This window comes from Myzus persicae, unplaced genomic scaffold, assembly GCF_001856785.1.
Source record: "Myzus persicae strain clone G006 unplaced genomic scaffold, MPER_G0061.0, whole genome shotgun sequence".
Classification (NCBI taxonomy): Eukaryota; Metazoa; Arthropoda; class Insecta; order Hemiptera; family Aphididae; genus Myzus; species Myzus persicae.
The window spans coordinates 1,558,319-1,675,878 of record NW_019102619.1 but is presented as its reverse complement, the minus strand read 5'-3'; the positions used below and the strand labels follow the sequence as shown (position 1 = coordinate 1,675,878).

General features: G+C 29.2%; 9 protein-coding genes across 13 annotated transcripts; 4 read left to right on the top strand and 5 right to left on the bottom strand.

The window, feature by feature from the left end:
• Nucleotides 1–27,346: 27,346 nt before the first annotated feature.
• LOC111032701 lies at nt 27,347–38,204 on the bottom strand. The gene is made up of 5 exons (XM_022313139.1): nt 37,710–38,204; nt 35,041–35,356; nt 33,223–33,294; nt 28,189–28,278; nt 27,347–27,866 (listed from the first exon to the last, which is right to left on the bottom strand). Exons 1-5 carry the CDS (start codon nt 38,117–38,119, stop codon nt 27,723–27,725), a joined length of 1,032 nt encoding a protein of 343 aa, XP_022168831.1. The 5' UTR covers nt 38,120–38,204; the 3' UTR covers nt 27,347–27,722.
• Nucleotides 38,205–53,716: 15,512 nt separating this feature from the next.
• On the top strand, nt 53,717–57,219 carry LOC111032703 (armadillo repeat-containing protein 6 homolog). The gene is made up of 8 exons (XM_022313141.1): nt 53,717–53,939; nt 54,004–54,298; nt 54,547–54,677; nt 54,846–55,050; nt 55,352–55,500; nt 55,621–55,740; nt 55,810–55,959; nt 56,429–57,219. Exons 1-8 carry the CDS (start codon nt 53,835–53,837, stop codon nt 56,639–56,641), a joined length of 1,368 nt encoding a protein of 455 aa, XP_022168833.1. The 5' UTR covers nt 53,717–53,834; the 3' UTR covers nt 56,642–57,219.
• Nucleotides 57,220–58,422: 1,203 nt separating this feature from the next.
• Nucleotides 58,423–63,488, bottom strand: LOC111032682 (nucleobindin-2-like). The gene is made up of 9 exons (XM_022313108.1): nt 63,308–63,488; nt 62,897–63,106; nt 62,127–62,237; nt 61,783–61,980; nt 61,536–61,718; nt 61,359–61,461; nt 60,578–60,915; nt 60,443–60,481; nt 58,423–59,098 (listed from the first exon to the last, which is right to left on the bottom strand). The coding sequence occupies exons 2-9, from the start codon at nt 63,089–63,091 to the stop codon at nt 58,508–58,510; spliced, it is 1,758 nt and encodes a 585-aa protein (XP_022168800.1). The 5' UTR covers nt 63,092–63,106; nt 63,308–63,488; the 3' UTR covers nt 58,423–58,507.
• Nucleotides 63,489–64,743: 1,255 nt separating this feature from the next.
• On the bottom strand, nt 64,744–67,394 carry LOC111032681 (zinc finger MYM-type protein 1-like). Its single transcript, XM_022313107.1, has one exon. The coding sequence runs from the start codon at nt 66,843–66,845 to the stop codon at nt 64,998–65,000; it is 1,848 nt and encodes a 615-aa protein (XP_022168799.1). The 5' UTR covers nt 66,846–67,394; the 3' UTR covers nt 64,744–64,997.
• A 1,083-nt stretch (nt 67,395–68,477) lies between these two features.
• LOC111032683 lies at nt 68,478–69,591 on the top strand. Its single transcript, XM_022313109.1, has 2 exons — nt 68,478–68,864; nt 69,038–69,591. Exons 1-2 carry the CDS (start codon nt 68,679–68,681, stop codon nt 69,419–69,421), a joined length of 570 nt encoding a protein of 189 aa, XP_022168801.1. The 5' UTR covers nt 68,478–68,678; the 3' UTR covers nt 69,422–69,591.
• Nucleotides 69,592–74,201: 4,610 nt separating this feature from the next.
• On the bottom strand, nt 74,202–76,655 carry LOC111032661. The gene is made up of 4 exons (XM_022313062.1): nt 76,488–76,655; nt 74,756–74,936; nt 74,518–74,635; nt 74,202–74,433 (listed from the first exon to the last, which is right to left on the bottom strand). The coding sequence occupies exons 1-4, from the start codon at nt 76,653–76,655 to the stop codon at nt 74,202–74,204; spliced, it is 699 nt and encodes a 232-aa protein (XP_022168754.1).
• Nucleotides 76,656–77,124: 469 nt separating this feature from the next.
• Nucleotides 77,125–79,416, bottom strand: LOC111032665. 3 transcript variants are annotated; one of them, XM_022313070.1, is made up of 5 exons: nt 78,952–79,416; nt 78,157–78,862; nt 77,731–77,928; nt 77,516–77,664; nt 77,125–77,453 (listed from the first exon to the last, which is right to left on the bottom strand). In XM_022313070.1, exons 2-5 carry the CDS (start codon nt 78,246–78,248, stop codon nt 77,227–77,229), a joined length of 666 nt encoding a protein of 221 aa, XP_022168762.1. In that variant the 5' UTR covers nt 78,249–78,862; nt 78,952–79,416; the 3' UTR covers nt 77,125–77,226. The 3 variants fall into 3 exon arrangements, with proteins under 3 accessions (XP_022168762.1, XP_022168763.1, XP_022168761.1); XM_022313071.1 differs by having other exon boundaries at nt 78,157–78,805; XM_022313069.1 differs by having other exon boundaries at nt 78,157–79,416.
• A 143-nt stretch (nt 79,417–79,559) lies between these two features.
• On the top strand, nt 79,560–102,102 carry LOC111032663 (probable ATP-dependent RNA helicase DHX34). Of its 3 annotated transcripts, XM_022313065.1 has the most exons (18): nt 79,560–79,818; nt 86,026–86,499; nt 86,557–86,675; nt 86,747–86,913; nt 87,004–87,207; nt 87,308–87,595; nt 87,662–87,866; nt 87,932–88,146; nt 88,433–88,627; nt 88,695–88,886; nt 88,951–89,199; nt 89,265–89,381; nt 89,495–89,670; nt 94,539–94,649; nt 94,730–94,851; nt 95,222–95,462; nt 95,521–95,660; nt 101,910–102,037. In XM_022313065.1, the coding sequence occupies exons 2-18, from the start codon at nt 86,042–86,044 to the stop codon at nt 102,035–102,037; spliced, it is 3,327 nt and encodes a 1,108-aa protein (XP_022168757.1). In that variant the 5' UTR covers nt 79,560–79,818; nt 86,026–86,041. The 3 variants fall into 3 exon arrangements, with proteins under 3 accessions (XP_022168757.1, XP_022168759.1, XP_022168758.1); XM_022313067.1 differs by lacking the exon at nt 101,910–102,037 and having other exon boundaries at nt 95,507–95,622; XM_022313066.1 differs by lacking the exon at nt 79,560–79,818 and having other exon boundaries at nt 86,042–86,499; nt 101,910–102,102.
• Nucleotides 80,125–85,083, top strand: LOC111032664 (methylmalonic aciduria and homocystinuria type D protein, mitochondrial). Its single transcript, XM_022313068.1, has 6 exons — nt 80,125–80,274; nt 80,671–80,775; nt 82,744–82,807; nt 82,885–82,994; nt 83,080–83,293; nt 84,861–85,083. The coding sequence occupies exons 1-6, from the start codon at nt 80,125–80,127 to the stop codon at nt 84,953–84,955; spliced, it is 738 nt and encodes a 245-aa protein (XP_022168760.1). The 3' UTR covers nt 84,956–85,083.
• Nucleotides 102,103–117,560: the final 15,458 nt, after the last annotated feature.

The window sequence follows — 117,560 nt, the reverse complement described above, 5'->3', positions numbered from 1 at the left end:
GAATATTAATAAATCAATATTTATAATTCCTAAAAACCATTCAAGTATAATAAACCCAAGACCCAATATGATTACATCTATTATTTTTAAAGGACCATTTTTAAGGATTATTTTAATGAAAACATTTTACAGCTGAAATTTTGAATTAAGTAATTGTACCTCAAATATTTTTTTTTTAAAGTTTGTATCGCCAAAAGTCACTGCTTAAGTAGCATACAAACCTCGAAATTTTGAAAATATAGTCTTTATTTAAATGTTCCAAGAATTAGAATTTAAATAAATGTATTAGCAAATAAAAACTTGAAGGTGAGTATACTTAGTGAATAACACTGTATTACACGGTAAAAATATTTTCAATTTGGCAAACTAATATAATTTAATATACAATAAATTACACCGGTCGGTGGAAAAAATGCAGCAAAGTTTATCTACGGTTTATTTACTGTTCTCCTTGTAGCCAACCTAGATTTCTACCTATATTTCTACCTAGTTTCAAATTTTTAAATTTATTGTTCAATTAAAATCACATCAGTTTCTGTATGCTCGTGTTAAAAGAAAATATAGTGGGACGCAGTGAGAGAAGTATTTTGTATTTTTGTTATGAATGTGATCACAGGCGAGCCGTGAGTACATACAAATCGGTTGCATTTATCCATTTACTAAATTCCATAAGCAAGTCAGTCAGTACAATATTTTATTATTTTAATGCATTCTACTTCTTACACATAGGTATAGGTAAACGACCGCAGGAAGATGCATTTTATAATGAATTTATTATATTTTATTCATTATGCATTGTGCATATATGCATAGTGGTTTGCACTGTAATGCTTTCGCGTATGCTCCGGTTTTTCCAGTGAATCCTTGCAATCGTTTAAGTCGTTCACGTATCGCGGAGTACTGCAAACTTTAGCCAGTTTATTGCTGCCGACTGCCAAGCAATAAATTGTTTCACCTCGCGATTTTAAACACGGATCGCTGCGAAAAAGTTATTTCGCCTGCTGCAGTAAGTATATTATTTATTTTTTAACGCGCTTCTCTTCGCTTTAAAAATAATAATAATAATAGTAATAAAAAAATCGCATCAGTCTGCTTAACTCGGTATATAAATCAATTTAAAATTTGAAAAGTGCAAACGCACTTAAAAGTTCAAAGTGCGAATAACGTACACGTTTCACCACTATAATGTTTATAATATATTATATCAGCTGCTGTACATAGCTAGGTACTCCTGGGCTGTAGGGCGCGTGTATATATTGTACGCAATCGAGAGTCTTACTTTAACCCTGAAGACTATTATAATAGTTCTAAGCGTAAACGTTGAACGTATACAATATATTTTTTCCACAGTTTATTTTTTTTGCATCCTTAACTTTATACAGGCAAATTTCGATAGCCCGAATTTTTTTATCGCCCCTTGAAATGCTTTTAAGTTGTGTTTGATATATTTTATAACTTGAAAAATACATTTTATTAATTTTTTTTCCACTCGAGATTCGAGTTATAGGGACATATTACATACAATATAATATGGTTATTGATAATATTTAATATTTAATAGTATTTGAACTGTAATTTTAGCTCAGATTCGTAAGGATATAAATTAATATAATAACATAACATTCTATTTTCAGTTCATAAAAACTGTAAAACGATAATAAATACACCTGTATCACTCTGTATCACCCAGTAAGCTTATAATTTTTCCCTATTATTTTCTAATTTTCGTGTTATTGTTTTCTTCGTTTTCCTCATTTTTCAGCAGTATCGTTGTATACATGACATCATAACATTTTCCAGACGTTGTTCAAATTAAATTATATTCTCATCTTGAGCGTCATCTTTTAGATAGGAAATCTCAAAAAAGATTAAATTAATGATGAAAATTACAAATTAAAACAACGAAAAAAGCCTGGGAATCCAAAACAATCATAGTTATAAGACGTATCATAAGAGGAAATATAGTACTAAAATCAAAGGTCAACTTCAGACCGGTTAGCCTAATTAGACTATAATATAATGTATAATATATAATCAAACGTGTAGGGACATGACATTTTAGTAGTACCTTTGTACCACCATGTAATAGAGCACTAAGAAACCATTTTCCAAAATTTTGCATTGTAAGGAGGTGATCATTCAAGGATTTTTAAATGTACGATGAAAATCTAAAACAATGTTTTTGCTTATAAATAGTTTCCATAGGTTATAATTTATAGATTATAATAATATAAATACTAGAAGTTAGTAGACATTAGTTTTTTTTTTTTATTTAAACACTTGCAACCGGCTACGAAGGATTACATTGTTATTGTAACAGGATATCATTTTAACCTGTGTTTGATATTATATTTAGTCAATATATTTTTATCCACGTGGTAATTGGTAAAATCTTAAATGAATATTTGTTTATATCTGCTAACAATTAGCCGCAAAAAAAAAGTTACTTATTTATTTCCAAACGAATTGAACAAAGCTTAAATCATATACAATTTGGAAACAATTTTTACGGGCAACGAAGGACACGAGGTCAGCTATAGTATAATATACGGTAATGAATCACTATCTATAAATATTAATGAAGGCTAATAATAAATATAAACTTTTAACATCATCCGGTTCTGACCAGAAATCAACTGACGGAAAACGTATAAATACTTTTAAATCTCTTGATCCCCGGAGTGGCTCACTTTGTTTCCGGAAGTAGTAGAAAACACACGTCCTTAATGATTTGTGTCGACGCATTAGCTGTGCTTACACGAAATTAAGACAACACTACGGCTTGCTCGTGAAATTGTATAGGTAAGTCTTGACTTGAAAAATACGTTTAAAGAATATTTAGTTATACTTATAATATAAATGTAATTTAAAAAATACGAAATTATACGAATATTATGCATATTTATTGAAACAATTAATTTTCAATAGCATTGTTATGTAAAAGCCTATAATTTAAAAACAGTTATTTACATATAAGTATGGTTTGTTTTATTATTTATCGTCAGTTGTTGGATGAAAATCTACTTCCCATACAGCAATAATAATACGAAAATCGATTTACGTGACCACAGCCCCACGACTATTATTATTACGTTTTGAGCGCAAACCCCGTAGCAATATTATGTGAGCCATAATAATTATCATTTCAGACGTATATTTGATGTTTCACAATTTATTTTTATTCATTTTCTTTCTTTTTTTACTTTTTAACATTTTTTTATTTTTTCCGTCAATATTACGGATTACAGTAAGTTAATTTTGATTTCTTGGGAGTGAAAAGAAAAATTCGCTTTATGCTGGCTTTCGAATCGCGTTGGCTCGTCGTCGTTGTTTAGCTAAGACGAGACGGTACGGTGGTGGTAAATCATCATATCGAGTTATATATGACGGTGAATGATGATAGAATGATGAAAAAAAAATTACATCTCTTCTGCAGTGTTCTGTCGTCTGCAGAGTTCTTTTACGGCGACTTTCCGCAAAATGGTATTACACTGCTGCTAATAGCAATATTCTTGTAGACGATGTTATAATTTATATGTATATACCTAATATAATAATAATATAGACCACTCGCCAAGACGTTCCAGGTACTCGACCAAGGTATTAAAATATATAAGTGTAAAGAAAAAGAAAATCGATGGCAAATTTTTACGACCGAACGAACCGTTGTAACTTTTCTCGTTTGGCTGTTTTCCAAGTTGTTGTTTCTTATTTTTTTTTTTCGGATTCCATTTTTACGTAACAAAATCCCACAAATGTGTTTGACTTCTTAATTTCAGTCGTAAAATTGTTTACGTTGAAGGTCGGAATTCGCTAAATAACTTTACGTTTTTATATTAATGTATATATATAGGTACAGCGGTGAATTTGAAACCTTTCATAACGTTTTCGACCTTAATAAGAAATTAGTAAAACACGGAAAATAGTTTTTTTTTTTTTGGCAAACCATACAATATTTTTTTTGCATTTTGGTAAAATATGTGTTTTTTTCTCAACGTGTGTATACAAACCGAACAAAATAAAATGCCAATATTGTTTTTCTTTTTCTTTTAATAATAAAAAAACACTCTTATTTGTTCAATCTTTCTACATTGATTTTGTCTAAATAAACTTAAATAGAAAGTAACGTTTAAACTGTTTGACCCTTGCTCAGTTGTATATTGACGTTGTGTGTATAGATAATTATATAGAATATAAATCTTATAAACTGTAAAAATTATTAGTTTTTAACCCTATTACGACGAATTTTCAATAAAAATCCGATCTGATATTTAAAAGAAATATTTTTATAAAAAAATTAACAACTAGTTAGGTTTGTAAAATTAGGTTATATAGCTCTTATCAAAATACGCTAGTACAAAATCTAACGTTAACACCACATCGTCCAAAGAAATATTCGTTAACGGTTAAGAATCATGAATAATTATAGAATTACAAAAAATAGCCAATCTCACAGTAAGCATATTATGGAACAACGCACCAGAGATACCTACCTACATAAGGTACAACAATTAATTATTGTAGGTATTTTTTTTTTTTTTTTTTAATAATAATAAGCCTCAACAACTTTGGTTATTGGCTTTTGTTATACAAAATAGAATAATGTAAGTATGTGTTTAAATAAAGAATATTACTTTTTATACATATAAAGAGGAAGCGGAGGGTGAGTTATTCAATTCAAGTTTGGATCATATAGGATCTTATTTAGATTAGGTTATATAATTTAGTATGTTTTAAGAAAATTAATATTTTTTGGGTGTTGTCTGGATCGGGTCCTAGTGCTTCTTGAAGGTTGTCAGCTAGCTTGAGTTTGGTTCTAGTGTCATTGAATTCTCGACAGAAACATATGATATGTTTGACTGAAGGAATTTCACCACAAGTGAGACAAGGTTCGGGATCCTTTTTGGTCATTAGGTGTTTGTGAGTTAACCATATTGTAGGTATTATATTGTCTTGAAAGTGATCACAATTATCTAAATTTTTAAACTACCGTTGATTAGTGATTAATTAACAATGAATTTGAAAATATATTCGTTATAGGCATATTAATGGGTAGGTAATACAAATGTCAAATAAGTTAAGTCGTTGATTTATTCCTATTCATTATTGGTAAGTAAAATATTTTAAGACACAAACATTTTTATTGATTATATATTTCATTAAACACTCCAATCTTAATAATATACATTTACCTACGTTATAAAATTAAAGAGTTTTTCTTATTTAAAAAGAAAATATTTTTATTTCATGTATAAACCAACATTATACATATATACTTACCTATATATATCATGTAGTCCAGCGAATCTCAAAAATACTATTATTCTAAATTGTATTCAATCTTAACGTTATTTTTAATTAAAAACTACAGTCGATTTTCTCGTGAATAATACGTTATAAAAACTTGCCAAAAAAATTAACCAAATTGAACATAACTAATAATAATAATAAAGCTAATTGATAATAACAAAAGTTTTAGAGTTTGCACACAACATTTTTGAAAAGTTATGTAATAATTTTTTTTGTTTACCACAGTTCTAAGATACGAGTTAAGAAATTAAACAAATAGTTAAGCAATTTTTTTAATGCGATAAAATTGTTGAAATTATTCGTTTTGTTTTTCTTCTTAGAGTTTATTGACTCATATTTATAAAAAAATAACAACAACAAAAAATATAAAATATAAAACTAATACCCACGTTTATTGAAAAGTACACTCACTTAGCATACACTGGAAAGTTAAAACACAAAACATTTTTACCAATTTTTAAGTTTTTTTCAAATTCTTAATATCATAGGCGTGTAATCTACTAATCTGTTTATAATTAACACCTATACATATTAAGAGTTTCTCAACTATTTTCATTATAGTTTAGTGTTGTATATTAAATTATCTTTTAATTTGTAATTGATTTATAATATTAAAAACGTTTTGCGTTATAAGATATTTGCATGCAATATTATAAACTACAAAACTGTTCAATTACGTTTAGTTTTAAATTGTTCTTGCAGAGTGAAGTATATTAATTATTTGAACTGATTACTGAAATTTCGAATTTATAGTATTTTATTTGAGTGTTATACTTATATTATGTTTTAAACTCGTATTATGATACAGTTATCGTATTTGACGTCCTACTTTTGTTATATTGAGTATAACACAATAATTCATTTATATCTTGCGTACAACTGTTAAGAATAATTGTTTTCGAATGCTATTTTTCTTGAGTGCTCTTTTAAACCCCTAACTGCTCAATTATTGAAAATTTAAATATAAAAACGTACCATAGCAGATGAAAGTAAAAACAATATTTTTGTTTTGACACTTGAAGTATATGAAAGAAAAATACAGTAAGCTAACTCGGAAGTACGTTCATTAAAGACGTATATTACAAAGGGAAATCAATAGAGGAGATAAAAGTTTTTATCAAACTTAAGTCATTAAATTATTTCCATATTTTATTTGACGTCGATAAACTTCTAAATATTTATATATATATATATTTACTTGTATGTACATTTATATATTATATTATTATGTGTTAAGATAATATGAGATAATGCTCGTAACATTCAATAATAATTGTACTCGAGAACATAACTCACGAGGGAATACGAAAAATCAAGACTTTAAAGGTGGGTACATATTGTACATGTAGTCTGTACTTATAGTGCCGTATTTAGGGGACATAACAGGGGAGCAATTAATCAGTGGCCGAAATTTAGAATTACACCAATGCCAAAGGTAAACGATTTTTCAAATAATTATTGATTCTATTGCAATTTTAAATTATTTATAAGATATTAAATTATTTTATAGTATAACTTATTGAGAAATTGAATAGTTAAAGTGATTCTCGTTTGTAACTTAATTAAACTAACAATTCCATTTGCACACTGTGTTTTTAGACATTGACTTTTACACAGCTATTGATATCATAATATATATACGTTCAACAGTATAGGTACCTGACTAAAATAATAATTCTTATAGATATTACGAATGATGTGTATTTATTTTATTTATATTTAACCTTATACCTTCAGGTGATGTAAACAACTGATTAGGTAATTTCATTATTTAGTAAAATTCAATGGACTAATCATGTGCTAGTAAATAACCATTTACCTGCGTTTGTGTTTATTACGTATTAATGTATTATGTTAGTAAGTTCACTATTGGTTCATTAAATTATGTTTAGTGAATGCTTAGCTATTTTGCATGGGTCGCATACCTATCATAATAATATTGGTAAGTGATACCAACTACCTTAATTACTTTTATTGATAATTCTGGGGAAGATTGTTTTATGAATAATAAAATTGTATCATAGATTGATCTTTTTATTATAAGTAATAAAATCTACAGAGGTTAAACTAGAATCGGTCCTAGTGGAAACATAAACGTAACTCGGGTTCATACTAGGTTTTAAAAAGCAGCCCCTACCCTTATGAGATAGCCGCAAACAAAGATATATAACATCTATGCCAAAATCCTAAATAATACCCCTCTGTCCGTACCTATAGACATAATATACGAGTATTGTGTATTATAATTACCTACCTATATATTCCACGTGGACTTCAGTGGTCACTATAAGCGTGTAATAATCGCGACCACATATACATATACCGCACGTTGTAGATGTGTTTCAAGACTTCAAGGCGACGAATGCTATAAATTCAGCCCACATATGAAATATTCAAAAACACCTGCATCTGGGTTCCGGTTTTATTGGGCGTTATTATGACAAAAGTGTAAATACATAAATTGTAATATCAAATAATACAGGGCGATTTGTTCAACGCATAAATGAAATTACATCATTATCATTCTTCGTCAATTATTGTTGTATTTATTTTTTCATCATTCAGACAAAAATGCAGCCACACAACAAGTTTGACCATACAAATATGACGTATCTCTTGGAGTCTAAATTTTGTATGATCGACTCGTTTCAATTGCGATTGTTGATGAAATAATATTATACGACTCTATCCGGGCCTTTAAACATATTTTTTTTATTATTATTATTGATCTCGAGCATCGGCAACTATTGCCATTACCATTATTGTAGAGAGGTTAGGTACTGCTAATTGGAGAACACGTGCATGTGGAGTGAAGATTCGACACTAAAAACCTGGGTGGTCACCCATCCGGGAACTAGCAACGCCGACCGGAGCTTTTCCTCAGAATACGTTAGTGACTTAGACCAACCACCTAGCCACACCAGCCAGTTTATTTATATTATAATATACGAGAATTGTGATGTAAGTACCTACCTATATATTCCTCGAGAACTTCAGTGCTCACTTTCAGCGTGTAATAATAATTGCAACTCGATGTATACTATGCGTGGTAAGTAGTGTTTCAAGACTTCCAGACGACGAACGCTATAAATTCAGCCCACATATGAAATATTCAAAAGCACCTTGCATCTGGGTTCCGGTTTTATTGGGCGTTATGACAAAAGTTTAGTATAAATTATAATAATACATAATACAGGACGATTCGAACAACGCAAAACTAAAATTATATCATTATTGTTCTTTTTCGATACTCATAAATTGTTGTTTTCATTTTTTTATCGTTCAGACTGAATTTCAATGGCATACACAATTTGTTCATAGAAATATGTATCTCTTGACGTTGAAATTTGTATGATCGACACTTCATTTCCATTTCAGTTGTTACAAACATTTTTTTTTCTTTGCTCAAGGCTTTGCATTATACTACTGAAGATTTCAAAAATTGAATTTCACACTTAAATGTGTATTTTATAAGTGGTGAATAAAAATCGTTTAAAATCAAAAGTCGTCCCACACAAATATATTATATTGTTACCTTTGACATTGTAGGCCACGATACATGGAAAAAATCCAAACACAAGCTCGTAATAAAGAGACATTGATTTTGCAAGCGTACCGTTGTGAATTCGCACGCTTGTAATCAACCATTAAACCGATCAAATCATTAACTACAAGTTTTACTCACACTGACTGCGTAGCCACATTATAAAATCAGAATAAGTATTGTAATTAATCACCGGGACCATTAACATGTGTTTAGGGGTGTTTACCCCCACCCTCACAACTCGGAAAGTATGTAAATGTATTTACAAACATTTAAAGCTACCTACTAACATACTTTAAAGTATTTTTTTCGCCATGGTGAACCCCAACCGCTCGATATTAATTTCTGTCTACCACACTAATAATAATTATTATAGTCAATCATACTCGCATAATAGTAATATTGAACTGTAAAACGACGTAATATCGTATTCACATATAAAACGTTGATACTCTTATAACACATATTATTATTATACAATGTGCTTCTGGAAGACATGAAGTGTATGAGAATATAATTTCTGTGTAAAATTGTCAAATCCTCGGGAAATCCGGATACACTCTGTATAGCAGTGCGCGATAATATTCGAATTCATAAAATTTAATTTCGTCGTCGAAACGATAGGTAGGTTACATTATTGTGATAATTGTTATTATTACGGTTAACAGATCGAAGAGAAAATCGTACCGAGATAAAATAATAATATAACGATAACGATATCTGTATCATACGCTTTCGTACTCAGTTAGATATTACAACAATAATATATTATTATGTTATTGCTGCAGTATTATACGGTGTCAGTTATAGGGTGTGCAAAAGTCGTTTTCATCCTTACCCCCTCTCCACGCCCTCCTAACCATCCACCACCAAGAATCACCTGGCCACCCCAGCTTAGCCCCGTATCATAATATTATTATTATAATGAATTATTTCGCAATTGTTTGGTCTATGAAATCGCATCATAGCCCATGGGCTAGGTTAGGACACGGTTTCCGTGCTATCGTCGGCGGACGGTGAACCGAAAACAATATAATAAAAATAAAAATAAGCTACCCCATTCTCAAATGACAGTAAGTTCTCGACCCACGACGACGACAAGGGTAGTCTAATCGTTTTCGTCGGGATCTGTGGTTAACTAACTTGAGCGACCGCGCAACACGATGCATTATTAACCGGGTGAAACGATCGATCGTCGCCGCAGCGCTTTATCGAAAAACCATTAACGCCGCTAACCTTTCTCTGCCGAGTCCGACACTCTTCGTCGTTGAGATTCCATCTAAAATAATATTAGGTACCGTTGTGATGCACCATGGGAATGTTCCAAAAAGAAAGAAATATTTAATTGGGAATTTATCGGAAATATTTCCGCAACATATTTGTCTTCAATAAATTATAATTGTGTTTCTGGTATACACTATTAGAGATTCACTGGATTAATTTATATGGCTGATATGAAGAAAAGAACATAACATTGAAAATGTGTTACCAATTTACCATTTCAATGTTTCTTCTGAAAAACTAAGCAAAATGTTCTAACAGATGTATTTTCTACAGTATCAAGCAACTTTTGTGTAGAAGATATAGTAATAAAGAAAATATATACTATAAAGACATAATTTTTCAATTTTCATCGGGAAAATTAGATACCATCATAAAATAAGGATAATCATATTATTTTGTTTGTGTTTCAATTAGTTATAATATAATTTTGACCTACCTACTAGAATTTTCAAATTTATAGAAAAAACTCCCGTTATTTGAGAAATAATTATAAATTCCGTCACTTTTAAATACCGAGAAATTACCCATCACTAGGCGTACACACACGGATGAAAGCAGTTAGGTGTTCAACCTCCACCCCCCCCCCTCATTGGTATTTTGTTCATGATGTTTATATATATAATTGTTTAATGTAGTGAATCCTATTGAAAATATCCGTGTAAGCTACTGTTGAGCACATACATAGTATTATATTTTATGATGTCCTCGAAAATAAGAGCGTTGTATCTTGTTTACAACCCACGCTTCCGATTTCTAAATCAATATGATGTATGTAAAGCCATTACGGACTTTTTAAAAACTTTTTACAGTCCTTCCTCCTACCCACGCTGAAGCTCAATGCCGATTAATCAATGATCGGAGCTCTGCTCTCCGAGTCCGACGCTGACGACGACGTCGAGAGTATTATTTTCGTATTTATTTTGTAGAATAACGGTTCCGGTTAAAAGCCCCATCTTCAAGGCCCATATTACATGTCACACGTATACAACTGGCCTACCGGCCTCTAGATATCTGTAAAAAGTATTTTTTTTATGTAAATATTTGGATCGTATGACGTATATTTTTACGAATTAACCTGGAATTTGTAGAATACATTGCGAAAAAAAATTATAGTTCAGTATAATTATAAGCCATGAGAGTCGATACCAACATTATTATTTTTAATATTACTATTATTATTATTTACTTACATTATTACTCCTGCAGTTTGTCAAATAAAGTAAACTAAGTTAATTTTTGAATAAAGTATTTTTACCAAATGTCCAGCCCCTTCCTCAAAACGTTGGTTTGATAATTCCGTGATAACCTATTTTTTGTCAAAATCTGCCTTATAAAAAATAAAAACATATATTTTTAAACTTTATTTGAACAAAAACTAGATTGTATTATTTCGATTTTTAATTAAATAAATTATAATAACTCTTATTCTTTATATGATCTCTAATAATATTATTATAAATATTTCTGGTACACATTTATGGGGAAAAAATTAATTATATAATGCTTTAGTATATAAAAAATTAATTTGTTTTCCTTTTATCTCAACTATACACACATCTCACATCGCGGCGAAAAAATAGCAAGTATTACCAAAGGTTATTTAATATTAGATCACACTATAAAACACTCTATGGGAACACGCTTTTGAACTTATACTATATGGCTCTATTACAAGCTTTGGCCGATGTAAATTTGAATCGGTTGAAAAAAACAAAGTTATTAGATATTTAGATACTAATAACTACCTATTTGGAAAAAAATGCCAACTTTTGAACTTTAAATGGTACTGTTTTTCAAACAATTTGATTAATATTAAATTTGTTTAATGTTTGTGAAATATTCTCTGTCGAAAACTGAAATAAAAACTAATAATTACCTTTTGAAAATAGCATGTTTATATTGCGTTTGAATAAATAAAAAACAGAACATATAAGTAGATATTTTGAAATTAAAAAAAAAACACGTAAAACGAATGTAATTTTAAAGTTGTGAGCAACAAAAATAAAATAATAATTATAATAATAATAATAACAGAAACGTTTACCATTGATTTAGTATTAATAATAATTACATTGTATTCTAAAATAAACATTGCTTTGTAGTTTTAAAACAGCATAGAAAAGAAACGAAATGTCTGGTTGAATTTAAATATACATCTTTCGAGATCCCTGTGAAGACTCATGGTCCAAATTAATTTTTCAATCACAGTTTAATCTTATTAAGGAAAGACCCCGCTTCCACTGAACAGTGGCTCCAGAACATGGCAAAGATTAGAGAAGGCAGTTTTCCTCCTAAAATTTACCGTTATACCATTTCGTACTAAAAAAAAAAATTGATATAGCTTAATGAATAACAAAAACGAATATTTAAATTAAATTGTACATAATAATAAATATGAATAATAACTTCATTGTAAATAAAAAAAAAATTTTAATTTTAAAATTTAGATATATTTTAAATTTCAAATCAATTAAGTTACTTCACTATTTTATAACATAACTCATATAGGGTGTCAAAAAAATAGTCAAAATCATTCAATATGCAGTGATATTATAAGTATGTTGCTTAATATTTTTCAAAGTTAAAATATAATTGTTGATTTTATTTTATTTTTCTACCTACCCAATTGTTATGATTCATTGGGTTTGTTGTATACCTACATATTTTTTCTCCAAATAATTGAATTGGTTATTTTTTGATGTTTTTTTGTGTTACAAAATATTGTAATTAGGTAAATATAATAAAATGTATATTCTTAAAGAATGTCATAACACTCACAACAATAGTAAGCTAGAACAGACTTTCAAATTTGTACCAAATATTAATATGGTAAGGTTTTTAAATATGTAAGTTAGAACCAAAAAAGTGTTTACCATTTGTTACATACTACCTAGTACCTATTTATTACTAATTACTTTTAAATTGTTTTCAACACTTATTTTCAATTACAGCTTGATAAGTATAACATCAAGCGTGTGTGTTAATGTGATGTGCTTTGTACATAAAGAAATTTAATCACATCGTGCTTTTAAGTTAAATTTGTTTCCGATGATGTGCTGAAGCCAGGGTTCGGAATGAACCGTTATGCAGATCCAGTTAACAACAAAAATAAGTTTATCGTTCTTATTCAAAAATTATGATTATATAAACATAATATATTAATTGAATAATATAGTATTTAAGATTATACCTGAGTAATGTATTAATATGTATCTAAAAAAAATGTATATGTTGTGGTTCAGTAAATTATACATTTCGAGCACAGCTTACAGAAAATTAAAAAACAATTTATTTTTTATTTACGTATTGCGATTGGTATAACATTTTTACCTATAACTCAACAGTTGTGAAAAAAAAAAAATAATAACACAACTAAAAATGGTTAAAAATATCCCATTTTTTTTGTCTCTTGTGGAGGGGGAATGGCGGGCCTCAAGAAGAAGCCCAAGTACACCATCTTAATGTTTGACCAATTTCCCACGTGTGAACAAATAGTTCTTGTGTCTCGACACATAAGATAAAATTTTCTGAAGCTATTAGTATTCAAATATTTAAAAATAATTCACTCATGGAGTTCATAAAATAGAAAATTGTTATTTTCTCCGTCCGTATAATACAGCCTGAGAAAAATAACATTTTACTTCATGGTTAAAAAAGGATCATAATCGGCGATGTTAATAATCGGCAGAGAGTGAGTAGGACGTTTTATAATATAATTGTGTACCGAATAAACATCAAACAATTACAATATGCTTCAAAAACAAGAACAATTACTATGGTAGTATTAAAATGTGATTATAAAAACAAATACCGCATGTGTGTGAAGTTGGCCCTCCTCCTTGACCAATTTTTTTGAAAATTATGTTATCATTTTGCAAATTGGTTTGCAGATTTTGCAAATAAATTACCCACACGGTATGAAAAATATAAGATGGGGGGGGGCAACTTTACGCTACACCCCCTTTTGAGATACGAATTGAAATATGCTGTTAACATTTTGCAAATAGCCTCTAACTCATTTATAATTTCTAGTCCAAAAATCATACCAATCATTGGTGTTTATACGGAGGTATAGTTTATGGTATAATTTGAAATTATATTATGTAATACACATATGTATTGACATATACTATTTACAGAAGTATTTTACATAATATATCCAGCTACTACTGTAACAACCGCTTAATATAAATTTAACAGATTAAAGTATATTTTAAAATGTAAAATAAAATGTAATATGAAATATTTTACTTTATCGATGACCTGGCAGCAACAATGCACGGAGAAAGTGGTGAAACGAGACTGATCTGGTTCGGCTGACGAATGTCTAGCAGGCCGAACGATTATTATTAGTTTTGTTTACTATACAAAATAGTTATACATATTTATAGCTTTACTCCGTGATATTACAAAATGGATAAAAGATGACACGCGCATCTATGATATTTGTATAGTATATAATACTATACGTAATATTATAATAATAAAAATATGAAAACTTGTAATGATGTTCCACACCATTACAGTGTATTACCTAATATAATTTTAAATTATACTATAAACTATACCTACGTATAAACAACAATGATTGGTATGATTTTTGGATTAGAAATTATGAATAGGTTAGTGTCTATTTGTAAAATGTTTGCAGCATATTTCAATTCGTAGCTCAAAAGGGGTTGTTGCATAAAGTTGCCCTCCGTCTTATATTTTTCATACCGTGTGGGTAATTTTTTTGCAAATTCTAAAACCAATTTGCAAATATTTGAAAATTATTTGCAAAATGATAACATAACTTTCAAAAAAATTGTTCATGGTGTTGGAGCCAGCTTCACGCACATAATTATCGCAGCTGAAGTGTATGAATAAAAGTTGTTTTATTTAAAACGAGACGAAAATAAAAAAAAATCAAGTTGAGAGTAAGTTGGTATCAACTGAGAAACAAGTAGAAAGACTTATTAATTTTTGATCTAAAATATTGTTTTCAATGATCCACCTTTTTAGATATCGGAGAACCTTCTTGGGTTTCCTAGTTTTTAATCATTTTAGCCGATTAGTGGGAAGCGCGACCCGGAAGAGAAGCGAGCAATTTAGCAGTCGAGAGTTCAAACCGGAGGGGTCGCTATATAATATAATATATAGTCATAAACGACGACGACGCTGATAATAACAGTGACAAGTAATAATTATTATTATCATTATCATCATTATTATTGCTGTAACGACTATACCACGACCGTCGTCACCACATCAGCGACAGTATCACATGATATATTATTATTATTATTATTATTATTATTATTATTATTGTTATTATTATATTCTACACCGGTGTGTACCTGCACTGCACACCAGTACGCCGTACGCTATAATAAGTACCTATAAGTAACAATAACGATAATAATATTATAATAACGGCGGCGGCGGCGATATACCAAACACACGCCGCGACGAGTGCAGGTATAATATTTGCATTCGCAGACAGACGCGTACAATGGGCTTTTGTTGCCGAGTGTATTATTCGGCCGTAAGTAAATCTCTCGCGTACAACTGCCGTGGCGGAGCGCATAATAATATAATATTTTAAACCCGTACAATGCGTGTGTGTACCTATATACTAAAACTGTGTCGTCCGTGGGTACGGTGATAAAATAATATGATATGACAATAACAATACGTCTTATGATGGGCGCGTCCGTGCCGTACGTAATACAGGGCGCGATCCGCCGAACCCGCTCACCACTTTTTATTTCGACTTGAGCGACGGGCGAAGTTATTTGAAACGTGATTTTCGGAATTTTCGAATAATATTATTCTGTAAATTATTCAAAGGATTTTTTTTTTTTGAAAATGACGTATTAGAATCAAAATTTGTACTAGAAGTTTTTGAGTTATTTTACTTTGTGCATACCATATTGCAATGGGTAATGGGCATAAAATATATGAGGGCTACGATGATTTTGAAAATGTCCCGATTAATATTTGAATTGATATTAATGTGAAAATGGTCCAAGTGACCAAATAGAATGAATGCAATATCCAATGTTATATCTAATTTATTTTTTTGTAAAATCATAACAAAAAATACTAATGCCTTAGTGTAAACATTTTAATAACTGAGAAACTACTAACTCGAATTTTGAATTAGGTGTATCAAAATATTCAAAAAAAATTATTCACTAAAGAGTTTACGTTATACACTGGGAATAAGACAGAAGTTTATACCACCACACGAAATTAATCAGAAAGTACAAAACAAATTTAGGACAATTTAATTAATATTGTCATTAAAAATATTAATTAAAAATTCCAAAAATCAAAATTTGAATAAATATTAAATTCATTATTTTAGGTAAAATGGGGGTGAGCAATGAGCATGTTCGGTAAATCACCCTGTACAAAAATATTATCGTACAATACACACTGTAAGTATACCTCCGGCCCAATGATTGTATGTATGAGGGGAGTGGGGGGGGGGGTGGACGGAACGACTTCCTCGGGATGTTATTGCACATTTGCACCCGAGAAAGGAAAATACGCAATACTCGAGTGCGTGTATTATGTTTAAACAATATTACTATTATACCTACAGGATGATCTTTATTTTTTTTGTCGTCACCGTTTGTTTCTTTTCTGGGCCTTTTTTTTGTTGAGTTTTTCGTTTCACAATGCTCATTCGGAAAACCGAAATGTTTTTCATCCCAATTGCTCGTCGTCGTCGTCGTCGTCACAAACATATTACTTCGTATTTTTTTTTCTTGTTGAAGAAAAACATTTTAAGACACATTATTTTTTAACATCACAAGACACAAATGTATTTGGAAATCTTGTACATTCAATATTATTTCTGTGGAAATTATTAAATAACGTTTTAAAGGAACTTTAAAATCCTTTTCATAGTCTTACAAAATATATTCAATACGCTTTTCCTAGTATATAATCATTAATCGTTATATTAATGATTATAATATTGCTGAGGATCTTTTAATTTTTTTTTTTTTTTGAAAGAATAAATCTTATATTGAATTCATGTAGTTTATGTATACTTAAGGAAATATTTAGTACGGTTACTCACTAAATTTTTTTCCTTTTATGATACATAACTTATTCAAATTCTGATTTTAGTTTTTTTTTTTTTTACTTTATTCTTGGGGATCATATTTTCAAATATATATATTCTTATACTTTACTTTAAGGACTAAGGAGTATGCTAAGGTGATCGATATTAGTTTATTTTTTCTGATAAAAACTACCTTTTTTAAGAAGATGACTATTTTGAAAATGATAAATCCATTCAAATGAGTGGTTTTTTGATTATTTAACTTTATGCACAAAATGTAATAGATCCGATTTCTATGGTACATTTATTATGTTTGGAAGATATAGAAGCCATGGTTATTTGAAAATTAGAGCAATTATTGATATCCATATAATTTTTATGTTTATAATTTTTCAAAATTGTAAGAATATAATAAATACTAGACTAAATAGATATATTATCTACCTATTATATTCTATATTTAATATAAAAGCATTTTTAAGGACCATAAATGTATTATCCTATAAGTACATAAATATTGGAAATCTAGCAATTACGAATTGTTTCAATGTCGATTTAGACCCATGACCGTTTTCAAAAAAAAATATCTGCTTAACAATTCGTAAAAAATATTGATCCTCGTTTGAAAAAAAATAAGTTGATATCATCACAGCACAATAGTCTTAAATGGTATAAAAAATCCTAGTATTAAAAAATATGGTACTTAATAGAATATTAAGAATATTCCGAATAATTGCAAAAATAATTTATTAAATTTGAAGAAACTGGGGTAAATAATAACTAATAAGCATACTTTGTGATTGTGAATCACTTAGTATATTTTTAAAATCTCAGACCTGTTTATATGTATATAAGGTACAACGTAATATAATTAAAATCATGTTAAATTTATAGACCGGAAGAGTAGAAATCTCTAAAATGAAATATAAGAACTACTGCTCTATGAACTGAAACTGCTTCCATATCAGTTGTAAATTTAAAGTTATAATATAACTATATAAAAAGTTATTAGAAGTGTACTATAGCAACTCTGAATTTGAAAAAAATAATGATTAATAATACTCCTCGTGATTTAGCAAATGGTTCATTTTATAAAAATGTCAACCTATGATATTATGTATGTGTATTTAATTTTAAAATGAAATTTTATAAATATAAATATTACAAATATATAAATTCAAACATTAAAAATGATTTAACGTTCCCAGCAGTTTTGCTCGGTATTCAAAATCGATTTAAATTTTTTACCATCATTAATTTCAAACATTTGCCGTTCCCTTTCCATGTACCAAAATTACGTGGAAAATTTAATCCATTGATATATTTTTACATTTATTTATTGTCATTGCTGTCACATAACATTCCCGTTGTTCATAAACATCTTTAATATCATTTTTTTTTATCCGTTAAACGTTATTCATTATAGATCACATTTTAATAATCACGCCCGTAGTGGCATATTGATATTGTTTTATAATTAATAATTCGCACACTAAACATATATTATTATAATCGTTCGTTCGAATTAAAAAAAAAAAAATCATATCCCGTTTGAAAATTCTTCGTATATTGTGAATACTTTGGAATTTAAAATAAATATTCATTTTGAACACACAACACTGTATTCATATTATGGAAAGAGGACAAATTGTTATTATAATTTTTTTTATTGTTATATCTACTCATAGTCGCTCATGTAGTATACATCAACAATCGATTTTTATAGGACATGTTCTATAGTATTTAAACCGTCACCCAGATATACCCATCATGGAATATTATATCATCATTCCAAAAGTTATATCTACGATTTGTAAAAAAAAAAAAACAAAAAAAAATGTCAATATAAATGCAGTTTGGCATACATATTAATATATTATTTTGATTGAGATTTGACACTATAAACTTAATGATAATTATTTTTTAGTATGAATTTTATAAGCATTGTACATTTTACAAAAATATGTATAACTAAACAATGGGTATAGATAAAGTGGTAATATATATTTATTTATTTTTTTTTTTTTTTTTTTATTGAACTTAAGCTTCGGCAACTGAGGCCATTAGCTGTAGTAGGATTTGTATTGTAGTTTGTATTGTATATTTTTTGGAACGGTAGGGGGGAACACGTGTGTGTTTGTTTTTTGGCAGAATTTCGAATGGGGCACCCGTAGGTTTCTGCCATGCCCCGGTGGTGGGGGATGGCAGCACTTGTTCTCCGGTCACCGCGACTTGTCCGGAGAAAAATGCCGCCCGGTAGCCGAGGATCGAACCGCGACCGGCGACGGTTTTATTAACCAGTTGGTTTCTCAGTATAGGTATATATTTTTTTTAACCATAATTTTTATTAACATTATTATCTTTTATTCAATTTGATAAAAATAATACATTATACACTTGCACAGTTGCACATTAAAATAATGAAAATAAATTATCAATAGTAGATTACATTTCAGTGTTACAAATTTTATTTTCAATACTCGCCTAAAAGTTACAAAATGTATTAGTTATGTTATGAATGCGTTATGACTTATGTAACAACCAACTCTTATTTTAATTTACTCTATAAAACACACGATCACAATACATATAACTATTAACAGTATTACTAAGGAATTCTATATTAATATAATTTGTGTTGATATTTGATGAACCTAATCGGCAAGTCATTCAACGATAGAGCTGTTTTAATCGATTCAGTAGAGTACTTACTACCAGCATTCATCTGATATTGCACACATTAAACGTAAAATGCTCAAACTAATATTGTTATTGTTATATATTATCCATAGATATAGATAGGCTAAGAATGCCTTATTTTATTAAATACAAAAATACAAAAATGACCAAAGTATTGCAAATATTTAAATTTGTTGTGAGACACTTCTGTCTATACAAATTACTTTTATATATTGTATTTTTTATTTTTTAGTCAGACATTTTGGGAACAACGAGAATTTTTACACAAAACCAGTTCTTAACAAAACCAATTTTTACAATTTAAATGCATACAACACAAAGTTAAACGATCGTTTTTCTTGAATATTATTAAACTTTATGTACTAAAAATTTTAGTTCATGGTAATACAACAATTATAGTTTTAAATACATCTAAATCAAATATGGTGTTTGTTTACTTACACATAAAAAAATCAGATGTTTAGAATTCATGCATTTTTTAATGAAGGGGGGAATTATCCTATGGTATGTATATGTATGTATCATGTATTGATGTATGCATAATATTTTTGTATGCAATAGTATGCATGTATGTGCAGATGAATGGGTAACCAGTGTATAACATACAGCGAGGAATTCCAAGGGGTTTTATGTACCTACTAATTTAAAAAGGAGGCTTTTATTTCAAATTCAGACATTTTGCACAGCATATACAAAAAAAATATGAAACTGTGTTCAGAATATTGAAGAGCAATTTCAGTTTTTAGGCTCAGAAAAACATATATTACGGTCGACTTCAGATATTTGTTCTCGTTTTTTTTTCTTCTAAAAACGTATATCGATTATATTTTTATTTGTTCGTTTAAGCGTATATTTTGGTATGCGATGAATGTTTAAACAATAATAAAAGAAGAAATTATTTTAGTACACTTTCCGGATGAAAAAAAATTTACTTAACCAATTTAAATACAATGAACAGACTAATCCGGCACTAGCAGATTATGTAATCTTTCGGGCTTAAATCTTTTATCCAGCAATTACTCCTTTTTCAAAGCCTTGCAACCGAAATTATGACGTTTATAAAGATAGTTCGTTAATTAAAATATAATATATTTTGTGTCGAGCTCAAAAACAACAATTGGATCGCGACCATACTTCCACAGACCTAATAATAATGTTATAATTTTTTTCTTACTTATTAATAAGCCCATAATCTCTCGGATACTAAATCCTTTGGTAGGGCCTTGTCAGATTGGTCGAATTACATAAATTGAGGAGACAGTACAGTGCATTAATATGATATAGACGAGTGTAAAATCAAATTACAATTGTTATTATTATTATAAAGAGTAGCAGCAAGGTAAGTCGTGCGCAAATGAGCTGGCTAGTGGAAGACGTAATTCAATAACGATTTAATCTATTTAATATAATATATGCGTTTGTGAAACAGTGGTGGTCGTGCGTACATGTGTCGTCTGCTTCAGCTGCAACCGATGTCCGATCGCATAAAATAAAAAAAAGTTTACACCACTAATTCTCGTCAGTATTCAAAGACGGTTGTCCCAAAAATATAGAAATCAACAGCTACAGGGGAGCCGCAGAGGAACGTTTCAATAATATTCTATAGTTATACACTGTATCTGGGAGGAGGGGTCTAACTCTTTTATTTTTATATTAATTCATTTTGAGAATTTTATTTTTAGTTTTTTTAATATAGCAAAAATTATTTGTACCTATATTTCGGGTTTAATTTTGTATGTTGTTTGATACTAAGATAGGTAGCTTTAAAATTTAAAAAAAATTGCGTTAAAAAGTTATACAGTTTTGAGTATACGCCTGAAAATTTAAGGTATTTTCAGTTTTGTTTAAAAAAAAGTGAAATTACCCTATAACTAAAAATATAAAAATGTTAGACCCCTCCCCCCAGCTAAATGGGTTTTTTCATAATTTACGATATACTATCATATTATGACGCCGACAGGTCATACCCTTCCATGACACATTATACAGGGTGCCCGAGATAAAGCTCCGAATTTCAAGTTGACAGCGTTTGTTCTCTCGACGGCTGGTTGTCATGCTCATTACATATTATAATATACTGTTAGTAATGTATAAACTTTGAAACCTTTATTTTTGATTATTTTTTAATTTTTTGGTTTCATCATTACATTTTTGAGAAAAATTGCCACATTATCATATAAATATATGTCCTTTCATGTTCAGTTTATTTAATATTAATATAGAAAAATTAAAAAAAACTAAATTCTAATACAATTTCAATTTGAATGTTAGTATGTTCGGTATTGTTGGTATCGGTTGTTGTGATATTGTTGTGCGCACGCAAATTTTTGGATATACGTGTGTGTCTTAGTTGTGCTGCTAACATTATTGATGTCAAATGTGGAGCTCATAGCGAAATTTCTCTGTTATGGAGACAATAATCGAATCATGATTTTATATGGAGGAGATAACAGAGAGCAGCCCCTTGGTCATACTGGTTGTTATTATTTTCATTAGACGTTATTATTCCGATATTTCGAGTGTAAGAGTTATTTTTCATCAAATTGTATTTGATTTTGATTATTTCGATTTGGAAATCTGCAGGGATAGGCTGTCAGATCTTGAGGAAATCTTCCACCGTGCAATTTCTTTTTGTGGGGATTTCTGAAGTCAAAGTGTGCGTAGATAATCAAACTCTGAACGATTCCAATGGAATCAAAGGAAGAGGTCGATTGAGCCGTTAATGATGTTATGTAGTCGGGTGTTTGTGAGCAAGCCGTCGAAAGCGGCTTCAACGTCTCCTTAGGTGTTATTTTCCACATTTAAACCGTGGAGATGTTACTAAGTTATAATATTAGAAAAAAAAAATAATTTTTAAAAAAATGCATGTATCTTATTGTGTTTTCAAATTTGACACTATATATTATATAAACCAGACACCCTGTGTTAGCGTTTATATTTTATTGTGAGTAAATAAATATTGATAATACTAATAGTATTATCATAACAAAGTTGACTGTGTCCAACAGATACGATTTTTATTTAATCGATTATTTTTATTTATATATTTAAATCGATTCACTTTCAAAAATCGCCAATTACTATTACGTATCTATTACAATTGTATAGGCCCCCGTTCAAATGTACAATATTGTAATATAATTATTATGTTAACAACATACTGAGCGGTAGACCCAGAGAGCTCATAAAAACGTCGTTAATCGGTTATATTACGTTCGACCACGACGACTGGTATAATAATTGTTGTAAATAATAGTAAACGACATAATCATTGGAGAACCACGGAGTACCTAATCGACTGGGTACTTAATACCACTCATTAACAATGTGTTAAAGCGTTAATGTTATAATACACAGCACACACGTCACACGTTATTATGCATAATTATTATAACTCGTACTATACATTTAAGAGTCGCATTTCCTGTAAGTAATTTTTACGGCTATCAAAACTGGAGTAAAAATGAATTCCAAAGTATCTTGTAGGTACTTATGATTCTAATAGTCAACCCTGAATATAATGTTAACATAATAATTAAGCAATACTTTTCCATGCATATCGCATTATTTTCATAGCTACGCGATGCTCATTGTATAACGTCAATCCGTCACATACGACGTTTCCTGTATTTTTAAACCAGAATAAGAAGTCATTATTTTGAATTTTTTCCCAATTCTCAATTTTAAGGTAATTTTATCTTTTTTAGAAAAATGTATGGGCATTTAGCATTAAAATCCGGTTTTTTAATTTTTTTATTTTAAGATCTTAACTTAAAACAGTATTTAGCAAGGTTTTAAACTAATCGAATATAATGAATCGTATTTTTTCGAACAGATCCTACGGCGTATATGATGTATAATCGAGATCATGAATGGCCAAAGAAAATAAACAAGAATAATTATTCGTTCAGATTAAAAGCATTTTTGTACGTAGGAGACTTGAAAATTGTACCTGCAAAGGTAATTTAATGTTATTTGTCATTTTAAATATTTAACATTATTAAATTTAATGAAAAATATTTTTTGGTTCAATACGTGTTTAAAATTTAAAAAAAAAACAATCAAGTGCATTTAATAAATGCACCGTTTTGAGTTTTTAAAAAATAAATCATATTTTTTATGGCATCTACTTAATGCCAACTTCGTCGTGTTATACGCCTCTAAATAACTCTCATGGTTTGTTTTTTTTCAATTTCAAAGCTACAAATCTTTATACTTTTAAGTTAAAATATCGTATACAACATATATATACCAACTGCAATATCTGTGGTGAACATCAATTATTGGTTACCAGTGTAGCAGGGTGCATGGTGCAAACGTTTTAAGAATATAAATAATTATACAAGTTGATTCACCATAAGCATATGTTCAACTCTATTTTTTTCTTTAATAATACATTAATTTAAATTCTGGTTTTTTTTTTTTGAGTTTTTAAATATATTCAAAGACAACTTTTTTCAAATTTTTGTCTTGTTAGTTGTTTGTACTACATAAGAAGTGGTAATACTAACTTTTTTTTTTCAAAATTGAAAATGTTCGTACACCTTATTTTAAGTTCAAACGAGTAGTTTCTTGGTTATTAAAATGTTTTTACCTAGGATACCTAATTATGTTCTTTAAAATGGTTTTTAAAAAATATATAAAATAGACTTAATAGTACAACTAGTATTTATTATACTTGTACATTTTTACAAATTATTATTGTCGATAGATCAATACTAATAACTACAGTTTTAGAATTACCATAACCCGCATATCTTGTATTTCTATTACCATGGACTTTTTATCCTTTAAACTCAAAAACTACTAATACGAATTTTAATTCCGATACATAAAACTCTTCAGAAAAATTATCCACTGAACAATACACATTTTAACAGGGAAGGGGATTCTTTTTTTAAAAGAAAAAGTATATATAGACACAGGACATTCCTATTAAGTATTACAAACATTTTCAAGACTTTGAAAATATGATCTTTAAGTCCGTAAATTTCAAAATTTCAAAAATCCAAACTGCATTATTAAAGAAAAAAAATTGTTTGGTGAATCACTCTGTATAATCGACACGGTGACACGGTGGATTTTTATATCGACGGTTTTTACGGATTTAATTGTTGAAAATATGAACGCCAACGATTTCGTGAAAACGAGACGTGTTCAGATATAATAATAATAACAATATATGGATCGGGTAAAGTGTCGAAACTGCAAATTCGTGTGCCTACACACACACACACACACACACACACACACACACACACACACACACATACATACAAACGAACCCCGAAATATTGTACGCTCGTAAAAGTGTAAAACGTCACCCGCCGAGTCCTCTACAATATTTTCGCGTATATAATATAATATAATAAATGTTCGTTCGGTCAGCAATAGCGATCGCGTTCGCACCGGTACGTGTTTTACGACTTCTAACAATAACGAAATGATCGAAACTCGTCCCGAAACGTGTTTTACGCACAAATTATATATTATTATTATTTGCGACGGGCCGAAAAACTGCGCTTCGGGATGTACGTGATAGGTAGAGGTAGTCGACGAAAATATATACCTACACAGTTTCATTTCCCCTCAGAATTGTTTATACGACATATTTTTATTTTAAAAACAAAATTAATCGCGTATCTACATTATATTATACCTACGCACACAGTCTCCAGTGTATTATGTTAATATGATTATACGTGTATCGTGAGTGTACCTATATCCGTTTCAGATATATCTAGCTATATTATGTAACCATAGTTACAGAGCGTGATTTGCCAATAGCAAGCTCAATCCCATATTTATTTTTCTTTAAAATGAATTTTTTCGAATTCAAATTCTTGGAATTTTCAAATACTTAGATTTGTTACACCATTTAAGAAATATCTGGTAGTTATGTAAACTTTTTTTTAACAGGAGCAAACCGTTTTTATTGCAACCGATTTGACAGATAATGTTTTTGAAAATGTCGATGTATCCAAGTCTAAATTCGAAAGATTAGTTTCTGAGTTATTAACATGGCGTATATACTAAGGATAATATAATCGTTTTAAATATAGTTACACAGAAATAAAGACAGATATAATATTGAATCTATTATTTATTATCCTCAGAGCTCAGACGCTTTTACAAATTATAAAATGTTGACGGACTAATATTAATTACTCAAGTTTTCAAATCGTCATAGTTCCTATACCATCCAAACGCATTATCATCGACTTATTATCTTTATAGTACTCAAGTCTCAAAGTTAAATAACTCAAAAACTACTCATTCGAATTTCGATTTAGATTAATCAACATTTTCAAAAGTCATCTGATTAATCGTCCTCTAAAAGGGTGATTCTTTTTTAAAAATAAAACGTTTGTATCGCCACAAGACACGCGTCTCTAAATTATATAAAAAAAATTTAAAAATTTAAAATTACACATTTTAATAAGACGTATAGGTACTTTAAAATATTCTGAAAATCACAATTTCAATACGCATTCATTGTAGAAAGAAAAATTGGGTCAAGCACGCTTGGTGAATCACCCAGTGTACATAATAAATAATAATACTATGTATAATACGTACAAGGTAAAATCTTTATCACGAAATTTTCAATTTATTATTATCGAATTTTCGGTTTCCCATCCACCTTTTCATTTCGAATACATACCGAGCACGAAATTCTAATAATAATTCAATCGAACGCAATTTATATAATATATGCTATATGCATGGGGCCGGGAATTCGACAGTCAAACAGTCGAATTCACCCTATATCGGATATACTCAGTGTGATTTTTATACTAACGCGCGGAATGCGACACGTCGTCCGGATTTACGACGTTTTTCCCGTCCCAATAAGCCTGCAGTCGCGATAGTCGTCCGGTAATTAATTTCCCTTAAAAGTCTAGAAGAGAACATTTTAGCGGATGCGGGATTTGCGTTGTATCAATATACACGGTGAATAGTGTAATCGTGACCGATTTGTCAACCGGTATGGTGCACTACGACCGCGATTTCTACAGATTAACTGAATACAATAATTAATGTAGATTTTGTCTAGATGACAGACATTACTACACCATGTATTGGAACACTGTGAGTTTTTAATTTACAAATAATATTGTACCTATAATTAAACAAATAACAAAAGAAATCTAATTGCAAAAATAATCATACTATGTATGAAACAAAATAATATTCTTCTTCTATTTTTTTACATGACAACCAATACTATTTGATTTGTTTGTAGAAAACAAAAACAACAATCAATGAAATTATATAATGCTATAGCCTATAATGCTTCGGAACCAGAATATACATTGGGTATATTTGAAAATTATTATATATTATTTAATAATCATATTATAGAAACAGAATATTAATACATTTGATACGTTTTTCATTCAACTACATTTTAGTTTTAAATTGTACTTAACAATCAATTTTCAGAGATAAAAAGCAATTTTAGATAGTACCTAATTTTTTCATACGTTACATATGTAAATATTATACAATATACTAAGTATATACCTAGTGCTTGAATGTGGGGATAAGTAGAGGGATGCCAGGACGGAGTCAACCTACTTTTTTAAATTTTATTTTTACATACCCCTTTTAATACATTTTATCTCAATCAATAAGACATTAAAATATTCAGATAAACACATTTTTTTTTTACACTTTTGCAACTCATTCTAATTTTTTCCAATGCAAGCGCTGTAAATATCTTTAATTTAAACTGAAAACGAACTAACAATATTTCTAAGATGTTAATTAGTATGATATGGATATGGTTGTGATTTTAAATTAATACAACAATTATTCATCTCAGTCATCCCTCTCAAGACAAGGCCATGAATGACACACCACTGCTACAACCGCATCACTAGAATTTGATCCTAAAATCTGTTTGTAGCCCTCCATTTGAAATTGTACCAACACCAAAAAGTATATCAACACAACGCCAGCAGTCTGCAAAAACAATAAACGATGATGAATAGTTATTGTGATTTTAAAGGTTGATAGAAATAAAAATACCCATTTCGTTTCATTTTCCAAAAAAAAAAAAAAAACCATCATTCCATATGACCGTATTATAAAATATATAAACGACGTAATTTATAATAATATAAGAATATTATGGGTGATTATTGTATAGGTCACAGCAGTATTACCTATATTACTCAATGTGACATCACAGATTTAATCAAATCGCTTTGAGTACAATTCCCAGGGAAACCAATAGCATTAATTGTCAACTAATTACAATTTATTTAAAATACAAACGTCTTACCGCAAACAAAAGTGATAGATTTATGTCGAAAAATCCGGAAGCCGTAACTTGTACTGCACGACTGTTAACGCGAAGCGTAAATAACCTTAACTGTAATAAACAAACAATAACGGTTCAAATATCAACGCCAATTTAATGTATATTATGTTGTGCGAAGGGAGCATCGAATGAATAAGTGACCTTCAGCCAAATTCCATGCGTTATACTTTCAAATTTTAATAATTAAAAAATATATACACACAATAATATTACTATGCATACAATGTTCTAAAAATATATCCCGTTCATTTGTACTAAGCATAATATTATGAAATTAACATAATTATAATAATGGTAAATTAATTAAAAATATGACCATTTTCACTCATATAAAAACTAACGGTATATCAATTTATTAATCAGATTTTTTTTAAACAGTAGCAAAAAATAAATAATTAATTAAACGGGTCGCGAGTTCAATAAAATTGAAGACTATCACTAGTAAAATACTGTAGCAGACTGTTATACTATATAGCAGAGGTGGACTAGTCGATCTTTAGATGAATATTGGTAGATCATCGTATTAAAGATTAATTAACCCAATAGCGGTTGATCATGTGCGTAATCATATATAGTTTCACACATTATATACAAAAATAATTATTTATGAGCGATGAAAAACATACAATTTTCCGATGGAGAAATAATAAAAAAATAATATATTATTAGATGAGAACACCGTTTATTGTTATGATGCATGAAAGCATGAAATAATATAAATTATATACTTATCTACATTATCGAGTAGCCTACCACCAGATACCTATTTAAAATATTTAAAGTAGCTAACTTGTTGTAAAATATTGGCAAATCCTGCCATATAGTGTAGGTAATAGTTTTAATATTGACCTTGGCCAATTAATGCAGTTAAATTGTATTATTACAATATTGGTATAAATGTATAATCATTAATCGTGCGTAAAGAAAATATCATCCAAAACCAACTATGAAATACAGTTGAATATCTTATGAAACCCATCAAGCTAATATAATTTATTTTTAAAACATAATATTTCCAATAGTATAATACTATCTGAAGACGTAAACAATTTCAAATCAACAAATATTTATTAGATATCGACATGGTATTTTGTTTGCCGTCATAAAGTGCCTGTACATGACATGTTAACTGATGCGTTATCGGTAAAATTGTAAACACGTTTTGTTAATATTTTATTTTCGGTTGTAGGTAATGTCTTTAAAATGAAAAAAACAATCGTTTTAAAGTAACAGTGGTATTGTAAATAACTTGATATAATATTAAATTGTTTTAATTACAACAATGTTCTATCCAAGATAGACAACTTCGAATAGTGGATAATATACAATAATAGTAGTAATAACTAAGGAACCTAGACCACCAGTGTACGACTCATGCAACACCCTTTTTTACAATCGAACACATAATCATCAACTGCCCAAAATTCGCATCTGCACGTCACCTCCTCAAAAATGCTACATCACTCGAAGAAGCCCTCAATCAATCCATCATCGCCAATATATTTAATTTCTTTAAACTAATCGGTTTAGATGATAAATTATAATACTCTCGTATATACCATTTATTTTTTTCTCTTTCCTAATATTGTATAAATACTTTTAGTTTGTAAATAACATTAAGCTAATAACCATTGTAATTGAAGCTTTTAATCAAATATTTAAAAAAATAATTATAATTATAATAATAGTAGTATACTTTAAAATTATAATTATTGTTGATTATTACGATTAGTATTCAAACAACGTGAAAAACTCACGATCATAAACACCAAGATCATAACCATCATTGACGGGTGACAACCGATAATACTATAAGACGTATATTTGGTAAATTGTGGCATAACGAAGACAATAAATTATAGTACAAATTTCGAGGCAAACCATAAATATAAACATAAAACCCGATTAAAATTAAACAATACGTCATAATTAACATAATATTTAGGAAATATAATTTTAAGATGAAAACTTAAACGTGTATTTTTTAATGATGGCCATTATTAACAGGACGACTAACATTAGTCGCAAGACCCTCGTATATACATAATATACCAGCCAGTAGCATCAACTTTCGTCCTGTTTTCGATTGTTAATTTTATAATTGTTGCCACCGATCATGTCATAAAAGTCTCTGGAATGACTCGCGTGCTCTATGAAGTTTTTGTGCGCGTCCATGACCTTCAAAAGTTTTACTTCTATGGAATCGAAATAGCTTCCTTAAAGAGCTTTCAATATATTTTATTAATATTAAGGCAAGCAAGTAAAATATAATTGTTATTTATATCAGTAAATAGCAGTTGAGCTTATTTAAATCAGATTCTACAAGTGTACTAATACCGTAATCCGCTACTGTCAAGCTACATAAAATTAAAATATAAATTTATAAATTTATATATTTAAGAGAATACCCCCATTAATAACTTCGACAAATTAAGGAAATGTTAGAAGCTTTTTCCAAATCCTTTCAATTCCTTTAATCAACTCCAAAGATGCGATTCGTTCTAACCACCGTTTCATCCAAACCGACCACTATAGTTGTTATTAAAAAGCCTAAGCTTAGTAAACTGCACAGATACCATTCAGTTCACCTAGAATATACTATTAAATGTAATAAAATAAAGCAGTTGAATTATATGACGACATTGCTGTTGAGATTAAATTTTGAGTGGAGCCAAGAAAGTATTGGTCTTACAATGACATAATCGAAAAAATGATCCCTCTTCAACTTTAAGAGAGGTTTCCGGTACAAAATTGCAATAGAAATGTACATTGAGAGTTCAAAAATAAAAATCACACAGTACTTTACAAAATAATCAATAATATTTACAAAAACCAGTTAGACCAAAATCGTTTTTGTTTTATTGTTGTAATTCAAAAACAAATATCCATAGATGAACTAGACGTTTTCACCATATTTGTATACTTACATTTTATAGACATGATACAATTATGGATTTTTATAAGCTATATATATATATGTATATATATGTATGTATACATTGGACATTTTTAGTTTTTATTCAACTTAGTAGGTATAATACAATTTTTTTGTAAGATAGAGATCATGATAATGTCATACTTACGTTCTTCCCGAGTTCTCAAATAAAATTATCAAAAATACATTGTCATAATTTTTTTTATATTATTAAATTAATTGAATTTCAAATTTTGAAAAAATTCATCAAATTATTTTATCATTGAAAATTTATCAATTTTTAATTTGTATAGGTACGTTGTTTAAAAATGTAATTCAAAGTCATTTTGCATATAAAATATTTGAAACAAGAATTTTAAAAAAAATTTTCTTAAAACAAAATTTATTTTTATGAATGTTTTAATTTAAAATGTTTACGAAATAATTCGTTCATTACATTGATACACACATATACATAACTTGATTTCCGTTAACATCACGAATCATTTTGCAGGTACATAGACTGACAACCGTATCCCCATTGAAACATTTTGCATTGTGTAAAACGATTCATCATTGAATTCAAATTTAACACATTCATTACAGTGATCTACTAAATGACGAGTTACGTCTACCAAATCGCTTAACAGAGTTAATTTTTTACTATAAGCTCAATTAGGTTAATTTTAATGTAGTTATATAAGAATTGTAGACATTAATTTTAAATTAGATTCTTGGATTAATAGAATTATAAGTACATCACCATGTCAAGTCTTATGAATAGCTAAATGTGTATTTCGAGAGTGTGAAAGACATGAGTTAATAAATATTTTGAGAATATTAAAGAAAACAAAATCAGTAAATATATTATAATATGAAAATAAAGGCTATTTATTTAATCATGGAAAAGGAAAGCCAAAGTTTTTCAAGGATAACATTTTAATTGATAATAAAAATGGAGGTATAATTATGAAACTAAAAACGACCGGTTTAAATAATAAATAAAGTTAAAGTTGGAAATAAAGATTTATAATGAAGGGTTTCATAAACTATAAAAGATAAAATCAAATTTACTTAGGCTAAATATTTTACTTTTGAATAAAAATTAAATAAAGATAATAAATGAAGGATAAAAATAACTAAAGAAACCATTTTAGTATTTAACAGAAAAAAAAAAATAATAGTAATTTAAAGAATTAATGTATTTTCATAAAACGCGTACTGTGAAAAAAATTAAACTGCCACATCATATAATAAAAAATTGTGAACGATTAACAATAACAAAATATGACATAATATTTTTAAAAAACTCGCTATGTACCTATTAGATATTTTTATTCTACATACAATGAAAACCTATATGAATCATAAATATGTTTTGTTGATAAGTAACCATGAAAACAAAACCTTACGACAAATCAGTCGGAAAAACAAAAAACGTGTATCCAGCCCAAAAATATATTTAAATTAAAAAAAAATATGAAGAATATAGATTAAAAATTGAGTATCGTAAAATTATATTATGAAACCAAGAGTTAATTATCTATCTGGAGAGAAGAAGATTTGTAAGCTCACAGGGATTTCGTAAAAAAATATACGTTCGAATAAAAGTAATACGTACTTTACGTTACTTAAAAAACCTTACAATAATATTGTGTTGTAAGCCGTGAATGAAGCGAAAATAAACGAACTACATTCAAATAATTAGAACCTTTTTTTAAAGGACAGTCATCATTGTTGACACTATGTATTATAATAAAATTATACAGCCCAAACCGCATAATGTTGTGCAAACACGATGAACATCGTAGTCCGTAAGTCTTCGACTGCATTATTATTGTAACTTATTGGTCATTATATTATTGCATCATAATAACATAACCTATGTACATTTTACATGCTAAAAAATAACAATCACATGTCGTCGGGTATGAATTCATAAAATATTTACCACAACTACCGAGTGCTGATACAACCATTAGTTATATTATTTCGGTTATTTTATTATCGTACACAATAATAATAATAATAATAATAATAATAATAATAATAATAATAATAATTTGGTTGTATATACTAACAATGGTTTGTGAATTCAAATCATTCGACACGTTCGAGGACAAGTGTTTCAGGTGAAAAATTATCTTTTTGCCCTGAAATCAATTTCAACAGTACACACGTCATAATGTATTATTATCTATTATTTATTATTTATTAATGTTTGTGTAGTAGGTATTCAAAATACTTATACACTCATATCTTATACAGAAAAACGTTCTCTAAAGAACAATCTTGCTCGGTCGCTGAAATGTTATCAGCTATTCGGAGGTGTCAAAACTATTCAGGGGATTAAGATTATATTGTAAATCAAAATAAATTTCAGCAATTTGGAGGTGTTTTCTACCCAGCGTTAGTATCTGTAAAAGGACGTTTCACTGTATCGTACAATTCATATACAATTCGTGAAATTCATGTATTATACAGGCTTTCCGTGTTCAATGTCCTGTAAGTTCTGATCGGAGACCGATTTTGGTATACATTTATTCTAGTATTATTTTTCTAAACCCTAATTTAATCGTAATACATATTGCAATATATTTGCATGACTAAAATATTATTTAAAACTGAAAACAAATTCCCATAATCTATACGAATAAAGGTATCTTTTTTTCCGTGTATCGTTACGTTGCAGTATTCTTTCGAAGAGGGATAGGTACATTGAAATAACAAACCATCGACCTGTACAGTATCTTGTTTTATGCAGAATTAAATATTAAGCAGGATAACAAAAACAACTTTCGGTAATCCTGTATAGAATAATATCCAACCCGAGGAAAAAAGGGCAAAACAATTCCCAAATCCATCCAGTTGACCCCGGGGAAAGCGTATTCGGAGTTCTACAGCTATTCAAACCAGCACGATGCTTTCTATTTATAATATATTATTATAATAGCCGGTACCTTATATATTCTTTTATTTTAGTAGAGAATCAGGCAAGTTACACAATATTATAATGTTTAATTTTGTGATGTACCTACAACAGTATTCTTTGACAGTGTAAAAGCATCACAACACAACAAAATATGATGAGCGTTGTTTAACCATGGATTTTAAATCCATAATTTGGTCTCAAACCTGATCTACGTATTTAAAATTAATCGAGCCATTACAATAAACATTTTTAAAGGGAATTGTAGCCGTCATAAATAAACTATTATATTATCCAGAATTTACCTAGAAGTTATCAATTGGTTAGAATTCACTAATACTAAGAAGACAACGTTCTGATATTTTATTTATTTGTGGTCTATTAAAATATATGGTCACATAGATTGTCAACATTTACTGGCTTTAATAGGAATCAGAGTTCCCCTTATTTTTTCAGAACTATTGATCGATTAACATCTTTATTCTCCACTGTCATAAGAATTATGGTGCAGAATCTTTTTTGCAACGTGCTTTACTCTTAGCTAATAAAACATCCACATCAATGGACTTTTTTAATTCTAACCATGAAAACTTTAAGTTTAATGTTAAACTGATGTTAAGAAATAATAAAGTACAAAATGTTTTTCTTTTTTATGTTTCGATTGTTCTTAAATTTTTAAATATTCTACATTTAGTTTTAGTATTAAGTACTTTTTACTTCGAATAGCTATCATCTAAGTATTTATGACATCATGTATCTTATATGTCTTTATTGTCAATGTATTTAAATCATAATTTATTTTAATATAATAAACGTTGCAAATGCAACTGAGGTGGAAGTAATATTATTTTGGGTTCACTCCTCAGTGTTGATACCACAGAAATTCAAATAGGGCTTACATTGATCATTAATAAATGAACAAACAATACGATCATACTCGTTTGAAAAATTGAAATTTCTCTAAAATTACCTCTTTGACGGAAGAGTCACACCTATAGCACAGGTAAACAAATTTTCCAATGATAATGCTCGACTCGATGATGCCACTGATATACGGATACGCGCTGTCCTTGAACACGCGACGGACAACCGTATCCCATATCATTACGTACATGAACAGCAACAACTGCACGTAAATGTCCATTATTGTGAATATCAATTCGGGTCCAAATGTGTCTGACATGGTCTCCATGTAGTCCTCCACAAACCAGTGGTCGTTCATTAGCGCGTTTAACCTCACCGCTCGTTCGGTTTTTGAACTTACTTCACACAGTTCTTCTAACTCCCTGCAAAATATAAATACTTCGACCAAAATGCATAAAATATCTGATAGTGTAGACTGCAACTTTAAGTATAGTGTTTAAAATACACGCGCTTAATATTGATTTAGCATCGGGTTTTCTCTCAATCTGGGCCACCGTAATTAGAACGTACGCCATGTGTGTACTTCAATTATTACGGGTCACTAAGTATAATTATTAGGCTTCTGTCAGTGATGTCGACGACTGGTCCAGAATAAATTCTTCAAATCGCTCGGCGCAAAACTAATAATTGGTTTATAGTAGAGTATCTATTGTTTTTCAATTTTTTTTATTATACCGTCATCCACGTTTTCATTTATAGCCCATGCGTGACTCCACCTAACCTAACGTGCACATCACCGCGGGCTAGACTATATAATATTATTAAGTCGGTGACAGTTGCACGACTCCATTCATCGAATAAAACGAAGCTCGAGAAAGTAAACGGCTAGCTGACATCATTCAACGACAAACTAACTCCACGGTACATCCCAAATATGAACCGTCACTAATCATCGTAGTAATCAGCCTATGGTTGGACATTAACGAGTTGAGTTGATTTAATATTTTGTTAACTTTGCGCCCTAATTTGTTGTCTTTTTGTCATTAACTTATTTATTTACATTTAATGTATTTGCCAGACCTTTGCCGTTAGAAAATAATATATGTAATATTTCTTTTTTCAATTTTCTCGATTAGCTTAATTTTAAATTTTTATATATTATGGATTTTCGTTTATATTAATATAAGAATAAATTTATTTTTAGATGGTTTATTATTTTCCATAAATCATATAGTATATCGGAGATTAATACACAATGTAACTCTAGTCTAGGCCAACATTTTTAAGGAGCACTTGGCTCTCTTGTAATTATCTTACACATTTATCTTCATTTTAAAAACAGACTAAAATAATTTGTACTTCTGCAATAATATTAAATGCATAAAATTGTAATACGTATAATATAATAATATAGCCGGCTCGGATATGTTTAAATGTATTTTATTTTATAATATTGAAATCGTAATTATTTGTCATACATTTATTATTATAGAAATCAACTTAATCAACCAAAGTAAAAAATATTTTTTTTATGAAGACCAAAAATATAATTTAAAAATTTAAAAAACTTCTACCTACTTTAAAATATTTGTTTTTATTGCATTATTTTCAACAGATTTTCGTACTAATATCGATTCTTTATCGTTTTATATAGGTATACGATCGGGTTGTAGCTTAAATATCACTTGAATGGTGTACCCTAATAGTACCGACGTACCTTTTAATACCGAAGTAAAACTCTATACTATATGAAGGTTAACGTTGTTGACGGTTTTTTCGATATACTGGTTCTAATAGAGTATCCGATTTCAATACAATCAACCCTATCAGGACTTTTCAGTATTTCAGTCTGGAGTAACGGAATCGGTTCCATTTGGCCGAATTGGTTCTTGTCTGAAAAGGGTATTTTATGAAGTTGAGCCGAATTGGTTAACGTTTGTGTTCGAGTAAAATAGTTGAAATTTAATTTTTAAGCATTGTTTTGCATTACTAAATAATATGTGTATAATTTGTACCAACTATAAATTAGATAGTATAAAATATAAATGTACCTATACTCAAAGGTATAAACAATAAAATGGCAATAAATTGTTCTATTGGCGTTCTATTCAATTTCGAAGAAATAAAACAAGGAAACTTACCAGCAAACAGAAAAGAAATAACCAATATTTGGAAAACTGTATGACTGGATACGTTAATGAGCAACATACACGATTTGAAAAAAGTATTTGCTTCAAATTTGCAAAATCAATGATTTCGATTTTTTTAATTTTGTATACCTAAGTGATGACTGGGTGACTGCTAAATCAACGATTTTAAATATTATACATTGTTTTTATTTTTTAACACATAACCCCACATTTTTATCCAAGCCTACTTTAAAGTCGATAATCCTAAGCCTGTAAAATTGAGAAGAAAAATGTGCGTAATTAAACGGGAACCAATTCGGCTCAACTTAATAAAATACCTTTTCTTAACAAGAACCAATTAGGTTTGCTTTAATAAAAAACCTTTTTCAAACGGGAACCAATTCGGCATGTGAGGTTGGGGCTCGGAAATCAATTCGGTACCAGCCTCCTAATATTATGATTTTCTAGTATGTGCTTCTACATGTTTTTCTGGTATGTACTGGTATTACGGTATACCGTTCCATACCATTACCGATATTGTAATACCAGAATACCGATTGGTAGCCGATTTAAATACCGCAAACCCTAATCCAAGGTCGGCCAATCTACCTGCCGGTACCCCGAGGGGCAAACGACCCGACCTGACCTGTTGATGTCCTCGTACGACTGTTGGGCGACCACGCACAGGATGCTGACCAGGTTAATGAACACGATTGGCACCATGTAAGCGGTGAAGTACGGGTAATAGAGGTCGGGGTACTGTAGCGGTATGCTCATGACGGTAGTGACCAGCTTGAAGACGATGACGGCAGAGAACAGGACGACCACGTACGCGTTGGGCGACAGCCGGCGATGTGGGTACCTGGACCGGAGCAGCAGCCGGGCGGTCATGTTCAGCACATCGACGGACCGGGGCAACCGGACCAGCACCAGAGACACGACGATCGGGCTGATGACCGTGTGAGACAGCAACATTCCGAACACGCTGCAGTAGTTGTCCCGGGAGCAGTTGAGCGACTTCCGTTGCATGAGCGTGTGGCCCAGGTAGAAGCACATCCGGACGAATGCCCAAGTCTGCAGCGCCAGCTGGGCGGCCCACAGTGCCAGGCCGCTGTTGCTCACGTGAAAATTTCCGTCTCGAACTGCGATAATAGGTACATTATTATTATTATTATTGTTATAAATTATGTGCATCGTGTAACGCCGGTGATGGTATGTCAGTGTAGTGAAAGCTACTTTTTTGTTGATAATTAATCGTAATTACATTACGAATTATAACTTTAAAAATTGTAAATAAGGTATTCTCAATATCTACTATTTTATACAGGTACTCGAGTTACATTAATTCTGAGTTAAAAAGTACCTAACTTACAATAAACTAGAATTAAAGTTACTTTTCATGTTTATTTATTCAAACATTTCAATGGTGTTTGATATAAGCTGTAAAGCAGGACTAAAAATATGGAACTATATAAAATTTGTATTTAAAAACAATAATTGCTTAATAGATTTCATTCTTTATTTTTTAAATTTAATTTTAAGCTAGGTACTGTCAAAAATGCATACTTATATGATAATTTACGTATATATTATTATTAATTGTTTTTTAGATCTATTAAAAGAAATAAAATAACGATTATTTTAGTAATTTTACTACAAAAAAAGTAACTTAATGACCTACTTACAAATTACTTTAAATGTAGTTTTATTGCAGTAACCTTTAACTTAGTTACGTTATTCCCTAACACATCATATTATGCAATACAATATAATCAATTACACACAAATTTCATACACTAAAAAAATAACTGGGACATATATGGTCCCTTTGGCAACTCTCTGAGGGTGCCCTTGAAAAATTACATTTTTTATTGTGACAAAATAATATTAAATAATAATAAAAATAAGACGAATGTAATGTATAAAATAATATTACACATAACACATTCCCAACATATGTTGATAATATTGTATTGTATATTGTAGACACATAGTTATTAAATAAATATTATCCATTCTAAAATGTGTATACGAAATTTGGATTAAACGGCAGCTTAATTGATTAAATGTATTTGATTAGGTTCTAAGAATTTTGTCCATTATAGGTTTTTGGTGGTCTGGGTTATCAAATGAATAAACAGTGACTACTAACAGACTATAATAATTTGTTATTAGATTAAAAATATCGTATCGCTGTGAGCGTACCACACCGAACAGAACAGAAACTTGTAGCTAAATTGCCTATTGATGTCGCCGTGTTATCAAAATTTCACTAGTTGACATTCATGGTTGTCCAAAATAATAATCATATATGTTTATATTATTATGTAATACATATGAGTTAAGTGATTTTTAATTAGGATTTCATAACGAATAGATAATTAGGCTCGTATATTAATAACACTTTCAAAGTTCTGCAATACCAATCGGGTTTGTGACGTAGACAATAAAGCACAAGCATAATATCAACCTAACAGAAATCAGTAAGAAAGCTACGTCCAATTATCCGTTACACTGTATAGCTGTATATTAAATAAGAACGAATGATTCAGTAGTTTTTATAATCTCACCATTCTCGTGTCTCCTCCCTATGAAGTGTATCGTGTTTCTGTACGGAATTTTTCCACAGTTGGCGTAACTGACAGGTAAAATGCCGAACAATTTACACGCGTAGTAAACGGGCGCTATCATGGCCAGAGGACTCCATTTGAAGGGCCGCAAATTCATTATTTCTCGGAGCGGCAGTCATGCATAGGTAGGTATCTCGGTGGGACACTGCGGCGTTGTCTATTTATGATATTCCCAAGCGATAGAACTATGTCATAATATAAACAAAAAATAAAGAATTTAAAAGTACGGGAAATACATAATATTAAAATCATAATATTTTTGAGTTTTCTTTTATAAAAAATACATTGCATAAAATTTACTTTAGTATTTTTTGTTATTATACACGTCATGTCCACGCCCGTCCGAAAACAACATTATAATGTTATATATATGTATTATACGATATTTGATTGTTTATCGATGTCATTGTTTTCCAACATCACATTCGGTTCCTATGTATTCTTATTATTATTATTATTATTATTATATTACTACCGGGTTGAGTACGCGAATAACATAAAGGACTCGAAACGTCATAATAAACCAATATTATGATTGACTCTAACCAAACGTTTAGCTTACAATAATCACATATATTGATAATATTATACCAATTTTGGTGTACGATAATAAACATTCCGGCCCAACCGCAGTAGTATAATAATAGTATAGAACTCGCTTATGTTGCAATAATAATATTAGTAATAATGTCAGACAGGGGTCTTTGTAAAAACATTTAAATTTTTTTTGCATAAAGTAAAAAAAACATTTATTGACGTACAGTTATAACTGACGTGACGCCCGAATTGACCCGAATAAAACATCAGTTGTTGTCGCTGCGATGGTGCTGGGAATTATTAATCAAACAAAAAAATACTACCTACACATTACACAAATCGTTGTACCCGTATGGTATAATTTTGTATAATATATCATATTGGTGTCTGGGATGTGATAATATGATGTTTAACAGGATTTATTCTCAGTAGGACATCGACGGAAATTAAATAATGAACTCTGATGCAGAACAAATTTTACAGAGAGATCCGTGTAAATAGATTTATTAAAAAAAACTCACAGTGTATGACATTTATGGCTAAAAGTATCTATTTCTAACACCAAGCATTGTTATGAAAAGAAAAGATATATGTCTATGTATGTATCTGTAGAGGTGAACTTAAGGTTTTTTAATTTTTAATTATTTGTATGACTTATATATGTTTAATTTCACATTATCAATAATAATATATATATATCTAAAAATGAAAATGGATTAAAATTATTTAGTTAACACAAAATGTTATTTTAGATGAGCGGCTTAGTGCAGATTATAACTACCACATAACAAATTATTAATAAAAAAAATGCATAATGTGCATAAACATTTATTAAAAGTATTCTGTTTTCTGATTATGAAACAAAAATATAGATAAGCACAATTATAGTAAAATTGTTTTAACTAATAAAATCATGGTAAAAAAAAATTGTATTCTTTTGTAAAAATGAATCACAATTAAATAAAACATACTTAAAAGTTGAAAATACGCAAAAACATAACAAAATCTACTTGTAAAATCTGCAGTGTGTAACCTGCTATACACGGTGCATACTATACAGTATACATGTGTTCAAAAAGTTTAGAAACTCTTTAATTACTGTTTGTATATTATATTTTTAATACCTACATAGCGCGCAATAACAGATAACACTGCTACATTTTTACTAGAAAAAATATATCCACTTCATTAATATTAATTTTAATTAATATTCATATTTTAATCGTTTATCAGTCCCAACTTTTTGAACAACTCATATGCATATTAGTGCACGGATCTCCCTTATAAGTTATAGGTCGTATATAATATTAAGAACTAAAGAACGAAAGTATGTGACGATCATTTTTATTTCTTATACAGTATTAGTTGAAGCGGTCCGATTTTGGTATTATAATATGTATCTATCGCCACATAACATTAAACAAACTGGACAACGCAATTTTTACTGTACCCAGCTACGCGTGTTCACGATTTTATTTATTTTTTTAACGACGATCAGTGTCGACGTGTATGTTTTTTATAATATTATATATACCAGCAGCTCTGCCCGTCGATACGAATTATTATTTCTAGGTATACAATATGTTTATGAATGTCGAACGCGTGTCTCGCGTATAATATAATATTTATGTATAAATTATTTTTTCACAGTATTTGCCAGCTGCGCATTATTCTGCTGTAGTGTATCAGTTTAAAATAATATAATAATATAAATTATAATGAATTAATGTGTATAGACTGTATGTTACATATAATATAAAAAAATATACGTAAACATGAGGACATCACATTGGCCCATGGTTTGCCATTGTTCGACGCCCCCACCGTGGCATTATAAAAAATTAATATCTGATATTATGTTTCATCATTTTTTTCCAGCAGTGCATATTATAGTGATATACCTCCACGTACCGCCGCCCTCGACTCAAATTAACCCACACGAGTGCTCGAATTATTATATTACAGCAGCTCGTGGGGACGTCCAAATTAATTCGCATTCGTTTATATTATTATTATATTTCACGACTCGGCGTGCAGCGTTTAAACACCCGAATTTGGCTGAACAACGCCGACAATCCGCTTATACCGACGCCATATTATTCGGGCGCTGCGTGCAAAGCCTTAACAATAATATGCACTCGCACATGTTGTGTTATGTTATACCGTAGACAAACACTGTGATTTTAATGAGAGGAATTTGTTACACATTTGAAAATGGCGGTAAACAGCAGTTGTAAGCAACTACAGCCGGTGTGGTGTGAATAGGTTCGTGGTTATTATGAATAGCTTAAAATTAATCTAAATATTTTGAAAATAATAATTTAGTCGTGTATAAAAAATATTAAATAATATAGGTACCTACATTAAAGATACTGATTTTAAAAGTTATAACTAAAGTAAAATAACGAAAATCAATAGAGGAAAAATCGTGTTGTTATTCGTTTTTGTCAAAGTTTAAACTTAAAATTCTAAACTCTTAAGCTTAAAAATGCAATACAAATTACAATGGATTATTCGTGGGTTTTTCTTACATTGCAGTTATCGGATGCAAAAAAACTGAAAGTACATAGTAGTTAACCTAACCTATAATTATCATTTTCGCACGCCATATACTAATTTTACGATTTATTGCGTTTTGGCATTTATTATACACTAATATATATAATAAATACAAGTTAAATGACTTAACAAAAATACTCATTTGCACGAATCAATACAATTTACAGCATATGTTTCTATGTATATATGTTTCTGTGCTGATCACAATTTTTTTCCAATCGATTTTTGAGTACCTAGCCGATTTTCGTAACGTTTATTTTATTTCCATAGAAACTCAATTCAACAGTGAAAACAAAATTAATAAAATCAATTGTACATCAATTAAATTTTTAACAAAAAGTAGAACACTACTGGATATTTTTCATTGCACTATATAGTATATACCCAAAAACATATCTTTGATTTCTCAGTTTTCCTTACAAAGGAAAAAAAATAGTAACATGCTACTATAACTCGTGTTCGTGACTTCAATTAGCTTCAATTTATTATAATCTATGATATCCATAGTAAGCATGTAATAAAATAAAATTATACAGTAATTGGTACATATTATAAAAATATATGTATGGACGTTTAAAAAGGGGAATAGTAGGTATAAGGTGTAACTATGTATGCGCTCAGATAAAGGTTAAGCATGCTTACTGGCCTATACAGCGTTAAATTTGAATTCAGTGATAAATCATTGCATACTTAAAGCGATTCTGAGCGAAGATGGTCCGACTGTCATGGTATAGAACTAAGTATATTTTATTATATATTTAATATTTATATTGCATTAAAGTATTTTATTTTGTTATTATAGTAATACAAGCGGAGATATCGAAAATAATTTAAATGACAAACAAATGCTATTAAGGAGCTGGAACCCTTTCAACATCCAGAACTATCTCTAAAAACTTAAAATTTATATGTCATCCTATCCTCCTACATGGCTCCAAAACAAGAGCTCTAAGATAGACGGAATTAGTAAGACTGGACATTTTTTAAAATATTAAAGAGGATACACGGCCCATATCTTGATCCACAAACTGGTGTGTGGAAAATACAAAAAAATGAAGATCCTCATGACCAAATTCGTGAACTTCAAAACGTATTCCATGAGACCTGTGTATAACAAAGAAAATAGTGAAAAGAATGGTAACGTGGACTGGACATGTGTCTGGCAAAAAAATAGAACAATGATATAAGTAGTGAGAGATCTGATAGGAAGAATACCTCTAGACAGGTCTCGCCTAAAACAGGAGGATGACTACCATGGATGGACAGGCCCATCGGGAAATCGCATTAGATATTTTGATTTTCCCATTAGGCCCCCATCAATACTCAGAGGCCCCAATCCCAAAAATTAAAATAATAATATAAAAGTAAGTTTTTATAATACTGTCTCTCGCCCTGGCGACTGTACAGTATTAATGCGTATTTGTAATATTTGAATACTTCATTAGGGCCTAGAGGCCTCAGTATAAAGTGGTCGATACCCTTATAAATGCATATATTTTTTTTTGAGTGTACTATTGTGCTAAAATTAAATAATGTATAAAATTTAAATATAAATAAATATAATCGATGTTCGAATAACAAAAATAAACAACCATAATAATAATTCATTTTTCGATTAGTTATAGTTAAGAATGACGGTATCTACTACTTACGTTTATATACAATATACATATCTTTGTATAGTAATAAATTCGATTTGTTCTATTTTTAAATAATATGTATTAATGTGAATTTCTAAAATATAATTTTCTCTTACATCAACACTAATAAACAGTATATAAGCTAAGTAAGCAAGTACTATAATATCATTTACCTATTCTTACTCTATGCCCTATGGTATTATTTAAAATCTTATCAGGTGTTAATATTTTCATTTTACTTCTATTATTAAAAAAAATTACCTATCCGCCCATGATGACTACTGTGTAAAGAAAATATGAAATCTATAGCCCTAATAGAGTCAACTGAAGGAGGGAGCAGAAGACAGAGAGACGGGAGGATAATTTGTTTTACGGGATGATCTTAAAGGTAAAAAAACCCAAAAAAAAAGGTAATACATCTTTATGTTAATACAATTAATTTTTGCCAAAAACATCAAATTTATTATAATATTATTAATATTTAAAAATCTAAATATATTTATTTTCGTTTATCAAATAATACTAAAAATGTTACTGGGCCTTTAATTATTCATACAATAAATTATTTTCAGTCAGATTGTCTGCATGTTCAACCATTAAAAATGTAAATATAATTTCATTTTTGGACCTTAAGATTGATGAAAAGCTAAATGGTATAGTCACATTACTCACATTCAACGCATAACAAACTAGGTTCGTAAGTTGTTGTACATATTTAAAAGTTTAAGATAGCTTTGTGAGTCAATAGTGTATAATAGTTTATAATATTTATCTTGCTTCAACATTGATGAGTTATAGTATATTAGTATAACAATCTGGGGTGAAACATAATACAATATTAACATACAACACTAAAAGTTCCAATGCGCACATCAATATGAAATAATTTTTAAAACCCTAGTTTTTATTCCACAAAAAATTAATTTAATGATTTTTATTTTTAATGTTATTCTTAATATATAAGATCTTTACTATACACAATAAACATGTCATTTTATATACCTTAGAGGTTGATGTTTCATCATATAAACCACAACATAATTTCTATTTTTTTTTTTTTTTGGTTTTCGGTCATTGAGACCATACCGCCAAACAAATTTCTCTCCATCTATCTCTATTTTCTGCCACTACTCTCCATGGTATCTCTGGTTCAATGTTTTCCACGTCCCTTTTTACACAGTCTTCCCAGCGTAAGCGTGGTCTTCCTAAGGATCTCTTACCGACCAGGTTCTCTTCGATTGTTGTTCTGACTATGGATCCTACTCTACGCCATGCATGTCCTGCCCAGGTTAGTCTTCTTTTCTTGATTTCATTCGCGATGTTTGGTCTCTGGAACAGCTCTTCGAGTTCTTTATTATGACGTTTACGCCATTCACTTGTGTTTGTGTCAAAGCATGGGCCGTAGATTTTCCGAAAGATTCTCCTTTCAAATACTTTTAGTCTGGTTTCTTCTGCTTTCCTAAGTGGCCATGTTTCCGCGGCATACAGTACTATGGGTCGTATCAGGGTCATGTACATTTGTATCTTCAGGTTTGTCGATAATGTTCTTGAACTCAGTACTTTTCCAAGACCAAAAAAACTTTTGTTGCCTTTTTGTATCCTAGCACTGACTTCCATCTTCAGGTCGTTACCTTGTGTTATCAAGTGCCCCAAGTATTTGAAATGTGTGAATCTTTTGAATACATGCCCTTCTACATTCATAGATTGTCCTTGTTGATATTCTCTGTCCTGTCGACTTACAATCATGTACTCAGTTTTTTCGTCGTTTATCTCCAGTCCGACATAATTTCTATACCCGTTTAAAAACTCTTAGTAATTTAAATTATGTAAAAGTAAATATGCGTTCAGAAAAATTAATATTATAAAATATGTTGGTATTGATTTATTTAAGAAACTTAACACAGGTATTAGATATAAGTAAATTCAAAACCAAAAATATTTTTGATAAAATATACCTATTTGCTCACTTAATTTAAACAACATTAATCTTATGTAAATCTAATATCATGTATCTAGTTAAGTCATGACATTATATTTTTATAAAAGTTGTTATAATAAATCTTATCTAATTACATAGCAATTTATATTATATAAGGTTATTTTAATTTATTTATTACAGGTTTTGCTTTTTAGAGAGGTGTATGATATATATATATTATGATAAAATGTATCATTAATTGTATTATTACCTCTTTTGTATTATAACGAATAAAATAAATAATAAATATTATTATTATTGTTGTTGTAATAGTGTGTAATTTTGTTGTATTATATTATATACAATGTATATTACTGTTATTAACTTTTTAGTCAATACCGACTTGATGAAAAATATTATGAATAGGTTCGTAGTATAAATAGTTAATAGGCAAATAGCCACAGTTTAATTTTGATTCTGTGGTATAATAATATACTTAAAAGTTTAATATTCTTCTTTCTTCAAGAAAAAAATGGTTGAATTACAACAAAATGACTATGTAGGTACTAGGTATATTATAATATACATATACAATTTTCATATGTCTATAGAATTCTTACTTCAAATAGCACACATAAACATATTGTGCATTTACTCTCAACTTTTAATTCCAATAACGACAACTTATGAATAACCTTGTATTAAATTTTCAAGAGTTTGACCGAGCGAAAAATGTTGATCAACGATTATTGAAAAAAAAACCCCAAAAATATCATGCTTTTGAACAGCTCAAAAAGAGTCAAAATACTTGGAACATTTTATCATCTAAATAGAAAATGTTAATGCAATTTGGTGAAAATTATTATTTGTTTTTGAATTACAACAAAATTATAAAATCGATTTTTTCAAAAACTAGTTTTTTCTATAGTACCTATTTTGATTATTTAAAAAGTATCAACAATTTTCTATTTTTAAAAGTACCAACTAGATCCACTTTGTTGCCAAAGTGGATGATCGAAGTATTTTTTCTACTATATATCATGTACCTATAGGGACTTACATAATATTTTTTAAAAACACAAATCCATCATCATTATAAAATCCATACACTTATCGCTCTGCTCTGAATCTACAACTTACATTAAAATAAAAAAAAAATGAATAGAATTTGTCTCCATTACACGAACCCAAATACCCAATAATAACAACTTGCGCCTTACGATCTGAGTTCCCAAAATGAATATTTCCATCTCAGTGAAAACCTCGATTACACTACCCTGCGTGCAGTGTTGGATAATAACTTCACTTAAGTTACAAGTTACTTTAATGAAATTACCTTTTAAGAAATTTGATGGTAAATTAATTCAATTTTATTGTAAGTAATTTGTTCCTAATGTGAGTTACTCGTGAATTGTAAAATTACTAAATTACTCCTTACTTTATATATTTTTAAATTAAGAACCAATTAATAAATATAATATAATATAGTTGAATTATTATATGTATAAGTACGATTTTCCGACAGAAACATTTTTATAATATCTATTCAACAAAAAAAATGTAATTTTCAATAAGCTGTAATTTGGGAAATGCATTGTTATTTAAACTAAACTAAAAATATTAAGAATTAACTAATTGTCATTGTTCTTAAATTAAAATTGAGTATAATTAATATTTTCAAAGTTTAGATTGTCTTTACTTAGTTGATGTAGTTGATGTATCGACATAATAACCATAATAATTAAGCTACAGTGGTTTTTTTTTAAATAAAAAGTAAAAAGTATTTACTAGTATTTATTACATTTAATAATAATGAAGTCACTTTTTTAACTCAAAAGTAATGTAACTTGACCAAATAAAAAAAAATTAACCATTAATAATATCTTAATCACTATTATTTAGAAAGGTCATTCGTAGTGTTATTTAATTACCAAAAAAAGTAACTTCCCCAATATTGATGTTGCTTATTGGATGCAAAAAAACAACTGCGGAGGGCAATTGGTCGACACCTGTATCCCTACCTGAGCAAAACGCTGATGAGGAGCCGTAGCCGGTCTCTTGACTACTGTAGAGTGTTTAAGATTATATTTTTTCTTAGTAGATACCTATTATAGTATTATACTCATTTGTGTGGTGCCTTATTATTCCTTATTATTCGAGACATCAAATGAGGTTAATTTTGAGAAACTCCCGTTTGGCGAGTACTTGACACCCACTTGTAGGCATAAGAGTATTTGTTATAATCGATGGTTGCAGTTATTGTAATTCGTTTCAGTATATATATATGTTACGGTAAATGACGAAAAATAATTATTTACGTAATTTACCGGTAAATATCGTTAATATCCATTTTTAATTTATATGAGTAGATTTTTAAGTCAATTACTGGGAATTTACGATAAAAATTATACAAATGGTTATTGTTGTACTTGTATCATATATTATTATTAGCTACTTATTTTCACATGGTAATGATCCATGGCATTTTGAATTACAAAGTTTGCCTGAAGAACGACAAGCACATTTATTATTTTTACATTTAGTTTTGCAGTGACATCGTTGGTATCCTTGGGTGCCTGAAATACTGCTCAAACCTGCTGCCTCTCGAAGAGTAAGCTCTTTTTCTTTGATGAACTAAGGTATGTCGAGAAGTTTTTCTTTACAAGGTACTAGCTCAGATCTTGTGTATTTATGTTTTAGGTGTCCATGTTCAGTACCTATATTAAAAGTATAACATTCATTTTTTGTAAATATTTGAATAGTTCTAGAATATTCGTTCTAGAATATTCGATACCTCGTCCTAAAACTGAACTTTATTATCGATTACTTATAACTTTAATCTTTAGGTATCAGATATCTTGCTCATAAACATATTTATAGATATTAAAAATCTACCTAATGTAAAACTGTGCAGCAGAAAAACATAAAAGTTGTTTTATAATTGAATTTTAGTATCATACATAACATTTACCAATTAGTTTGGTGAATATCGCAAATAACCGGCGAATATCGAAAATCTCCATTTTATATATATATTTACGATAATTACCGGTTAATTACGTTATTTTCATGTTGTACATCATTTACCGTAACATATATATATATATATAAATATGTATATTACAATAAATGTGTTTATCACGAAATCTTAGCTCTAATTTTCAAACATCCAGTTTGACATTTATACACTTGAGAAGGGCAGGTTTTTTTAATTTAAAACTTCTGTTTAAAAAATTAAGTATCCCTTTGAAGCATACAATTTTTGAGTTGTATGTAGTTTTATCTATAACACGAGCGTTTTTTTATTTGCTTTCCACTTGTGTATAAAATGTATTAACTAATAATGAATAAACCATGAAAAGAATTAGATTTTTCACAAGGGGTAAAGCATGTGTCCTTTCGGTTAACGCAATCTGGAATGGTAATAAAAGCTCAAAAAGTTTCTAGCAGCACTTCAACAGATTGAAAATCGATCATAGCAGTGCGGTAAAATAGATGAGAGTATACACCTAGAATTCTAGAATAAGTAATTTTTTGAATTTCTCAGAATAGTTTTTGAGAAAAACAAAAGAAAGTAATAAAACTCTATTATACTATAGATATTATAAATAATATATTATAAGATATGTACATCTTATTAGATTAGATGTAGGTACATTTTACAGAGTTAGGGTTTTATTAGAATACATTTTTATTTAAAGAATCATATGAACAAAATTATATTTAAATAATTCCTTAAAAAGTCATTTTTAGGCCTCGATGACCTGACCATTGGCTTGTTTTACATAATATGGTACTTAGATAGTTTAAATTAAATTTATTGTACAATAAAATGTCAAAAAAGTCATTCTATTATAAGTTCCAAGTTGCATCGAATATTTATTTAGATAAAAATTTGGCAGTTCTGACATAATATGTTAAGGTTCATCGTTTATGGTATCATAATCGTAAATACTATTTTATAAATTATAATAAACCATTTTTAATAATTGCTAGAGATATGATGTGATTTTTAGATGATAACAAGAACAACAATACCTATCTTATAATATTATGTACAATAATAAAATAATATTATGTACGTTATAATATTTTCATATTTTGCAAAGTAATCAAAACAATAATAATATTTTATGTACCTCGTATACCTACTTCAGCTTCACTATGGTAATTATATATTTATTTGAGTTCTGATTTAAAATATAAATGTCCATCTACAATATGATAAGTATAATTTAGATGATTGAAATCAATCGATTTTACATGTGCATGGTGACAATGACGGGCTGTTCATGATCCGATGTGTATGTATAATGTCTATCTTTTCTTTCACATTTCTTTGATTTTGGACAAACGTGAGTACATGACCGCCAAAACGCCATAGCACATTAAAAAGATTCCACCGCGGCACGACTTAAGTATATATGTATAAAATAAATATATTTATATTATATATAAATGCAAGCACGTCATGTAGACGAAGGACCAAAATCGTCCTAGTGAAGCACTGCAGAAAATGTTCTTCACCACATATCTATATTTAAAATATAATATTTAGCCATTTAGGTACATACAATTTCTAACAATATAGTAGGTTCTGTGGTGTATTACATTTAGACAGAGACTAGAAAGAGACAGACAGGGAGAGATGGATAGACGTGTATACAATCTCAAAAGTTCTTGGAACCGCCTGTATACTTTATATGATTATTTCAAACTTAATAATGTCCCAGGATATTTAGAGCAAGTAACAATGATTATTCTATTAATTAAATAATATGTTGCTGGTTTGAATTTATATTTATATTCTTTTATACTTTAACCCAACCTAACCATATTGAGTCGTTGAGTGTTGACTAAATAGTGGCTTCGGTATATTGTATTTATTTTAAAAGCTGCGTTAATACACATTTTAAAATTAAAATCGTATAATGATATGTACCACTGAATACTGTACTGCACTTCAATCACATAAATAAAAGACCACCTGCAGAACCCATTACCTACCTACTTTTTATGTTTTATTATAGAAATGTTTTTATTACTTATGCACATAGTAGATACAATTAAAGATGTAATCTATATTTGATATAATTTATGTTTTATATTATCATCTTAGTTAAGAAAAATTGACTGTTATACTATTAATTCTCTCATGTCGACACAATTGCTTTGCTTTTGAAATGAGAATTAAAGATAATTGTATTTAATTATATATTTCTTTTGTAATCTTGACAAAACTATGGTGTCATTAAAATTATTATTATTATTTAATAGATGAATATTTGTATTTACCTATGTATTTGAATATTTCTATACTTTATTTAAAAATACCTAAAAAAAATGCTATACTGCTCTACTGTTAATTAATGATAATTCAACTGATTTGTATTGCAAAAGATACGTAATATTCCATTGTGGCTTAAAAATAATTTCAATTTTACTGACAAAATAAATATTGTAACATTTTTTTAACATAATATGGTTTTGCCACTACATCCTCACAAAAAAACTATACAAAAACGAGTCTTGAAAAGTTTATAAAATTATACCTAGATAATATAAATAATAATATAGTTCGTAGGAAATTGTATTGTGCATAGAAAATAATAATAAATTGTAATAATACAATAATTTGTTAAGAAAAGTTTCAAGTCTCTAAGCAGCCACTATAAATATATTTTTTAATTATCATATAAAATTTCATTTAACCTAACAAAATTAAATATAATTACTTTTAGAGGAAAAACATATTATTGTGCCTTTGTTTTTCCATATTTTTTAATAACTGTACAAACAAATTTAGCGGATTCTTGTATTTAATTTTCAAGTTGTACCTATGTATCAATATTGAAAATGTCGAGTTTTTTAAATACAAAATAATTTTTAAAGTTTCATGATCTTAACTAATTTTGTCTTAACTCCTAACTGAAACTTGAAACACAAAATTGTAACCATTATTTATTTATATTTTTTAATTGAATTAGAAGAGCTAATAAAAAACCTTGTATAACAATTTCAAGCTTTTTGACCAAAATAAAAAAAATGTGAGACCATAAAATTGATAAATGAATACGTGTACCTGTTGATTTTAATTTATTTCAAGTTGAATATTTGTCACAAATTGTTTATTGAATTTAACTTGATGTAACTTAAGAATGGTTGTTTAAATAATTAACAGTAAACAAAAAACACAAGTTAACGAGGCATCTAAAGGCAAGATTACGAACTAAGTAAATGTTCTATCTTATTTTATTCTGTGATTTTAGTCTGTCGGCAAGATATGCCGAATATTAATAGTTGATATTACCAATACACCTTGACTTAAAATATAGTAAAGTTGTGCTCGCCACGATTTAAGATACAGCCATACAGGTACTTGAAGACGCTACACCAGCATGTGCAGCCGTGCAGGGTTGAACTAGCCCCAAAATATGTGCAGGGAAATTCTACTTTTGCTGGTTCCACTTTTTTTTACCAGCCTCTACTATATTTTTTTCTGGTTTTTTATCAACTTCAATTATTTAAAAATTCCATAAAAAAAGGATTGAAATAATATGGGAGACTCGAACTCGACACCTTAAACAAGTCTAATATAGCTGAAACAGCACAGCCGCTGTATTATTGCTGTGGCCCACCGCGGGGAAAATTCCCCGTGTCCCGGTAGTCCGACCCTGTTCATGTGTTGTCTCTGTCTTACGAATGTACAACAAAGCAAAAACTGTTTTGCGAGGGGGAGAACCTCACAGTATTTAGTCCCAGTAGAGACACCAAAAGTGTAATTACGCAATATAGAAGATACCTACTTAATATTTTTTGTGTCGTAGGTACCTAGCGTTTATATTTGTTTGATACCTACCTATCATTAATAAGAAAAAAGTTATAATACTTTAGTAAGAATTTGATATTTTTCAGTTTTCCAAATATAAATAATTTTTGATACCTATATTAAGAATATATATGGAAAAAAAACATTGATGGTTTAATAACAGTTTATTTTATTTAGAACAAAAAAAGATTCTCGTTCATTTTCTTAAGGAACCACCAAGGAATGAATTTTTTTTTAAAGGAACAAGGAACGGAAAGAATTCCTTTTCTTTTAAAAATAACGAGAAACGGAACCAATTACTTTTTATAAGGACTTGCAAACACTGATATATATAATATATAGTACCTAGTGCCTAGTGGCTAGTACTAGTAGTACTACATAGAAATCTGTGGTCTGTGCTTGACGAAAACCAATTTTCATCTTTCCAAGTTGTTATCAACTGTACGATAAGAGATAACAGTCCAGAGTCGTGAGTCATGGCTTATCAGTTATCTATGGATATTGGCATTTTAAAATATTTTACGTTTTGTATCATTCTACTTGAAAATTTATTAAAATAGTGTTTTCATTTTTATATTCCGGAATAATTAATACTATATACTAGACTTAACAAACGATATTATTCATAATTTTTGATTTATTTACAACAGAAATCACTATGGATCAGAAAGCATTCAATGAGGCTGTGAACGACACCATGGATTTATTGGACATGAACTATTCTGAGGCTTTAAAAGATACCATCAGTCAGTTCCAGCAATTGGTGCGTTTTATTAACGATTCGTTGGTCATAAAAATATAATTTTGTCATTCCAAAATTGTTTTAGGGAATGGACATGAGCGGAATAAAAATAGACATAGAAAAAGCCACAGATCCACTGCCATCATCACTTTTTAAATTAAAAACTTATTATGAAACATCTGTATGGGATGAATCGATAAAGGAACAGATTGTGAGTAATCTTTTGATTGTTGAAAACGAATGCAAGACACACGAAGGCCGCCATTTGTCCAAGTTGAGTGGTGCTTATAATATTGTGTGTGGATATCTAGAGAGGCTTGCTGAACTTGATGTTGATCAAAAAGCACAACTCATTAAGACATTTGATTCACTCCTTGGAGGTACTTTATGCATATTTGATAAATGTATTAAGGCTTACTGTGTAGTTTATGTGGGCCACCTTTCAATTATTGGTTGGGTATATGTAGATAAAATCTTTAAGGACATTAACAAGTAGAGGGACCCTAAACGTGTGTAATAATTACTAATGGTAATATTTTGTAGTCATTTTTATTTGTGTTCTTATGTTAATCTCAAATTTTAAATTACTTCTTTGTATTTTGTTTATATAATTACAACCGTGTTATAGGTGGACAAGTTGTGTATGGTAAAGCATTAGACATTATGGTTGAATTGTTGAAGAATACTAAAGATGAAAAAGTATTATTAGCTCTATTATCCTGGTTCAAAACAATTAGTGAACTTGAAGATGAAAGAGAGGTATCTATAATTAAAAATATTTTTAACAGCCTATAATATTTTATTTTTCAATAAACTATTGTTGTTAAACCAATAATATTATACTATTTTTTAATCATTTTGTTTTTATTAATATCTAAATGTATAAAATATTGAAAAAAGTGTTCTAATTTATATATAATTTTCTAGGAACTTCGAATTATTGGTATAGGCGATATTATGAAAGACATTTTACAATCAAATTCTTCAAATGAAGCTGTGATTATTGCAACTTGCCAATTGATTAGAGCCCAGCTACGTGAAGATAATTGTAGTGGAGATTTTTCTAATGCAGGGGAACGATCACGACTTTTTGGTTGTGAACTAATGTTACCTCTACTTCAGTTGTTAAAAGGTCAGTTAAACATTTAACTATATTCAAAATGTATTTTTATTATTATTATGGAAGAGTGAAAAAAATTATAACTATTTATTCAGATTACAATGGTGTAATAAATTATATTGCAAATAAGTTTGTAGTTTATCCAGTATGTTCAAAGCAAAAAGAAAACATAGTTAAAATCTATTGATCCATCTATATGATTCAAACTTGTTTTGTTTCTAATTACCTATTTAAAAATTGTATTTTGTACTAACTATAAACTTACATATTATTAAATAATTAATTACAACCTTATATTTTTTATTTATTTCAGATGATAAAATAATTGAATTGGAAGAAGTAACTAGTGAAATATTCTTTACCTTAGCTACAATTATTGTTCGTTTCGAATTTTGTCGGAAATTCAATGAATGTGGAGGTTTATTGAGACTTAAATTAGCCATGGACCGTCATTGCACAATGGTACATATTCTCATTGAGTATCCTACTATCCTATACTCAATAATATAACAATGATAATAAAAAAAAATATGCATATATTTTATGTAACAAAGTGTAATCTGTTCTTAATATTATTTATAGAGATTGAATTGTCAGGCTTTTAAACTTCTTAAATCACTAGCTGGTGATGATATTGTAAAAGACGATATCAGAAAAGTAGGATTTTGTCCACTCATACTATCAGCCTTACAAAGACATATAGTGAGTAAACTTCTTTGATGGAAAGCTTTAAATTAATGAATACAACTTAAATAACTCACTCTTTTCTAGAACAACAAACAACTGTGTATTGATGCAATGAAGTTATTGACAGCTTTGACATTGCGTTCTCCACAAAACAGTGCTGAATTGACCCAACTAGGTATTGCAGAACTTATTGTTCAAGCAATGAAAGTGCATTCGAATGATGACAAACATCAGGTATTTCATGAAATATATTTGATTTACTTATTTCGTATTGAGTCTAGGAAGAGTGTTTATCAACAAAGCCAAATATTTAAAATAATTTAATAATTATGGACTAAGCCCATTTGTAACTGGAATCAAAAATTATTTAAATGTTATACTAACTAAAGTTGTCACAATAATTAATAATAAAATAAAATACATAGTGTGCTTTTACCTTATTTTACTTAATACTTAATGGCGCTATCATTTTCATTTTTAATATTCAAGATTGATAATATATTAAAAGATGTCCATTTTCAGTTATGTGTTTTGCCTTAAATATCATATATCAGACTATAAATCCTATTTGACCTATATTTAGGTCCTCACTTATATTTTTTGTAATCATTAAAATTCAAATATTATATTCTTATATATTATAATTTATAATTTGCTTATGTTAAATAATAATAATTATAATATGTTGGTGTTTATTTTACAGAAACATGCCTGTACAGCTGTTCGCAATATAGTTTCAAGGAACCGTGAACTAGCCTCAGAGTTTTTGGCGCAAAATATTGAAAGCATAATTGAAAAAATAATAAGTCAATATAAAAATTGTGAATTTGAAGCTAAAAGTGCTTTACGAGATCTGGGCTTGGATGTTAACTTTGTAGAACAATGGACGGGTGCTGGGCAGAATTTATCATCGTAAAAATTATGTTGAAGTTAAAAACCACTGTTCCAATTCTAATAATTATTAATTAACGTGGATTTTTCCCCACATTAATCACAATAACTTTACTAATTTTTGTTACTTTTATATTGTTTATAATAAATAATTATTACACTAAAATAATATACTATATTTTGCTTTACGCTTATCATATAACTTATGTATGATAATTGTAATTTATTATATGTCAGAGTTGAGTAAATTAACTAGTATCTAACTCTATTGAGAATGAATTTAAACAATAGTCAAGAAGCTCTCAATAATATACCTATACATTAATTAAATATACTTAGTAATAATACTTTCACAAAATTGTGTTCACAATTTAAATCTATTTCATCAATTTTTTTTTTATTTGAATCTCAGCCATTTGTGTCAGTATAGCGTTTATAATATTGCCATAATGTTCTATGTTACATTTCAACCACTTTGTTTGCTTATTATGTACAAATATACTATAAACTTCATGATTTTCAATTTATGAACACACTTGCAGTCACAAATTATAGTATGTATTTTGTATAAGCAATACATATTTCTATAACGTATAATGGTTAGATAAGGTTTTTCGTGTTTTTTTTAAACACAGGCTGTGCTGTTGCAGTATAAATGACATTAAAAACTTAATTCCTAAATATGACTATCAGTGAAAAAAAGTTAAATAAAATAAAAGAGTGCCCCATCTAATTCGTTGAATATATTTCATATTATGATGAGTCTGTTATGGTGATTTTACCAACTTTGTAAGGGTGAATAATATGAATGACTCATTACTAAAAGATTACTGAAAGTCTCAAATACCCATTAATAATATGTTTTAATTACAACAAAATAACTAGAATCGTTATTCTTGATTTTAATATATAATTTTATCGAAATTTGAACTTAAAATATCTATAGAAAATTTTATTGAAAATTTTGTATGTTTATAACCAACTCAAAACGAGTCATTGTTTTTAAAATGTCATGAGTAAAAAATTATAAAATAAATGGACGCCTCTTTATTATTAAATAGAAAATATTTTATGTGGAACATTTGATGAAAATTTCAAGTATCCGCGGATAATAGTTTTCGAATAACAATAAAAGAAGAATACTGTTGTATGAGAATTTGTTAATTTATGGGTTTTTAAAGTAAATAAATAAAATATAACAAGTATATAATGTGTAATACAAAACATTTGTTAAAAATTAATTTGACTTCCGGGTAATTTTTTTTTGTTTAATGTAGAAAAACCTAAAAAGAATTATGAGTGTTCAAATCTCGGATATACACATACAATTTTTTAAAAATTTTTAACTCAAAATAATTTGTCAATTTTCATATTTTTAATGAATTTTGTCAACATATTAACTTCAGAAGATCATAAAAAATGATAATGGACTTGAGTCACCCTCAACTTTTTTTTTATGTCTATCAACAACAGCTTATGAGGAAATGCAATACATTTTAAATTTTTTCACAAATGAAAATTTTTTTATCAACAATAATTAAAACTTGAAATTGTCTTATGGCTAAAAATAACTTAAAAAAAGGAAACATTTCGAAAATTATATGGTGCATAGAAATTGCTATTTTAAACATTCAATGAAAATGTCATGTACTTACAGTTGATCAACAGATAGAGTTTCAAGAAAAAACAAAATCAAGTGTAGATAGCTCAGATTAAGTTGATAGTTTGAGAGTAAAAATGTTCTATAAATGACTATAGAGATCAAAAGAGAGATAACTTGCATGAGGAAATAAAAAAAAATTAAAATTGAATATTTGTAAGAACTTTAATAGTTAGATATAATGGAATTTTTACAGAAATATTGTGTTTTGATGGTTTACTCCAAATTGATTTATTGGTTTTTATTTATATGACCTGTTTTTCCAAAATTTTCTTTTTGGTTCTTCAGCATTTGATTTGCGTTCACATCATTCATTCGACCTATATTGGGCTTTTTTAAGGAATCACTGGAATCACTATTTACAGCTTGGTACTGTTTCTGTTCAGGAGAATATTGTTGAAGAGGGGGTGATTGACCTTGTTGCTGTTGCGGTTGAGTATCTTTAGATTTTTGTTCTGTTTGAGCTGGTTGCTGAGGAACTGCATTTAGAGAAACCGTTTGGTGTTGTTGCTGTTGCTGTTGTTGGTGTTGTTGTTGTTGGAGTTGTTGTTGCTGTTGTTGTGGCTGCTGATGTTGAGGCTGCTGAAGTTGTGGCTGCTGATGTTGAGGCTGCTGATATTGAGGCGGCTGATGTTGTGGTTGCTGATATTGTGGTAACTGTTGTTGATTCGGTGGGTGCTGTTGCTGGAATTGTTGGTGCTGTTGGTTCATTTGTTGTTGCCCCACATATGGCTCTTGAGGATATCCCATTTGTTGAGGCTGATGATAATTAGGATGCATTTGATAAGCTGGTCCGTGATTCAATGAAGGTTTTGGGATATCCTAAAAAAATGTTTGTTTATGTTTATACAGTAATTTAAATATATTGACCCAATCAATATTTTAACTTGATATTTATATTTTTACAAATATATACTTAAAAGTTAAATGATAGTTCTATCAATTAGCACTATTCCTGAACCATAGACCAAGGTGAACACAAAAACTGTGATGATTATAATGCATAAGCATAACATATAAAATCAAACTACTAATAAACATCAGTAATCTGAATTATCTACTTACAAATGAAATATGTTTCTAGTTATATTCAATCATTTTATACCTAATTATAAAACTATGAAACTAGTACAATTATAATAAAAAATGAAGTCAAAATATTGATTAGGACTATAATAAGAGCTCAAGGCACAAAAAATAATTCATTTTCATTTGAAAGAATGTTTAATTCTAAGAAAAATAGTGTAAGTTTTCACTTACATTATCCAATAAATTATAAGGAATTTAATAAAATGCTGTTCAGTATTATTGGGCACCGCTCGCAGTATTTATTATTTATATATTGTATTTTACATATTTAAGGTATTATAAGTATAAAATTTGCTCACTTCACACAATAATTTAATTACCTTAAAAGTGTATTTTTGAATTTTTGTTGTATGTAAGTGATGTTTTTTATACATTACAGATGTAAGTGAGACCAGAATTTGATAAAATGTTTAATTTTTTTTTTAAGTACTTAAAATAGTACAAAAAATAATTGTTGTTAAAAACACCTCTGTAACCACACTCGGTACTACAGCTATCACCTATGGCACAACCAGCCATTATCTCTTTTAAAATTTTCAATATTTAAAAAAACTAAATGTTTTATTAAAATTATAATACTTCTATCGTCTTTAGCATACAAATTTAAACATTAATACTTAAATCAAACATAAAAAAAATGTTAAGGTTAAATCATTGAGTAAAGTGAGCAACTTTGTAAGTTAAACAATTATATCGAGCCCAACCCAATGACATCATCTGGCCTTTCTAAATACTCTAATATATTTTTAAATATATTTTTTTACGTCAAATTTCAACTAAATTGAAATAATTATATATATATTAATATCTAATATTTAATAATTTGAGAAAAAACAGTTTGTGCTGTGTTTTCTTTAAAAAGAACTTAGTCTTTCTGCTCCACATTACATATTTGGAAATTATACGTTTTCTACATACTCACATATTTATAAAACAAAGTATATATAATTTTATATTTTCAATAAAACTAGTTTAGGAAATTGAAAATTTTCAATAAGACTTGGGAATTGGGGTATTTTTCTAAATAGTAATTCATCTGTAATTTATTTGAACACTTATATTACAAAATGCACTTACTGGGTGATGTTGATAATATTCTGGAGGATATTGAGGAATCTAAAATAATACATAGTTTGGCATAATTAATCAAATACCAAAAGTGAAGAAATATTTTTATTAATATACAATGTTGTTAGCAAAGTTTATACTAACTTGACCATTTTGAATCATCTGATCAATTTGTTGTTGCCTTTGATTTTCAAATTGCTTAAGCTCATCATTAGTATAGATTTCATTTTGATCAATAGTTTTCCACCCTTCATCTTTTTCAAAATTAGGTTGTTCCGACATACGCTTAAATTCTTCCCAGCTGATTAGTCTATCTCTATTTAAATCGACCTCATTAAAAACATGTTCACGCATACGTTCCATTTCTTCAGCTTTTTCCATTAGATCTGATTTTGCCATACCTTGTTGATAAAGCTTATCCAGCTCCCGTACAAATAATGCTTTTAATTCTTCTTCATCCCAAAATCCATTACCATCAATGTCTATTACAAAATAAATACAATAATATTTCAACTTTTTGTAATTACAAAAATATGCTGAATTCTATTAAATGTAATCAAAAGAATTTTTTTAACCAGTTAAATAAAAAAATATATACGAGCTGCTTATAGTTACATTTATGATTATCAAAAACTAAATTAAAATAGAATTAAAGTAAATTAAAAAGCAAATTAATTGATAAGTGATTTTTTATAAAAGAAAAAATTCTCTTATCATCAACTTTGAGAGAGGCTCCTGAAATCTGGATCTAGTTGGTACATTTAGGTCAAAATTAAAAACTGAATATTTTTAAAATAATTGGAAAAACAAAAAATAAGTTTAAATTTGTCGCTTTCTGACCATTCCTTCCATCTTCATGTACAAACAAATATTCCTAACAATTTAAAAAGAAGGTTACACATTTTAATTATTATTTAATTTTTACCATGCATTGCAAAAAATGTACGAGGATTAAAAGTTTCTCCTTCCATTTCATCTTGTTTTTCCCAAACTTCTTCAAGTTGTTTTTTGCTTCCTGGGTGATGAATCTGATAAATTTTTTTTTTTAAATTTTTATTAGTAACTACTTAAGATTTCTAAAAATTGTGTATTCAATTCATACTGGATCAAGTTTATGCTTGACTTCTCTTTCAGATTCTAATTTTGTTTCTTCTGACAAGAATTTTTGACGTTCTTCATCAGTCATTTGCTTCAATTTTTGTTCTCTTTCAAAATGTTTTTGCATTTCATATTCTTTAAACATTTGTTTACGTTTCAGATCAGCATCTGCCAGATCTTTAGCAACCTAATCCAAGTAGAATTAACAAAATAATAATAATATCAGCAAATACATTTTAATTTCACTATACCTGTTGTATAAGTTTCAAAAGATCATTCTTTTCAAAACTGTGTGGATTTTGGTGATCAACATGTCCAGGATCAGAAGAATCACTATAAGCTTTTCTTGCTATATCACGTAATCTATTTAGTTCTTGGCGTTTAAGTTCATCTAATTTTGATCGAATATGGTGCCCAACATATTCTAATTCATCAGCAATTTTACCAGTCTAAAAAATAAGATTAAAAATATAAATTATACATAAGCTTAGGACATAATGTTTGATTTTTATTTGTTTTTTCCATAACAGGTTATTGTATCTGAAGGCAATATCTATAACAGACATATTTTTACATTTTATAACATAGTGCATACCCTAATATCTGCTTCATCAGCAGTTTCAAGTTTTTTTCTGAATTCTTCATCTTTTTCTAAGGTTTCCACAACTTCTCTTAAATAACGGTTGTATTCAATACCTAAATCAACCTATAAATTATTAGATTAAATATTAGAAAATACACATAATATCATGAATATATAGGTACTTATATTATTAATGTTTACATGTTGTAAACCTTTGCTTTCTTACCCTTATAATTCAACATATTACCTATTGTAATTATTTTTCTACATTCACACCAACTAAATTCTACTACAAACAACAATTACATTAAGTTCATTTCAATGATTTGATAAAATAATAATTAAGACTATCCATACAGGATAAAATTATTCTCAATAAGCAAGATTAATTTTTTTTTTTTTAATTTAATAGTTTATGACCTGTTTTAGAAGAGAATATACCAGTTTTGCGTAAAAAAAAACTGGTTTTGACTGTGGCGCCTGGTATGTTCTCTTTTTTAACAGGGTATAGTTTAAAGTTAAATGTATTCATTTTACACGATAAAAATAAGTTATTTACTTGGTTACTTATGATACATACATGTCTCTTAGTATTAAAAATATAGTAATTTAAGTTACTGATTATGACAGAATTATATTTTTGATGTTAACGATAAACATAGTATCAAATGTAGGTAAGTCATAATAATAAGTATATATTCTTAATGTAAAATGTTATAGAAAATTCCTATAGATCATATCTGCTGCTTAACAATAAATGATATTTTAAAATGCATTCATACTAATGTTTTTTCATCAGGTGGTGGTTGATGACTCTTTTGGGTGTTATCTTGTTCATCTTTTACAATATGTTCAAATTCCTGGTCAGATAAACGGACTGTTGGTCTAGTGCTAACAACATATGCTGGCGGAGCACTAACAGCATAGTTAACCATATAAATCACAAATGTAAATAACACCCATAATATGGAGTTCATGTTTATTATGAGTTACTGTTAAAAAATAATATAACAAAAATTAAATTATACAATTTGAATTAGATATTTAACAATACAAAAATTGGAGTTCATTAATTGTGTGCACTAAACTAGTTACCCTTGAAGAAAGAATTACAGTTCCATGATTTTTGGGTTGTAATATAACACATAAGAATCAAAAGTAACAATATAAGTAATATTACAGAAAAAACTTACCTTAGAGAGCAGTTCAGTTTTGTATTAATGATTACGTTATATGCCCTAAATGGCTAAAAAGTAAGTAGCGATATGTAAACAAAATAAAATGTAATCGTTAACACATACTAAAATTGTCTTACATAATTTACATTTTTATTTCTTAGTTATGACTTATGAATTTTATCATTATCAGTTATTTCTTATTATTGTTATTATCTTTATTGCAGTGGAGTAAATCATAATCACAGATATATAGAATAAACTAGATTGCTAACTGTGATAAGACTTGAAGTCACCATCCGCCATTTAAAAAGAGGCCAATGGGTCTTATCACACGTATTTAATATTGATAATAAATAAATTTATTTTGGCGCTAAAATCATATTTTGTTTTTCACTTTCTACAAATTTGACAATTTTGTGAATTAATTTATTTTAATTATGCCTTACAAATGTTGTGCCTATGGTTGCAATAATCGAGATGGTCTTGGAAAAAACATAAAGTTATTCCCGGTATAATGTGTAAAATTATTTATTATACCTATTACCTATCCCTTATTTGCCCTAAAATTATGTGTTCAAGATTTCCTGATGACGACAATAGGAAAAAAGAATGGTTGGATCTTGTTCATCTGACTTATTTTCAAGACCTCATAAAATAGAAATAATAAATCACATAACAAGAACATACCTCAATATACGGTTGCATGCTTATAGCAAAATCATGACGTCTTCCATTTTAAAAACAGTTAGTAAGAGGCAAAAGCTAACAAAGACTGTTTTATTTTATAATATGTGACTTTTGAATATAATATATTATACCTACAATTCTTGTAATACTTTTTATTGTTTTATTAATTATTATTATTGTATTGGAATACTGAATTTAATTAATAATATCATTATGTTAAAGTTTTTTAGTGTTAAACTATATTTTGGTTAGACCTTAGACGTTAAATTATGATTATAGTTTATTAATTTATTATTTTCAATTTTAGAAAATGATAATTATTATTACAAAATAAAAATCAGTACGACTCTACGTATTACGTTATCTTTTGAACACAAGTGATAACGAACATTGGCCTCGTTTAAAATGGCGGCCGATGACTTCAACCAATTACACAGACGCTGTATCACAGTTAGCAATCTAGTTTATTCTATATATCTGTGATCATAATCAATTGTATTCAATTTGTAAACCTCATACCTGTATCTATTCTGTGCTCATACCATGAAGGCTAAAGATAAGGAGGTCAAACTCTACCGAATAGAACGTCCCGAAAAATATCGCACACTAATTTCTCCACCAGTCTGCGTGGCGGTCAAATCCGAGGCTGGCTCGGATTGTAATTAACCCGTATTAGATAGAGACATACTCAACTTTATTACCTTTAAAAAATTATAATTAGAAAACTAAAAATCGTATTTGAATTATAATTACACCATCGTATTCAGCCGACATATTTTGTCTTTAAGAATAAATTACCAAAATAATATTAGTGTTTAATATCATAGTAACATCATCCAGTGGCGGAACTACGATCATCGAGGCCCGTGGATACAATATTTTTGGAGGCCCTATATCTGTAATATCTATTTCTAAACATTGGGCTGTTTATTTGTATGCAATAAAAAAAAAATATATATATGGTAAATTAATAATTTATTGAATTATAATTTCGGAAACAGTAATTATAATTTTTTATTTACATTGAAAATGATTTTTTTCTGCTACGGTCTTGAGCAAACGTCTTCACCAATAACGATAAGTTCAATTTTTTAGCACGCTCATTTTCTATTGAAATCATCGCAAGACCACTAAGCCGTGTTTGGGACATTGTGCTTCTTAGATAATTTTTAATTAGTTTAAGTTTTGAGAATGTCCTTTCTGCACTCGCCACAGTAACCGGTAATGTAAGGAACAAGTAAAATGCCGTTAATAAGTCAGGGAAACTAGTAATTAAATTATTATTTTCAATTATTAATAATTTAGTCATATCAAAAACGCTGTTACAAGACTTAAGTTCAGAAGCAAACAGACACTTTAATGACTCAATTTGTGAGGCAAGTTCTGCTGGATTAAAGTCCTGAAATTCATCAGCCAACTTTTTTGTACCCTCACTGATCTCGTCATCTGATATTGTAGGCAGTCTTAAAATACAACTAAATAAATTACTTATTTCACTTAGACCTTCAAATCTTGTTTTCAATTGTGTAACTACAGTGTCGATACAGCGATATAAAACTTGCGTTTCAAAATAACGGTTTCCTTGTGAAAGACGTTGATCTTGACATAGCTCACCATAAAATTGTTTTACTTTTCTCGTTCGTTTACAAGAAAACTCCGGTTTTACATTCCACTGTAACGCTTTAGAATCTGCTTCCTCTATCAAATTATTAAAGTTATCACGGATTTTCAACATATTTTCCATTGTGTTTTTTATCAAATCAGCAGCCTTTCCAATATCAGCTCCAGGTGATTGAAGTATTTTGGATGCTAAATTAATTTTTGACAATATTTTATACATCACAAGGATTAAAATAATTGTTTCATACCTTTGGAAATATTTTTTGAGTGTGGAGGCTTCGTTTTGTTCATCCTTATTACGCCCAGTCAATGTTATGTTGTTTAAAACTTTCATAACGTCTGGGTACATATGATTGAGTGATATTAAACAATCAATTCTAGACGACCATCGTGTAGGGCACAGCCTTTTAAGTGATCTAGAAATGTCACTGCTTTCTTTTTTCAACATTGACCATCGAAGTATACTGTTTCCAAAAAAAGTATATAAGGTTTCTAACATCTCAAAAAATTGTCTAATTTCGACAATGTTTTTAACAGAATCGTTTACCACCAAGTTTAAATTATGCGACGCACAGTGAACATATTTGGCTTTTTGTTGTCGTTTCCGAAGTCGAGCCTGCAAGCCATTATGTTTGCCACTCATACTTGCTGCGCCGTCTAATCCAATTCCTCTAAATTTACCAATATCAAGACCATTCTCTTTAAATATCTCAATAGTCTGTTTTTCTATTGCTTCACCCGTACTTCCTTCTGCTTCGGAAAATCCAATGAAATCTTCTTTTATTTCAATACTTTTAGGAATTCCTAGTTCATCTTTTTCTATATGCACGTACCGATATATCGTAGAAACTTGGTCGACCTTGCTCACATCTTGTGTTGAATCTAGAATTAAGGAAAAAAATGGCGCAGAAGAAACATCAGATATTATATTTTTTTTTATTTCACTTTCAACTAATGCGATTATTTGATTTTGAACTTGATGGCTCAGATATTTTACGCTTCTCTTTGGTTTTTCTAGAAGTGTAGCCAATATTGGATCATATTTAGTTAGAAGTTTTAATATAGCCATAAAATTTCCAGGATTTTTTAAGTTGGCATCTTCTCTGTGACCCCTGAAAGATAAATTTTGGCCACCTAGTGTGATAGTTACATCTATTATACGCTTTAAAACTGCGGTCCAATATTCAGCTTCAGAATCTTCTTGCTTCTTTATTTGACTGTCTATACTTAAATTTTTAGAATACATATTATAAGCTTTACATGACACAAGATGAAATGTAGAACTTTCATGACGGCTAATATCAATTGTTATGTGATCCCAGTCATAAAAACCTTCAATCCATGATGTTTGTTTGTTTTTTAATCTATTCCCGAACAGAGTACATGGCTGGCAATATGCCACTTGGCGAATAATTGAATAACATAACCAGAGTCTAATTGTCTTTCCACCTGGCACTGATGACCCAGAATAATAATATTTTTCATTAAACGTTAAATTAGATACGCGATTATTTAATGAATCTGAATATCTATAAAATGGTCCTTTGGGTTGACATGATCCATATTCAACAATAAACTTTTTCAACTCATCTGATAACGTTAGATGGTTAAAATGGCCAATATCAGTAGGATTTGGTAATGCTAGAAGCTTAGTGAAGAAATCTAAATTTGAAATATTGCCATTTGGGGAAAAAGAAGAAGAGGTGGATGGTATTTCTTCTAAAATATTACCTGAGATAATTCTTTAGTTCGCGTTTTCACAAATTGTAATTAGATTTAATAATACCTATGTCAATTAAAGTAAATCATCAATTAGATATTTTTAGTCTTGATCATACAATCAAAACGATTGTTCTTTTTTTAAATTTTAAATTAATGCATTTATAATAGTATTTAATAAGGTTCCTAATATTTTTCTGGCCGATACAAAATCTACAAAACATCGTTACGGTAGATTTGACTAGTATAAATTATTTTTGTAACTCGAAAATTATTTTCACGTATTGATGACTACCCACTAGCTAAGCTACCTTGAAGCAATGGTGGGCATTAACTTGTTAAAAAGTTAAAGTTAAGTTAAAAAGTTAATTTTTTTTTAACTTTTTAACTTAACTAGTTAGTTTTTTTTGTTTTTAACTTATTAACTTATTCAGTTAAATTTTGTATTGTTTTAACTTAACTTTTTAAAGTTAATTATCATTATTGTACAGTTAAGTTAATTAATTTTTTTTTTTATCATGTGGAACCAAGAGACAAAACTTATTCTTTCTATTTTTGCATTTTGGTTAATTTATTTTTCTAATAATATAATATCATCAATTCATAATAATCAAATTATATTATAATCTATAGGTAGTATAGTAAAGACTAAAGAGTAATAATTAGTATACTATCCTTGTATCGACTGGCTATTTTCACGAATTCTATTATTTAATGATTTAATATTATTTAATGGTATTGAATAATCCGATTTTTGTTTAATCTAACTCTCCAATTCCTAAAAACAGGTTTAAAACTAAATATCATAGTCTTTGAATGGATATCATTATATCAATAATATATACTGGTTACTGGTAAATACGACAATTCCAATAGACAAAACAAAAAGTCGTCCGAGATATTTATAAATTATAATTTATATTGCCGTATTCGTTATAAATACAAATAAACGTATGAGATTAGAAAATAACATTATCGAAATAAATATGGAAACAATTTTTGGTAGGTATTATACTATTATCATTATTCATTGATTTTATTTTAATAATAGACTATTATAATGGTACTAAATGACAAATATTTAAAAACAGCCTATACCTACCGGCATAATATACAATTGTCAATTGATAAGAAATATAAATAATATTGAAAAATTGATATTAAACTATAATATTCATTAATCATTTGTGATTAGTGATTACTTATTAGTGATTATTGATTAGTCTATTCAGTGTTCTAATTTTTCGGCGTTTGTGTATTAGGCTATTTCTCGTCGGATTATAGGCATAGAATATTAAAATATATATTAAATCGTATATAATAATAAATTATACTCATCAACTGACAACTACTGTTAACTATGTCAGTCAATAATGATGTTCAAATTGAAAAATGGTCATGTATCAATTCTTTTTTTCAACAACTCTTCGATATTAAAGCTAAAAGTGAGACTGGTCTTTCATTTAAATGTTTGTTATGTTTACCTAAACAGAAAATTGTATCTGCATCTCAATCATCCAATGCAAACCTCAGAACTCATATTAAGGTAGGTAATTATGGTTATTATTATTATTTTTACATTTAATGCTAAGGGTAAGTCTACAGACCAGTATTTAACATAGAAGTGCAAAATAGTATTAATAAATCAATGAATGTAATTATTTGACTATATTTTATTAATTAAAAAAACTATAGGTACCTAAATTTATTTTATTTTAGCTTGTGCATTCTCATCGTTTGAATGATTTCAATATAGCATTTAAGAAAAGAAATTGTGATGATATTAGTACTTCAAAACACTCCAAGCAATTGAAACTCAGGGAAGTTGGACATAATTCTGTTAAAAAATTAACACAAACTGAGTTCAATAATGCAAATTTAAAACTTATTATCAACACAGTATCACCATTTTCCCTTATAGAACACCCAGCTTTCATAGATTATTGTAAATTAACATCATCAAAAATACCAGTATCTAGAAGAACATTAATGCGAGACGTAGAAATTCTATTCAATAGTTTAATTGAAGAATTAAAAATGGAGTTAAATACAGTGCAATATGTTTGCTTAACAGCAGATTGTTGGACAGTTTTTCACAAGTAAGTTAAATACATTTTTAGACTTTAACTCCTTAATAATTAATATTATATTTTAATGCTACTCACTTAGTTAATTAGCTTTATAATAGTATCTATAATCTATAATGTGACATATTATAAATGTGTGTGCCTATAAATTATTAAAAATTATTAATAAAATAAAATAATTATTTATTGAAAGTAGGTACTATTAATGTGCTAGTTAAACTATAGAGAAATTAACTAGTTTTATTAAATATGCTAAATGCTTATGCTTATTAAAATTTAAAGGGCTTATATTGGTGTAACTGTTTAAAAAACGTTAAAAAGTTTAGTATGATTTAAAGTTTATAAGTTTCTGCTAACAATGAAATATAATAATAATTTTAATTTTTATGTTTGCACAGTGCTAAGTGTCGTGGTAAATGTCCGTACAAATCAAAATACTATTGCAATTGATGACTTATGAATATTATGACTTAAAAAAAAAATTAACTTTTTTTTAACTGAGTTAAGTTAATTTTATTTTCCATCTTAACTTTTAACTTAACTAGTTAAATTTTATTTTTTTGTTAACTTTTAACTTAACTGAAGGCAATTTGATTGAATTAACTTAACTTTCTACAGTTAATTATTTTCATTAACTTGCCCACCATTGCCTTGAAGCATCTGCTTGCGCATCGTGCTCTATACGTTCTCAGTATTAATTGTTGTATCATTGTACTCTGTTAAGTTATATAATAAAATATGTCTACCGTAGATTCTAACGACATCGTACTGCTGGAGTTAACGGAAGACGAAAAAGATGAAGAGGATGAAGAAGAGCTGAGATCTGCAAAGTTCAACATTCCAACTAAACTTTCGATACGGATTGGAACTTGACCGACGTTGAAAAGACACGAGTCTACGCCGAACGTGGCCACGACTTGTCATCAACCAGCCGCAGCAGGAGACTCCAAAGTCTATCACCAGTGTTTGTCCGCTCCGGCCGAGCTGCCCTGCAAGCCTTTTGAGCTTTCTGACGTGCTGACACAAAACGGATCCCCATTCAGTCCATCGGACCTCGAGATGTCCGTTCCAAAGGACGCAGGATCCAATGCGTCGGTGTAGGATAATGGTGCTCTGAGTTCGATGGATACACTGAAAGGAGTTAACACGTTATCGTGTACGTCCGTGCAGTTGGCGCCCGAACTACCAGCAACATCGCCCAAAATCCGGGAGACAAGCGAATTTGAAGACTTGTCCAGCGCAGAGTCGATGGTCCTCAGGGCCTAATATACATATAACTTTTAGAATGGTGGACTATCCGGAATGAGAAACAGTATTCAGTGACGGCAACGAGCAGGAGTTGGTCAGTGACCCGATAAATCCTAAACGGCGTCGCTCAATATTGAGCCGGACTAAGAAATTCGTCCGGCGCATGTTTTACTGCGCCGTTTAGAGGGTGACCGCAACCACTTAGTTGTTGAATGAAGCAATTCATTATTATTTATTACCGTAATAATTTGAAAACAATTTTTGTTCATGAACTTGATTTACATAAATAAACTTGCAGCTTTGTTATGCTACTTGTCTAGTTGGTTTTTAATTGAAATAGTATTATATATAATAATCAAACGCATAGCACACCCTAACATAAAAATAATTTATGTAGCTTGTGAAAATCGTAACAAATCTCTAACATCTATAATATTGTACCAAAAACATCCTTGAACAAAAGAAATACATTGTTGTATTAAAATTGATATTCAAATAGATTTTCAAATAATTAGGTTCTTTAGTTATATCTTATATTGCTTCAAATATGTTAGTACAAAGAAAAACTACGTTCTGAAATGAAATATGCAGAAAGTGTATAACTCGGATTGATACTTTATACAACACAATATTTGATCAGATTTGATTTATCTTATGCGTGAACACAGGTGCAATGTCAATTAAATTCGGTCTTTGGTTATAAGTGTTATAACTAGCTTATAAGCAGTGCTGGAGAGTTGCAGCATTCGCTAATTATTATTTATTTTTGGCTCTAGCAGATAGTGCCACTGAAACTCATATCAACATTATGTTCCAATTATCTCAAATATTAAATTTGAAAATTCCGTTCTTTTTTTTGTACTTGTATTATTTTAAAAAATGAGGGAAATATTTTATTCCTATGTTTTAAATTTATTGACCAGTTGTCCGGAACACATTATTATTATCATGTTTTGCGACAAAATCAGTCGCTCACAAAACTCAGACGACATTTGAACGATACTTTAATACGTGACTCGCGCTGTAAATATTATCACATTTTCTTATTCTTATATCTATAAATGTTCAGATGAATAGCAAAAATAGATCGGTAAACTATATAATATTACACAATACTAGAATTGAAATGTGATTTTACTATTTAATATATTATACACTTTATCACTTAGAAAGAATCTTTCTGGCAATGATGTAGGTATATAAAATCTAAATTTGAATTGTTAATTATTGTTAAACTTTAATTTAGATTAATAGGTATTGACTTATTGTTTACTACAATGATTTTATTCTTTTAAGTTTATGATTCTTATAAAATAAAATATATATTTTATTTCATTGTTATAAGAGTGTTTACATTTGTTTTAATTTTAAATTTATGTATAATTCAAGTTTTTGAAGTGTTTATAAGATGTGTTCGATTATTAGTATTATTACTATAGGTTTCTTTTAGTAAATATCTAAGGCTTAGATTCTAAGCTATAACTTATATCAATGAACACCAAATTGATATTACTACGTAACATTGCAATCACAACAAATTTAAGAATTAGGAGTAAGAGCCATGTATGTGTTCAAAATGCCTATAGAAGTATGCCTTAATAATAATTTGCCTTGTGAAAATATATATATATATTTTTTTAATTTAAGGCTTCAAATACATCATTTATTAGCCTACAAGGGTTTACAAAATTGGGTTACATTTTTTTTTATGATTTGTTTGATTGTGCTTGTGTGAAGTATAGTTGATCCATTGTTGTAAATGTTTGTTGTAAGATCGGCTATCATGATGAAGTCTAATATCCTTTTTTCTTCTCCATAGTTGAATGCTTCTTCGAGTGAGATTGTGTTTAAGTTTGATTTTGTTCGGGAGTTCTGGTAGTTGGGGCAATTCATTTTTATAATAATAAATTACGTATAACAATATTATAATAACTAATAACACACCTAATAAATCATTTTGTAGATTTAAGTAATAAACTAACAAGGTAATTAATATATTTCCCTCTTTGACTTGAGATTTTATATTACATGGCATATTAGTTTTTTTTTTTGGTTGTGGAAACCCACTAACCCGCCAATCTTTGTGTCACCAAACACTTGTTAGATACTACTTATTTCGGAAATTTGCAACTAAATACAATTTATATTAAACAGTAATTTATCCTTTGTCATTGAACGACAATAGTTTTGTAACGCTAACGAATTAGTGGAAAATAGGAAGTCACTTTGACATCCCCGAAATACGGTACTAACCATTCGGCCTTCAATAGCACGGACAACCGAAAACACTGAACATCAATTCCTTTATGATAGACATCCTTAGCGTATCTCACAACTTCAATTAACCAAATTAAACAGAACAAGGTGCGTTTCTCGTAAGTGGAATAATTTTACCTATTGATATAAATAACGGTCCGTTAGGTTTGACATTTTTTGACTTTTGTTTTTTTTCCTTTAGTCGTTTAAAACCTTAGTGAGGTACTAAGAAACGGACAGGTCAAAACAAGAATATCATATTTTAGAACTGTTACAATTTATAAAACTATGAGAGCATATTATTTCAAGGGCCACTGGTCAAGACATAATTATAGTTATTGAACGTTTTGATAGTAAATTAGACAAAATAATATTGTTTCTACGCAGCAATGTACCTATATTGCCTATACATTGCGCCGTTTTGCAAAGTCTGAACACAGTTGAGTTGATTCGTTCACCATAGAATTTTATAATGAGTAGCTATCGGTTAAGCACAGAACTATTTAAAGTATTAAAAATGTCAGTCAACAGTAAATAATTTTTTCTAGTAAAATTAAAACGGTGCACTTTTTTTTTTAAAATTATTTCACACTTCATAATAACAAATATTAAATTATTGATGAAGGCAGTGTATAAAATCTCAAAGAATATAGTTTTCTGATTTACAACTAAAATTGCAACTAAATTACCAAAAATCGATTTTGTAGTTTGTACTCTATGGTCTGAATACTGATATTTCTTAACAAATTTTGAAATTAAAAAAAAATGAAATGTTACACAAACTTACTTTTATATTTTATGTACCTAGGTATTATTTAATTATTACAGTGTAAAATGTTAAATTATACTTAAATAGTTAAATACAATCGTTTACATCATTTTTACGAAAAGTATAATACAGCTTAAAATATTTTTTCTTTAAATCACTTAAAAATTGTTCAGTACGGCTAATAAGTGTTATGTCGTTAAGTGAATAATTATAATTCCCTTTACTTAATTTGTTTCTACAGTAACAAATCAAATGCATCATCAAATAATGAACAAAATGTAGCTGTACCTTTTACGCCTGTTAGTAAATTCAAGTTTCCACAAAACACTAAATCATCACTGACACTTTTACTTAATGACTGTGCAGCTAGACGTACATTCATTATATTTTCACGAAATTTAATGTGGGAGATTTTATTTTCAATTCAATTTATTCGCAGCATAAACTCCTTTGCTTTCCTGAATGTTTTGTAAATTAACTATGTGCACAAATATTATGGCCATTACAATCTATTAATTTCTTTTTATCTCCTAACAAGCTTAAGTATATGAGCAGCATCCCAGAATACAAATATTTTTTCTTGTGGTTTTGAAGGATTATAGAACCAGGGTTGAAAATTGTCTGAATAATAATTGAAATTTGCTCCAAGTGATGTACACATAGCAAGATTTGGTGTTCCATCAATATTTGAATTGCATTTTGCACCAGTATTAGAAAATAATTCTAAACATTTTGAAAGTAAATTTGCCCTTTCACTGCCACAAAAACTTTTAAGTCTTAATTAAAAAATAACCTAGCGGTACCTTCTAACGGCCATTTACACAAACTGCTAAAAAGACTTTGTAGCTTCTTTTGCATTATACTGGTCTACTTTATTACCCGTGCCTAAGTCAACACAACCATAAAATTTGTTATTCATAAACGATACCTGCTTCCGTATAGCCATTTCATCTATTACTAGGTATATTACAAATAATTGGTCCATTAGAATTTAGAACATGCAAGGTTATTGTTTGGAAAGCTTCACTCGTGAACCCAGGTTCACCATTTACTACGCAATAGTGCTATACCACTTACGTATGGTTGCAGGGTGTGGCAATAAATGTTGAAAGGTTTTCCTCACAAAAGAGTAAGCTTTTGAAGAATAAAATTGTAGTGTGAGAGCAAAACCACGTATAGCTGGGCTATACTTTGAATTCTTTGCTTTTAAATTTCTATATAGTTTCTTTAACAGAATCATTTGTTGTATCCTAGTATCCTACATAACATAAAACACAAATAAAAAAAAATAGTATATATTATTTAAAAACATTAAATGACAATGAACTAGGATTGTTTAACTTTGATATATATTTTATAAAGCAGTGTTTTTTTAACCTTTTTGATATCATGGACGGCATGATGGACATATGCGTGTTCAAACATTTGCATATTTAACTATTTAAGTCGTTTGAGAACTAAACTGCATTCGTTCCCAAGGAACAAGATGTGTAAATTAAGGTTTTATTATCTATGGATATCTTTGGCGTATATGTTATTTTAATTGTTTACCCACTTTTTTTTTGTATCATACAACCACAATTAGGTGATAAACAAACAAATGGTGATAAATCATAATTAGATAAATAAAAAATAAATAATGAAATATAAAAAAAGAAATAAAAATATAAAAATGCATTAATTGGTTTGGCAGTTTACCCACTGAAATCCGTTGTATGCAATCAGAAATAGGGGACAACATTTGTTGGAAATTCATATTAGAAAGAATAATGACGAATATGAGAGTATTTTTTTATAATTTTATTAGAAAATATACAATCTATACCCAAAGGCATAATAAGAATATGTGCTACATTATATTAAAAAAAAACATGAATAGGGTGAGGGAAGAAACCATCCAGTGATCACACTTCCTTTTGCTTAAATATATGTGTAACTACTTATATTTTTTTTTAATTATTATTATCAAATTTTTTTTTTCTCATTATTCATTAAGAAGATCTCTGCACCAGTTTCTTTTTAAACGCCGCGGAGGGTTTCCAGGAATTGTGTGAGTGGCTAGGCCGGATATCAGAGGATTTGAGTGACCAGACAGTTTGTTGAAAAAACGTTTGTAATACGTTTTAGCTTCTTCGTGTATAGTTTTCATTTTTAAGTCGGTGTGGAGAGTAAAATTAGAGATATAAGAGGGGGGGGGCATTGGTGATGGAACGTAAGATTTTATTTTGAACGGTTTGTATTTTGTTGAGATTGGATTTTTTGGCATTACCCCACAGTTGGAGGCCATATGTCCACATAGGCTTAATTAAGGATTTATAAATAAGCAATTTGATACTTAATTTAGTATGTTTGTTAGTTAATAGTGTTTTGAGCAACCGGATACGTACATTTAAGGCGAGTTTTTTCCCCCATACATGTTGCGTCGATCAATAGTTAATCCTAGATACTTAACAGATTGAAATGAAGGTATAGGTATGTCGGATAAGGAAACTTCAGGACAGGGAGGAAGGCGAAGAGTAAAAGTAGTGTGGAGTGATTTAGATTGATTTACTTTAACTCTCCAATTATCGTACCAGTTAGACAATAGGTTAAGGTGATGTTGAAGGTTCAGGAAAGCAACTGTGCTTCAGTAGGTGTAGCCTCCCAAGCTGCTGATTGGATTACGTTTGTTAACTTATTTATTGCATCATCGATTTATTAAGGTGATTTGAGACTCACTTTCATATCTATATTTTGATCAACTAGACCTATCTGTATTCGGATGAAATAGTTTAGGTGGTGAAGAGCGGATTGGTGGTGAAGCACTGACTGTTAAAAGTACGGCTGAGTGATCCGAGGTGGGTTCAAGAAGATTTCCAGTCATGAGGAATAAGTTTGATGGTGTATTGGAGACAAAGATATCTAGTAAATCAGGCTTTTTACGCAGGGAAGTAGGAAAGTATGTTGGTCCTGGTGGAGCTAGAATATTGTAACCCATGGCTTAAATATACAAGGTTATTGCAATAGTACCCCTACTATATCATTTTTTCACGTTAAGGAATTAAAATGGCAGCGTAAGGGGACGACGTATACTGGCTATATTATGATATTATATGCTATGATATGGACCGTACCCTTACGCTGCCATTTTATTTTATTTGATAACAATATTGGCTAAATGCAATAACCTTGTATATTTAAGCCATGTTGTAGCCCTTCAGATTTGTATAATTATAAAGTACCAAACCTCTGGGGTTATTTGTACGACAGCCCCAGCTAATATGCTTAGCATTATAATCACCCCCTATTATAAAATAATGACTGAGAATAACGAAAATTTTTCAAAAAGGGGGGCTAAAGCCCCTTCTAATTTGGGTAAGCACCTGGTTGCACCCCCTGCGTTAAAGGCTTGGACTCGCCTATGATCATGGAACACCAAATAGGAACACTGTTATAAATAGCTAAAATAAAATAAAAAGTAAAATTGTAATAAAACAGTAAACAATTATCAAAATTACTCCATTTTACAGTATCAAGTAAAAACCTAGTCAAACATTACCAAAATATTGTCATGGGCCTCTTAAAAGGTTTTTTTGTTTTAAATGACCCATTAGTAATTTTAATGATGATAACTTTTTTTGTAATCTCCTAACTTTCTGGTTGAGCATTTTAATTTTATTTTGTTGTATTTTAATTTGAGTTTTAGCTAAATTCCAACTTTTTCTAGATCTTTGAGGTGTAGCAAAATCAGGTGTTTTTAATTCACCCTCAAAACGTTTTTCTTTTTTTGGAGTTTCTGCAACAACAAAAATATAATTATTATTTATAAATAACATAATAATTAACTTTATGATTTACCTTGCAGTTCAGGAGTAGACGGAAGACTTAAAACTGTTTGAGTTGTTGATTCATTATTTTCGGAACTAACATTCACAGTTTCAGATGTCGGTGGCTGAACAGTCAATTCATCATTTTTTAATGCCAAATCTATTGTTTTGTCTTCAGATCTATTTAATATAAATAATATATGCTTAAAAATAATATAAAAATTAATCTAAATAAAGAGTAGATACTGTTGAAAAAATGGTCGTATGATTTTCCCTTTTAATTTCTTTGTAGGAATCGCATCTAATTTTAATCGAAAACCTGATTTGTTGTAACATGCTTCATCAAAATGCCTGGAACATAACTTTCGATATGGCAAATACTCATCAGCTTCTAACCCACAAGCATTCAACCACACATTTCTTTTCTCTTCACTTGTTGGAAATCTATAAATTGAAATATGTTTTAATGAATTAGTTTCAAACAATTGATTAATAAAATAAACAGTGTATCAACTTATTCTACACTACTAAATATATGCAAATAAATAAGCTATTAACATATGTTATACCATAAAATAGTAATTACTATTTACTAATAATAATAAGTAGGTAGCTATCTGGGCCCTGCAGTAATAAAAGTAAAACTAAATAATATTACTAAAGCATGCTTACTGATGCAATGTAAGACCAGGTACTTTAATGGGCGATCTTAGACATAAAATACAACATTTGTGATTCTTGCCAAGTTTATTCATTTTTCCCATTTTATTAATTTTCAGTCTTAGTAAAGGAACTCAATTTGAACACTCAAATTCTCAATGGAAAATAGAAATTAAAAAATGTATAATGATTATTATCAGTTAGTGCTTCACGAGGGTTATATCTTATAATATTATTTTCTATTTTGTGTATTCATCAGTAATCTTTTATCATAAAACAGTTTTGTTCATGCGCAGTGATGACTTCGGGCACGAGCAGCAGCTATGCTTCAAGATTTTAAACCATAGCTCTATCCAGTGTATATTATGATCTAAGTATATCCCACAGATATATATCATAACTAGATACCCGACTTCTTCTTATCAATGACGCTGGCAGCCATTTACAACTATGGCAATGTTTACAATGATAACAATAGTTCATATCAAACAAGTCTGTTGCCCAACTTACTGACTACTGAGTACTGACCCTTTTTCGACGATTATTGTAGGTATTTGACATTTGTATAATATTATTAATTTAAGATGGTGATGTCATGTTGTGTACATTTTTGCACGAATCGACATTCAACAAATGGAGTTAGGTTAATCCCTTAATATTTCTAAGTAAGATGAAAAAATTATTCATTACTGTAATAATAAATTTTCTCTGGATCAAACTATATTAAAAGAATTAGATTGCACTAATATAAGTATTTTGGAAAGACCTCATAAGATGATAATTATTAGTTTATTAACAAAAAAGTACCTGAGTGTTAGGCTTAAATCATTGGGAAAAACCACTTCAAACATTTTTGCAGTTAGTAAACGTCAAAAACTGACAAAATTGATTTTGTTTGCTAATCAGTTATTATTACCACATTTTGAAATAGGCAGCTTACAGTCAATTCCATTATTCATATTCAATGATTCTTTGATTTAAACTTATATTTTTAGGCTTACAGTAAATCGTACAATGTAAAATGAGTTGAACTTAACTGGTTCATCCATCAATTATGGTATAATTATGTATAACTGTATAAGAATACTTGTAATAATATTAATTTTATTAAAAAATAATTATATTATGAGTATATTGTTATGAAATATTTGTATCAATTGTATCACAATGTATGATATCAAAACGATTAAAAAATGATAAAAATTTGTAAACATTGCCATAGTCACAAATGGCGTAGGGCATCATAATTTAATAACGTTGTGGTATATGGAGTCGGGTATCTAGTTATTATATATATCTGTGGTATATCCCCCATGCTTATAATCATTGACCAATGCTATTGGCAATAGAAAGTGATAAGCCGAAGTGGTGCCGCGGTTGTGTGTACAACTATATATACATAGACATATAAATATTTTCATATACCTGTGGTGGTTATTCTGTGCCGTAATCAGTATAAAAAATTTTCATTATCATACGTATTCATACTTTCGTCACTCGTAAGTCACGAAAACATTTTATTTATTTTGATTTTGCTGATACGTAAAAAGCAATAATTTATTATTTTAATAGAAATGGTTTCAAAACACTTAAGAAATAGTTGATGAATGATCAAAAATATTGTTAGTTAACTATAGCAGGCTCTTGCGTGTGTTTACTATCTTCTGCTTCAAGGTTTGTATATTGTATTCATTTGTTTAAAAAAAAGACAAAAACTAAAATTAGGTCTTTGCGAAAAGTGAAACGCAATAATTTTGTTTAACTCGGTCAAAAGTTAATTTCTTATCATGTATGTTTAGGTATTATAGTCGAAATATCCGTACGTAATTTATTTCATTTTTCTCGTGAAATATTTTATGTTTATTCCTAATTAGTCTGGAATAATCTATTAAATTAAATTCTTCCTGTATTGTTTTCAAGTTATTTAGAATACTATTATAAGTAACTGTTTGCCTCCTCCCTACACAAAGGTGCACGGTTATGCTGCAATCGTGTTTAAAAATGAAGTCGGGCAACAATGCAAAACGAATAGTTTATGTGTTAGCCAATAGGGCTTACTCCAGGAAATCTCGACGTGACAGGGAAATCAGAGGAGAAGAGTTATTAGAACAGGAAGATGAGCTTGTTATGGTAAGTAATATCATTTTTATTATCTATTTTATAAATAATAATTTGTCAAAAGTACAAATCTGTAACAAATTAAATTATTTGTAATTTTTACAAGTGAATAGGTACACTAAAAAAATAAATATATTTAACTTATAATAACAACTATAATTATTATTTTTATTATGTTGTACTGCGATAATGTAAATCCTTATACATTCGAAAATAATTTTTTTCCTGTAGGTAATTATTATTCATTTAATATTTTATTATAGGTTCCTTAACATTATAATTGTTATTAAAATGAATATTTTTCATCTTAAAATATATTTTTAAATTGCTTTTTAAAGTTTATGTAAATGGTTATCTACGTACCTATTATTTGAATGCAATTAACAAATTATAATGTTCATATGATAGAAAATTGAAGATTCTGAATTCCGAACAAATCCTAACTGGCAATTGCTACCAAGACATAAAGATAGCCAGTTCAAATTACCTAATAATGTGGGTATCGCTCCTGAGGTAAGTTGGTTTTTATTAAAATATATATCTAATATTTTTTTTAAATAATTATATGAAAACACAGTTCAAGTAATTTTACTCTTGGTAACTACATAATATAAATTCTACAAAAATAAGATAATATAGATTTACCTTTATAGGCAGACGCTAACGGCCGACCTGAATTTCAGGTGGTGCCTATAGCTACATTTTTGAGCTCTCTTCTTTATTAATGTCCTCTCTTATAACAACTCAATAATGCTAATTATACATGCTTAGTATCATGTTTTATATAATAGTGTATACTGTATAATACTTAATCTAATAATAGTAATAACAGTTTATAATAAAAATCTATAATGACAGATGCCTGACCGGACGGTACTTGAATTATTATTACTATATATTTTAAACCACCCTATATTTTTATTTTAAAGATTAATGATCCTTAACAATATGTATCAAAGGTTTACATAAATATTTTTAGTATTTATTTATAAAACATGTTTGGTTTATCACTCCTGCCTCGGTCTTAGTCTATTATTTTATACTAAGTCATATAGTCTTTGGCGTTTGAGACACAGTATGTCTTGAGAGTTATAGAATAGTTGAATTGCTGCTAGATTGGTGTATTGATCCAGTCTTATCTTGTGTTTGCTGGCAAGCTTAGTAACCTTGTTCTTGATGGAGATATTCATCAAATCTCAGTGGATAATGTAATTTTGGTTGTGCTGGTATGCTGCGACCATAGTACGGAGGGCAATGTTTTGGCACTATTAAACAGTTTCAATGTTGGAGTTACTGGCACCACCTCACACTTTTGGAGTTATGAATAGGGCTTGAATTATTGAATTTGTTTATTAAATTGCTTACAATAATTAAGTAATATTTGAGTTATTTAAAAAAAAATTAAGTGTCATCTACCTTAAAATTTTTGTCTGATGAATTTAAAATTTTTTTAGCTACTTTCTGTTATTTCTGCTTTTATGTTTTGTCGACAAGTTTTAAGAAAACAATAAAATATAAGTTAAATCTGACAGTTAAGTAATATTAATTGTATTTTTACATCATGTAGGTAACTAGTTTATGAACAACATTTTCATATGATATTCAATGAATAAAAAAATGTCTTCATATTTTAGTTTCATAAATGTCTTTCTTTTATGGTGTTTTATAGGCTATTTAGGCAATAACCACTTACTTCCATCGATTTCTATCCTTAGCTAGTTCTCCTCTATTATCTTTTCTAAATGCTACCGTCACTACCTCAAAGTCCTTTGACACAATGTCTTTAAATTTCACTTTCTACTTTGATCCTTGAATACACCCTCAGAGTACTCTTATACACTTTTCAGGTATATCTATTTCACGCATTGCATTCCAGAGTTTGTTTATATTAACAGAATCGTAGGCAGCTTTGAAATATATAAATAGGAGATGTATATCCTTGTCAAATGTGTTACTTTTTTCTGTTATTTTTTTAATGGTGGGTATCTGGTCCAAGGTTAAACTACTGCCATAAACCCTATTTGGTAATCTCTAATAATGTTGTATGTATAACTATATAAGGTTTTATTTTATCAAGTAGAATGTTAGATAGATTATTAACATTATATATTAACATAATACAATGAATTTAATAGTGAGATTCTTCCGTATATTTTATAATTCATAGGATCATAGGTCTATATTCTCTCTAACTTGTTTTTTCAGTCAAACTATTTATTTAAATATTAGTGTATACCTATTATTAATATAATTTAATAATATTATTTTTGTTAGAAAATATAAATCTTCTTACTCCATTTTTTATGGGCAGTATTCCTAAACCTTAAATATTAAAATTATTTTTTCAATTGTTATAGGGGGTTTGGAAAAGTATTTTGTTGGCAAAATCCTCCCTCCTACCGATTTATGCCAATACCTATAATATAGGTTATGTTTTGTAATTTTATACGATCTTATATTAAATTAAAACATTGTTTACAGGACTGCATCATAACCACAAGACTAAATTATTACACTCAAGACTGCCCAATTCTCTTAAAATCTGGTATGTAGTGTATTATGTACTTTGTTTCCTTGAATTGAGTTGCTTAATTATTATTATTATTGTTTTTATTTACTTAGAAATCACAGAGCGATTCAATGTACCTCATTTGAAAAATTTCAGTCTGTGCATGATTACTATCAATTTAAAGCAAACATCTACTACAACCATGTCAAATTTAACAAGACAGGTAAACACAAAATAATACATTTTTGAGATTTCTTTTCTTTTTCAAATAAATACCTAATCAAAATATATTTTTTATTAATTTCTAGTATCTACATGCTGCTTTTGGTATAAGTGATCGTCTTCAAAGTGCTGGTTATTGGGCTGATTTCATACATCCTTATACTGGACTTCCAGCCATTAATCCAGGACTTAATATTGATTTTTCCACTCTAGAATTACCATACAAACATACTGTTTATCAAGTCAATACACGCCGAAAGTGCAAAATGATTGTAGAAAAAATGTCTCCTAATACTATTGGTAAGCAACGAAGAGTTTTTCTTATTACTAAAATAAAATGAATAATGATACCAAGGATGATACATATACCTATTGGTAGAAGTTATGTATGTTAACTATTTTCAAAACTGTTGCCATAACAGTAATTGTCTTAAATACCATGTATTAACACTTGATAAATGTATACATCTATACTTTGTTCAAAGTAAGACGATGACTAGGGAGCGACCAGTTTTTGTCAGGCGCATTAATAGACACTTCCCCTACCAAATCCATGCTCAAGACCAGTGCTTTGGAACAAATGCACACCCATGCACACAACTCGGCCGCCTGGTCATTGTCTTATTTTGAACAGAGTATATTGTTTTGGTTAAATTAAAAATTGATGATTTTCAACAATTCGTTCGTGCAAATCTAGGTTTAATCATTTCATTTTCTATGCAGATTTTACTTTTCAAACTTCAAAATATTTTATTAAAATTTACATATGTTTTGTTGATAACTGAAACTTGTAAATTTAAAATGAAAAGGCTGTTTTACTACATTATTTTTTTAATACTTGACCTAAATTAATAAACCTAATTAACTAAACAGTGTCCTAAGCTCCTAAACCTAACAAATTTGTATGATCATATTCTGATGATATTAATCTTAACAATGAATAACTAATTATATAGTAAGAACAGATACAGATCTTGGGGTTGTTATAATTATAATTTACAGTAGATAATAACTTTTTGGTAGGTAATATACGACACTAACAGTGTGGCAATATGAAGCATATATAACGAGTAGGTCGCATATAACTATATAAGTAAAAATACAGTAAATATAATTTGGGATATTAATTGTTATATTTTATATATATTTAAAAATAATTCTTATTTAAATAATCATTTCCACTTTATTTATTATTAGAAAAGTTTTATTTTCTTTGGTCTATTCTTGAAAATTATATTACAAATGCACTTATATCAAAGCATACAACAGTTTTTTTAAATAAATGTTTCTACAATGATATTGGTTTCAATGGAAGTAGCCACTTATAATGAGATGCTATACATTGAGTTATTCTATATTAACAATTTTAAATAAAATTAAATATTACCTAAATAGATTTATTCTATGTTGGTTTATGGTATTTGCTCACTATTAAAATTCAGTTGTTTTTTTAAAAATATTTTGATAATATTGTTTTATTCATTTTAATAAGATACTTATTGTGAAATTTAATAGTTCACAATCCAATTTAATTAAGACAAAGTCAGTTTACCATTTGTTTTCTTTCTCTCACCGACATGCAAATGTATGTTTAGCAGAACTAACCCTGTGTTGTTACTTTTAATATTAAGAGTTAATTCACCTATTATTAAACTTTACATATTACTTAACATTACCTCAGTTGGCTTTTTTACGATATTTTAATTTTTATACAATTTATAAGCATTTTGAAATTGTAAAAATTGACATTCTCACAGAATCTTAACTGACATGTTGCGCTTGGGTCAGAGAAAGAAAACTAGATAGTGCACTAACATCCTCATAAGCTTAAAATAAAAATGTATTGTATTTTAAACTGTTATTCTAGGTAACTTATTTACAAACGCCTTGCCTTCAAAAACTGATGTTGTCGAGGATATTTTGGACGAAGTTAGTGACTTACATCAAAATAACTATGATTGAATTTTTCTTTTCTAGTTAAAAGTATAACATAATGATGTAATTTATTTTTAAATATATTATAAATTATTAGTTGTGATACTTGTTTAAAACGAATGTATTAAATTACAAATATATCTGTTTATATATTATTTATTATTTTATTGTTATCTTAAAAATCACTATTGCAGACAAATCTTAATTCCTGTTTATGATTAATTAACCAATTTTGTTTTTAAATTAGTACTAAGTTATAACAAATGTTTATTAGTTATAATAAGGGCTAGGGTTTATATGAATAATTGTTATATATTTTTTTTCTGCATCTACCCTTTACAAATTTGGTTAGTCATGTCTACTTATTGTCTCATATTGATACAAATTATCTTCTTTTTTTATTTTGCTCATTTTAACTATAACCATGATAAATTCATGTTCCATGTTATATTTAAACAAAAGTAGTATCAAAAGCGAAATGCTACATAATATTACTCTCTTGATTTAAATGTAATAAAATCAGTGTTTTGTCTTTAAAAGAAAATATTTAAAAATGTATTAAAAATTCTATGGATTTATTTAAAAGAAAAATTAACAACAATTAGTTAGCTTACATAAAAGGTAACTTAATTAAATTTACTTTAAAATGATATGGTGATATTCTTTCTCTTAATGATAAATTGAAATTTATTGGTAACTCCACTGTATAAATTGTATGCTTTAGCCTATTTATCTTTAAAGAAATTAAATTAATACTTTACCATTTTATATTACATTGAAATCCTAACCCTAGTTATAATGATTGTTTTGTTAATTTTAATTTGGTATTTAGAAATGTTGGTTTTATTCATTATATTGTAATTTGTGTGTATTGTGTAAATAATATGAATTGTATAAACTCAAAAAATATAAATAATTATAGTTTTAATAATTGCATTTAATTTATGTATAGGTATTGGACTATGAAATGTGATGTGGATGAAGGGAGGAGGCATTAATATAAATTGTATTATACAGTTATGATCTTACTAATTTATTTAATTACACTGCATAATATAATATGAATGATTGAATAAACTTACTATTTTATACTACAGGATTAACTTAAGAAAAATGTATCATGAGAAACGAAGAAACCCCAGTGATGAAAATTTCAATTCAAAACACCAAAAAACTTCTAAAAGACCTTTTACTTTTTTGGATTATAAACGTATTTTGGAAAAAGTATTTTTCAATGAAGAATTAGTTGAAGATATAAATGATGTTTGGCTATTTGTAAAAAAGTTTGAATCATATATTATGAAAAAAACAACCATTGATAATTCTATTGTAGCTGTTGACAAAATGCATTTAATTAATTTAAAAATAAATTATTCTGATGATGAATTAGCTTCAAGGTTACCTACATACGATCAAGAAGTATCTTATGAAAAAAGACCCTTAACCAAAAAAGATATATCACTGTTTCGTGAATTGGTTCTTATGTACATGGATTTTAAACAAAAAGAAAAATTCAACAAGTTGAGAAAACTTAGAGAAACACAACAGAATTTACCAGTGTTTCAGTTCAAGTGAGCAATTAATAACAATTATGAAATTATCTTTAATACATTTCTTTTTGGTTTAAGAGATGAAATTATTGAAGCAGTGAGACATCACAGAGTTGTAATTATTGCTGGAGATACTGGGTGTGGAAAATCTACCCAGATTCCTCAATACTTATCAAATGCAGGTTTTAAGAGAATAGGTACATAAATTGTGATATGAGTACTTATTCTATTATCTACTATTGTTTCTCATGCAAATAATCTTTTATAGCATGTACCCAACCACGTCGTATTGCATGTATTTCGTTGTCAAAGCGAGTGGCCTATGAATCTTTATCCATTCATAATAATGATGTGGGATATCAAATTCGGTTTGAAAAAACGGTTAATAAAGATACAAAAATTTTGTTCTTAACTGAAGGATTATTATTGAGACAGGTTACTATGTTATACATTATTCATAAATAATATATTGCTATTGTTTTGATCATTGAAACAATAATCGTCTTTAATGTATTTATATTATAGGTCTGTGGGGAGGATTTATTGTCACAATATGATGTTATTGTTTTGGATGAAATACATGAACGCCATTTACATGGAGACTTTTTATTAGGTGTCATGAAATGTTTGTTACGTCAAAGATCTGATGTTAAACTTGTTCTTATGTCTGCTACCATAAATGTAAACCTATTTAGCAAATACTTTTTTCCGTTAGCCAAATTGATACAGGTAAACTGTAAATCTTAATGACTTCATGTCTGTTTATTAACATAACTAAATTAACTATGAAGGTTTGATATGTCTGTTAATAAAAATGTGGTTTTTTTAGGTACCAGGTCGTTTATATCCTATTAACTTAGAATATCATCCAATTATTAGTGAAATGAAAGTACTAGGCAAGAAATCAGAACGTTTTGATCCATCTCCTTTCATAAAAATTATGCAAATGATAGACAAAAAATATCCAAAACATGAAAGAGGGGATGTACTTATGTTTTTAAGTGGTATGGCTGAAATTACAGCAGTAGTGGATGCAGCAAGAATTTATTGTGAAAAAAATGATACTTGGATTATACTTCCTTTGCACAGTTCAATGTCATTGGGAGAACAAGATAAGGTACTATTAATAAAATTATTAAATACTGATAAAATATTTTATAATACAATTTCTTGTTTAATTTAGGTTTTTGATTATGCACCTGAAGGCACAAGAAAATGTATTGTATCTACCAACATAGCAGAAACTTCAATCACTATAGATGGCATTAGATTTGTCATTGATTCTGGAAAGGTAAAAGAAATGAGCTATGATTCAACTAGTAAAGTGCAAAGACTTAAGGAATTCTGGGTGAGCAAAGCAAGTGCTAACCAACGCAAAGGAAGAGCTGGTATTTATTAATTTTCAATATAATTTCAATTAACATTTTATTTTCACATTGCATATTTCACTTAGGTCGTACTGGTCCCGGAGTTTGCTATCGGTTGTATTCTGAAGACGAATTTGATGCTATGGCAGACTACAGTACGCCAGAGTTACAAAAAGTTCCTCTAGATGCACTGTTATTGCAAATGGTAGCCATGGGATTGCCTAATGCTCTGCTATTTCCTTTCATTGAACCACCAAAACCAGAAAATATTGAAAATGCCATAGAATCATTGAAACAACACGTATGCTAAGAACCATATCATTTTATATCTACATTAAAATTATTTATCTATTTCGTCATGTTATTGCTTATATTTTGTTGTATGTTTTTATTAATCTGCTATTTTAACTTTGGTGTAGTGTAGCCATTATCAGAGGTATGTCATGATGATTGTATGTTGTGCCATTACTGTAAATGACAAAAATGTAGAGTGAAAAAAATTATATAAGTTATAAGAAGCCTTGTCACTAAATATTATTGCCATTGGAATATTTAGTAAAAGTACTAAATAAAAATAATTATTTCAGGGGGCATTAACAAAAGAAGAAAGGTTGACCCCTATCGGAAACATGTTATCACGACTTCCAGTTGACATACCGCTTGGAAAAATGTTAATAATGGGATCACTGTTTGATCAATTGGAACCTGTTTTGTCATTAGCATGTGTTCTATCAGTTCAAACACCATTCACCAATAAAGCTTACAAAGATTCTGAATGCGAAGTATAATCAGTTAAATAATAAAATTAAATATTTATACAAATTATAATGATAATAATACTTTGTTTAGAGAGCTAGAATGGATTTAGAATCTGATCATGGTGATCCAATAATTCTACTAAATGCATTTAAGCAATGGCTAGAGTTGAAAAGTGATGGTCAAAACACAAATACACGTCAATGGTGTAAGAGGCGAGGTTTTGAAGAACAACGTTTTTATGAGATGACTAAATTGCGAAGACAATTTAAAGATTTGTTGGATGTAAATATTTTACTTAACTTAGTTTGTTTGACAATAAAATTGTCGTTCAATTGTTTTGTTCTAGGAATGTGGCTTAGTAAAAAATGAAGAAAAAAATATGGATGACATGACTAGTGCAGAAAGAGCCCTTAGACATGGTGAATTAAAACTATTACGTGGTATGAAAAAAACACATAAAGAGGAAGATTCCAGAAAAAGAAAAGTATTAAAAAAGGATATGTGGGAAATTGAGGACAATTTAGATGCCGAAGATGATTCAGTTGATATAAGAGATATAGATTTTAGAATGCGACATAATCAGCGACAAGTTAAAGTAAAAACTACATATTTTACATTATAAAATCAAAATATTGATTTAACAATAATTTTTTTTTTTAGCAACTTTTAAAAGGATCGACTGCAATAAGTTATAAAGACTTAATGATGTTAAAAATAATTTTGAGTAGTGGCCTGTATCCTCATATAGCAATTTCTGATGAGTTCAACTCTTGCAAGGTTAAAAAAATTAATATTAGTTTTCAAAAATACAGTTTTATTCTAAATATTTTGAATCATACTTTTGCATTTTTAAGGTCATATTTAATCATTATTTTATTATTTATTTATAGACTACTAAGGAACATTTATTTCATACCGAAGGTAAACCATTTGTATCTCTCCACCCTATGAGTTATTTTGGTAATCATTCAGATGTACTTCAACTCACTGAGTCTGAAATTATCTATGTTCCTGAGTTTAAAGGGAAAAACACTGTAAGCTCTAAGCATCAAATATTAATATACATGTAAGTATAATAATTTATTGATTTGCTTTTTACAATATTTACCCATGCTAATCATACAACTTGATATATAAACAAACACATTTTATCTTGTAAATATGATTATGTTTACAATAAAATTGGTGTATTTAATACAACCTTGATCTAATGTCTGTTTGACGCAAAATTGAGAGTTCAAGTCAACCAATCAAAATCCACTCACACTACATTCACTCTTCATCTCCCTCCCTGCCAAAAGTGTTCCTTGTAACATCCCAATCCCTCCATAAAAAGTACTTAGGACTAACCTTTGACCGTCATCTTACCTGGGAACTGCATATCAGAACTAAAAATCTCGCCCAAACTAACGACTACGCTCAATTAAAACACTATTATTTAACAAACACACCAAGCTTCTCGTGTATAAGTCTTTACTCAAGCCCATGTTAACTTATGGGGCCTACATTTATGGGGCAATGTGAACAAAATTCTAACCGTTCAAAATAAAACCTTATGCATAATCACTAACGCCCCACTATGGCCCCGCCATACGTCTCTAACTATACTCTGCACAAAGACTTAAATATAAAAACAGTTCACACTGAAGCAGTAACATTTTACAAACCATTTCATAATAGACTTCCATCTCATCCAAGTCCCCTTAAATCAAATTTAGCATCTCGCACAATCCCAGGTAATCCCACATGGTGACTGAAAAGAAATTGTCATCAAGATTTACTTCTTTATGATTAATTTAAAAAAATTAAAATAAAACGAAAGTTAGTAAATATATAATTATATCCATAGTAAATTATATGTCCTTCTATACAAGTTATATTTTCAGGGCCGGTTCTAAGGGGGAAAGGGCACTATTTGGTATAAAAAAATATCGAAGATGCAACTAACAAAAAAAAAATGATTTTTATTTGTAAACAGAGTATTAATCTCAAAAATTATGTGCTGAACAAATAACAATATTGATTAATAATGATATTGATATTTCAATTTAAAACAATTGTAATATTATTCATATAATCTTGTTTGAGTGTAACTCACTGATTTTTTAACTAAACTTAAAAAATTTGAATTTAATGTAATAGTCAGCGTGGCTAACATAAAAGGGGGTGGAGCTATCAGGCTGAAGCTCCTTCTCACATCGTTTATATTATTATAACTAAAAAAAAATATTTATCAAGTTTCAATTGCCGTCATCTAGTTAACAAGTGAATTCAGATACGTCTTACAGGATTAGCTATAGCCAATAACTAATAACAATTTATACCTAGGTAGGTTGAATTTATTTTTGCAAAAACATTTTTCCTAAAATGAACAGTAATTTTTTGGTAAAATTATGAACTACTTGTACGGAAGACATAGTATTGAATTGTCAAGCATCAGCTATACAAATTTAATATTTTATACATTTTTATCTACAAATTTATTGCCGTTTTGTCAAAATTTGAAACTTCAATGCTTATAATAAATTATTATGCTTATGTATCGTTAATATTTTTATTATTATTATTCGTTAAAACTTTTGAGGAAGCTTGTATTATAATTTTAAGTTTTTAACCGAACAAATAATTTTTAATTGATATTTTTAGAAAAAAAAACTAAAATTGATCAAATACGATCCAAACGAAAACAGTCTAACCAAGATTATCAACCAATTTCAACAAATATTTATTTATTTATTTTTGTTTTTCCCAATTCTTTTAAAAAGTACTGAGCATTTTCAATTTCGAACTCCCAAAAGTGCCAACTAGAATCTAGTTACCAAATCAAATTGCTTCCAAATGCTTTCATCAAAGTTCATGATAAGAGCATTTTTTTCTACTAGAAAAGTTGAAGTTGTACAAACATTTTCAAATACCTCACCTGAACATCTGGAATTATTAGACAGGACAAAATAAAAATAAAATTTTAATTAATTCTTGCCATAATTTATTATCCAGCTTTTGGAAGTATTTATTTTAAATGTTATTATTTGAATTATCGTTTTTTTAACTCATTCAGTCACTGAATTAAACTTAAAAATTAATTTTTTTATGTTGCCTGGTTAAAAAAAGTTTGGTCACCATTAGTATATTAGTTTACTATGAAACAAAAAAATGTATTGAACTTGGGGCTGGGGATGCAAAATGCTTAAATACGTAATTTTTACTTTATGTTATTATTATACGTAAAGATTATAGAGGTATCAGATAAAATATAACATAAGAATTTTAAGGCTAAAATAATTTTCATATTATATTCAATTATTTATTTGTTTTATATAATCACGGTAGGTACTTTCATTCCTTATGAGCTTCCAAACATCGCGACCCATTAGCTAGGAAACACTATCGCATACTATTATACATTATACCTGTGCCATAAAATGTACCTATTATTATAAATAGTTTTATTTTTATTTTCAAGTTTTTTACATTTATACTATGGAAAATGCAGCTCATGGCAATTTTACTCTTTTAATGTGGTCTTAGGCTCCTAATAGGTTAGACATACGTCTAATGTGTCCATACAATGCAATTTTATTATTTATAATAAATAATATTATACAAAATATTATTACTTTATGTTTAGGACTATATATAAATAAAATGTATTGTTTTAAGTAATGTAGATTTGTATAGAAGTTAAATAATTAAAAGAGAAATTCTAGTTATTCAAAAAAAACTATTGATGAAAAAAATAGCATGTTAATTAATCATAAGTCATAACTATTGAATTACCTGCATTAAATAGGTATATATTTAATTTCGTTAGGCTTTTTTAAATGTAATTTATTTATACTTTAAGTCTTTAACATTGGCCATTGTGATGAATATATGATGTTTGTACTTTACACGTAGGTACAATGTTTGATATAATAATAACTTAAATAAAAGTACTTTATAATATTATCATAATACAAAAGCACGCAATTTAGTGATAACTGTTGTAGTTCTGGGCGTGGTATTATATTTTATTAATTTTTTCGTGGAATTTTAACAAATAAACTATTATACTCAGTAATTATGTTATATTACTAACTTTATTTTTTGAAAAATGCTTCGAAAAAATGCAACATATATTTGTATTTTGATTTCCACCTTCACATGTGGGTTACAAAGCTAGACTATAATTTTATGAACTATCTTATATGTTTATTACTAAAATCTTAAATTTTCATTGAATATTTATTTTAATATTTCATAATGTACTAATTGCGTCGTATACTTATTTAAGGAAAAAAAATATAAGAAACTTGTTTATTTTTCGGTTTTAATTTTCGTTGGACATTTGATTGTGAACATTAGCCAGTTTTATTGTTTTTTAAAATAATATTGTTGATTAAAATTAACAATATATGTACTTATCGATCATCTGAATGATTAACAAAAGTGAAATCGTTATTTACTCGAAAAACAAGTTTTTTTGTTCTTAAACGTTTTTGTTTATGAATTTATGTATTTATTTAATATACATAATGAAATGAACTCAAAAATTACTCACGTATTACTCGATTTTATGTAAAATTAAAATATTAAGTCTGAATAATATTTTTTAACGTTTTTGTTTCTTTTGGTTATTTATTTACTTATTTTAGTTGTACACAAATTGCACGGTCTTATGAAAATAAAAATTTTACTCTAAAAACTCTGCGAGTAAGTAATTAATCAAAACCTTAATTTACTAAAAATTGGTTATTTCTTTTTTGCTCACAAGTTTTCTCAATTTATTATATTTTAACCATATGTGTTCATGTCACATTATACATACTACCTGCGTACACATACAATAACGTTTTATTTGAATGTCCTATGTACGAGCCCTTCTTCAAAAAATTAAAAGAACTATTTAAAAATTTAACTCACACGGATTTATGACTTTACTTTCTAAAACTAGAATTATTATGCTAAACCAGTTTTTAGCAAAATTTATTTTGGTTTTTGGTGTAACTCTAAAAGAAATAACCGTAAGTACATGCATTTTTCACCAAATGCTAGTAGTATTATTTTTTGTTTACAAAAAAATATTTTGATTCTTTTTGAGCTGAGGCATAACAAATTTTGCTTTGTCAATCAACTTCAACTTCTTACATTAATCTAAAACACGTATGCACAATATTTTTAGACATTCAAGTTCAAATTTTTACCACATTTTGATTATTCAGAAGAAATATAACGATTTGAGCTCCTTTTTTGTTATTCAAATCATATTAATCGTAAAGAATTGAAACTTTTTGCTCGCCATTAAATATATTATAATTCACTGACACAATGCAATTTTCAAAATATTTAGATTATTTTTAAGGTATTTACCGTCCTAAACCTATTTAAATCGTTATACAGTAATACAGTATTAACAATTATACCTTAATATCTGGTTACTATATGTAATAATTATTATATACTAAATAATCTATACCTTATTAGTCATTTATATTAGTAATATAAATGCAGAATGAAATATATAGGGACAGATCGTATCTGTTTTGAATCGTTTTTTATTGTATGCAACGGTTGAATTCAAATTCAATACATGTTAAAGTTTAGTGTTTACAATGAGTGTATGTTTATAATATAAGTAATTAATTAATATTATAATACAATTAATAAGTACATATTTTGTGAAAATATATATTTTTCTGAATGTACATTATCCTGTAGTAGACTACAATTATATTTCTTGCATACGCATTCAATGGTAATATAATATATATATTTATTTGTCAAATTTCTTTTAATCCAATGGAAAACTTGAAAACTTATTTTGGTTATGGTAAGAAAATGACTACATTTATATATATAAATACTGTAAACCTATAAATAGACCAGAAGATAGTATATTATTTTGTTTAATCCTTTAAAAATAAACATAATTTAAAAACTTGCAATGATTTTCAGGTCGCTTTTGGAAACTACAAAAGCGTATATTATGAACTCATTACGGATGCCAGGAGCACAGACTCTTCTTTTATTTAGCAGAAATATTTGCACCAATCGGAATTTCTCTCAGTTAGTGTTAATTAACCATTTGTTAGGTACTCCATAAATTTGATTTATTTTTTTAATAATTGTTGAACTATAATCTATAGAATCATTTGCGACTCTTGGTTGCAATTGGAGTTTCCTCTACCGGAAGCTGCTGAAAATTTAATACTCAAAGCTACAAGACTCCGTAATACTTGGGATAATCTTTTGAAACTTAAGCTTGAAGGTATTGATAACAATTTCTACGTTTTTACAATAACGGCGCTACAGTGACGGATCCAGGGAGACCCTAGAGGCCAGACCTCCCACACATATTATTTCCCAAATGTTTTTAATAATTCTACAGATCCTGATATTACTATATTTCGAATCACATGTATGTCTGATAATATTATATATTATGATGTGTATTATTCTGGGGTGCTCAAATTAAGATATTAATATCTTAGTTCATGGTGGACAGTGATTCCAATATTGTAATTTTACATTAATAAAAAATTGTTGCCCCTCCCCCAGATCTTTGCTCTGGATCCGTGCCTAAGTCGGCGCAGCTATACAAGTACTAATCTGCTCAATATTTGCAAACGCATTTTTAGAAAGAAGTAATAGAAGAGCTGAACGTCAGCTGTCTATAGACATGGTACAGTTTATGAATGCCGAAATCGGTTACACAATGAAGAGGCTCTTAGCCGCTGACCAAAAAGCCATGTATGTAGGACCGTCTGGCGAAGAAATAACATTCACGGGTCCTAATCCTTTTTGCAGTGACGACTGGCAGGTGTATGAAGATGATAAATATGGTGGAATAAGACTAGCGCCGTACTTGACATATGATTGGTGAGTTGATTCATTTATTTAAGCTGTCATTATCTTACGGTCAGTGATGAACTTTCAGTTTAACGGGTCAAAGCCTAGTGGTGTATGATCCTTGGATTTGTCCCTTTTGCAACAGCACAATAGAAGTTACGAGTGCTCTTGAAAAACTGCAACATCGGCAAGTGTGTGACTCTCAAACTACTTCCGGCACCACTGAAGGTATGTACATTGTTCCGGTTATATATATATATATAGGTATATATTATAATTGAAGTTTTTTTTTCTGAAATCAAATTGAGTAAGTATCCATACAAAGTTCATTATGTACAGTAATATTATTACAACTTGAATTCTTAAATAGTAAATAATCATGAGTAGTAATGTTAAATTAAAAATATTTTTAGACTCATGAAACTATTCATACTTGTTTGTTGTGTTACCATATAACGCGTTAGATCAAACTAAATAATATTATAATAGGGAAAATCAAACATTACTTGTTTTTATCTCGAAAGCTATTCGACAAAAATAAGTGCAATTTGACCTTATTTTATCTACAACGGCACATACATTTTATATTGTATTATTAGCAAACAAAATCAATAATAGGTGAAATTTATTTATTTTTTGATTAAAACTTATTTATATATTACCTTTGAAAACGTTTCTTAAATAAATGATTTCATATTAAAATAGTTTCTGTAGGTATACTGACTTTTCACTCGTAAAAGAAAAGAAAATACCAAAAAAATGACTTTGTGACCTTTGTATGAATTATTATTTAATCTAATGACATATAATATAATAATATGAATCATGCTAAACACTTTAAACTAACGGCCTAGTTATGAAGGTAAAATTGCAAGAAAATAAAAATGAACACAACTTTTCTCAAAAATTACTTTTTAAAGATTACCTTTCACATTTATACTTGTCACTATTCAGAATCTGTATAAATTAATTAAGACTAAAAAATGTAATAAAAAATAAGTACCTATTGTGTTCCCAAGATATTGTAGTCATATTATTTTTGAGTTGTAGCGGTTGTAATGAATGTATTGATTTTACAATGATGTGTGTTTTAAAAAAAAATTTTTTTTTTGTGTCTGTCATCACGGTTTAGGGTAGTAAAAGTGCTTCGATTTTCTTCAACAGCAACTTTTCTGGTAGGAAAGTTAATCTTGTTGTTGCACTCAGAGGGTCAAAATTTATAATTCCTTATAGTTTTCAAAAGTGACAGGAAAAACAAACAAAAAATTAATTACAAATGGGAATTTTTACGCAAAACCAGTTTTCGAAAAAATCGATTTTAGTTTTTAGAGTAACTCTAAAAAAAGCCATAGATACAAATTGTCATTAAATATTTGGGTTAGCATTTTCTATACACCATACAATTTTCAAAATAAATTGACTCTATAATAAATTTTAGCTCAGTCAAAAAACTTTAAAACATAATACATTTTATTTATAAGCGTTTGAAGTAGAAATTTTTCAACATTGGATATTCAGAAGATTTCTCATGTAGTGATTTTGTTATTTTGTTGTAATTCAAAAACGAATAACCGTAGATACTTGAAATTTACACCATACGTTTATTTTATCGATTGTATATACTAAATTTATACTTGATAACATTTTCAAATTTATTATACAAAAAATACTTGAATTATAGCACAAACTATATTAGATACCCTATAAGTTATAAATGTTATAATAATTGAAACTCACAAACTGAACTATGTAATTTTGAATAATATTTAAAAATAAATATGTAAACAATGTATAGGTATGCAAGAGCGTTTTATTACAATTCGAGGAATGCAGTTAAAATATCGCTAATATTTAAAAATATCTATACATATTTATAGGTTGTAATAATTGTTTTATTTTATATTAATAATTATTTTTAATTCAAAACTGTGCATCTAGAAATGGTGTTTAATTTTTATTTAATAACTCATCTTAATGCCAATAATTTTCACTTCTGTATCTCTGTCTCTGTATCTCTCATTGAGACTTCTCAGAGTTTTGAAAAATTCAATTCAAATTCATTTTGTGAATAATACATTTTTTGCTACACTTTTTATTTTACTAAAATTGATATTTGTTTAGAGGGATGTTTCGAAAATGTAACTACATTAAAGTGATAGAACTTTAAAAAAATATTTGTCAAACGTCTCTTTTTAGTATCCTTAACGTCTAACGATGATGTATTATAAGTTCCCATAAACTATAGTAACTATAAGAACATCAATATATAATATTAAGTTTGAAAGGTGAATTGGAAAGTCTATAGAAGACGTCATTTTTGAAGGGTTGCTATGAAAGTGGTACGTGTGGATTTTTTTACGGGCTTAGTAGAAATGATGGGATTCTCTTTGAGAAACTGTTTCGAGTTTCAGAGTTTGCGTGTAGAAAATAATTAACTATTGTATTCATGTTTGTAGTATACACTACAATAAATATAAATCAATCTGAAATAATTTTTAAATCATAACACCAAACATTAAATTAATAATTCATTGTTTAATCTATTATTTTCTATAAAATTATAATGAATTGAGATATTTTGACAGGGAACGATTTTGCGAAACTGCATTATTTTTAGATTCTGAGCGAATCTCTATATACCTAGTAAGATAATACCGCAGTTTTTTCATATATTATAAATTTACATTTTGAAATATCGATGATTGTGCAACGAGTATTAAAAAATTATAACATAAATATTATTTTAATGCCCCAATTTTTTTCAAAAAAGTTTTAAACGGGAATGGTTTCATTTTCTGCCATCTTAACTAATTTTAGAGTCCTCGTCGTCATATAATCAATTATTGTGTTTCTTTATAAATTATAAGTAACCAAAATGGACAACTCTAGCAAATGTAATTTTTTTTGATCATAGTGAAATTACTACTTGATCGTTTCACTAAACATAAGTAATTAGAAGAAAACGTAGTTCTGATATCATTAAAATCTCCAATCTCCTTTTTTCATTTCTTAAGATTACTTATGGATTACCTTATAGTAATAACTTATTACTATAACTAAAAGTGTCCATATAGGCATGCCTAATTATTCGCTAGGCATGCCTATATGGACAATTTTTTCTGTTTTTGATCAATTCATATGTTGTGTGTATCAAATTGTCTTGTTACCTTAAAAAAACCAATATATGCATGTACACTTTACCCTTTTTGGCCACTGCCCGTATAATATTTAAAAATAAAATAAAACCAACTTGGTATAAGCATAGTCATGAAAGATTAGATTTTAAATTACTAATATTCTAATAGAAATTATTGATTATATAATAATGGTGATAAAGTTTTTCTATATCAGTGTCATCTAGAGCCTAGACTTGTTGAATTTGATGTGATGTTTAGAAATGTATTACTATTATAAACATATATTCGTTTAGTACTCATCATGGAAATATAGAAGTAAAATACTTGTAATATTTATTTTAATATTGAGACATGATCATAGTTTCAAAACATATTGTTTCCTTTTATGTTTTTTGTTAACATTAAAATTTTCTACTTTTTAAATTTTTTCCCGACTTATGTACGACACAATTTTTGATTTCGAGTGAAAAGTTTGAAAATTTAACACATGGTTCCAATTTTCTCATAAGTTGTTCTTACCGCAATTAAATATATCTACATGTTTTTTTAAGTATTTAATATTCATTTTTTTTTTAAATAACGAAAATATGTGAATTATTTTGTAGTTGAAACCGTCATACGTTCTTTAATTTTAACACTTATGGCTTGAAGACTGAAGAGTAATACATTATTCTTCAATTTAAGATCGAAAGAGCAATTACTGTATTGACTTAATTTTGATGTGTGTTTAAAACACTTTTTATAGTAAGAAAAATGCTTATATTTTCAACTTTGAGGATGGTTTATGGTAGCAAATTTAATTTAGTTTGTACTTTGGGGAAGTAAAAAAGTAAAAAAATAAATTACCAGTACTTTAAAAATAAACAAGAATTACAAAAAAAAACACATTATTTTGTTAACATTTTTATATTGTTATTAAAACAATTGTTTGGTAATCTTGGTTACCCAAAAGCAAAACCGCCTTGGCTAAAAATATTTTTCATCTTATATAATAGGTAAGTAATTTATCATCGAATTCAAATTTAACTCATTCATTACAGTGACGTACTTAATGACTAAGTACACTTGACATACTTATATTGTACGGCAGAGCGGTTACACTACACGTAATGCTTTTTGCTTATTGAAATTTAAAAAAAACGTTTAGCGTAAGACGCATACATTTTTTAACACTAATTGATGTTCAAATATATAAGACATTGGATAACCAAACGTATAAGACGATTTATCCTCTTACAATTTTGTTATTAAAAAAATATAGTCTAATACTTGAACATTCCATTATTTCGTAAATTCTAAGATTCTATACACAATGAATGTTTCAAAATGTTAAGGCTAAGTTTGAGCTATTTATTGACCTTTGAAATTTCCCTCTAAATGTCTAATTGGATTTTTATACATAAAATAATGATTTTAGTTGTTGTAGTTTTAAAAATATTGTTTGTGGGAACTTGAAAATTGTTGCCATTCCTTACAGTACCATTAGAATTTTATATTATGGAACAGCATGGTTGCTGCGGACCGGCGCCATCGTATAAACAAGACGTTGGTTTACTCGTACCATGTCTCGTTAAATTTTACATGGTTAATTAATTACAAGTGATAGGGACAGTGAGTGTCACGGTTGCATCGCGCAGGCGCAGGCTCAAAGAAGCTGGCCGATGCGATGAGAGTTCATAGGCGATTGACATTTACGTCTGATCCTATATACAATATTTGTAGGGAATGTAGTGTGTTCGGAGTTGTTCAATAATAAGGGCGGAGTTGCCCTGCACCGGCGGCACGTAACTTAAATAAGAGACTTTTGCATGTTGGAACAAACTCAGGACGGTTGTATTTTATAAAGGGCCGATGCGGGAGGAGAGAGTTGGCTTGCGGCGATTGAGGAAGGACGTAACTCACTTTTTATCATATTTCAGTATATTTTTGTATTTATTTCAGTCACTTTTTAAAGTATCTATCCTACCAATGAGCTTAGAAATCAAATAGTTTATAAACTCTGAATATTGTCTTTTCCGCCGAAAACAGACGTATCTTTAGTTACGGCTCTTGAAAATAATGATAATTTTCCCTCGAATTTTTATTAAATTAATTTTTTTCGTCGAAGTTGGACGTAACTCGATTTACGTTTTATCTTTAAAGTGCTCTCCTGAAAAATGATAAAAAGTGAGTTACGTCATTCTTAGTAGGGGCATCGGTATGGTTGTTCGGGCTCAGCGCACAACGATCTTCCTTCCTGGACCTCTAGTATCTCAGGTGGTTTGGCTATATTGTTCCTCACCGTTGACACGACTCCTGGCGTCGTTGACTACGGTTGCGCGTTACTCGGCGTAGACCTCCGTGCGTGCCGATCCTTTGCGATTGTCGGGCTTATGGTCGCCGCTCGTTGTGAGGAGCTCCGTCAGACGATCGTCATATGACGGGGACTTATTCGCCGGCTAGTACTTTGTCTGCGACCGTGGTGTCATTGTTGGACGACGTCGGTGGTTACTTATCCTGGGAAATTCGTCCTGATCATGAATTGCGGCTCAGGATGTTCGGTTGACTTCTGCTGGTTCGATGCTTCCCACTCGAGTGATGGCGGTGAACGTTCAAGTTGCTTATGTGTTCACTAAGGCTGTATCGGGTCTTCGGATCTCTCGGAGAGGTGTTAATGGTTTGGATGTTGATTTAACACTCTCGAAGTGCCCGGTATATAAGCGGTGTCCCGTACCACCTAGTAAACTATTAGTTATCGCCTCGTGCAGCTGTGTTTACTGCCGGTGTGATTTGTCGTATTATTTGGGCAGTTTTGGGGCCATAGTTATGAGAAGGGTGTCTTTTGAAACGTCACTACCCACCCTATGCACATTGCCCAACCCTGCCTGTTGAGTATGTATAGGATAGCTCAGGGGGTTGTAAGATCGCCTCAAATCCCTATACGGTATCCTGTGTCTTGAATGTTGTGTTGTGGTTGGGGGTCCTGAGAAGGACCGTTTTGTGTCGTTCGACGGCTGTACCGCTACAATTATTTAATTTATACGATACACTATTATTTTTACTAATACTTAGCTAGGTACGATCATAATTACTACCGTCTAACGGTACTTCGGTATTGATATAAAAATTAATAACTACATGTATTATAATAATGATGAATGAATAAATTCATTATTAAATGAAAAGATGGATGTGAGTATTCTTAGTGAATCGCGCCCGGTATAATATTTGTTTTCAATCAAGTTTAAGCTGTGGAGTGTAGACGCTCTTGGTTCCAGGACTACAATAATTATAATTCAATCTGTACTAATTCGATTTCGCAATAGCTTTTTTTTTGTTAATTGTATTATTATTTTTCTAGGTGAAGCATGTGAAGACGTTATGGTGAAATTAAAACCGAATGCCAAACGATACGACTGTCCTGACTGTCAGGGTGTATTGTATTTGACTCCTACTGAAATGCTGAAACATAAAAAATCACATTTGTAATTCATATTATTATTATTACTGTAAATTGAATACGATTACGTCATTAAAAATATGAGTTCTAATTATCCATTAACCATACACTTGTATTCCTGGTCTATAGCTAATGTCACACGTCTTCATCATGCATGTGTAATGTACCGCGATGGACGACATTGTGTAGTATAGGGTGAACTTTACCGCATAATTGGTAAAGTGCATATTGCAGATACCTAAAAAAGTATATTACAAGGTCAAAATGAGAGCATTATGCAATCTGATTACCACTAAAAATGATTGCCATATTTGGTCTGTGACATCCAATCGTTATATATCTACTAACGATAATAGTTTTACGGTCGAAGCTACAGGTTTTGGATAATTTAAGAGTCGTGGCAGAGTTTTTGCTTTGCAGTCGGTATACAAGATGCGAAACTGAGGAGCAAAGGGCGATGGATTGTACCCTTCTTGGTAGTTTGGCCTTGGTTTTTTTATGTATTTTATTATTTATATGCAAATTTATGCAATACAAATTGATATTATACCGTTGAGAGAAGTTATAATTAATGTGTGATGTAGAAAGTATAAGAGATAGTCCGTATCAACAGTTGCATTAAGAAAATAAAATTGCCTCTTACTTTTTTTCAAGCTTCAGAAGTAAGTCATTATGCAGTCTTTATAAAACATTTTTATTTTGGATATGAAATCTCTCAGCAGCCGATTGGACATCGCGCTTGGTACCTATACTAGTACTAGTAGTACATTGTAAGAGTAAATATGATGGAACTAAACAGCCTTTGGAAAATACACATCAGTGGCGTATATAGGGGGAGGCCCCCTAGGCCAGAGCCCATAGTGAAATTGCAGGCTCAATTAAAGCATTGCATGTATATTTACACTGTTAACAGTTTTTCACCATGATTAAGTTAGTCGGTTGATTAAAATCATTTTTGAGTAATCTACAAGGAAATGTTAGATATATTGACGGGACTTGCTTTAATGACTTATTGACTTTGATGTTAAATTCATAGTAAGATAACATTAAAATATACAAACGACACTGTCAATATTTTTAAAAAAAGAAACTAAAAATTAATTTTACATAATAATTATAAAATTGAATTGCGCAATTTTTATTTGAACTGTATAATATGTCATAATTCTTAATTATATAACAGCTGCTCCCTTAAAAATGTATAATTATGGCTATGCTGTTTGACTAGTGATAATTGATAAATCGGCCCATAGTGAAAATAATTCGTATATACGCCACTGATACACATAGATATATTATGGTGTATTTTCCTAGGAATTCAGCTATTAGGACCAATAAAAACACATCTACGTTAAAATATGCTTACTAGCTAGTTACTACAGCCTGTAGGACCTTTTTATATCCAATACAAATAATAACCTATAAAATGTACCTACACAGCGCCTAGTGTCAATATCATTTTTTCCACAAAAATACACTTTATACAGAAATAATGATCCTGTCCTATGGAATCAACAAAATTTGATCATTTTTTTTAAAATTTATAAAGAGTAATATTTTATTAAACTTTGTTTTTAAATATTTTTATCTTGAGCGTTATAATATGCCTAAAAATAAGACAATTTTAAGCTTTTTTTACAAATGATCTTACACAATTATTCAAAATAAAATTAAAAAACCGGAGTTCAGTGCAGCCTGTAGGAAGTTTTCTTCTTTTAGATAAAAAAAAAAATAGTTATTCTTATTTAAGTTCGACAATGCTGCCTGAGAATTTTTTCACAGAAGTCATTTTTGTTGATAAAATACACCGTATCAATCCTCCTCGCCTCGATAAAATAGGTATCTGGTAGTAAATTAGTGGAAAAATAGTATAACTAAGGTGGCAACTTAAATAATATAATATATAATATTAATATTTTATAGAATTTCGAAAGTCCGTTACATTAGCACCACCATATACGAAAATCAAAGGAAAATTAATGTTTGTGTTTTGTCGTATGGCAGTGATACTTTTTAACTACGCTTACATCAATCTAGTGAACTACACTTCGGTGATGTGTGAGTATTTGTGGCACTCGTTCGTGGAATGAAGAGACATTATATTACGCATAGTGTGACCTATACGTACCAGGTGTAACGGTACATTACTTACTAAAACAGTCCTTCTCAGGACTACACAATATCGACCAATCAGAACACGCCATATAAGACACTACAGTAGTCAGAGCTAGTTTGCACAAAATATAAGTGCTTTCAACTACGACTACGACTTGAAAAATATTGCCATGGACAGGGAAGATCAGGACGAATATAATGAGACCCTCCCCATGGGGCCATAGCCAAAAAACCCAGTTAACAGGACACAAATCCGTACCGACGGGAAGCACAAATATCACGGGGGCACACACAATAGCTTACTAGTCGGTACGGTGCACGGGTTATATACCGGTCGTTTTCCGATCACGATATCAATCTTCTTCAATCAACACAACTTCTTCTACCGGAACAAAACCTCAACCAATACGAAGAAAAGAAGAACAGAAGAAACACCGAACCAGCAATCCTCGTACGGACCGTGAGCAACCCATCGGGCATCGCCACACTTACTCCGTACGAGTCGACGCCAAAACCCACGGATCCGATCGAGTTACTAGACGGCCCGCGCTACAACGACCGGCCGCAGTCCGCAGAAACGTCGACGAGCATTCCTCGTACGGACCGTGCGCACCCACCGGGCATCGCCACACTCTTTCCGTACGAGTCGACTCCACAATTCACAGACCCGATTGAATCATCAGGCGGCCCGCAATACAACGACCGGCCGCAGTCCGAAGAAATGTCGACGAGAACAACGAACGAGTACTCCTCGTACGGACCGTGCGCAACCCACAGGGCATCGCCACACTCTTTCCGTACGAGTCGACACCACAATCCACAGACCCGATCGAGTTACCAGGCAGCCCGGAGATACGACGTCCCGCCGCAGCCCGAGGGCACGTCAGAGGGATCACCGAACGAGAACAGTCCTCGTACGGTCCGTGAGCAACCCATCGGGCATCGCCACACTCTTTCCGTACGAGTCAACGCTGCAAACAACGAGCCAGATCAAATTACCGGGCGATCCACGTTTCTTGCACGGAGCGCAAGCACACACACACCGCCGTCCCACCCAAATCACCCTCGGCCGCTTTTGAGAGCCTGCCTTTCCGGGTCAGATTCACGGTAGCAATCGCTTCATAGCTAGATACTACCCGTGGTCGGCCCTGTAGCCTGTTTGTACACTTCATATATATGTATCCCTCAAATTGTGGATAGGACAGAGCTTCCAGCTTGTCGTGACAAAACGCCGTATCTGGCAGCCCGCTCTCAAGCCTGGCTGCCGTGTTAGCGTAACCATTCCCATATACTGTAATATAATATTAAATGTCCATATGAAAATAAATATAAGAATTGATACCAGTAACCAGAGCGTTGTCTTTCACTTTTAACGAAACATCCGAGAGGTTAATGTTCCACGCTTATGGTTCCTGCTACGCGTGTGCGCGTAAGCTGCGTGCCTGATTCGCTGGTGTCACGTTTCCGGGTATGTACGCCGTGGCCGTGAATTTCACGTCAGGGGCAGCATTGCCACGTGCCGTGGTCGTTACCTGTGCCACCGCGACGCCAATATAAAGACCGTGGCCTCGGTTCCGTCTGCAGTTACCATTCGCGCCCGCGATTCAGCCACGCACGGCTGTACCACGAACCGCGAACGACGTGCAAGAACACCGCGTACCGTTAGGTAGTCATCGTGGCCGACGTCGGCACTCGTGCAGTGGCCGTTGGAACGGATCGCCCTGCCACCTACAGTCTACCTACGGCAGAGGAAGCTCCAACTCCAGCGATGACGATCCCGGCAACAGCACTTCGGGAGACGCGTTCATCCTCGCACGTTTCGATAGCGTGTCTTCGTTGTTGTTGTCGTCCTTGTCGTCTTCCGGCAACTCCGACGAAGGGTACGGTGGTGGTCAAGACCATCATCCGGCCACCGATCATGTAAAAATACGCGATTGGCATGTCCGGGTTGCCGTGCAAGGTGACCGTCTACCCAAAATACTCGTAAACCATCCACTAATTAATTTAATTTAAAAGAAAACAGTTATCGCTGATGATGTGTACACTGCTAATACTTAATAAAAGAAATATGTTGTGTGATACCTACACAACCATTAAAGTTAAACATTTCAAACGTAATTATAACTTCAGAGTACAATTTTCAAAAATATTTATCAGGTATATTGCTATTTGATGAACTTGGTGGTCAATATTGACAATATTTAAGTGAAAAACATAATGTATATTTTAAAATAATCTACAAAGGAAATTTAATAACAAACATAAATACATATTACAGTCGTATATTATATTATAATTATTATAATAATATACCTATTCACATACAATTGAATACAACATTCACATTCTTAAAAAATTCCTGTATGAAATAATTAGGGCTGAAATATATTTTTCTGATACAACATCGATAACCGATCCGATATTTTATTCCCTTGTGTGTAATAATAATATTTTCACTATTTTTTCAACGTTGTATAAAAATACCTACCTACAGCTATTATCTACCTACATCTTCAATTTTAATTATACATTTTCAATGTGACTACCTATATTTTACATAATATATGACAATTTTTTTTAAATTTTTTTATTAGATAAAATAGAATATTTACAATCTGTAATATTTATATACATACAATAAGTAAATTTGATAATAATAAAGGAACAACATGAATGGCGTGAGGAGGGAGGCCCACCAGTGTGGATACTCTCTAGCTTGGGTTGATATGACAATTTGATAAAAAAAAACCCACAATTATTATGAAAAATATAAGAGGGATATATAATACTGAAATATATGAAACATTATTATAATCCATAATTTTTAAGTCTGACGTACCTTTTTTTCAGTTTTTAACCGACGACGCCGCGGGAACTGCTTTCGAATTGCTTCCGCGGCGTTAGTCTTACGTACCTACACAATATATATCTACTTTAAAATATTATCTACCATGTGACATTTATATACCTATTTAAATACTATCATATTATAGACTATAGTTTAATGTGTTTTATATGAGTTAACTGTCGATAAATATGTTACAATAACAATAAATATTTTGATATGAAATACATTAGACACATTTTTTTAATAATTGTTCCTTTCATAAGTCTATGTGAATTTTAAATTATTTTGTGGTTAATTAGCCAGTTTTAATAATGCAATTATTGTTGTAGATAGAATAAATATTAAATTCGAAGAAACAGTGCACAGTTTTAATTTTGGCACCTTGTAATTTCGACTTTGACTTATTACAGATAATGCTGACAGAAAGGAGGTGGTAAATTCTATTACACGCTTATTTAATTACATTAAATTATTTAATATTATGATATAAATTGGCGTCTAGTAAGTAAAATATTTGTGTTGATGTTCACGAAGATTAGCTACTAATTATAATATTATATTTGACTATATAATATTATATTTGACTAAAAAGTTTAATTAATGTTATATAATACCTATAGGCATTTATTTTGAATTTTGAATTTTGAAGTAAGCATTTTATTATTTATCTTATGATATACTAATGTTAAAACTTATAGGTACTTATTTAGAATTTAGAATTTAGAATTTTAAAATTGTACGGGTATGTTGTAAATGAACATACCTAGGTACTGATTTATATTTAATTAGTAGTTGTGACTTGTGAGTGTATGTATTTTAAGATTGAATAGGATGTATAGGTATTTTAAATTAAGGATGATTTTAGAATTCTTGGTAACAGCAAGATATTGATAAGTTTTTTTTTTTGAAGAAGTTAACAAGGCTCTACATTGTTATACATTTTCCTATAATTTGGGTTTTAAAAAATAAAAATAATGATACCTATTTGTGTTATACATATTAACTTTGGCTTAATTACTAAAACTACAAAGAACTGCAGTTAACACTTAACTTTTTTACATTGTAGACAGAGAAAAAATTCTGTACACATAGTAATCAACCCAAACTTACATTCAGGTTAATAGGTAGATAGGTATTCAGCTATTTATTAGGACGATGAATTGTGAGTTATGAGTTTATTAGTATATAAAGTAATAGTATATAAGTAAGTATAGTAACCTATGGACTACGGCACAATTAGGTAGGTAGAGCAACTAAGTTATTTTATTATTAATGTCCTTTGTGTAGTAGAATAAAAATACAAAATAAAGTAAAAGCGTCTAAAAGTAAGGAGATGATTTGTAAGGAATACAGAAGAGATACGTGTAGAGTACGATGTGTGCAAAAAGGTCGATGATAATCCGCCCGAATGCGATCCTTTTAAAAGGACTACGATGCCACGACAACCCCTGCTACAATTCTACACGTGTTCAACAGTGTAGTAAAATAGTTTATATGACGAACATGTAATATAATATTATGATGGACTATGGGTGTGGATATGTATTTGTCCTAGTGACATTTAATGTTGTTAAGTGATTTGATTTTATTAGTCTTAAGGGTAAATGTAAAACTATTCTATTACTTTATCATATTTTGTGTCTGATGAATATTATCTATCTTCAAGCACTGCGTATGTGAGTTAGATTGTACGATTTTTATCGTGAAAATTAAATAGTTATTTATAGTTTTTATTATTCACAGGATTTGTTTTATTGTTATTTTTAGTATATGATATAATTTCCATACTTCTAATATAATCTACCTTACTTTATACTTAGGTGTACCAATAGTGCATATTACTTGTAATTGGAAATTATTTTCGTTAAATAAATAAATAGGTACCTAAATAAATCAACTATACTTTGAAAATACATTTTTGATTAGAGAGAAAATTAAAATTGTCTCCGTTATATTTTTATCATTACTTATTTACGACAAAAGTGGTTTATTACATAAATAAACATAGTTATGGCAGCCGACAGGTTAATAGTTAGTTGATTACATGGAACAAAAATTATTTTGACAAGTCTATCACTCATTTTTCTATCTGGCCTTAATCTTGACGTGGTAAACTTATAGCTTTGGCAAGCTTTTAAAAACAATTTTAATGACAGTAATTTAGTTTTTCTTCTAACTGAAAGCGTGCGTACTTTATATTATTATAATAATATGTACGTGCCATACAATGCACACGAAAAATATAAAACTGCTCATTTAGATAATAAATTATTAGAGTTGGATAATATTACTAAAGATATAACAATGTATATGCATGTAGGTGGATGCGACATGCTTGGCCCCGACGATACATCTTGTGAGGAAGGATCCGAAAAAAACTTTCTTCAAATGTCTCTAGGGCACACACATCATGGGCCATGGCATGTAAATCCACCGAACAAGTAGATAAGTAGTAATAATTGTGTTTTTTTGTTTGAAAGATAGTAACACGTTGCCCAGGGAACTTCTCTGCAGATATCTTTTCGGGCGTTTTAATACTCACCACAAACAGAGTTCACTGAAATACCGCCAACGCCGATCCCTCCCTCCAATCCATGGGTTGATGAATACATTTAAATAGTAAACAGGAGTTTTTTCGAAGAAATAATTATTCAGTAAAATCATATTAATCTTTTTTGTAAACGACGATAATAAATTATATACACATTTAAGTTATTTCGTTACGTTTAAAAACTCAATTAAACAAAATAAACATCGATAATTAATCTCTTCTTCGCTGGAGATGTACATCTGTTGTAGGTAAATATGCAATGTGCAAATACATAATACAACTAATATAAGATAGTATTACAATAATATTATGCATTGGGACATTTTTAATTAGGAAAAGTTTTGTGTCATGCTAATAAATTATAACACTGCCATTGTTAAAACATTTGTACTTAAATTTCGTCTTTACATTTGTGAATATTGCAAATTATTTTGAGTTAGAAATTCATAAACATTTTTATTTTAAAATATAAGACTTGAAAATTTAATCAATATACAAGACTCCCTATAAGTTTATCTACCTTCACCAAAAAAAAAAAAATGTCTACTGGATCCTAAAATTAAATTTGTATGAGAATTTAAAGTTCATATTTTTGCGACATTGGATATTGAAAGATTATCTTATTTTATTGAAAATTGCAATTCAAAAATGAATGACTGCAGATATTTAAAAGTACAGATGATGTTTGTTTATTATTTTCTATACTTGAAAAATGTTTCAAAATATACTCATATTCAGCTGTTTACTGATATTTTCAATTGTTTTAGTTTTTTTTTCTATAGATATAATTAAAATATTGTTTGTTAGGTCAAAAAACTTGAAACTTTAATACTAGGATCCTGATATATTGTTGCAATAGAAGTTGAGAAATATTAAAAATGCATATTTTTTTATAATCATTTGGAGTTCAAATTTTGACCACATTTATTAAATTTAAAATTTACAAATTATTTTGTAGCTATACATTTTTTAAATGTTCAACTTGTATTTGGATTAAAAATTTAAAACAAGGTTGCATGTTGGTAGTTAATTCTGTAAAAAAATAAAAATGTATTAGCACAGTTTTTTATAGTTATTTTAATTTAAAATGTTCACGAAATTATATATTTTAATATTTATATTAATTAAAACAAGATTAATAAATTTAGTTATTTTGTTGCAATTTAAAAATATAAGTGGGCACTTGAAACTTTTAGAGTAGGTGTATTATTATATTTTATTCACAAGATGAATTTTCAAAAGTAGTTATTTTGAAAAAATGCATCTAACCATCTGTACCTAGTACTAATGCCTGATAGTAAAATAAATGACTTCAATCACAATAATATTATCATAAAATGTAGGTACTAAGTAATATCATAGGTTGACAGGCCGTCTTCGCTTAGAATCGTTTTATATTTAAAATATTGTATACGATGATTTTATATCATTGAATTCACCATTTTGAACACCATCCATTACAGTGACTCCCTATGTGACCTACTGTACAGCAAAGCTACATCCGCATTTCCTGTTTTTTTTTGCTTGTAAACATATTTTATACTTTTGTATTGAGTAGTTATTATTGCAAAATAGTTCGGTTACATTTAATAAATAAATAATAATCATCAACATATTAAATGGCATAGTTTCTTCCAGAGAATTGTCATCAGACAATATTTAAATGAATGGATACCTATACCTACAAAAATATCAAATTAATATTTTGCTTTGATAAAATACACCAGTGAACTTTATCAAGTATGTTATGGCTTCTATTTATGAATAAAACCTCGTGGTTTGAGAATTGATATTAATTTTAAAGTAAAAACAAAAGTAGTGTATTTGTTATCCAATAAACATACTTGCACCTATAATCTATGTATATAATATCAAATTACTAATGTTTAAGCTATTTAATATGTATATTCAGTATTATTATTTGGCAAACCTACTTTGAGCGATTTTGCCTTTAAGTTATTAGGTAAGTTAGGTAGTTATTTTTTTTTAGTATTATACATTTCATAAGTAATTTTATTTGATAAAATATACAATTTTTTTTTTTATTTATACCGAAATTATTTAATATGAAACGAACAGTGCTTTTTATATCAGCCTAGTTGTACCATTCATTTTTTTTTCATAAATTTGCATTGAAAAAACTTCAAAGTTTTAGATGTTAACATTTATTAAAAGTTAGTTGCACCCAGCAAAATCAATGATTTTACGTCTGAATTGTTTAGCATGCACCTGCCTAATCCTTAAACTTTTTGTTCAAATTCATTTAAAATTGTGTAATATGTGGGTAACAACTTTTGGTATACATTTGTATTTACATTTTTCAGTTTATAGTCATTTTTGTATTGGCCAAATTGGAATGTAATACTAGATTTTGCGTGCAAAAGTTTATTTCCAAAACCAAAGTTGTATGTATTTGCATTCTTATTAGTTTTAGTGGAAAAGCTTGACTTGCAGATACTGTATTAGCATATGCGTATACATATTTCCTAATACGTATTATTATATAGAAACCCAACAAATGCGAAGAGTAATTTTATTGGCCATACGCACCAAATCCTTGTTATTTCAATCATACTGCAAGGTTGGCAATTTCGACGAATATTTTAGGAACAATCTTTTTTTTTCTCACTATTGTTAAATTAGAAACGTTATATCGCACATTGACGTACATGCATTTAATTATTTTAATACCTACAGAAACTATTGATCTTTAAAATAATTTAAATTGAAGTATTATTTTCGATAACTACGTTTATTAATATTATTTACCGTCAGATAACATATAATTGCATCACATAGTGAAAATTATAGGAAGTACATAATACCTATGTATTATAATAATAGGGAAGTATGTACTGTTTATGACATAAGAAATTAAATTTTAACTAGGTACTTATTTTTACAACACATTTCTCGGTTGAAGTCATATTATTATAATATCACACTTGATGTACAATTGAAAAAAAGAATAATAACGTAAATTTTTTGTCTTTTGAATAATTTTATTTTCTCACTTGGGCTTAATTTCATGAAAATTTTTTTTATATTATTATTTAATTTATAAACATGATAGGTTACATAATACAGACCATCATGGAGTATGGAACAATATTACAATCAATATTTGATAAATTAATCAAACAATTTACTAGAATGAAAATACTGCAGTATTTTATTAATTCCTTGTAGGTTGTCAGAATTCTAAGAGTTGGAACATAAAATATATCAGTAAATATGTTTGACTTTACGTATAGTATACAACGGACGTTGTGTTTACTACTCTTAATTTATCAAATAGGTATCCAAAATATTTTGAATTTTGTTCGAGTAAAATGTGAAATGCGAATAAACATTTTTTCATAAGCTTTATTATTTACATGTATCGAATATATAATTTATAAGAAAAAATAAATTAGGATAAGGTAATTGAAGCTGTCTTCAATAGTTGAATGTCCACATCTATATTATTATAGGTGAGGTTTGATCATTATTAATATATTTTATAAATAATTATAAACATATTGCAAGGTCACATATTCATAATAAGTATAGTGTAAGTTTTGGGGAGACTTATTTGATACTTGGGAAGGATGCTTGGTCTCCATCAACCTTTGTCAATATTACCCATGGCCTATATACTATATACATTGGCTTTTGCATATATCCACACCTAACTAAAATTTTAAACTTACACACAACTAATTGAATGATTCATAGGAATTTAACTTTTAAAATATTTACATAAATTAGTTCTGTATTAAGAATTAATTATAGTGTTTTCGGGTTAGTAAGGAACATGAAACAATAACAATTATTTTAATATTTGTATTGTGAGTTTCGATAAACCAAAAAATAATATTAAGGCTAGAAACTTCTATGTGTGAAGTTTTCAGTTTTAGACTATAACGGTGAAACACATAGTAACGGCTCGTATAATATAACAAGGATTTACCCAGGACAATGTAAAAATGATACAATTTTTAAAATCAACAAACTTGAACATCATATTTAAAAAAATTTGTATAAATCACATACTGTAAGTGCCTATAAAATTAGCTTTAAGAATAAAATCGTATTATTTACCCTCAATGTATCTTGTATGACTGTATACATGTTTTCTATAGGTTTGCACACTTATAATTAACATAACAAACTATTATATATAATGTCTTTAGAAGCTGAGTTTAAAGATCAATAAAAAAAAAAATAATAATAATAATAATAATAATAATAATATGAGCTATAATGTGGCTTCCCATTATATATAGTATAGACATTGTATACATCAAATGGTACCTAATGCATTAATCTCAAATTTCATGCCGTACTATACGTTATAATAATATAATACTCAAAATAACTGTTATAAGCATTAGTGTAGGTATCAATAGTATCATACAACCCTTATGAAGAAACCAAATTACCTATTGAATTAGAATAACTAATGTACGTGGTTCAATAAGTTTATTTCAGATTATATGGATTGAAGTGTATTATTTTATATATTATACTATAAATGATTCTTTTATCACACAATAACATTAAAAAAAATATACATATTTTTTATCTATAATTTTGTTTTTTTTTAAGTTCTTTACTTTTTTTGAATGGCAGCAATGCAGCTACTACAGTTTTAATTTCATATTTCAAAGCAGCCAATTTTCCAAAGCATTCCGATAACATACAATTTGAATTTACGGCGAGTAGTATTATATTACATCGGTGTAAAAGATACAATGGACACGCGTGTGCCTATAATATTATAATATATGTATAGATGGTTACACGTCCAACGTGCCCGAGGTAAAACATAAACCTTTGTCCTATACGGTCGTTCGAAAATTAACGATTGACGATTTTTTTTTGTTTCGTCCATCGCAATCAAGATCTAATAGACGAAAGCGCCGGCGTTCTTAATCCTGACGGATAGGGATCGCCTTTGTAGTTTGTAGTGAAATCGCGTCGTTACTGTCGACAGGTTACCTGACGAAAACAGGACAAATGGGCGGAGACGCGACGAGTGAAGAGATTGATAGCCAAACCCGCGTGAACACGGGAGGATTACATTGTCTGTCAAACTGAAATCCGAATGGTATCCCATTAAGAAAAGTTGGCTCTTGGTTCGCTTGTTATTATATTATAAAGGTTTATAATATTTTTACGCACAGCGAATGCCCAAAGCCCAATGCCCCGAAAATAACGTCCAAAAACATTTCACGTTTGCATAGCTATATGCATATAGCTGTATAGTCGACTATTGTGCAGTATAGTACCAATATGATAATTTATAATTATATTATAGTATCGATTATAATTATTATAAGTAGGCATTACCATTTGGTTACTTCAGCAGAGGTCGTATATTCCACTACGTCTGGTAGCTGTTGTACGTGTATCGGTGGGAGTACAATGTTATTTGCTCGACTATGTTATGTTATGTAGTAAAATAATGTTTTAGAATTTAGTACAAATATCAAATAGTATGGAAGATAATAATAATAATAATAATAATAATGAAACATTTTTTTAACATTATTGCGTGATAATGGTTCAATACAGTAACGATAGCCGTGAATTATGGTTTGGCCGGTTTTTTGGTGAGGGGGAAGTGGTGTTTGTCAATACTTGCACGCCAAAATTACATAATCTAGATTACTAGGTAATAAACAAAATACATGAACAATGAATACATGGTAACAATTCTAATATTATGTAATTATAACATAAAGTACATATTAATATGTATGGTACCTAACTGTAGTTACAAGTTACAACTTATAACATACCTAAAGATTTGTTATCACTTATCACATTATTATTTTTACTCTGAAAAAATTTTATTGGAATAGTTTAATAATACTTATACCACTAATATATTACTAAGTTACCTAGTTACTTAATTATTTATAGTTAGATAATAGATATGTGTTAATTATTTTTAAGTATTATCTACTTACAAACACACACCTATAGAATATAATATCTATCATATTAAATTTACAAGTACAGCATTTAATTCATTATGAAGATTATTCTTTTAAATTATATATCTTATAAACATGTGAATAAAGTGTCTTTTTGGTATGTTATTTCAAACTATTATATTGATATTATGGTACATAAAGTATAAACCATATTTATAGATATATCTAATAATATGTTCATTAGGGTTTTTTTGTGTGGGGGGGGGGGGAGGAGATAGTGGTATAAAGCTCCCGCGAGTTATTTTATTATAATCCGTGTTGGCCAAAAAACACAAATTTAACCAGTAGACTGACTATGGTTATATCCATGACCTATAATTGAGATCGACGTGTTGGGTTTATCATTTATTTTATGATTATTTTGTCGACAACGAAATTGTCAATTCACCGTATAACAATACGTTTCCGTTTAGCCATTTAGGCCCGGCAATATATCCGCGTAAACGGTCCCGTTGTATTTGTTCTGTGGAAGCGCATTGCTTTAAACGTCGGGAAGTTATTTCGTTCGAACCACAACGTAGTCGGACGTCCGGCCGCAGGTAACGACCGGAACACACGATGCGTTCAAACGCCAAGGACGATCGATGCTTTTCGCCGGTCCGTCGAGCCGAAATAGCGTGACGAGCCGCACTGGCATGCTATTATATTAATAGATGGAAGTTTGTCACCGGTGGGCTTTCAATTTTAGATACCCACCGCCTGGTGCGACAACTACCGTGTGGGTACTACGCAATGGGCTTTAAATGTTTCCACTATTATACGCCGAAGCCGAATATGTTTATATATTATATTTTTTATACAAATTTGGAATAATATGCCACGAGCAAATTTATTGACAATGTTTCGAGGTCATCGTTGGCAACGGAAATGTCGGGTGGGATAGCTGGTATATACTATATTATACATATAGCTGAATAGCGCGTTTAATGTGCAAAAAAAAAAAAATAGGTATAATGCAAAAATTGTCTATAAACTTATCTTACCCGTTCCATATTTCGTACCTACTGCACACTGATAAAACATATAGGTATATATGTCGACATCACGTGATAGCCCGTGAGCATAGAAACGTAGATAATATTATACGATTGGGCCCACGCACGAACATGTCTAGTGAGGCCCATCTACTTGAATAATAATAATAATAATAATAAAAATGTTTAATAATATTCACTCTTAAAGGAATCATTGAGACGACTACTGTGTGGTAGATGTGAAGAAACCGTATTCTTTTTAGACCGACTAGCGGAAAATATTGCCATTATCGGTTCAGGACTCGGAAGTTAGGCTGGGTTGAGGCAGTAATGCAGTGTCAAAGTTTCGATGTTAGTCGTGTTGTGATCTCCAAAAGTTTAGCACTCTGGAAATTTAAAGGTATAGATCATTTTTAGTGAATAACAATAATATCATGATGACTAACAGTAAATCAGAATACGATAAAATGCACTGTACTATATTATATTGATGTCAGTTATACTGACAGTGTTATAAATTCATCAACTGTGGTATAATTCGGGATAATCGCGAGCGGATGAACTCGATAATTTCCGACGTCAACCATCTACCAGCATCCGATCAGTCAGTCTGATGAAAACTTAGTCGTCGTGTTGTTCGATTCAAAGTCAAACCGATTTTCCGTCGTAGCGCACGACAGCCAATTTTATGGATAGTGGTGGTATGTCTTAATTCCAAAAACGAATTTCTTGTACGAGTATTATTTGTGAGCTCCATCAATCGACGGAAAACGTTGTTCAAGAAGTCAAGGGTTAGGCGCACATCATCATGACGTCACTTAGATTATTCACAGGTTCCTTGTAGGAATAGATTGCAGTAATTCACACGCTACTGTGGCCATAATCGTCATTGTATAGAATATTTTATTGTAATTAAATATTATAATGAGTGTATACCTACATAAATTAGTAAGCCGGGTATACAAGCGTATTGAAGGAGGGTCAAGTCCGCTCATGTTTTTCTGTCAAATATATTATATGGAATTTCTGTTTTTTTAGAAAATTATGAATTATACCTATAATATTTTAATATTTTAGATG

What these genes read in the sequence shown, in the direction of transcription:
- LOC111032701 (XM_022313139.1), bottom strand. Translation starts at nt 38,119, where the DNA reads ATGTGCTTCTACCTGGGCCACACGCTCATGCAACGGAAGTCGCTCAAC. An exon ending in TCGTACGAGGACATCAACAG is followed by an intron (nt 35,357 to 37,709) that starts GTCAGGTCGGGT and finishes TATATTTTGCAG; the next exon opens with GGAGTTAGAAGAACTGTGTG. An exon ending in GTGACTCTTCCGTCAAAGAG is followed by an intron (nt 33,295 to 35,040) that starts GTAATTTTAGAG and finishes AATTGATTTCAG; the next exon opens with GGCAAAAAGATAATTTTTCA.
- LOC111032703 (XM_022313141.1), top strand. Translation starts at nt 53,835, where the DNA reads ATGGATCAGAAAGCATTCAATGAGGCTGTGAACGACACCATGGATTTA. An exon ending in TGGACCGTCATTGCACAATG is followed by an intron (nt 55,501 to 55,620) that starts GTACATATTCTC and finishes TATTATTTATAG; the next exon opens with AGATTGAATTGTCAGGCTTT. An exon ending in CAGCCTTACAAAGACATATA is followed by an intron (nt 55,741 to 55,809) that starts GTGAGTAAACTT and finishes ACTCTTTTCTAG; the next exon opens with AACAACAAACAACTGTGTAT.
- LOC111032682 (XM_022313108.1), bottom strand. Translation starts at nt 63,091, where the DNA reads ATGAACTCCATATTATGGGTGTTATTTACATTTGTGATTTATATGGTT. An exon ending in CACCTGATGAAAAAACATTA is followed by an intron (nt 62,238 to 62,896) that starts GTATGAATGCAT and finishes AATAATTTATAG; the next exon opens with GTTGATTTAGGTATTGAATA. An exon ending in CTGATGAAGCAGATATTAGG is followed by an intron (nt 61,981 to 62,126) that starts GTATGCACTATG and finishes CTTATTTTTTAG; the next exon opens with ACTGGTAAAATTGCTGATGA.
- LOC111032681 (XM_022313107.1), bottom strand. Translation starts at nt 66,845, where the DNA reads ATGTATTCTAAAAATTTAAGTATAGACAGTCAAATAAAGAAGCAAGAA.
- LOC111032683 (XM_022313109.1), top strand. Translation starts at nt 68,679, where the DNA reads ATGTCAGTCAATAATGATGTTCAAATTGAAAAATGGTCATGTATCAAT. An exon ending in ACCTCAGAACTCATATTAAG is followed by an intron (nt 68,865 to 69,037) that starts GTAGGTAATTAT and finishes ATTTTATTTTAG; the next exon opens with CTTGTGCATTCTCATCGTTT.
- LOC111032661 (XM_022313062.1), bottom strand. Translation starts at nt 76,655, where the DNA reads ATGGGTTACAATATTCTAGCTCCACCAGGACCAACATACTTTCCTACT. An exon ending in ACTCAGCCGTACTTTTAACA is followed by an intron (nt 74,937 to 76,487) that starts GTCAGTGCTTCA and finishes TATGTTATGTAG; the next exon opens with GATACTAGGATACAACAAAT. An exon ending in GCCACACCCTGCAACCATAC is followed by an intron (nt 74,636 to 74,755) that starts GTAAGTGGTATA and finishes TAATATACCTAG; the next exon opens with TAATAGATGAAATGGCTATA.
- LOC111032665 (XM_022313069.1), bottom strand. Translation starts at nt 78,248, where the DNA reads ATGGGAAAAATGAATAAACTTGGCAAGAATCACAAATGTTGTATTTTA. An exon ending in CCTGGTCTTACATTGCATCA is followed by an intron (nt 77,929 to 78,156) that starts GTAAGCATGCTT and finishes TTCAATTTATAG; the next exon opens with ATTTCCAACAAGTGAAGAGA. An exon ending in ATACGACCATTTTTTCAACA is followed by an intron (nt 77,665 to 77,730) that starts GTATCTACTCTT and finishes TATATTAAATAG; the next exon opens with ATCTGAAGACAAAACAATAG.
- LOC111032664 (XM_022313068.1), top strand. Translation starts at nt 80,125, where the DNA reads ATGCTGCAATCGTGTTTAAAAATGAAGTCGGGCAACAATGCAAAACGA. An exon ending in ATGTGGGTATCGCTCCTGAG is followed by an intron (nt 80,776 to 82,743) that starts GTAAGTTGGTTT and finishes CATTGTTTACAG; the next exon opens with GACTGCATCATAACCACAAG. An exon ending in CCCAATTCTCTTAAAATCTG is followed by an intron (nt 82,808 to 82,884) that starts GTATGTAGTGTA and finishes TTATTTACTTAG; the next exon opens with AAATCACAGAGCGATTCAAT.
- LOC111032663 (XM_022313066.1), top strand. Translation starts at nt 86,042, where the DNA reads ATGTATCATGAGAAACGAAGAAACCCCAGTGATGAAAATTTCAATTCA. An exon ending in ATAATCAGCGACAAGTTAAA is followed by an intron (nt 89,200 to 89,264) that starts GTAAAAACTACA and finishes TTTTTTTTTTAG; the next exon opens with CAACTTTTAAAAGGATCGAC. An exon ending in CATCAAATATTAATATACAT is followed by an intron (nt 89,671 to 94,538) that starts GTAAGTATAATA and finishes AATGATTTTCAG; the next exon opens with GTCGCTTTTGGAAACTACAA.